This window comes from Aplidium turbinatum, chromosome 13 (genome assembly GCF_918807975.1).
Source record: "Aplidium turbinatum chromosome 13, kaAplTurb1.1, whole genome shotgun sequence".
Taxonomy (NCBI): domain Eukaryota; kingdom Metazoa; phylum Chordata; class Ascidiacea; order Aplousobranchia; family Polyclinidae; genus Aplidium; species Aplidium turbinatum.
The window spans coordinates 21,714,643-21,855,209 of NC_137484.1; the positions used below are offsets into that span (position 1 = coordinate 21,714,643).

General features: G+C 38.5%; 7 protein-coding genes, 1 long non-coding RNA gene and 1 other non-coding gene across 11 annotated transcripts in view; 6 read left to right on the forward strand and 3 right to left on the reverse strand.

Moving 5' to 3' along the window:
- LOC145782201 (uncharacterized) overlaps positions 1-2,158 on the forward strand; it is a 6,428-nt gene extending 4,270 nt beyond the window's left edge. Inside the window, exon 4 of the mRNA XM_082593972.1 lies at positions 1,936-2,158. Coding sequence (XP_082450098.1) covers positions 1,936-2,130 — 195 coding nt within the window. The 3' untranslated portion in view covers positions 2,131-2,158. The remainder of the gene's footprint in view (positions 1-1,935) is intronic.
- A 3,452-nt stretch (positions 2,159-5,610) lies between these two features.
- LOC145781916 (aldo-keto reductase family 1 member B1-like) lies at positions 5,611-13,502 on the forward strand. Its single transcript, XM_082593612.1, has 8 exons — positions 5,611-5,722; positions 6,286-6,453; positions 8,938-9,054; positions 9,481-9,558; positions 10,474-10,697; positions 11,329-11,494; positions 11,904-11,986; positions 13,108-13,502. The coding sequence occupies exons 1-8, from the start codon at positions 5,654-5,656 to the stop codon at positions 13,166-13,168; spliced, it is 966 nt and encodes a 321-aa protein (XP_082449738.1). The 5' UTR covers positions 5,611-5,653; the 3' UTR covers positions 13,169-13,502.
- Positions 13,503-31,470: 17,968 nt separating this feature from the next.
- On the reverse strand, positions 31,471-49,148 carry LOC145782326 (transmembrane protein 232-like). The gene is made up of 15 exons (XM_082594117.1): positions 48,978-49,148; positions 48,349-48,541; positions 45,061-45,166; positions 43,680-43,837; positions 42,628-42,849; positions 41,731-41,885; positions 41,323-41,419; positions 40,601-40,782; positions 39,773-39,860; positions 38,950-39,204; positions 38,034-38,165; positions 37,417-37,508; positions 35,006-35,173; positions 34,763-34,886; positions 31,471-33,969 (listed from the first exon to the last, which is right to left on the reverse strand). The coding sequence occupies exons 1-15, from the start codon at positions 49,028-49,030 to the stop codon at positions 33,802-33,804; spliced, it is 2,193 nt and encodes a 730-aa protein (XP_082450243.1). The 5' UTR covers positions 49,031-49,148; the 3' UTR covers positions 31,471-33,801.
- Positions 49,149-50,705: 1,557 nt separating this feature from the next.
- Positions 50,706-71,652, forward strand: LOC145782434 (UPF0598 protein CG30010-like). 3 transcript variants are annotated; one of them, XM_082594220.1, is made up of 3 exons: positions 50,706-50,838; positions 50,946-51,058; positions 71,295-71,652. In XM_082594220.1, the coding sequence occupies exons 1-3, from the start codon at positions 50,830-50,832 to the stop codon at positions 71,650-71,652; spliced, it is 480 nt and encodes a 159-aa protein (XP_082450346.1). In that variant the 5' UTR covers positions 50,706-50,829. The 3 variants fall into 3 exon arrangements, with proteins under 3 accessions (XP_082450346.1, XP_082450345.1, XP_082450347.1); XM_082594219.1 differs by having other exon boundaries at positions 50,723-51,058; XM_082594221.1 differs by lacking the exons at positions 50,706-50,838; positions 50,946-51,058 and adding an exon at positions 65,006-65,091.
- A 13-nt stretch (positions 71,653-71,665) lies between these two features.
- Positions 71,666-73,196, forward strand: LOC145782433 (solute carrier family 33 member 2-like). The gene has a single exon (XM_082594218.1). It carries the CDS (start codon positions 71,666-71,668, stop codon positions 72,953-72,955), a length of 1,290 nt encoding a protein of 429 aa, XP_082450344.1. The 3' UTR covers positions 72,956-73,196.
- Positions 73,197-82,956: 9,760 nt separating this feature from the next.
- On the reverse strand, positions 82,957-83,063 carry LOC145782648 (U6 spliceosomal RNA). The gene has a single exon (XR_014290874.1). It is a non-coding gene; the product is annotated as a U6 spliceosomal RNA (small nuclear RNA).
- A 9,302-nt stretch (positions 83,064-92,365) lies between these two features.
- On the forward strand, positions 92,366-103,157 carry LOC145781572 (uncharacterized). Its single transcript, XM_082593243.1, has 8 exons — positions 92,366-92,582; positions 92,987-93,182; positions 93,701-93,888; positions 94,647-94,836; positions 95,006-96,937; positions 97,250-97,329; positions 97,705-97,827; positions 98,492-103,157. The coding sequence occupies exons 2-8, from the start codon at positions 92,992-92,994 to the stop codon at positions 98,683-98,685; spliced, it is 2,898 nt and encodes a 965-aa protein (XP_082449369.1). The 5' UTR covers positions 92,366-92,582; positions 92,987-92,991; the 3' UTR covers positions 98,686-103,157.
- A 977-nt stretch (positions 103,158-104,134) lies between these two features.
- Positions 104,135-107,602, forward strand: LOC145782460 (uncharacterized). The gene is made up of 2 exons (XR_014290836.1): positions 104,135-104,240; positions 107,078-107,602. It is a non-coding gene; the product is annotated as an uncharacterized LOC145782460 (long non-coding RNA).
- Positions 107,603-127,987: 20,385 nt separating this feature from the next.
- LOC145781742 (uncharacterized) lies at positions 127,988-128,707 on the reverse strand. The gene has a single exon (XM_082593412.1). It carries the CDS (start codon positions 128,705-128,707, stop codon positions 127,988-127,990), a length of 720 nt encoding a protein of 239 aa, XP_082449538.1.
- Positions 128,708-140,567: the final 11,860 nt, after the last annotated feature.

Genomic DNA, 140,567 nt, shown 5'->3' on the forward strand with positions numbered 1-140,567 from the left:
CCAAATATTGAAAAAACAACATCGTTCACTTTGTCACTCTAAAACAGTGATTCCCAACCGCGGCTCTTAGAGCCGCATGCGGCTCCAAGCTAGCCTTCTTGCGGCTCTTGTTGACCCCTGAAAATCCCACAAAAAAAAAAAAAAATCTATTTATAATAACTAGGGCGATTATTTTATGACTTGTCAAAATTGTTTGCGAAGTCAAAATTGTTTACAAACTGTATTGTCGTTGCGTCATAGAGGTTGCATTGTCAGTGAAATTTTCGTTTTGCATCTTACACAGTGATGTCAGGTTGTTTTTTTGAAAACAAGAAAGTGAATCTAAGAAACAAGCCCAAAACAGGCAAATCAACACAAAGACAAGCCCAATAATTTGCAACCAATACCAATAAGCACAAAGCACGCTTAAAGCACACATATAGGCTATCCGCTAAAGCACACGTTAATTACTTGAGTGTTTTCATGCGGCTCCATACGTACTCTGAAGTTTGAAATTCGGCCCCGACACCAAAAAAGGTTGGGAACCACTGCTCTAAAAGGTCAAAGGTCATAGACTCCCAAAGTTGGCCGTTTCCAGCTCTCGGTTAAAATTTTCCAAAATTTGAAAAGCTCACCAAGACCCCATTTTTGATTGATTTTGGCTAAAATTTGGTGGAAGTGTTGTTTACAGGATTCTCTGTGTAGTAGGAAAGTAAAGGTGTGGAGTCTGGAGGTGTTGTGTGTCCACGCCTTTACTACTGTTTACTTTAAAGTTTTCTTGCTTACTTTACTGTAAAGTGAAGTTGGAGATCAAGATAAGTCTTGGGCTCCCCACATTGTTTGCAAAACTTTGAAAGAACATTTACGTCAATGGACGAAACAAAAAACGTCTAATGGTGTGGCATGAGCCAAAATACCATAATAGCGACTGCTGTTTTTGTGCAGTAAACACAAAAGGCATAAACAGGAAAAATAGGACTTTCTTGCAATATCCAAACCTAGCTTCAGTAATCAGGCCAGTGCTACACACTTGTACACAGTGAAGAACTTCCTGTTCCTGTTTTTGAAGGGTTGCCACAATTGAATTTACTTTGACGCATACTTTCTATAAAACATTGAGAACCATGGATCAATGGTGGACTTGTCATATCTTAGTGAATATGTGGATAAAATTTTAGTGCAAATTTTCTCTGGGGTCATGGGTAACCGGGATATTAAAGGACCCTACTTTTAGTTTTTTTTCCATTTTGACCCATGTTTCATATAAAATATCTCCCAACTATTTAATATTTTGTACTAAAATTTTTTCAGTTCATAGAGAATCCTGTAAACAACACTTCCACCAAATTTCAGCCAAAATCAATCAAAAATGGGGTCTTGGTGAGCTTTTCAAATTTTGGAAAATTTTAACCGAGAGCTGGAAACGGCCAACTTTGGGAGTCTTTGACCTTTTAGAGTGACAAAGTGAACGATGTTGTTTTTTAAATATTTGGCAGAAGTACTATCACCTGTAATAAAATTGGGTTGTTACCTAATTTAGTTTAGCAGTAATAGGGCCTCAAACATGGCCAAAAATAAAAAAATTGTGCCCCCTCAGCAGACCCCCCCAAACTAAATGGTTCATAACTCTCGTGTTTCTCAATATATTTCACTCAAATTTTGCAAGTGTTCATCATATAAAATAGTAAAAAGGTGTGTAAAATTTAAAGAAAATCGAAAGGTTGACTTTCTTGACTGTGTGAATCGACACGGAATAGCCCTTATGCACAAGTTCACTCATGCAGTGGAATCACCGTAACTAGAAAACTAGATCTGATGGAGAAAAACTGACTACATTTTTGAAATCAGCGACTACAAATTAGCTGAAAACAGCTGAAAAATCTTCGGCACCACAAAATTTTTTTTTTTGTCGGCTAGTGTTATCATTTCGGTATCATATTAAAATATTATTTTTAGGATGGAAGAGTTAGACTTGGGAACGGAGAGCAAAGTTTCGTTCGGTGGTTTCCCAGATATCCATCGTCTACATCTGGAGCTAATTCCATGTTCATGGAAGTTCCAATAAAACCAGACCACCCTTCAACTAATCAAGGAATGTTCAATGCTGGTGCAACCCACATCGGCGCACCGATATGCCAGTTTTTCATTTAATGAAGAAATTTAGATTGCTTTATTAAATTGTCATTTTTTCAAAATCGCACATGTGTAGCTTAAGGCCCTAAATTATAATTGAGCATAGGCTATAGTAGGCTAAAAAAAAAATCAGTTTTGTTGATGTACAATATTTTGTTTCATTCCAAATCAAGCCATTTGTTTGTTTGTTTGTTTTATTATCTTTATCCTGCATTGCGGGAAAGCGGACTTGAGCGCGATGCATCGGTGTACGCCTTCCGACGTACACCTGACCCACGCTGCAGCCGACTGCATTGTCTGTTTCCGTTTGTCTACTCTACTTATGATTTAAATTTTGTAGTACCCATTACTCGAAATCGATCACAGGGTAGAGGCAATTATCGTAAAGTTTCTTGCCCAGAGAAACAACAGCAAGTACGGGTGGCTGGAGTCGAACATGCAAGCTCTCGACTACGAGCCCAACGCGCTAAACCACTCGGTCAGTCTTGGTTTGTCATTTGTTTTGTTTCGGTATAAATTTCTTTGTGACGAATTTCGTTTTAACCAACTCAGCTAAACCAAGGGTTTTCAACCTGGGGATCGAGAGCGTCACCACCGAAATAACAATGTGTTATCTCGAAGGTGACGTCAAGAGCCGCTTTTCGGAAGGTCGCGAGATGCCTGAAAATCCAGTGTATTGTTTTCAATTCTTTTTTGCCAGAAAATATTAAAAACTGTATTTTTGGAATCAATCATTTCTCGACCTGAGGTTATTCTATTGTTTATGCCTTCAGACGTTGCAAGGCTTTAACAATAGGAAAGCTTTCGATATTTTTCACCAAGTTCTTGTACGTTGCTGTGTGCAAACTAAAGTTAACCAATAACCACGCTACGGTAAAAAGGCAAGATTATTTAGATTCCTATGCAAAGTATAGATTGCTCAGTATCGTTTCCAATGACAATGAAACAATTTAGTGTCAGCTATTTTGTTTGACAGTTCTTCAGCAACAAGTGCACGCATTGACAAGTTCAATAGTTAAAAATATGCAGCACCAACCATCTCACTGAAATTGATTTAAATAAATCCATGAAAGATTGCAATAAATTCAACCGGTGAAAGTGCGAAAACGTAGATTATTCTCATAATTTTTCTCCTATTATCTAGCTAAGATTGATAGAAAATGGAAACAACAATCGGAGGAAAAGTAATAAAAGCCGTGATAACATCGCAAAAAGACGTTTTTGGTTTCGGAAGTTTACGTTGGAACAGCAAAACTAAACATAACTGCATGTCGGCATGAAGCAAATTTGGTTACAGTACATTTTGCAATAAATAGATTTTGTTGAATATTTTTATGGAGGTTACAAGGCTACGTTGATTGCTTTGAAGGGGTCGCGGTGGAAAAAAGGTTGAAATCCCTGAGCTAGACTTACCATTAAGTATCTTCTTGAGACAACACCTGTTCTTGTGCGCTTCACACAAAAGTTCTTTCGAGGATTTCGTGCAGTGAATTTTTTCACGCAGCTAACAGAGCAAATATCAAGTTTTATGTTTTGTGATTTCTTTTGAGCAATCAGATATTGTTTTTAGAAGTTTTTAATGCGGTCTTGTACACTGTTTAAACGGTTCGGAAAGCGTTTTCATTGTTTCTGATTGTTCTTGAAGTGTTGTTTTTGTAAATTATTCTATCCACTAGGTGCCGCTGAATGGATCATTTTTCTCAAGGTGCGTTGTTCAAGCGCACGCCCCGAGAACCGAATTGTTGAACTGTTGCCTGTTGATATGCATGTTGCGTGACAGACGTGAAAACTCAGTAACTGAAATAATTTTAACACATTTTTTTTGTTCCACGAAAAAAAGGTACGTAAGTGACATAAATGAACATGTAAAAAACTTGAACATTTTCAGTCGGCTACATTGTTGTATTTTCATCAGCAATAGCTAAATAATGATTACATAATAGGCCTACAAAATGATAAAAGAAAGTGGCAATTGGAAGCTACTGTACAATAAAACCGAATTGTAGAAATTTAACAACTGGCACAAGAATAATAACAAGCAAACAACTTTATGAGAAAAGATCACATGATGTGCAATCTGTATGAACCTGTATTTTCGTATGTAGAATGTCATCACATTATTATCCGACTTACCTTCATTGCTCTATACAAGAAAGAATGCAATCAGCGCAGTTACGCCCCCGCCTGGAATCGAATTGAGATCTACCAGTACTAAAATCGAAGGCGATAACCATTTGGCCACAGGGCTAGTTGGCTGGCAGGTGAATAAATGTAGGCTACCCGGGGAATAAACTGGATTCTACTGATAAGCACACGCCTTAGCTGCCAAAGCTCTTGCCGTGAATTTCTTAAGCCATCAAGCGTTTTAATCAGTGCAGTTTTATTAATCAGTATCTCGCTTGAGGAATTCTTGTTCAAGGCGTGTAATTTGCACTTTTAAACACGCTACGTTCAATCACAACTATGTTAAACTACGTTGAATCAACAATACTACAATTCTTATATAATAGTGACCTCTACCTGATCGTCAGAACTTTTGTGTTCTGTCTGGAGAGTGTAAGTCAATATTTGCTGAAAAATCCAAACTCAAACAAAGCAGTGAAAACCGTAGAGCAGAATGTTATAAAATCCTAACTTAATTGCTAAAGTTAGGCAGTTTGTTATGCTGTCAGGTGAAGACTTTATGGTCTCGCTTAAGTTATCCAATGCAATCTTAAAAAGCGATTTTTTTGAAACCGCTGCTAGAACAGATTTTTTTTATCATTTTTACTCCCATATACCGCTGGTCTCTTTTCTGAAGATAAACTTAACACAAAAATGATCCGGGCTAAAAGTAGTGCATTCTTGTTGAAGGCTATATTTAATGCTTTGGTAAATTTGACTCTTGGTAGACAAATTTTACCCCCAGAAGATAAGTTTTCCTCGAGTTGGGAACCGATGTTCTAGAAAGAATAAGAACGGAAGCAGAAAGCATTATTACAGACAGTAGCATTGACAGGTTAGGGTATTTTTGAACTCGGCATGAGATAATTTTTAAGGCCCAGAATAATTTTAGGAGGTACAAGAACAAAGAAAACATTCGAATAAGGACCTTCTGATGGTCCCCTTTTAGGGTGAAGCAGGCTGTAGTGTATAGGTTTTGGAAAGTAATAACTGTCTTCTAGAAAAATAAAGAAAAACATCACATATTTTTTAGTGTTATTGTTTTCTTTGAAAGTGTCTTATTTGGAGGAGAGGGGGTGCTTTTCAATGGCACCAGGCCCTTATTATTTTCTCAACGGCCTTGATTACAGAGTTTAGTAATGTGGTGAATATGGCAAAGAGTTGGCTATTTATTAATTCTAGAGACCAACCACTAACCATGAACCAAAAGACTGAAACAATCCACTTGTAATCAGACTAAGCAGCGTTACAGTGCTTATTGATAGACTAATTTAATATAAACAAAAATAAGGTTTAAAATAAACAACAAAGTATATTAAAAAATATTTTCTTTTAAATTAGGAAGCTTTTACTGCATTAGAATTGTTACTTGTTGAATATGGCGGTCAAAAGCTTGGAATTAGAAGGTGGCTACAAAATTCCAATAGTTGGCCTTGGCACATGGCAAGTAAGAACAAAAATTATAAGTTTCTAAGATGTAGTTTTTTGTCAAAAAAATGAGGCTGCCCGTTTAAGCTTTCCAACAATTCAAAGTTTTTGCCTAAAACGACCTTCAAATTGGGAACAAAACTCCACGCCTGACGATACTAAGGTTATATGCTGGCTAAGTGAATGCCTAACTGGGACTTTTTGGTTGTCTGATCTGGACCCCGAGACAAAGCCTTAAAATCGGAGATGCATGGTAAGCCTAGCTATAGGCTGCAGATTAGGTAGCTTACACACCAATTCATAGCTCAGGTCTCCACTACTACTGGTTACCACTACTAGTCAATGGATGTCTTGCTTTTTGTGGAAAGAATTCATTCATGCAGTTGCAGCCAAGGACACTCGAAGTTACCTTGCCGTGGTCTGCAGACGCTGAATCAATGCAAAAAAGAACTGATTTGCTGGCTAAAGACAGCGTTATTACAGCAAGAAAGTCAAGAAAGTCATCCATCCGCTACTATTATAAGCATTTATGCTTGACTATTGTTTAAATGTTTTGGTCATTTTATCTTATTTTATTTTCAGTCTAAACCTGGTGAAGTCGAAAAAGCGGTGCAGTGCGCTATTGACAATGGTTATCGCCACATTGATTGTGCTTGGGTGTACGGTAACGAAGATGAGATTGGAAAAGCGGTTGCTCTTCAAATAAAAAACGAAAAAGTTAAACGAGAAGACATATTCCTGACAAGCAAGGTTAGCTTGATGGTTTATATTTCATTGGTGAATATCCCTTTCATATTTCAGTTGGAGATGATCACAGTTTACAACCTATAGTTTTACAATGAAATTATAGTTTGATAGAGGTTATGTAGATAGATTGCCTAGCTGCACCATATGCACAGAAACCCGCATGCAGACGTAATATGTTTTAAGTTTTTCAATACCAAAAAAAAAAATTAGAACAAATTTTGTATCAAACGTTTTCGACACTGCATAGCGTCCTCGTCAGGAATAACAATTATACATTAATTTTATCCATATCTGATGAACAAAATAAAATGGAGCTTAAACAATAAATGCTATTAATACTACAAAAAGTGTTCAATGCCAAGCAAAAAGCCAAGCAGTGCGAATTAAATCAAATATACTCATTACTCTCTAAAACAGTGGTTCTCAACCGGGGTTCCACGAAGCGATTTCAGGGGTCGTGAAAGTTTCCGAGTTTTCAGCATGATCGATAAATTACGAAATTTAAAAATTGGTTGGTTGTGCTTTATTTGTGTATTAGCCTACCGTGATTTTCAAACTGTACTTCCCAACGAACTGGTGATGTCCTTTAAACTTTCAAAGGACATTGCACAAAGGTTTGGCTTCCTAACTAAAAAAATATCATATCAATGAATTAATTTTTTAATAAGGCTATGTCCAACTTTATTCTTTTGATACAGCAGTCGATTGATCAAATGCCTAACTTAGAAATGCAAACGTTACTCAGCAGTCTCTTACCACTCACAGTTTAGCAATGACAAAGATTATAACGAGTTAATATTGATTAGAAATGAAAAAAGGGAGAAATTCTTTCTAACGGTCGCAAAATTCTATTAATTTTTAAAAAAATTTATTGAAAACATCAAATCAACATAATTATAGATTACTGATTTTTGGTGGTTTGCCAACAAAGCTCATAACATAATTTCGTCAATGTCATCAATCGTCATAAGTGCGTCGCGAGTTCAGCAAATTCTTCTGAGTGTGTCGTTTTGCAACTTATGAAACATTTGATTCCATTATAGGAGAAGAAATATAGTAAAATTTCAGAAAGATTTTTTAAGGGTCCGCGACCGCTTCGACAGCCTGTTTCACCCTAAAAGGGGGATCATCAGAAGGTCCTTATTCAAATAGAATAAAAAAGGCCTTCTGATGATCCCCCTGTTAGGGTGAAACAGGCTGTAGAGGTGTTAGAGTATTAAACATGGCTAAAAATTACATTTATCAAAAAAGAAAAAAAAACCCAAAAAAACAGCAAAGTGCTTCTGACTAGCTCAACATTCAACAACATACACGAGAATCCCAAAGTAACTGCATTAAATAGCGTTAAACAGATCACATGATACGGTATGTAGAGGTAGGCAAGGTGCAAAAAACTAATTAATTAGAATATGCAAAGCAAGAAAAACTAGCAGCAGGCATGTAGTTGTCTCAAAGGTGGATTGTTGCCAAAACATTCGATATAAAATTTATTTTGTAGTTTTAGATTCTGTAAATGTTAAAATAAAAGTAAATATGTTAATTTTGATTTGCTTTACGCGTCTTTGTGTGCTTAATCATAGTTTCTACAATTTATACAACAAATACAAACAAACGTTTGTCTAATGATTTTTTACTTTTTCAATGACGCTTGATTCTCTAATCTTTTACCGGAAGCCTATAATTTAGTATGTGCTCCAACTTGAAACTGGGGACTTTTCTTGCTTGCGTATTTACCCTGCTTGTTTAGTGACGTTCGTACTTGATAGCAGACCTCACAGAGAAGGTGTGCAGCTTACAGCTCCTCCACTGGCCAGTGGCGTAGCTAAAAACATTTGGGAGGGAAAACGTCATACACCATAGATTTTAATGATCAACGTTGTGATAGTTTTAAAACGTATATTTGTAGAGAAGTAAGATAAACTTTGGGAGGGACAATGGCTAAAACACTACCTAGTCTATTCTTGTGAGGTTTGCAGCTGATGGTGCTAACTAAATGGTCGTTGATAATAATGTTAATATGACTTAAACATCATTTAAATTCTATATGAGTAAGAATCTTCTGATAATTCTCAAGAACATTCTGTAGCCTATGGGCTTTCACGACTAGGCTATTGGGATTTTAATTGCTTTATTTACTCTGCTTAATTTTATGCTTTATAGCAAGCACCCAATTTTGTGGTGTTAATATTTATTGCAAAAAGCATATCTATTGCAATCATTTTTGTAAATGTCCTGTAGAGCAGGGTTTCTCAATTTTTTTTATGTGAGTCCATTTCAGAGAACAAATTTCTATGCGACCCCTTGGCGGTCAGTTTACGTTGTAAAACTATACGCGCTGTAGGTCCACTTGTAGCCTACTTTGTTTGGGGAACCTAAAATTACGATTCGCGATTCCGTTTGGGGTGGCGACCCATAGTTTAAGAAGCCCCACTGTAGAGCATGCTTCTGTAGTTTGTCTAATATTCATGTAACTGATCTATTTTTAAGCTTTGGAATACATTCCATAACCCAAACGATGTGAAGCCAGCTTTTATGAAAAGCTTGAACGCCCTACAGACGGAATACTTGGACTTGTATTTGATGCATTGGCCTGTGTGTTATATTGTAAGAAAATAACATGCAATTAATTAATTTTGTTTAGTTTTAAAGTAACTTTGTTCTAGTTTATTTCTTTATATGAATTTGTGTAACGTCATTATTGGTATGATAGACTGACACAGCTTTTACTTTATCGTGGTCTACCACAAACAGATAAAGCTAACATATTCTTGTATTACAAAAGCTAACGCTAAATTCGGTTATGCTATCTAGGCTACTGTAGCTTTATATGTGGTAGCATACCATACCTACATTGTCCAGTAATTTAGAAAAACATTCCAGTGCAGACATTTTATTGTGTCAATTGGCATGACTCATTTTTTTCTTCTGAAAAACCCTGGAAAATTGTTAACCTAACTTATGCTAGACTATTGTTTTAGTAGGTGTAACATCGATTTAACTCAATTTTGTAAATAATGTTCTTGATTTCAGAATAATGGAGAAATTATACCAAAGGATAAAAATGGTAGCTATTTATATGACGACCAGGACTATGTGAATACATGGAAGGTGATGTTATATAACTTCGCGTCTTACTTTTCTCTGTTGAAAAACAATGTTATGAAGTTACAAAATGATGACCAACATAATATTCAATGATCGATTTCATGGTCTATTAATTAATTATTATTAGACATTTTATAGCTTTGTGTAAAAATGTCAGTGTGAACACTTTGTGAAGGTATTCTTTCTAGCCAACAGTCATCAAATAATAGCAATCACCGTCTTCATTAAAAGATGACAACTGGGAAAATTTTTGTCTTTTTTGGACTTCGTTATATAATTATACATGCAAATTGGCAGGGGTCTAGGGTTACTTCTGCACCCAGAGAAATTTGTTGAAAAAACCTTACTTCTTGGAGAACACTGTTTTTTTTGACAATTTTATTTGTATTTTTTAAGTGTTCATAGGTGTATCGTTGTAAAGGAAAAAGATTTTAGTGGTATCGAGCACAGATTAATCTCAACAGCCGCGTATGTTCATCACAATTGTACACGTGCTCCTTGTGTGTTGCGTGTCCAGTGAATGTCCAGTAGCCGTGAGATGACGCAGCGGAAACGCGCTCGTTTTCCAATTGTACAATCCTGGTTCGACTCCTGGCTTCTGGTCAAAAACACCGCTCACCTAAGGTGTAATATATTGGGTGGGCGTAGTTGCTAAAGGAAAGGCGGTCGAGAAAAAGGAATTGGTCACCCTACTCTCGTTAGTGCCGAAAGCTTAGTATAATGAGAACCTTACCCTCATCCTCCGATGCTTGAATTCAAGTATGGGACTCACCTATCTACTCAGTGTCCTGCCTGTCTTCTTTCCTTACTTTTTTCCATCAAGTGTAAATGAAAACTTTGCATGGAATGTTATATTCTAATTTTTTACCATAAGCTAGTCTCTAATCTCAACTGATCAATCTCAGTAATGATTTCCAGGCAATGGAAGAGCTACAAAAAGAAGGACTGGTTCGAAATATCGGAGTATCCAACTTTAATATATTTCAATTAAGAAGAATCATCAACGAATGTTCCATCAAACCAGCAGTTTTACAAATAGAGCTTCATCCATATTTGATCCAATCGGAGTTGGTCGACTTTTGTAAGAAGAATGGCATTGTAGTTGTGGCTTACTTTCCCTTAGGTTCTCCAGGCCGACCGTGGTAAGAACTGAAGGAATTTTATAAGCTAAGTGAACCATTTGTTGTATATTAGATGTTTAATACCAAGGACACAGCCACGGGAGAATTGGGAGAGCAACTGCCCACCTCCAAATTTTATCTTATCATCCCCCCCTAAAAGAATATGTGTTTAACAGTATTACAACGTTTTAATGACATTGTATTTGCATGTTCAATAACGTTGATAAAATTATGGGGGCTAGGCTAGGCGATTAACCCCCCGAGCCCTTCTGTGCTTATGTTCCTGATCTATGATAATGGGAGCTAAATAAGAAGGTGCCCCTCTTGACTACTTTTTGGCCACACAAAAGTATGATGTACAGTGTAGTAATCAATATTTCTAACCTAGGCAATAAACCTATTTTTATGCTTGTAAATTGATTTGTTTTAAGTTGTGTATCTTAGATCTTGTGAGGAGACTATTGGCTAGAATGACCTTCTCAGTCGATTTTTGTTACTTCAGGTAGCCTAAACCTAAAAAAGAAACATGCAATGAAAGAATCGCGATAAATCATTTATCCTGAAAATGCATTCTTTTCCATTGATATTTCGCACGCTTCAGTGCTTTTGTTGGGATAAAAAAATTACTTTTAATATTCAACTATATTTTTAGGGCCAAAAAAGATGAACCAGTGTTGCTAGAAGACCCAGATCTCCAGCAATTAGCTGCAAGCCTAAACAAAACAACCGCCCAGGTTTTGTTAAGATTTCAAGTACAAAGAAAAATTGTTGTGATTCCCAAAAGCGTAACACCAAGTCGAATACAATCCAATATTGAGGTAATAACTTGAAGAAAATGTGCGTTTCCAAACTGGTCTACAACTAGTCTTCTCTTTAGAGGGGTGTAGGAGCACAACTTTACTAATTTAACTTCTACTAGACTGTGCTTTGTGAAGCTTTGGAAGGAAAGCGTATCTGCAACGGATATAGCGGTATATAAAAACACGCATTATTATTGCTAGGATAAATTCTCAAACATTTGTTGAGCCGGCTGCAAAGCGAGGACGTCCTAAGGACTTCAGTTCGACACCGCATTAGAGCACGGTTATTGTATGACAAAGCGATTGAAACAGCTGACTCCATAACTAAGCTTATGCGTTCTTTTGCTTCACCAGACTGTCAATTGCATCGCATTTGTAATGGCAGTGCACGTTGGGTTATTATTAATATTATACTTTTCTTTCAAAGCTTTTCAATTTCGAATTGACAAAAGAAGATATGGCCGCCATCGCTGGACAAAACCAAAACTTTCGAAGTTGCTTTGCAGATGGGTGAGTAATCAATCTGTAGATTAAAGTTACAGTAGGCTATGCCCATGTTAATGTAGGCTACAATGTTATTTTTTATTTGGTACCACAATAGTTTACAGGTAACAACAACAATTAACAATTAGTAATTTGACAATTATCTTTACTTGATGAACCTCAAGTGTAGGTTGCTTATTGCTTTAAAACATGTCAATGCTGGTATCTTGTGACCATCTAGACGCAAAAAAGAAATAAACTCAGAATATTAGCGTAATATTAACAAAATGGTTGGAACACCTGGTTAATCTAATCAAAAAATAAAGAGCCCAAAATGTAGATGCTAAACTCATGTTCAGCAAACAAACGTTTCAAACTATAATGTCTTTCATCTTCAGTGTTTAACTGAAGGTGTTTACACTGAAGATGAAAATAATACAGTTTTGAAATGTTTGTTTGCTGAACATGAGTTTAGTATCTACATTTTGGGCTGTTTATTTTTTGATTAGATTAGCGTAATAATAAACTTTTAGTAGTTTGCATTTTTGAACAATGACAAGCAAAACAAACTAACCTTAGCGGGTTTAACATAATGTATCACATACAAAACAAAATATATTTGTTAAGGGCCGGGGAGCACTTAAACCCAAACCTTACAACCAAAATTGCAAAAGAGCACATCGCCTCTTGTGAAACGTGCACTGACAATGTCTCGATTGACCAATTTAAAATCATCTCTCGAGGCAGATCTAATTTTCAGACTAAGATCATGGAAGCCTTAAGAATCAAACCTAACAATCCATCTCTCAAACCGGCAGTTATTCGCCTGTGGCTCATCGTTCCTTTTGTGTGTTCTAATTGTTTGTCCAATGCCTGTAGTTTACACCTCATGTGATCTGTTTCCCACCGTATAATTTACTCGTAATCATTGTTTTATTTGTTCAGTTTGTGCTTTTCAGTCCAGAGTGTCGTTACAGTTATAGTGCAAAGTCAAATTTATCTTAAGATTTTTCATTTTATGTATATTGCAGATTTAATTCCTGATGAAGACACACGTACGTGTCGAAAACGTTTGAGTCATTATGTTGTTTTGTTTTGCTTGTCTGTTAGCGTAATAGTTTCTTATCAATTTTCTTGTACAATTTTAGAGACCAACCTCACAAGTACTTTCCATTTAAAGAAAAATACAGCGAAGGGATTTGGCAATAATGTTGAAAATTGCTGTTGCCGGGTCAAACCTAAGATGATATCATAACAGAACAACACGTGACTATTTTGCGACGAGTTTCTTGAAATGAAACGCAACCAGCTGCTGTTTTCAAAGTAAAGTGCTGAAGTATAGTGTGTCTCATAAAATATGTTGCAAGAATAATTTGATCAGTAATTTTTACGTTGCATAAACTTCATAAATTTATTAATTTATTGCACCACAGTTGTCTGGAAAAATATCTGGTTTAAACGTGACGCCATAATGTTTTGTTCGATGTAATCTTTATTGTAAAACAATGTCTCGTGACCACAAATAAAATGTTCACTCAAGGTGGATGGTGTTTGTACAAACTAGTCAGTGCAACAATACCAGTGAGAAAAGTTTCTTCCTTGTTGAATTTTCAAATCATTCGAAACAACGGACAGTGGCAGCCACGGCCATTCAGAGGAAAATTTGGGCCCGGTGCCAATGGCCAAAGGCTGAGAGAAAGAAACTGACCACCCTACTCTCGTTAGTGCCGAAGGCTTAGTACAATGAGAACCTTATCTTCTCATCCCCCGATGCTTCAATCAAGTATGGGACCCACCTTTACCTTTTCTTTACCAATGGCTTTCCTGGGCCCTAAGATACCCACTACAAATGTACTATGGTGAAAGTTAACGCAGCGTATCCTTTAACTTCCTGAGCCTTCTGGAAAGGTGTCGGGGATCTAAAATTATCTTGAACCCTGGCATAAAAGTACTTGCATTTAACTTGCAATTCGTTCTTGCATTCAACTTGCAATAAAAGTACTTGCAATTCGCACTCTTGTTGACTGAAGAATACCTGTTTTTGAGAAACACTGATCACAGACCTTCATGGAAATGAGACAGGTGATTGTGCAGCCAAGTAGGCTAATCATTTTTTTTTGGGGATGTAAACTTCAAAGATTTAAGTAGGAATTGCATATTATCCCTTCCTCACAGCAACTGCTTTGTTATGTGTTCTTTGTTACATCAAAAAATGGCAAAAGTTCTGCAAAAGTGAGATATTATTTCACTGGAACAAAATCGCAATTTTTTGTTGTAGGACATCACAGGTGCCGTGAAACACAGAATTCGCAGTTGGTTGTTAAAGGGTGACGGGTGACTATTTGATTTTTCATTTATAGTAACTAAACGTTTTTTTTTCCTCACGTACACGACGTCTTTGATCACAGTGAGCGCGAGTGATGTGACATGACACGACGTTTACGTTCAAACGAGTGTTCCAACTAAAATAGTCTTCAGTGCGTGAGCTACAGTCTGGGATTCATGGAATTACAGGACGACCAACTAGGCTACGTTGTCTGACAAGTGGAAGGCAAAGTAGCCTACTGTCAGATATTTTTAAATTAAACAAAAATCTATTTTTACATTTTTAAAGCAATGGTCACCCAAAGCTTAGCTGTTTAAAACTAACATGAAGTTTGAGGTTGCACAAAATTAGGTGTATTTTAAGTTGATTTTTTTATCTTTAAATGCTTAATAATATATATTTTAATCCTGTAAGTTTATTCAAATTAAGTGTTGTAAGTAAACTCCCTTAATGAAAGATAATACAACAAAAATTGCTTTTCTCAATTTTACGCAATCTCAATCTGGCAGTACTTTACTCTCCACTTGTCAGATAACGTAGCCTGGTTGGTCATCCCGTAATTTAATGAATTCCTGGCTACAGTCTGGATTAAAAATCTCGTCTGTCGCGTCTTAAGCCGTGGGACAGAGTGTCTAACGTCTGTACTTGTACTTGTCGGAAGCAACCCCACCCTTTTTGCTCCCCCCCCCCTGCAGGCGTGCCTTCCAAATAAAGGCTCAGGGTTGGAGAATGTCCTTCCATAGTCTTGTCCGCCCCGTTAGCTCCGTGGTTAGTACGCGCCCGACTCAATCAATCGTCAATCATTTTATTTTTCGTCATTAACGCGTCCGGGACGAAAAAGATAGCTACTAACTACAAAAATTGATATAGACCTACCAGCACGTTAATGAACGGAAAAAGGTGGCAAAACCTTGAAAGGTTTAAAACATGCCTGAATGAAAAATTATGTAGTAGGCTATCAGTAGTTAGCACGGCCACAAAACCCAAAAAACAAATAGCAAAAAATAAAACAAAAACAAAGAGAAGCACACATGTAGTCATGAATGACAGTCTAATGAAAAGTGTTGTGGATTGAATTTGCCAGTTCCAATATTGATGTGGATGAGCAGTCATAATAATAATAATAGGATGGAGAAAGAAAACCGGACATAAAAGAAACCAATCCTCAGGCAAAAGCCCGTTTCGATGTGGCCCAGGAGAGCAAGATCATGCGGCGCTGGTTCGACTCTCGGGCTGTGCGCTTCAGCAACGCATTTCAGGACTGCTCTCCATTGAGCGGCATCTAATGAATGGAATAATTCCCGGCAACAACCGGAAACTTCACTCTGTCAATCTCGGTAACCGGCCATGCGTCAAGAGCCTCCGCAAGTATGCGAAACTACCAGGAATAACCTATCGAGGCTTTGTCAGTCTGAGGATAAACATTCAAAACCAAACTAAACCAACCAACCACAGCTGCTTACTGCAGATGTTATTCACAGAATGGAGCGCGGGAAGCCACTTGGCACAGCCTATACCACTTGGCACGCAAAGAAGGTGAAATGAATCCCAAATTACTATGAAAATAAATTCTTACTTGAAGAGAAGATCATCAAACTGTTTCCCCCCAGTGACGTTGCTAGAAAGAAAATTTTAAGAAAGTAAAAGTAATTGTTGGGGGGAAAATGTTTTAATATTTGAAATAAAAAGTTTGTTTAATAGCCTAGCTGCTGATTGCAGCAAAACATTTATGAAACGTCATTCAACATACAAAACAATACGATTAAAATGTTATGATATCATACCAACCCAGCTTGTGCGGAGGCAAGATAAAATTGTGGGAGGGCGATTGCTCCTCCATGCCCCCAGTGGCTACGTCCTTGTTTTACCCTTAGCTTTTCTTTTATCATCGATATATTGGGTAAAAAACTATTTATTGTCTACACATGTCATACTTTTGCTGCCTAAAATGTGACATGATCCCACATTTCAAAATAATAAATGTCTTCACCAAGCGTTAGATACATCACTCTGGAAGTTGAAACGAATTCAGTTCAGCAGACTATAGCCCTAAGAAAGCCAGTAGGCAGCATAGGCCACTGTTCCTTTTCTCTAGAATAGCGTACTGTTCATACCAGATAGAAATCAAGGGCTTTTGTCGAAGGGGCACCACTCCGCAATCGACGGCATGCCGTTATTTGTCTCCACAAAGAGTGTCTTGAGCGGTGTCGAACCGGTTCCTTATCAAACATCGAACCATGTCTCTCACTACTCGGCTACACAGCCTACGTGAAAAAGAATACGATTCAAACAACTTGATAAAGAATGCTTAAAACAATATCTTTCAAGCAACGCTCCAGACAAGACGACAATTTAAAGCAAAGTAGCGTACATAGACCTACATAGGCAAGTTTTGACACTGCACTTTTGGCAAGAAGGGTTAAGTGTTTAACAACCGAGCCGCTAATTCACAAAAGGTATGTTCTTGTGTAGACGTAGCCTACTTCATCTTTAAAACTACGGTACCAACGTCTGAAGATATCAAAGAAAATAGCCTAGCCCTAGGCTATACCGCAACAGCACCTGTCAAATATGCAGCGCCGAAGAATTGGTGTAATAGCGTGCGGAGCGGCTTCAGAAAGGAAAGTCTTTTGTTGGTCAACTTTCAAAATGGGATTGCCTGCAAAGCTACCATCAAGGAGAGAGCAATTTGCTGTCGTCCAATTCTCGCAACTGTCAGTAGGCCTATCCGGTCAATGCCATGGTAAAAGGTTAAAGCAATAAAACCATAATGGTCCAGGAGTACTTTTGAATTCAGGTTGTCCAGGGACCAGGGGGTAGCCTACTTTTTCACAGGGAATAGTTTTAGGACCCTAAACATTTTCAAGAGGTCCAAGAACTTGAGTAAACAACTTCGTATTGGTTAGATATAGTGTTTTTTCTTAGAAATATCTTGATTTTGGACCCGAAGATCACATTGGTATCAGGTCCAAATTGTCTTCTAGACTGCTCTGTGTGCAACCAAAGTGCCCAAATTGCTATTTTAAAGTACAACTCATCAACTTCATTGCGCTACTCAAGTAAATAGTGGAAACATGCTTTGACTGGATTATAACGTAGGCCGAATTTTAAATTAGACGTAAAATCATCTAAGTTACAGCACGTACTTCTAAGTTCTAAACCAAAGAATATAGCAGCGTAAGAGTTATAAATACGTTACAATCATGAAATAAAAATTTTCTGAGTCACACAATTTTTTCTTGGATGCAAATAATCTTAGTAAAAAAATTTGCTAATTTAATTTTAGTATCACTGATATGGTGCCTAAAAATTGCAATTACCGCAGAAGACAGAATAAGCAAAGACATTTGACTGAAATTACCAAATGTCAACCAATCAATACCAATAGTTAAAAAGGGGTTTGACACATTTAACCTTAAATAAACGTAAAGTTTTTAAGGGATCCACGTAAAGCAGATACTTATGCGTCGAAAATTTAAGAAAAAAGTAGGTAGAATGCCTTAATATATTAACGTCCACCTTGTAGAGTACAAGTCAATTCAAAGAGAAACAAGAATTTATCTGCTAAACTCCCATGTTTGTTCATGAACTTACATGGAAGTTTAGCAAATAAATTCTTGTTTCTCTTTGAATTGACTTGTACTCTACAAGGTGGACGTTAACATGTTAAGGTATTCTACCTATTTTTTTCTTAAATCAATACCAATCCTTGCAATATTTCATAGATTTGTTTTATAGCCCACAAATTGGCACGTAGCCTACTAATTATACACTTAAAGGTTTCACTATCTGTACTCGATTAAAACCTGGAAACAGACAAAAAGATGGTCCGCTGATTGGGGCTTATGTTACTTTGAGGTTTGGCTACAGTATACTATAGTTTGCTAAAATGTTCTGGCTTTACAAGCTGTGACGTGGCATGGGTGTGTGAGATGCGTCACCATAGTCTGTAAACCTACCTGGGTCTGCTGAGCAGTGGCGGCTCGTCCATAGAAACTGCAAAACTGCAGCACCCCCTGCACATTTCAGTATTTTATTTTTTTTATTAATTTCACGTTTTTTCTCGTGTTCTCTATAGATCCTACCGACTAGAAGTTTCATAATTTCTGGGTTTTAAAAAATATGATGATTTTTTAAGTTTTGTATTTGGCAGCTCTGAACTGCAAGCCCTGCAGTTGCAATCTTATAAAAGAAGAACAAAGAGAAATTGTGACGTCATATTTTGGCTCAGGTTGCTTCAAATCCCACAATTTCGAACTGCAAATTTTGCAGTTGCTGGTCACGTGGTCAGGCTAGCTACTGTTACTGTTGTTTTCAAACACGATATTAGGTGGCTGCGACTGATGCTGTTACATGGTTAGACTAATGTGCTTTGCTTTCTTCACAAAAAGATAAAGCTCAGACTAGGTTTTCATTAGTGTTGTTAAATTAAATTTAAGAAAAGCTCTACCAATAAATTTTTGTGGTTACCAAACCTGGTTGATTTTTTATAAATTAAATGTAACCTAGGTTCATTGTTAACTTACGATAATAAGTTAAGGCCAAAGGTCACATGCTAAAACAGCCTATTTAAACTTGATGAACATCAGGAAATTAATTGCTCAAATAGCCTCAGAATTCATGAAATACCACTAAAATAAGGTAAAATTTATGGAGGTCATGTCCCTAGACCCCTTGGCATCGCGCCTTTGGCGCTCGCTCTTTCACGTATAGGCTACCTCCGGTTGCAGCACCCCCTGCTATAAATACCACGAGCCGCCACTGCTGCTGAGAATCTGTTGAGAAAGGCGGCTATTTTCGACTAAAAACGAGGAATTTCAGAAATATTACATTCGTAGAATTTTGACATTGCATTTTTCTTATTTCGTATTTTACAAATGAAATCTGGAAAAGCAACTGCTTAATTTTTTTTTTCTTAATTATATTTGCTTTCTTGGAGTAAAGAGGTTGATTTGGTATGCCAAACATCGTACGTATACTTTTTGCTTTGAGTATGTTTAATTGTAGTATGTTTATTCTAGTGAAGAAAGCTGTAGACTTTTTAGATAGAAAAACTTTACAGCTTTCTCAACCTATCCCCACATCTCGCGGTTTTCGGTTCGCGTCTAAACACAATTTAAAATTTTTAAAATTGCACATAACGGAATGTGACATTCAAAGAAGAAAAAATTCATTCTATTATGTTAGACTATTGATTTCTGTAACCTATCTATTGCATTGCATTTTTTAAGAAATTGTCCAATTGGTTGATTAGTTTAACGAAAATCGGACCGATATTTTTTGTTTTGATTGTGTTTTTCGTTTTATAACGAATAGTCCAATAACGTACGCTTTCATTAAGAAGCCCCTTTTTCAAAAATAGCTTATGATAGCTCAACTTATTATAACGTATTGCATTGAAATGCTTTCGCTCCATCCAAGCGTTTGCATAAACATTTGAGCTTTTACTTCTTGCCCTGAGACTGCACTAGACAAGGAAGTGAATACCAACAGTTCCTGAAAAGATTCCAAAATTCCCAGAATTTCCCTAACACTGTTGCAAAACTACTTTTAGACCATTTCATAAACTCTTCATTTAATTGAAGCAACTGGTGAAGAACTACATGGTTGTATACAAAGTTAATTGAAAGTTTAACTGTAAGACACTAGTTAGTGTTTTTGATTGCTGAGTGGCGCCCCTTGGACTATAGCCCTTTATTTCTCTCATGTATGCGCCGCTCTAGAGAGAAATGTGTATGGCCCTTCTTAGGGCTGTATGGCTTGCTGAAATGAATTGGTATTTTTACTTCAGTAGCTACGTACGCTATGCAAGTACAGTTAGTTGTAAAGAAAATAAAGTGAAAGATTTATCGAAAAAAGAGATAACTTGAAACTTAGCTAAACAAAATAATTTGAATTTACTAAATCAAGAGTCGAGTCACATAAAAAGTATAAGCTACTTCACGTTTGATGGAAGAGTTGATTATGATGTAAAAAGATAAGAAACAATCATTGTCAGCTCAAATCGATAATAATCCACTCAGCCTCTCACAATTGGAAGCAACATTGACTTCAGATATAAACAGACAGAAATCAACTGCGACAGGTAGCCTACTGTAATTAATTTGTGGACCCAGGGTACCAATAATTTACCTCATCTTGTGATATTCTAATTGACAAATTAGTCATGTAGGCTATCCATATTTTTGCCATATATCCATGTATTCACATATCCATTGCTTTTGTGCTAACTATGAAGGTTTTGAGCGGGCTGAAAAGCTTCCAGTTAACATAGTTCATTTGGGGAATGTTGAGCCATACCATAATCCACCATCTGGCCCAATAGTGGTTAGAAGATGACTGTTTGTTGAGAAATCATCTTTGTCTAGTTTACCCAGTGTTGTACGCGTCAATGAAATAAATTGACGGCGTCAGCGCGAGTTACCTAAAAACTTCACGGCGTAAAGTACTGCGTCAACTCTCAAAGAAATTGATGGCGTCAGCGCCAGCCCTAATTTCTTCCGCTATTTAATCTTGGGTCTCACAAAACAGAAGTATTTCAACCAAGCTTAGGCTAACAATAGCTATAAATAAAGAGCAGGTATTATGTTTTGAGACTGTATTGTAATTAGCTGCTTAGCCTATTAGTTATTGCCTTGTAGAAACACAAGCATTTTAAAATGTTTGCCCGACAATCTGCTGCGTTTGGGACGCATAATGTCCTTTCCAAGTGAAAACATTTGTTCCACAGCAGCGCTGGATGGTATTGGTATGTTGTATTTCAAAAACAAGCCTTGAAAACGTTTACTCGGAAAGGTACCACTGTTCCAAGTGTGCTGTGATGGTGTAGCATATATATATATTTTAACGAGGTCCACTGCACCAACATCGCTCTTTTCGGGGGCATAGAGCTCTTGAAATAAGGTATCTTCAATCTCTGCGATGACATTCATTGATTTTTCGCTTTCTCTTTCTGATCCCTCGTTCTCGATACAGCTCACGATATGAGTGATCACCATTTGGCGAACTTCTTCCGCTTGTATTCCAGGGAGCCATTCCAACCAACGCGAGAGCCGGTAATTCGGTTGAGCCGCGCTGGCCAGAATACATTATGAAACTCTCATTGTGAAACGAGATTTTCCATGAAAACAAAAAATGACGCATAGCGCTTGACGCTTAAAATCGGCAAAATAGTTGACGGCGCTATCACTTCCGTCATTTAAAAACTAAATTGACGGCGCTAGCCTCAGCGTCAACAAACAGTTGACGCCACCAAATGACGCCGTCAAGTTGACGGCGTCAACGTACAATACTGAGTTTACCCATAGTTGGGATTTTAAGAAGTGCAACCACTCCGGACCAGAGTGGGCTTGAGAGTATCGTAAATTTAGCGGCAGCTTCAATGTCCACAAAACCCTAAGATTTCCAAGTTAGAGTCTTTACGCTGGATGCAGTTTACCGTCTTACCCAGGACAATGCATCAAGGCTACAATTTAAAATAGTTGAAGAAGAAAAAACTTTACTTCGTCATATGAAAACCACAGTTTATAGCCTAACAATAATGTCCAGGAACACAATTTAGAATTTTTCAAAACTTAGGTATTAAAACAAAAGAAAAAGATGAGTAGCCTACCATTTAGCAGAAAAGAACATATTACAGTAAAAAGAAAGAAGTACGATACTAAAATCATTGCCTTCTATTAACATAACGTCTTAAATATAAAAATTACAAACTGTAGACATCACAATTTCCTTTCTGTACAAAAACAACTGTTACCTTGCGGGGGGAGTTTGTGTGGCGAACGAGTGTTGCCAACCATTGTAATCAAAGCAGGTAAGATGAATGACGTCATTACATCCGGGTCAACAGGAACTTAAAGAATGACGTATCAAGCTTGGGATGCAATTTAATAAAAACAACTTTTAGACTACGTCAGAGTGAAGCGAGCCAGTTGAAAACGAAGGAAGCTCACGTGCAAAAAAATTTTAAGAGTGAAATTAAAAATAGAGCTGTTGGTTCAGTGGTTTATGGCCATTCTTGTGTCAAATCAAACTCGACGCCGCAGTTGTTTTCGGAGCAGATGGTAAAAATAAAATTTTTAAAAAGTTGCATTAAAATAGCAACCACGAATCAAAAGCGCAGAGCAATTTGAATGTAAACCTTTTTACATAGCGGTCGCCATGTCTTTATAGTGAACTTTGTTATATACTAAGTAGTAGCCTACTGCTAATTTTCTTACGTGATTTTTAAACTACTATCTTCGTTCCAAAGTATTACCATATATGCTGCTAATTTGCATTCATCGAATGCTGGCATTTGTGCAACAATCTAATCTCTTAGCATAATTATGGCCAGAGAAATTTCGCTTTAATAATAAATAACCGCATCGGTTACTGCTATCATATACTACTGCATACACCATATACAGGTATTATATCGTGTTTTTTACTTGTTTATATTTAAAATTTACGCTATTGTGATGTTTGCCAAGTTATGCATTATGATGACACTGATTGTGTCGTAAAAGTGGCTTAATATCGTAGATGGTTTTTATCACAATGACCAGAACAACAACGAAATATGAAAATCATTCAGTTAAAAGTTTGTTCTGTTGAATAGTAACTTCAGCAGCAATTACTGCATATTACAAACAGACAAAAATGTCTAAAATACGTCAAACAGATATAAATAAAAGCATCATCTTGTTATCAAAGTAAGACGATCTAAAGTCATTTAAGTTTGGAACACTTTAACAGCATGCACGTGAGTCTGTATCGTCAAGCTAGATAAGTTTAATCAAGAACGGTAGAGTATTAATATCTAAGCTAAGGCTGCTGAGATGACTCAAACCCCGATTAGACATGAAAAGAGACTTTTTCTGTTTTGGAAATGAGTTTAGAATAACTTAAGAGAGACAAGAACTTTAAAAATGAAAAATGTTAAATTCTTTACATCTGCTGATGTAGAAAGTGCGCCAATAGTTTATCGAAAATGAATTCAGCTTCAAAATTATCCTCACGAGGCTTCATCAAAGAAAGACCGGCTACTGTGTTATGGGAAAGAAAATAATTTAAAAAAAGAATCAATATTTTCAACAGTGTTCCAAAGTGTAGATTGTAGCGAAGATACTGTTTGCAAAGACAAAAGTACAAAAACACTTTGGATATATACTTGCCAGTTGTTACCTATAGCTTAGGTGCGAGCAGTAGTGTTGTCAGGGAAGGGAGATCTAGGGGTACTTTGACTACTTTGGACTCGGGCAAAGGATGAACTTAAGGGTCACTAACTTTTCTAAGGGACCAGGGACCTTTGAACAAATCACTGCGTATTCTTTCGATCTAGTGTGTTTTTCTTAAAAGTGTTTTTATTTGGAGCCCAATAATCTCATTGGTAGACCACACAGGGCCCAAATTCTCAGCGCTCTGAGGCCTAGAATCTAACATCTCTGTATGAAGAAAGCAGTGAATGATTCAGTCAAATGCTTGTGAGGAAGTAGAAATTGACAATCAATTGTGACAAACGGACCATGCAAATGCAACACAATGGCTTTGTGACCTTATAACCTTTGCAATTACCAACTGCGTCATCAAGGTAACGCAGCACTTTTCCGAGTTTATTCTTATGATAACATAAACTCATTGCACAGTCTAAAAATGTTTAGATTAAAGACACGACCAGCTAAGTGAGGTTATGCATGAATAAATGCATTTTAATTGATACTAATGAATCATTGCGTACGTTATGTCAGTACACCAAGGCTCTTAATGTGCTTGTTGAGTCACAGCTCCCCGAATTACCGATTGCACCAACTTCTCCATTAAGTAACTATAAAGGCTTTGTTGGATTCATTCAGTTGGATTTTAATTTTCACCATCGCCATAATTTCAATGAATTGCATGTCAAAGGAAAAGTCTAGAAAAAAAAGGGTATAAGTGACGAAACAATAATTAAATTAATTGTCAAGTCATGCAATTGACCCAGACGCAAGACTTCGATGGTAATGGTCATATAATAGACTACAAGTTACAGGAAAACAGAAAAGTATTCATCTTTATGTTTCTAGTGAACGTGTACTGCAATAAATACAGTGTAGTAAGCTGTGAGGAACTTATTCATAAATGCACTGAACAATTTTTGCATCAACAATCGAAATTATGTCGTCTTACCCCGAACCCTATCGAGGCTTACCTGCCCAGATCTTGCAACAGGAGAAGGAAGTCTCAATGCAAGGTTGGATGAAAAAAAAGTCGGGCAGAGAAAAGTTAAACTTCTGCGCAAGTAACTGTAAGTTTCTGGAAGTAATGTGTATGGTGTTCAATCGATCATGAATGTCATCGCTTGCCAGTGGCCGAGTGGTCAGAGGGTCTGTGCGACGTTCGAAAGGACGTGGGTTCGACACCGCCCCAGAGCACGCGGTTGTGTCTTGGCAAAGAGATAAGAGCAGTTCTTGATGACTGTATGTTCTAGCATGCTAATGTTTTCGAATGTTCTGGTTGCAACATCATTACTATTGGCTTAAAATAAAGTTAGACCTATTCTGATTCTAAATGCTGTTATTGATCATCATCATTTTAATGTCAAGTTTGCAACTTGGTTAGGCTACCATTATCAAAGCGAAATCAAAAAAGTGGTGTCTGCTTAAATGAGAAAGAAGATTTACCTGTCTTGGACGATGATCGAAAACTAGCTGTTCTCTTATACCTGGTTGATTGATTGACATTTTATTTGTTGCGAGTATAAACACAATCCGGGGCTGCGTTGCCGTGGGCTACAAAAAATAGACATACGGCCCGGAAGGCTTAAACAACGATAAGCTACTTAGTCGCATTTATGATCAGAAAAATAATAAATGTGGCACTTGTGGCCGTCATAAAGCAAGACTCGGTGACTGATAACCTAGCTAACAAATTATTTTTTTTACAATGTAAAAAAGATTTGCAGACCTATTAAGGTCCAATAAATCAGTCAGCTAAACGCTTAGTGTATTGAGAAACAATTATGTTATGATTCCTGTATATCTTTTCAACAGATGAAAAACGATTCTTTGTCCTTTTAAAAGGTTGGTTCTATTATTACAAGGATAGCACATCAGAAAAACCTCAAAAGCAATTTTCTTTGCAAGGATATTGCAATCGGTGAGTCAATAGCCTCTGAACAACTGTTTTAAAAATGTGTTAACAAAAGTAGTGTCCTAGCTAACAGTGAAAAGGTAGGTTGTTGGATTTTGAAATAATTGTAAAAGTTTAGATAAATGCACGATGTTTTTGCCATCGTATTTGTTCCGTATTTCGTGCAAAATTTTAAAGTGCTTTCGTTTGCAACTGAGGCAATTGGAAATATTTAAAAAAATTTCCAAACGCAACTACACATTTCATTCCAGTTCAAATTCTTTTGTTTTTTATTATTTGATGAAAATGTTCATTTCATTTGAACATTTGCTACTTTGATCTTGGAAAAAAGCTTGTGGTAACTGCCTAACTGGCAGGGCAGTTGAGAGAATAATTTGGGCCCGGTACCTAGGCCTATGGGATCTTCGGACCCCAAATCAAGTCACTTCTAAGGGAAACGCAATATATCCAAAAAATATACGGTGGTTTCTTTGAACTTTTGAGCCCTTTTTAAACGGTTAAGGACTTACAATTTGGGTAGAGAGGTAACTCTTTAACATAATGTTAAATGTAGTGTTGTTGCTGAGTTATGTTTGTTTATGGTTAAGGACTTCTTCTAAAATCATCCACAGCCCAGGCTCAAAGGCACCCTTTGGACCCCCTTATGGTAAAGGCACCCTTTGGCATCCTTATGGTTAAGGACTTCTTCTAAAATCATCCACAGCCCAGGCTCAAAGGCACCCTTTGGACCCCCTGTCAACGCCACTAGTAACCGGCAACTTAATAATCCTTTTCTACCACCAGAATATCCCTGGCTGATGAAGAGCGTTGCCCGTCGCTTCCTTACGTATTCAAAGTGTTCCCGAAGCGTAAAGACGGAAGAACATGGTATTTTGCGACAGGTAAATCTGAAACCGATTTCAGTATGAAGCCAATAAGGTTTCACTACCTTCTCCAAGATACATAAAAAAATAAGTTGTTTAAATTTTCGTGTATTAAACCAGACTGGCACTTCATTGTCTCCAATCCTCGACGAGAGGAAGGAACTTGATATCGGCAGCAGTGGCCGAGTGGTTAGCGCGTTGGGCTCGTAGTCGAGAGCCTGCATGTTCGACTCCAGCCACCCGCACTTGCTGTTGTTTCTCTGGGCAAGAAACTTTACGATAATTGCCTCTACCCAGTGATCGATTTCGAGTAATGGGTAGTGCCAAATTTAAGTCATAAGTAGAGTAGACAACCGGAAACAGACATTGCCGTCGGCTGCAGCGTGGGTCAGGTGTACGTCGGAAGGCGTACACCGATGCATAGCGCTCAAGTCCGCTTTCCCGCAATGCAGGATAAAGATATGAACAACAAACAAACAATGGTGAAAAACTGAAATATTAAGAGCCTAAAATGCAGAAACTAAACTCATGCCCAATAAACGTTTCGAAAATTAGACTTGTACATCTTCAGTGCTATTGAATAAAAGTGTTTGAACTTGATTTTGTTTTTAGAGCTTTGACAAAAGATTAAATAACAGAGACTAGAAGCTAGATTGACTAATCAAATTTTATTGTAGAGTTTTCGTTTGTGGGTTTCATGTTTATCGGTATATGTTTATATTCAAACAAAATTATTTAAGCTTTTGCCTCAAATTCGTTCTTAATTATGACGTCGGAAAGAGGCAAATCAAATTTGCATGAATGACATGAGTTGCTATGACGCAACTATATTTAACTGTTAGCGAACTGTGTACGAACTCATGACGCAAGAGTAACTCACTGGAAGTGACAAACGTTCATTTAAAGAAAACAATGCGATTAACATTTTGTTAAATTATCGGTAAACAAAGTGGAAAAACATATGAATGTCTGTAGCAGGTGACAAACCGGTGCTCTTTCAATCTGTAATAAAACTTGAAAATTACATTGCACGGACGGAAAACACCCCATTGTCTCATGTCCATTACATCAAAATGGGAATTTTTGAAAACGTTGAAATTTTCTTTCTTACAACTTGTTCATGGGATAGTTTTGTTTTTTCCAGGATTATACAATGGACGTTGTCATACTCATAACGTGACTAAAAAAGGGAAAACAACGTAGCCTATTAAGCACTTTTGCTAGAGAACGAATGCATCGGTAGTTAGGCTACATATTCAGATTCGTGTTTTTACAAAGGAAATAGGCTATGTAGGCTAGTAAATACCAACGTGTTGCGTATGGCACACACATCGTGGGATGAATCATCTTTCAAAGAATTATAATTGCTCATACTATTTACTCCAGTCTGCAAATCAGTCAATGTTTTTATTGCTCAACGGCAGCTGACACTAACTGATACCTAACGTTAGGGATTGGATGCACCAACAATAAATCAATCAACGATTAAGCAACTTGGCAGATAAAGCACCTTTATCCGCGGATTATTTATTTTCTTTTCGCACCAACTCTAATCTGATGATTAGAAATCGCCGATTACTAATCCATCGATAAATTTTACGCAAGCTGATTGTCGAAGAAGACCCCTGCTAGTGCAACCAACCAAAATTGATTATTCTGCAACGGCAAAAATGTGAAATTTTTCTTTTGATGTTCGATACAGTAGCCTACTTGATTTCCTTGGCATTAAACAACTATTAGTAGCCTACTTGCTGTTGTTGTGTTGACTATTTTGTATAACATATATAGTAGGCCTGTATACTTTTGACAAGAGCTATATTTTCTATTCTGTTACAGATTCAGAAATGGCCATGAACCAGTGGAGAGAAGCATTTAGGAAAGAAATCAACAAATACAGTGATAAAGGTTTGTTTGTGAAGTTTAAACTGCAGTTAATTAAAATTTTAAGTCATTAAATTTAGCTTAAGTAGTCTGCTACATCGGCTACATTTAGTCGCAGTTATTCCAGAAAATGTACTGTTGTCGGTGCTCCGGAAAGCCCTTCAATGAAACTACTTAACTGACTGTCAGCTCATGCAGGGTCAATTGCCTTATTGTAATTCATGAATTAGACCCAGATATTTATATCTGACCCTCCTGGGCCTCCTGTAATAAAGGTTGCACACCCCTGAATTAGACGATGGTATCAAGCGTTAGTTTTTTGTTTATAAAATTACAAAGGCAAAAACTTTTATTCACTTCCTCTTAGACCACCAACACTACCTTTGACAGGGTGTCTAGTGGGTACTTTTAGTCCAGGGATTGACATGATTTTATAGGGCCGTTACCTTTCCGGGGGGTCCAGAGTTTGAAAACCAACCACGTATTCTCAGCATATAGTGCGTTTTTTCAGAGGAATCTTGATTTGATGCCGAAGAGTTTATCGCTACCTGATCAACATCATCATCTCAACGGTCTTGGCCATGAGACAAGATTGTTTACTGCTGATGAATATTGTATGAATATATCCTTTCACTTGCCGTCTCATTTTCATGCGTTATCCAATCGGGTAGCTTATACAAAGCTGATAAATAAACAACACTAACTCTATTTCAGAAAGTGATTTGCATGCAAGTTGTTCCTTGCCAAGCAACTTTCGACCTAAGAACTTTCAGACAATTGTACCTTCTACATCACCGGAATTGCAAATGTGCAACTTACCTATAAAAAGGTAAATTCCGTCTGCTGTAAGGTAGCAACATTAAAAACAGCAGGCTTAGCTATTACTTAAAGTAGTTATTCCTTAAGCCTTAAACTAAAGATAGAGAATGATAGGATGGTTTCTTGTAGGCCTACTAACATTTGGCGTAGCCTAACTACAATCATTGTCAAGCTAAACTTGAAGCTTGTTTTTGAACTGTAAAAAATAAACTAACTCTCGAAACAGATTTAAGGCTAAGGAGCAAATGGTTGGAACACCGGTGCAAAATAAAACATTTTTCTAGTGCTTTCAAATAATTGTTTTTTAACAGCACTGAAGATGAAGAAAATTTAATTTTTAAAACTTTTGCTGAACATGAGTTTATCATGTACATTTTGAACTCTATTTTCTTTTTTAATTAGAATTAAAGCTAATGTCGTAAAAGTGCTTTTCCATTGTGTAATTGTGGTTACTTTTAGAAAGATAAAACGTAGGCTATCAAATGATCAACTGACAAAAACTAATCGTTTCTTTCAGCACAAACACAAGTAGATCTGGAAGTGCTACTTCATCTCTCCCTGAAGATTGCGACTTTTGCAATGAATCTGCTTACGAAACGTATGACTTTCAACCAGGTTTGTAGACCCTATAGATTGTTGACACCAGAGAATTTTTTTATATATTATTTTTGTATAGCCCATCTTTCCCCCCCCCCATACAACTGTTTTTGAGATTTTTTTTACATTGTTTCTCAACCCCAACAACCGGGAACCAAAACGTGTTTCAGTTCCATTAAAACTCTTGGTCTTACAATCCTAACAATAGTTATGTGCATTTTTCAGAAAATAATCCAGGGATACAATGTCGAAGACTAGAACTTCATTACGTCACACCTACGTCACCAAGACCATTACTTCCGACATCTCCTTCACATGACAACTCCAATCATCAAGGAGTTGCCGCTGCATCACCCCAGTTCCCCTTTCTGCAAACTACCGTAGCTAGTATTCCTATTGTGACGAACGGGCCTCCTGTCCCAGACCGCGAAAGTGTGGACGACCGCCGTCGGCCAGTTTACCAAGCAATCGATCCGGAACCAACTGCAGAAAACATTTTAATTGTTGGACAACTGTTCAAAGGCTTTACGCCTCATATGTCACCACCATCCCCAACCGCGAACAAGCCTCTTACTAAAGTCAATAATCCTCCTTTTCATCCACCCCTTCTAGTGGACAATAAATGCGATGACTCTTATGAAGAAATGAATTTTTCAAAATTCCACACAGCCACTAGCTTTCCCAGCAGATTTCCACAACCAGTGCAAAACAATAACAAAAATGTTAAGGAAGGAAAGGTGGTTTCCACGGAGTCTTTAGAAACCAAAAAGAACAAGAAAAATGCTGGAACATATTATTCAACAGTTTGCGAAGACTTACCACTGATCTCATACGAAAATACAAGAAGAAACAAAGACGAAGATTATGATGATACAATTAACCCAGACAGTAAAACAACTATCTCAAAACAATTGCTTAACCGGCAAGATCATTCGAAAAAAGACAGTTTAGATAAGACAGGTTCCGTTTTGCCAACCAAATCAGAATTGAACAAGCTCTGTTCAAAACCCAATGTTTCAAATCAAGCTGCTTCGGCCCCATCATTGCCTAAACCTACTTTTAAAAATGTACCAAAGTTACCTTCCCCCACCCAAAACAAAAGAATCACTACAAATAAAAGGTTTTCACAAGCTCAAGATGTCAATAACAACAAGTGCAAAGACAATAAAGCTACACTTGAGCAAGAAAATTTTCCAAAGCCTGCTCTCAAACCAACGTCTCTTTTTCTGCCAAGCGGACAAGATGGCCGCGACCATCAACCAAAAACAAAGTCAAAACCGAACACTTCACCACAAGGCAGAACTCCAACAAAAACTGAACCAAAACCTGTATTGGAAGCATCGCCATCGTTTGGTTTAAAGGAAAAATCAAAGCAAGTGAAAAAAAATGAAGCAAATTCTCTCAAAAAGACAGATTCAATATCACTGGCTGCTAATGACTCATCTGACAAGGTGGAGCATTTTAAGGGTGAAGCCCCAAAGAAACAAGACTCGAAAACAACTTCTCCTAATAGCGTGCTCGATCGAGCCAAGAGATTCGTAGGAAATAACTTAAAAAGCCCAGAACCGCTCGCTTCACCTTGCAATAATGTTCAAGGCAAAGCGAAAATTTTTGCCGGAAACACGACAAACGACAAAAGTAACTTTGCCTCAAAAACAGCCAATAAGTCTAACAATTTTGCAGGCCGTGATTTTCCAGACATGTTTGTAAAACCAAGCACGATAGCCAAGCCGAAAATTGCGAACAAACCATACGTTCGTTAAAGTACACAAAAAATGTAACTTCAATGTGTAGGTAGGGCCGCTGAGAGGACAATTTAGGCCCGGTGCCAATGAGACCTCGAGCCCCAAACCAAGACACAAAGTATATGCGATGCAAAGAAATTTATTCTCACACGAGTCAGTTCACTCATATATAGCTAAATATCGATTTCGATCAGCTAAAAGCTAGATCATCTTCAGTTAAGCTTATTCAAATAGAATAAGATACTTCATTTTCTTGAATGTTGTATATGCGATGGTTTCATCAAAGTATATGCGATGGTTTCTTCAAGTTCTTGAGCCACTTAGAAAAATTCCGGGCCTCTAAATCATTCCGGACCGGGTCTAAAAGCACCCTCTGAACCCCCCCTGTCAATGCTACTGTGTGTAGGCCAAACCTCTAGTTCGAGTTGCTGAGTTGCTATTTAAAATAAGGTTTCAAAACCAGGTAATTTCCTGACGAAAAAACTTCATCTAGTATGGGAAATAAATTTCAGAATTTACAAACACAATGTCTATAATTTCAAATGTCATACATCTGATTTGAAAAACTTGATGGGCTAAATTTATCTCTTAGACCTAGACAGCTTTTAAGGGGAAAAATCAATATGGTTGAGCACTTGCAGTCTAAATTGTTATCGAACTTGTATGATACATTTAAATGCAACGTTTCAAACGTCTGTAATGTAGCCTATGTTGTGCATGGGTGATTTTGCAATGAATTTCGACTATTTTGTGTCAATTGTTTCGATTATTGTCTGTTGTTTATTGTGCAGTCACCAGACTGAAAGCCTGCATATGAAACGTAAGATAATACAAAAACCGCCCGATGACATTGTGAAGTTTACTGCTTGTAAGCAATGAACAGAACTACTCTTGAATCACTGTCACTGGTACCAGGTTACTGTAGATCCAGCCAAACCTATTGGATAAAAAGAGTTAAGCAATCTAATAGTTTTGTAGAATTTAAGTTGAAAGAAGAAAAATATACCTTTGACAGTAACACCATGTTCCCTCAATCATTTATTGCCAAAATGAAACAAGTTTCCTCATGGGCTGATACATAGCTTCTAATAAACGTTAATGTAGGTTGGTACAATATCCCAGACAGTAAAACCCGTCATTTTTAAATTGATTCAACGTCTGCAGACGTAGAATCAATGTAGACATGACGAATTTTGCTGTCTAGGATGTCTTAATTTACAGCAAAAGGCTTCTTGTGAAACAGTAAGAATGGCTCAGCTGCAACAAAATGTATCCAAGCTGATCCTATGCAGTTAAGGCGAGGTGATAACGTTTTGCAGCATCTACCATGGGAGTATGTGATAATTTACTAAGTGCAATATGCAATAAGTTCAGCAGTAAAATTTAATTTACAAACAACGCAACACTTTCGTGAGAGTTTTGTACGCAGTCATTGTTCATCACTTGTCATGTACTAAGTCTCCGAGTCAGGTCTTGTTTACCGTACGTTGATACAACGTCTACAGGCGGTAGATCTTACTTTTAAAAATCTCACATCCACAGACGTTGAGCCATTGTTAAAAAGAACAGTACTGATTTTCTGGCTGATGTCACCGACGATTAATCACCAGACATTTAATCACTCTCCAGACAAACACTTCATCTGGTCCAAATCCGATCAGATCCGTACCCAATCTGGTCCAAATCAGATCCGTACCCGATCTGGTAAAGATCTGGACCAGATGAAGTGGTTGTCTGGGTCAGGACAAGACTGAATCATAGAAAATAATTTTTTGCTCTTCAGTTGATAAAAGAAGCTTATGTCGAAATTTAGTGAAATTCCTCTCTACGTGAATAGAAATCTATGGAACAATCTTCTATTTCACGGACGTCTTCAAACAATTATCCAGTTGGCGTACCCAATAACTTCAAAAGCGCAAAATGAAAATGTAGAAAAAATTAAACATATGAATAATTAAAGATGATGTTTTAGTACTTTTATCAAAGTTAAAACCAATGCGCGAAAACATACCGTTAAATTTTTCTTCGGATTCTTTAGAAATAGACCCTAGGAGCCTTTAGAGATTGACCCCAGGTTGGAAACATTGTCCCAGACAGCAAAATCCGTCATTTTTGCATTATTCAACGCCTTCAGACGTTGAATCAATGTCAAAATGACGAATTTTGCTGTCTGGGGTTCCAGATAAACATTAATAATATGCAATTTTTTTCTCGTCAATCACTTGCCTGGTGATTAAATGCCGAATTAATTGTCGCGCTATAAAATGATGACATGTGCTTTTTACTGCTTTAATAAGTAGTCCCCGTTTGTTAAGACCACCTCGGTACCAGAAGATTTTAAGCCTATTAAGCGGGAACGATCTTTGCCGCTCCTATACATCCAGTAATTCCGGACCGGACCAAATTGGGTTTAATAAGCGACGGGCCTATTAACCGTGGACTTAATAAGCGAGGACTACCTTTACCATCAAAACAGAGTTATCCCATTATCACTATTGTAAACTAATGGTGATGAGGTTTAAATGCACAAAAACCCAGTTCGTAAGGTCCTAACAAGGCAGTTGGCTTTCCTTTAAGCTTCTCCCTTCTCCTTTTGGTCTTCTCCTCCTCCAGAGCTTCATCGTCTCTTTTCTTTTGTTCAAGTTCTCTTATAAACCTTTTTTCTTCTTCCTGGAATAACAAATTGAAACACTTCTGAAAACAGGTGAGCTAGGCTAGCTTGTTTTAACATAAGATTGCAGCTGCTGACGTAAAGGTGCGCATGTGCAGAAACGAAAAAGGTATCTCGTATAATCACTGTCTCACCCCAATAACCGCAAGCTCGAAACAACGGCCAATCTGCAGTCAGAGCAACCATAAGCGTATACTTCTTTATACTGTCATACTATCATCTTAAAAGATCCCAGCTTCATGGGCAAAACACGGTGTCTATCGCAGTCAATTCTTTCTACAATCGACTGGCGACAATCATAAAAATCATCTTGTTGCTCGGTAGTCCAGTGCAGCAAGAATTGACAGCGATAGACACCGTGTTTTGGCCATGAGGCTGGGCTCATCAGTATCGCACCACTAATTCATGCAACAAATTCTCGACCGTTGCCTTTGCAAGTCAATTGAATTCTTACCGCTGTTGCCAAAGATGTACAATTGTACACTGTGACGAAGACGCGATCTGCTTAGCGTCAACACAAGGAGGCTGAAACTCAACATAGAACAGCGTGCATTGTGTTTCGCTAACTATGAGGGTGTAGTAGCGGTAGTAGCTCCATGGAGTAAACCATACTGTTATTATGGTTAACGAAGCGCAATGCTCGCTGTAAACAGTGAATATTTAGCCTTGTGCTGGCTCCAAAAGGAGCTGTAATTTCTATGAATGAAAACATCACGCAATGGTTAATTGACAGGTGTCCTGCGATTTAATGCGACCACAGAAGAGAAATTTCTTGCTCACAAAGTAACTTACAACTTTCCTCTTGATCATTTCCTTCTCCCATTGGTCAGCAACAACCCGTTTGAGGTCCAAGCTCGTGCGAGCGTTAAAGTCTGGAGCCTTCTTTTCCATAGGCGTGTGAGCCACAAGCTCTTCTCTGAAAAATAATTTGAAAAGCAACTTTTACAAATGAACATCAACAAAGCTTAACTTGCTCAGTTGTAACTTTATACAAATGCAAAAGATTGAAACATATGTTTTGAAACTTCCACTCACTGCATGGTAGGTCTCTTCGCAATGACGCTAAATTTCTTTGGATTTGGAGTTGGCCTAGGTTTCTCTGGAGTTCTTTGAGAAGGGGTGGGGGAGGTGGCTAAATATGGGCTCGGGCTTGGGGGTGCAAGGTAAATGTCGTTCAACTTTTCTGCTATCCTTGTCCATACACTAAATAAAAACAAAAACTTGTTGGGATAAAGTATTTTTAAAGTCTTAAAGTGCCTCTGACAGGTAAATAAATTCGCCAAATTTACCTAAAATACCAAAAAGATGACACTAACAAACTTCCCTGACCAGCAAATCGTAAAAAATATCAACAGGCTACTAAGTTACACGCTTGCAAACTTTCGTTGACATCGGCGAATCTGGTACTCATTCAATTGCAAAAATAAAAACGGCAACCTCGCTATGATGTCACAGTAAGCGGGAAGGATACATTCTTTCTCTGTGATGACTTGGTAAAGTATGGTACGGCTACTGCAAAACGTGAATGTGTGGGGCTCTGTTGGTCTAAAGCATGTGCAAATTAAGAATTACCGAAATGAAAAAGTGAACTTATTATTACTATCAGGTTTCGATCAAATAGGTTGAGTTTACTTTTATCAAACAGCATCTCAATTCAATTGAAATTGCAGTTTCATAGGGCTACAATTTTCATACTTTTTTTATTTGTCCTAATCTGGCTATAGCCATTTGCAGTGTAACAACAGTATCTCACAAACAGTACCTTTAATTTATGGTTGAGGCAATGCCTACAAATTGCTGTTTATGTGACATTGTCAGTGACAAAGACCGTGTGCTTTCTTTTCCCACTTTCCCACAAAACAAGGTGCGGAGAAGAAAATGGTCAAAGTTTTCTTCAAGTGTTCGAAAGTGGGATGGGCCATACAAAACTAGTCGTATATGTTCACTTCACTGAAGATGATTTTGTTAATACCACTCAAGTAAAAATGCCTACAGGCATGTGTTGGAGTGTATACTACAAGGTGATGCTCTCGGAAGCAACAATCGGATTGTGATGCCGTCATGCATTGTTTGGCGAATCCGAAACAATTTTCCAGATCCAGATGGCCGTTACACCGGATTTCAATTGCCAACTGAAGGCACATTATGAGAGAGAGAGAGAACTTTTATTTATTTTTGAATAGTGATGATGAATTAAATATGAATGATGATTCGTACGATTTCTTCATTTTTCACTTCAAGTATATTTTAGATTTTGTAGGAACGTATCCAGTACAGTTTTATTAAACTGCAAAAAACAATAAATCTTCGAAAAAAGCAACCGCTTGTTCCAACTCAGACCAAACTGTGATCCACCAATTACATCTAAGAAGCGTTTGTTTCATCCGTTGCTAACGACGTCCACTTAGGATGACGTAATACCACCAAAGTCGTCCCAGAGCAGTGAAATATAGAGTTTCGCCTGTGGTGGCGCTGCGGAGCAGTCGTTTGATTAAATTACGCCCTAACCAGTCGAGCTACGAGGTTAAGATTAAAAATTTCGCTAAGTGTAATTCTGCGCTAGGAAATGCTTTAAAAAGTTACTATACTTGGATCCAACCTGTCAGGGGCACTTTAACACACATTAAGTTTTACCATGGTTCCTCAGAGATGTGGCCTGAATTATTTGCTGAATTTTGCAGATATTCTGTAGAGTTTTTCAGATTTTACCAACTTTTGGTGATTGTCTGAATGAATTTTTCTAAAAATTATGATTTAACGTCTTTACTGTCTTCCCCAGGTGACACAATGGGTTTAACATCATCAGACGTTGAAAAACAAAGACATTTTGATTTCGAAAGTTTCAGTCAGACTGCTAATCGCTTTTTAACAGTCTGATTGAGCGTTTTTCAACTTACTTTTTCTCATTTTCTACTGCCTTCCCAAGGCAAAAAGGCTTTATATCATTACGAGTCAGCACAAGTAGGTAAAACAAAATTTATAAAATTTCAGTCAAACAGTAGCACTAGTAGTAATCAAAATCTGCAAAATGTTACAAATCAGGTCGCATCTCCAGGTGGCCATGGTTTTACCAACGAACATAACACTAAAATTAATGAGCATCCGAAAGACCAAAGTGGTTGGCACTAGAGAGCGCAGTTGTGGCCTCCAGGACTTATGCTCACCAGGTTTGTTATTTGAAATATTTCTGAGCACTCGGCAATATGGTAACAGTTAAAAAAGCACGACATAGCAAATAATTTTGTTCATTGCTATTTTACTTAAAGAAATGTTTAAAATCTACTATGAATTAAACATGTATCATTTAGTCCGTTTTAACCTAAAAGAGGTAGGCTATTTAAAGTGTTAGCGATTAGCACTAAATTTGTTACAAATAGTAAAAGTTCTTATTTCTTGAGCTGATAAAATGTTTTCTCAGCCGCGTTTACACCATATAGCAGAGCTACCTCGTTGACGTAGTGCGCTTTGTTGAATTGGTAAAAGCAACTTGGGCAACTCTGATTGCTTCAAGCACTCTCTCTTCGGTGACCGGGCACTCCTGCGAGATGATGAAAATAAAACTTCACTTTTTAGAGAAATGATATAAGTAGAAAGAATAAGCGAAAATGATTTCTTCTGATTCATGCATCGTAAGCAGAAGTGAAACAAAACGCGTTTAGCCCACTTGATTGCAGTGTACAAGAAGGATTTTCCTTTTATATGAAAAAGAGCCATTATCAAGAAAATGAAAAACGGAGTGAAAATATGCTAAGGAAGAAAGAAGTTTTCTCAGAAAAGCGATTTGATAGTGAATGGGAAGAGAAAAACATCCAAAAGACACAAAAAAAGATTTCTAAAGGATGAGACAGAAAGGCCAGATTGAAGAAAGATGCAAAGGGCAGAATGAAATGGGGAAAGTGTTGAAGACAGTCACCTGCGTGGAAATAGGAAAACACTAGTAGGGATGGCCCAAAAAATTGGCCACCCCGGCTAGTAGCAAACAAATCGATACCGGATTATGATGGCCAATGCAAGATGATGGTTCGAGAGGTTCGTTCATGGCGCATCATCTCAGACTTTGTACCTGGACAGTTGTGATCAAGGACCAAGCTGCTGATCTCATTCCACTTCGTTCGGAGTCGTCAGCCAGTGAATGTGTGAGGCTGCATAGCCCGTACAAGGAGCCATACCGCACCCTCCACACCCATTCGTGTTTCTACAAAATACAGAAACTATTCAAGTGTACAGTATGTTACAGTAAGAGAAGAGCTGACTTGCTTTGGTACTGTATTTGCAATAAACAGGTCAGCTTAAATCTCGATTGGTATTCTTTGTAATCAAAGGCGGCCGCAATGTATGTCAAAAATCCCAATAATCCTTAATGACTTCACCGAACGATTCTTTAGTAAATTAATAAATCTAATTTGTGCTTAAACTTATTTATATTATGGCCATTGAAACAGCCATGGTTGTGAAGTGCACGCGTTGACTCTAACAACATAATGCCGTTGTCCGTTGTGCTTTATGAGAGCATCTCAACTTTCACTGCCAAATATGCCGAACCTAAGATCTTGTATTAATTGAGGAGGTTGTACCAGCGTATTCTACACAATATTTGGAACCTTGTGGCTACATTGAGATGTTTGAGTTGCTTTTCCTGGAAAATTTTATATGATTCTGTATAATAGAGAAATGTAATACACCAATCTTCATTTCAAGTGGACGGGACGCTTCACTTTTTTGTTAGTAAAATTTAAACCTTCTTATTGCTTCCGTGTAGCTCTCATAAGAATTTAAAGATAGAGTAAAAATTGTGATAGAGAAAAGTTTACCTGTGGAAGCTACAACCAGCTGCGGAAATACCGAGAAATTGGAATAAAAATTAAAATAAACTTGAAATCAAAATTAAAACTCTTCATCATGCGGTGAGGCTTTTGTATTTACATGTTTGTGGAGCAACAATGCTAATTCTCTATCAAAACATTATTATCAAACAATACCTTTGACTTTGTCTTTGTGGGTGCCTCATTCCGGGGTCCACTGTACTCCAAGAGATCCGCTAATCCACAGCTTTCAATGCACGGGTTCGGCACACCAGCACGAAACGTGGTCACGTCAGCATCTTGCCATTTCCCCATCAGAGCGGACTTCTGCACTCCGGAGCACCACCCGTGGAGACAAATCTCAGTCAAAATTTGTGTATAGTAAAAAGCATTCTCCCAACACCACCCCCCGATACCAGTGACGGATGGAATCTGTTTATAGACAATAATATCAATCTATAAGCTAATGTTGGTAAGACAATGCTGGTAGTGCTGCAAAGGTGTACCATCAGCATTTGAAACCTTCCTGTCATAAAAGTTAGCAAAATAAGAAATTGTATTCAAATCATACAGAGAAAAGAAAAACTTGAAAAAATTACTTTTGTGGAAAAGGAAAGGAAAATGTGGTCAGGGAAAACAAAGTCTAATGCTCCCGACCAATGTTAACAAGCAAGTCTATTCAACAACTGATGACGCTTCCATAACAATTAAAGTGAGTGGGCAATGAAAACAAGTGTGCCTGAAGAGACTAAGCTTGAAACAGACACATGGCACATGAAGAAGCGACCGCTCATTTGTGATCAGCTTCTTTCGCACGAATGAGCAACCAACTTCAGCGCCACCACGCGGAGACGAGTGCTCACATACTTTAAAAAATTACAAGTTAATTCCTTACATGGATAATAAAAAACAGCCAAGTTTAAAAAAACGTCTAAGTATTTCATTGTGATTACAGCTTTCGCCGCAATTTCATTGGGTCTAATATCTAAGCTTCACTCACTGTGCTGTTTCTCGCTTGATGTGGTTCTTGAAAACGTAAATCTTTGTTCACATCTTCGTCTTGAATTCCTGCACTTGGCCTCGGTCTCCTGGTATAACAGTGATAGTTGAGTAAAAGAAAGCGCTGCTTTATTTCATTTCTATTGTTACTCCTCGTAAAGTGGTATTAGTAGTAGTAGAAAAAGTTTTATTTCAGTTGTCACCCACTTTTTACGTAGCTTTTGCATGGGAATTACATAACTACATAATTCAATGCAAACGGGTCTCAAATAAAATACAGGTTCTCTAATGGTAAGAAAGGGCCGCCAGAGTAGGACTGTGGAGCTAAGTTGTAAGTCTATAAAAATTTAGGGTTTCCAGAGACTGAATAAATATGGTCCTTAGAACAGATTCGGAATTAGAGTCACTCAAATCTATGCCAACTTCAAAGGCATATGCAGAGGTGTAGAGTCTGTGGAATCCGCTTTTAACAAACCGCGTAGTCCTTTTGCACGGCTGTGAGATCGTGAGCCTTGCAAAGTATACATTTGAAAAATAAGGGATTGCTATTACCTGCGCCCTGTACTCGTGATCATTCGCTTTTTACAATAAAGATTCTATTTGTCATAATGCGGTGAGCAACGAAAGCAAAACAATCGAAAACAAAACCATCACACTTATAAGGCAATATTGACTTTCTTGCCGCTTGATCTTGAAGCTTCTTCGTTCCAGAAGTCACGCGCTAACCAACTGAGCTATCGGGGCGGACGATATAAAAGATATAATCAAAACTAAACCAGAAGTTGACAAAATAAACTAGATAGATTGAAAGAATTGAAAATAAATTTACTGTAAGGTAGCAAGGAAAGCTGGGTTTGTATTGGTCCCGATCGTGTCCTCAAATGATGTTGTAAAATCATCAAGTTTTTCTCGGAAATCGCTTTCCAGGAGTTCCAGGTGGGCTCCAGTTGCGCCAGGGCGAGGAAAAGAATTAAATTCGCTTTGGAAACTTTTATCCACCCCCATTGACGACTGTAAAGTGAACAATATAGATAGAAAATAAAAACAATTAAGACTTCAACTGGATTAGAACCTTCTGAGGATTTCTAGCCATTGGCATGCGACAACTCAGCAAGTGCTTCAACTGAGTAAGCACATTTCAGCTACGGCCAAGTCAGCAAAAGAGACGTTCAACTAGCATCAAGTCAGCAAAAGAGACGTTCAACTAGCATCAAGTCAGCAAGTGATGAAATTCAGTAGGTAAACAACCAAAGGATACAGAATATGAAAGTTTTTAAAACAAAAAATAAAAAGTAAAAATCTTATAGGCCATGTGGTTGATTGATTTTGAATCTTTAACCTCGGACTGACAAAGCCTTGATAGGTTATTTCTGACAGTTTCGCATATTTGCAGAAGCTTTTGACGCAGGGCCGGCTACCGAGATTCACAGGGTGAAGTTGCCAATTGTTGAAACATTGTTGCCAGGAAATTATTCCATCCGCTGAATAGAGAGCAGTCCTGAAATTCGTTTGAGGCGGATGTCTGAAATACTGATAGTCACTCCACCTAACCTGAATTCCTCTGGCGATGGCTTGCAGGGTTCGAGAAGCTTTCATATCAACTTTAGCCGCTTCTCCAAGAAGAGATAAGGCAAGAAATCCACTAACCCTGTAACATAAATATTCACACTCTTAGCCTACTCATAAAGATGGAACGGTGCGTATCAGCATTGAAACAGCAAATGCCGCCAATAAAACATCACCTTGGTAGTAATTCTATACGTAGACGTTTACGACAATTTCAAATACAAAAATATTCAAAAGGCTAAACCAGCTTTGTAGCTTCACCGGTTTCGTATTGGGTTTGGGGTTAAGTTAGTTTTTTGTTTTACGTTCCGACTGGGTTAAAGATTGTCGTTTTGGTTTGGTTCTAGTTTCTAGTTTCAATAATTGCTTAGAAGTACAGCAATAGTGACTCACCAATCGTTTGAGCTAAGTTCATGCGCAGCCATCAGAAAGCTGGCAATGGCTTCTTTCAAACCGGCCCTGGTGATCACTGCCGCTCTCCAGACACACAACGCTCTGTACACGCTTGCCGCCAGACCAGGAACGCTTTCTTCCCGCCTTTTATTCGGCTGTTGAGATAACAGTAATAATTAGACGTAAAAGTCCGACTGACAAAGATGCGACGGACAGAACGAGATGGAGAATAGGAGTGAAGGCAATCGCTGCGAGGAAAGAATCGGCCACGAGTGGGGAGAAAACCTAATTTGAATGATGATGTGAATTTGAATGACAAGTAATAAAATTATTTATCAAGCAAGGGCTTTACACGGCAGCTTTCAAGAGACTCGCTAAATGGCAGCAGTTTACCCACGTAAGCTATGTGGCCAAGTGGCGATGGATCTGTTACTTCGAAGGGAAGTCAGTTCGAAGCCCATCATGAGCACGCAAATGTTAGTTTGAAAATAAAAATGTCACTGACATTTCTCACAAAAAACACAAGGCATGATGAAGCAAAATCTGATGAAATTACGTCATGTTCCAATCTTCTCGCTTAAGCAACGCATTTTAAGAACTGCTCAGTATTCAGCGGCATCTAATGCATGGAACAATTTCCAGACAACATTTCAACAATAGGAAACTATACTCAGTCAAAATCGGTGACCTGGTTCTGCGTCAGTGGTTCGAAGCCTCTACAAGTATGCGAAACTGCCAGGATTTAGCTCTCAAAAGGGGTTTTTCAGTCCGAGGATAAAGATTCAATCAATCAAAATGGTTTGTTTTTATAGAGGACGCAGAGTCCTCATGAGAAAAGGTCTGGCTTGTTCACTCAACAGTTCTGATTCCATCGAACCATTGTTAGTATGTTTTTACCGTAGTTGGAGGACCAGACATTGCGTAAGGACCAATCACAATTCCTCCAACTTGATCAATGAAGCGAAGATGCAACAGCACGCTAGGGTATGATTGATAGAGAGCTTGTTGGTTCTTAATGCCGTCTATGTAAGAATGAAGACGTATTTTAAAGTCAGCAAGCCCCCTCAAGTTGCCAGATAAGTGATGAAACAGCAGTCTTGCGAATACAAGGTATCCCATCTGAAAAATAGCACTTGGATTATGTAAAATAATACAAGGGGTAAAAGCACTGGTTAGTACAGTAATATAGTGGTCTCCGCTTATTCAGCCCACGGTTAATAGACCCAACCGCTTGTTTTGTCCGGTCCAGAATTACTGAATGTGTAGCGCCCGAGCACTCTCTCTGACGTCACGAGCGCTGGAATCCACGTGCATACCGCGGGCTTTTGCATATAAGTGGCAGAGAATCGTCTATCACTTAATAATCTCAACATCGTCTGGTCCCGAGATCGGCTAAATAAGCGGAGAGTACTGAATATTAATAAATAACATACAGTCCGCTTTTATGGATGTTAAGTGATCTGGTAATATCGAAAGCAACGTCTAAAATACGATCTCTCGCTGTTTATTGCGACAATTATACTGTTTAAAAGCAAACCTATAAAAGAGTTTAGGAAAACTACAAAGCACAAGTTAAAAGTTTCAGTGTTTCAAAGTAGATTATGATTTCATTTTTGTCCGCCCCGATAGCTGCAGTTCATTAGCGCGTGACTTATGGAACGAAGAAGCTTTAAGATCAAGCGGCGCTGGTTCGACTATCGGGGTGTGCACTTGAGCAACGCACGTTAAGAATTGCTCTCTATTCAGCGGCATCTAATGAATGGAATAATTCCCCGCAACAAAACTTCAATAAACGGAAACTTCACTCTGTCAATCTCGGTGACCGGGCCTGCGTCAGGATTCAAAGCCTCTACAAGTATGCGAAACTGCCAGGATTAAGCTCTGCAAGAAGCTTTCCCAGTGGGAGGATAAACATTCAATCAATGTTTGAAAGTAGCAAACTAACTCACTTTCAGTAACTTGACTTCTGATGTTTTCAAGTAGGGCTGCTTCATTGTGTCTGTACGCAACCAGTACAATGTGCTTTCAGCAAGAAAGAACAAGGTCGGAATATTATCTTCACTCAAAGGCGCCTCGTTCAGAGAAACACAGAGAAGATCAAAGCAATCTGGAAACAAAAAGACGAAGCAAATTCTTATAAGAACAAATAGCATCATTGATTATGACGTCACACTGAATGTCACTCTTCATGTGGACAGCTAATGTATGAACTGGATCCTTGATCTGCAGCATTAGATCTAAAATATTGTCCCAAAGTGGAGGTTTATCTAAAGTAGGTTCACCCAGGGTCCACTGGCCACACTCTGATCCAAATACATTTAAGGGATCGAAGTTTAGGACCTATCATTTTACCTTGGAACCATGGCCACCTAAAGATATGGCCTGATTTGTCACATTTTGCAGAAATTTCCAGGTTTTTCTAACTTTGGGCGAACGTTTAAATAATTTTTTCTAAAAATTAGATTTTTACGCTTACTTTATTCTTTTCCCCAGATGACACAATAGGTTTTAACATCCTCACATGTTGAAAAACAAAGAAAATTTGATTTCGAAGATTTTAGTCAGACTGTTAATTTTCAATAACAGTCTGATTTTGCGTTTTTTAACTTACTTTTTCTCATTTGCTACTGCTTCCCCAAGGCAACAAGAAAGTTTTATGTCATTAGGAAACCGCAAAAAGTAAAAACATTTCAAAAAATGTCAGTCAAGCACTAGCAGTAGCTGTAATCAAAATCTGCAAAATGTGACAAATCAGGCCACATCTCCAGGTGGCCATGCTTGGAACCTATTTTTAGTCCTATAGTGCCACACTCCTGAATTGCTGGTCAGTTAAAGATAAAAGCCCTATGTATTGAAGTTTAATCTGGTCAGTAAATCGTAATTTTTCATTCCATTTCTATTGAGTTTGTATCAGAGTTGAATCAATTACATAGTTTCAGGTTCAATTACATTAAACTTGCATCATCAAATGTTTAATTACGGTACATTGCATATACAATTATACATTGCTTTGACTTTTTAAAATTACAATGACTTTTAAATTTGATTAATTACAAAAATGCTGCAGTTAGACCAAAATGTAATTGTAAATGTAAATTGGACTAAAAAAATTTTAAATTACAGTTACATGAAGATGTGTAGTAGCCTAAATTGCATTTAACTAGAATTGCAATGGATCCAAATCTGGTTTGCAGACATTGAAATTAGTTGACGTTCAAAAAAGAGATTGCAGTCAGTAACACAAATAGGCTTTGACAGGAATAAAATCCATTAAACGTTAAAGACAATTAGTTTAAATGAACTTTAGGCTGCGCTTCATTTTCAAATAACCTTCTTGCAATTTTCCTTTGCATTGCGCCAGAACAGTGAGTTCAGACCAGGCTAACGGAAGGTCCACGTGATCGCCTTCACCCAATGAAATCAGGCCACATCGTCGCTGAAAACCAATGTATTTAAGTTTAATGTTGCCAGCCATTAGTGGGTTGCATTGCCCAAAGTTGAGAGCATCTTCACAACGCTTAAATGTCGGTTCCACACCAGTTGAGAGCGTTACCTCTATTTTATGTTTATTTATTTTATTTATATATTTGCATCATAATCATCAAGATGGTCCATATTACAATCAAACATAAAAAGTAGAAACAGAGCAGATGCTTAACTCCGAAGAGCTGAGTCGTAACGTAGCAAATACAAAGATATGGTCAGATAGGCCTACTTCACGATATGCTTGAAACTAGACAAAAACTTTCTCTAAACTCTGGAACAAGAAACTTTCTTGCCCAAACCACTTTAATCCAAACCTTTTCACCCTCAAACGAAGGCTTGGATTGATAAACAGATAAAACCAAGCAACCACACGGCATTTAACATAATATATTAAACTGAACATAAACTATAAACTACGAACGTTTTCGGCCATACACACGTTAGCCCTTTTCAAGTAACAAAAAAATAACTGATTTTTACATCTACATTGAAATAAATGATTGATCTACACAATAAATTGAAAACGAAATGCATAAGAATGAAACGGTAAAGCAGAGGAGAAAGGCAAGAAATTTCAATAGATGTAAAAATCAGTTATTTTTTTGTTACTTGAAAAGGGCTAACATGTGTATGGCCGAAAACGTTCGTAGTTTATAGTTTATGTTCAGTTTAATATATTATGTTAAATGCTGTGTGGTTGCTTGATTTTATCTGTTTATGGTTGAAGAAAGCCACCTCTTTACCTAAATTGGATTGGTAAAGCAAAAAGCCACTAGTGCGGCCGAGTAATTGGTGTCTTTGCCTCATGCTGGGAGGTCTGGGTTCAATTCCAGGTCGGGTCATACCAAACATTTGGTTAACAACGTAGTTATATTGCAAATAAATAAGCAATAAATCGTCGTCGTTGTCATGTGAGCCTCTGTGGCAGAAGGTCTATCGTTTACCACCCCAGAGTTACGATGCTCCCGGACTAATCTGTAAGGCTACTAGAGAGCAGCCAGTCTTTTGTTTCATGATCTAAGACACGCAGACCTTCCACTTCATTAGGCGACTTGAAGATGGTGCAATCGATAATGATGTGGTCTACGGTCTGTTCCTCAGCATCTCATTCACAAGTAGAAAAAGAAGCCATTCCCCATTCATGCATGATTGAGCGGAAAAGCCTGATGCCCGTACGGAGACGGTTGAGATGCACCCATGCCTGTCTTTATAGTGTCAAGCTGGTAGGGCGAGTGTCGGCATTGGCGATGAACGAATGGAGTCTGATGGTGTGTGACTTCCATTGAGAATTCCATTTATGGTCCGCCCAAGTAGCCGCAGAGATGTTTTGTCTATCAGCTTCGTTGATCAGAAGTTGAGCGGCTGGCACGAATGGGTAATTGGGTATCTTGATTTCAGTCGACAGGGGTGCTCTCCTGGGAGAGCCAAGATTTTGGATTGGAGAAAATGGTTGGGTTCCAATGCTCGTCGACCGAGAGACAGAGTGGCTTCTTCGCGACAAAGCTTATCAAGTTGGATGCTAGCAAGAATGAGAAGATTGTCCAATTGTGTGGGACGCAGGCACCCGGTCACTGTGCGTAGAGCGCTGTTTATGGCAGTGTCGATGTTGTGGCAGGGCAGTGAGCACTGCGGCACCACACACGTGCACACTGCACAGTACTCTGGTGAGGAGTAGACAAGAGCGAAAGCCGCTATACGCAAAGTGTCAGCTCTCGCTCCCCAGCACGCGATGACAGTTTCTTGAGCAGTTACATCAAATGGTGGCGGTAGGTGAGGAATCTGTCTAATGTCAACCCAAGGTATTTTGGTTCGGGGTAGAAAGAAAGTGATTTTTCCTTGTTCAGGACATTCAGCTCACGATCAGCTTCCCCGTTAAATAAATAGAAAGCTGCTGTCACAGTTTTGGTTTCGCTGCGTTTCAGTCGCCATTTCTGGAGATAAGCTGAGAAGGTTTTTATGTCCTGACTCAAGGTGTCTTCTAGGTTTTCCCACGGCTTTGTGGAGTGGAGAATTGTCAGGTCGTCCGCGTATGCGTATTTTGCGGAGATCGTTCTTGGCAGATCGTGGGTGCAGATGTTAAAGAGAAGTGGAGCTAGAACTGGTCCCTGTGGGACATTCCTGGCTCCACTTTGTGGGGGCTTGTAGATATTGACGATGTTGTAGTCTGAGATAGGCACACATAAGCAGATAGCCTACATAAGCACACCCACTCAATCTCGGCATCAGCTGGAGATTGATCGACGAAGGTCTACTGCAGGCTCTCATGCACAAACGTGGCAATGCCGTGCTTCCTGCTTAGGGTAGACCCAGCTAGCGTGTATTTGGAATAGCTAGCCGAGGTGCAGTGGGTCTCTTGGAGGAGGGTGACGAGTGGCCGATTGGTATGGGAAAGCTGCTCCACAACTTTGACCTTGCTTGTTGTGTAGCCTTCAATGTTGAGCTGTAGGATGGTTGGGTGTTTGGACTTGTGCAACGTTCATTGCTCCCTGTGGCTGTGCCGTTCGGGTGGAGGCTCTTGGTTGGCAAGTTTCGTTTCTCGTCTGGTTTGAAAGCACTGTTACTGACAGGATGGGGCAAGGGTAGCCACTTGCCATCCATCAACAATAAACAAACCAGTATTATGATAGTAGACATGGGTTTAATGCCCTGTCAAGTCATACCAATGACTTATTAAAAGTGGTATTGAATTTTGTTTCTGCCTGGTACGGTACTCAAAAATGCTGCACTGACTGCTTTTGACGAACGACTGACTTTTATGGCTGTCTGACTGAAGCTGACTTCCAGCAGAACCACAACAAAGGCAAGTTAATTCGAGGGCAAGTTAATCTACGTGATTAAACTGACACCAGCAGGTAAAATAGACAAGTAGATGAAGAGAGATTGGCTTGAATCAAACATGTAAAATAAACTTTAGCAGACAGAAGCCAAAGCAAGAAAGGGTTTTAGCAGAAAATTTCAAATTGTTTTCAGAGGTTTTAGGATTTCCTGTTGTATTTTAAAACTAAGGCTAAAGTTGGATTTGGAAAAAAAAACGATTACTCCCCCCCCCCCCCCCCTTTTTACATAAGGTTTTAACATCGCAAAACATAGTCTACGTATCTGGCAAACAAAAGAAAATGCAATTATTTTTACTTTTGAACGTTCCAAGAGCTTTTCTGCTTGATCTCGATAGCCTTCCTTTTCATCAAGACTGGCAAGATTGTACTTCTGAACAAATTCTTCTGACACCTTAAAAGGGCTTGCGTTTGGTCTCTGACTCAATCCAGGAGTTTGATTAGCTTCATTTGTTTGTTGTAGTAAACGATTTTGTAGTTCAACTCGTTGGCTAAAAATAGCAACAAACATTTGAGAAAAATAATAGCCTAAGTGTAGGCTACTGACAACACAATTTCAACTAATTATACAAAATAGGTTATTGATTTAGGAAATCTTTATCCTCATAATGAGAAAGGTCTTTTGAAACAGTAATCTTACTTTATTAGCCTACTACCTTCTGTAGGCTATGTCCATACTTTTATGCAGTCGTTTTTTTCTTAATACCGGTACATGGTAGGCTACTACTTGCTGAGGAATGATTCAAATTATCATCATCACCGGCCATGCCTGGATAAGGCATCGGCTACCGTGAGTCTCCACAACGATCGATTGTCCATAGTTCTTATTAAGTTTTCAAACTATAGTGATATTAAAAAAAACATGTATAAGTCTGCAAAGCAGCTTGTTGTCTTAGATGAGTTAACATAGGCCTATGCTAGACTTACCTCTGAGAAATTATACCAAATTTGTGAAGCACTGGAACTTTAAATACAGGCATTACTCCAAAAAAAGCTCTTTTTCTATCAAAAACTTTGTCAATAAATTGAGCTATAGCATTGCTAAAGCAAGCAAAACACTTGTTGTTACATAATTAAGCACACCACACCAAATCTCAATTTGCCTAGGCCAATGTCAGAATCGGAGCGTTACTTCACCAATGGTTACAAAACCCGCTCATCCATGAAACACGTGACAGGCAAAACTGTACGCCTGATGAATATCAGGAGGCTGCTATGGAAGCTTACAGCAAAGTTGCCAGTTTTGCAGTTTTCTTGCCAGAATTGAAAACTCTTTCAATTTTTTTCTGTTCAGCTAAACTGAGCCATTTTGAACCGTGGAAGATAAAAATGGAAGTATTTTCAGTTAATTTTTTTTTTAAATGTTTGAAAATTTTTATCATAACTGAGCAGTGTTTTTGGACACTCTATTGCGGGTGATTACAGTTTTATCATTTGATATGTTATGGAAACCAACTTGTCAGTTTCTTCGGAAACTTGATTATTCTCTGCTTGCTTCATGGAATTTTGTGTTTAGGCCTACGTTATCATCAATACGTTTTTTTTTTTTTCTGCGTATGTTGTTGTTGAAGCGCGGGAACGTTTCAACGTTTTATTTTTTCTCTTGTAAGCTAATTTTAAATGGCAAAATCGTAATTTCCGTAGGGTGGCAATTGACAAGTAGACCGTATGGTCGTCTCGTTGTCTCCCTGTCGGTATGGGAACTTGTGTAACTTTTGTATTGTGTATATTGCATATTTCAAACATGTACTTATGTTCCTGTTACTGACAAATAAAACATTGATTGATTGATCATTTCGGGTCGATTGGTTATGAGTTTTTTCCTCGGACTGATAAAGCCTTGATTGGTAATATCTGATAATTTTGCATGTTTGTAGAAGCTTTTGATGCGAGGCCGGTTACCGAGATTGGCAGAAAGTAGTTTCCGATTATTGAAATGTTGTTGCCGGGGAATTATTTCATCCACTAGTTGCCGCTAAATGAAGAGCATTTCTTGAAATGCGTTACTCAAGCGCACACCCCGAGAGCCGAACCAGCGACACGTGATCTTAAGTCGACCGCTTAGCAACTGAGCTAACGAATTTTCTATGGCAACTTTGTCTTGAAAGGTAGAAATAGAATTGCCAGATATTAAATTTTGAAAGTATAAATCCTTGATGTAAAAAAATAAAAATAGTAGGCAATAATTTGATGTGTTTCAAAAGCCTTGTTAGACAGTTTTTCATAAACAGGTAGACGTTTGTTGGGAATATTAACACTTTTTAAAGAAACAACACTTTTTTTGATACACCAGAAATTCAGTTTAGATTTTGGCAATTTGTAGACTGGAAATTAAGCAGTTAATGGTGTAAACATTTGCACTTGGTTTTCAGAGTTTTTATTCGTGTTGATAATATCGGAGTTTGCTTTAGGCTATTTGTTCGTTTTACGTTTTTTATTTACATGTGCTAATTGCAGATGCTATTACTATAACGAAATCGATTTTTAATAAATTCCACTAAAAGGTTAGATTGGTATGAAAATGCCAGCATTTGTTGAATGCAAAATTGCATTACCACTTGGTTTTAGTGATAAAAGTTCAGAATTTGAGGTTTGGCAACACTATTTGAAAGGAAATCCTCATTCACAAGAATTTTAGTTTTTAGCTAATTTAATCGCTAGTTTGTTTTGACATACCGACCGTGTTTGAGGGTCTCAGATTGAAACATGAAATTGCTATTGCAAACAATTTTATGTAATTCAAAGTTTTATGGCTTCAACGCAAGAAGTTTAGCGGATTATGTTCAAGGTCAGTATTCTAAACGAAACACAAGAGAGTACTTTTACTATGTTGACCATCAGGGGCAACTCTTCATGGATGATGCCAAAGTAAAAAACTTCATTTCATGTTTCCAGGATAAAGAATTTCTTACTTTTTTCTTTAGTCGAGTTCGAATAAATGAAACAGGTTACTACGAAAAAGAATTTCCTTATGTGTCACCTTGCGGACGTGAAAAGAATTATATTAGGTTTGTTGCTTTATCACCTTATTTATAAGGCAGTGGCTATTTGACCGGCTCCGGTCTTTGAATCTGAAACACTATTTGACCGGTCATGACGTCACTACATAAGCACTTTTTCTCTTTCAAAGCAAAAAACGATAAGCGCGTTAAGTTTTAAATTCAACACGTTTTCTTCAACTGAGTCCGTGGCGCATACGTAACGTCTCGGGCTGCCATTTTAGAGGGAATGAGTTTGATACTATCCGGAAGCGTTCTTTTTTTTTTTTTTTTTTTTAACTACAAAAGGATACAAACTGATATGAATGAATCAACAAGTGAATAAAAAAGTTTCAAAACGAATTAAAAAAGTTTTTTCTAGTCTTTATTTTTAACAAATTCCTTTCATTTCTTAGCACAATTTCTCTGAAAAAATCACACCTTCTAATAGGCTGTAAGATTACGTTTCGCTGAAGTCCGAAGTTAAAAATTAAATCCAGTCTCATTGTCGCACAACAATCAGTCAAGTTTCAAATCATCATCTCAACCAACCCTTCAAGACAACTTTCCACTTTCAACAATTTAGTTAAAAAAAAAAAAAGAACGCTTCTGGATAGAACCAAACTCATTCCCTCTAGAATGGCAGCCCGAGACGTTACGTATGCGCCACGGATTCAGTTGAAAAAATCGTGTTGAATTTAAAACTTAACGCGCTTATCGTCTTTTGCTTTGAAAGAGAAAAAGAAAAAAGTGCTTATGTAGTGACGTCATGACCGGTCAAATAGTGTTTCAGATTCAAAGACCGGAGCCGGTCAAATAGCCACTGCCTATTTATAATAGGCCTCCTGTATGTAATACAGACGTAACTGTATGTAATAATAATGACTAATAATCTATAACATTTATATAGTTCCACATCCTCAGTGAAAATTATGCTATTAGATAAATAACACTAAGAGTTTAGATTGTTGTGCAAATGCCAGCATTTGATGAATGCAAAATAGCAGTACCATGCTATTAGAAGTTAGGCTAGTGTCTATGGTAATGCAGAATGCTACGGTGTATATCAGTACTATAAGTTGTGAGTGTGATTCATTCTGAAGCCTATGCTACCAGTTTGGTTTTTAATCTCACAGTAAAGTTAACTTATTGGCAGTGGCTATTTGACCGGCTCCGGTCTTTGAATCTGAAACACTATTTGACCGGTCATGACGTCACTACATAAGCGCTTTTTTCTTTTTCTCTTTCAAAGCAACAGACGAGAAGCGCCGATATAAGTTCTAACTTCAACACGTATTCTTCAACTCAGTCCGTGGCCCGTGCGATATGTCTCCGGCTACCAATCTAGAGGGGATGAGTTCGATACTATCCGGAAGCATTCTTTCTTTTCATTTTTTTTTTATCTTAGTTTTGACCCGAAGCGCATTTTTGTGGTCAATTTTTAATTTGAGTAGCCTACAGCCCATTTTTTATGCCTTTTCAAATGTGAGTAATAATGTTAGAGTTTTTTTAATTTGCTGGAATTTGAGAATTTCTCTTGCTAATTTTCCGATCGTCATAAGTGAACGTGTGTTGCCGAACGACCCTACATTTTTCTCTCAAGTTAGTTATATACAATACTTCTTTAAAAAATGGTTTTACCATTATCATTTCTTATAAAAGAAGTATATATTGGTTAAATTAAATGATACATTGGTGAAATTAAATGATATGCAGTTTGGATTTATGCCAGGAAAAGGTACAGTGGATGCTCTGTTTATATTGAGAAGAATGCAGGAGGAATACCGAGAGAAGCAGAGAAAACTATATATGTGTTTCGTCGACTTAGAAAAGGCATTTGACAGAGTACCAAGGAAAGTGATAGAATGGGCAATGAGGAAAAGAGGTATACCGGAGGTATTAGTGAGAGCTGTGATGTCTATGTATGAGGATGCAAGAACAAAAGTGAGAGTTGGATCAAATTATTCAAACAAGTTTTCTGTGAAGGTTGGTGTACACCAGGGATCAGTTTTGTCACCTCTGATATTTGCTATTGTGGTTGACGTTGTAACTGAAGGAGTGAGGGAGGGCTTATTGAGTGAAATTTTGTATGCAGACGACCTGGTCTTGACAAGTAATAGTATGGAGGGAATGGAGAGAAAGTTTGAGAAATGGAAAGAAGCATTTGAAACCAAGGGTATGAAGGTGAATCTTGAAAAAACAAAAGTAATGGTGAGTGGAGCAGAAGGAACAGTTGTTGAGAGCAAAGTAGATCGCTGTGGAATATGTGGCAAGAGAGTGATGAGAAATTCAATGCAATGCAAGGAATGTGGAAAGTGGGTACATGCAAGATGTGCTAATGTCAAGAGAGCCGCAACAAGATTGGCGAAGTGTTTTGTTTGTGGGAAATGCAGTAAAGGAAGGAATGAAGTGGAAAGCCATGATGATGAGTTCTTCCATGGCATCGAAACAGTGACAGACTTCTGTTATCTGGGTGATCGGATAAATGGAAGTGGTGGATGTGAAGCAGCGGTGACAACAAGGGTAAGATTGGGCTGGGCAAAGTTCAGGGAATGTGGGGAAATGTTGCATGGCAGAAAATTTTCACTAAGGATGAAAGGAAAAGTATATCGGAGCTGTGTGCGGCCTGCAATGCTATATGGTAGCGAGACATGGATATTGAGAGAGAGTGAACTGGCAATCCTGAGAAGAACGGAAAGGTCAATGGTGAGAGCAATGTGTGGGGTGAAAACGAGAAGGGAAAAAAGGACTGAAGAATTGTTGGATATGCTAGAGATGAGAGAGACCATAGACCAACTGGCAAGGGCAAATGGAGTAAGATGGTATGGACATGTGATAAGGAGGGAGGAAGGAAGTTTTCTTAGAAAGGCACTAGATCTAAAGGTGGATGGGAAGAGGAAACGCGGTCGTCCAAGAAGAACGTGGAAACAACAAGTGAAGGATGAGTTTAAAAAAGTCGGACTGAAGGAGGAAGATGCAAGGGACAGGGTGAAATGGAGAAAAGGGATTAAGACAATTGCTGCGCGGAAACAATCGGCCACCCCCACTAGTGGGGAACAAACCGACGATGGATTATGATGATGATATTGTATATAACTAACTTGAGAACTATTAACTAACTTGGACTGTAGGCTACTCAAATTAAAAATTGACCACATAAATGCGCTTCGGGTCAAAATTTAGATAAAAAAAAAATGAAAAAAAGAATGCTTCCGGATAGTATCAAACTCATCCCCTCTAGATTGGCAGCCGGAGACGAACCCTACGCGCCACGGACTGAGTTGAAGAATACGTGTTGAATTTAGAACTTATGTCGGCGCTTCTCGTCTTTTGCTTTGAAAGAGAAAAAGTGCTTATGCAGTGACGTCATGACCGGTCAAATAGTGTTTCAGATTCAAAGACCGGAGCCGGTCAAATAGCCACTGCCTAACTTATTAGGCCTAAATTATTATTAATAAAATTTAAGGCTTGAAAAATCAATAAACAATGATTGCTAAAAACTTATGTGTTTGCTTGGAAACTTTGCTTTATTTTCTCTTCAGGGTAAAAACAAATGAAATCAACTCAGCACCGAAACCTGAATCTCTCAGATTTTAATGAAAATTACATGATTTGAAGCCCTGTAACAAAAAATCATTTTCCCAAAATTTCGTCTTTCTACGTCGAGTACTTTTCGAGATAAAGTGATTTGAAATTTTAGTCATTTTCACCACTTGATGGCGCCATTTTTCACATTTTCACCCATATCTCAGCCAATTTTTATCGTAGACACATGGTTGACAGCTCATTTGAAAGATAATTTTAAGCTCTATCAATCTATTTAAAAATAATGAAACTTTTTTTAATAATGAAAGAGGAATGTTGTGTTCTTGGTTGTAAACTTCCGACAAACATAGCAAAAATATATATTTTCAAAATCAAAATTTTTTTTATTTTTTTTTAAATTTGATTCTTCTTCTACAGCCATGCAAAATATTGTGTTGTGTTTTGACCATTCTGTGTGTTTTTTTAATCAGTTCATTTTCCTTGCTCTAACAATTCACCATAGTTTGCTCTGCATGACATTGTAGCCTATTAGGTTGCATTGTATAGCCTATCTTGTCTGTACTGTAGCTATCTTGAAAGGACACTAGGCAAGGTGCATGCATGGTATGTGGGTTTCAGGTTGTCATATACAATGCAGTGTGCCTTCTAGAATCTTGATCTACTGAAATAATGTTTGCTTTCTACTACAAAACTATCAGTCAGATGTAAAATATATTACCTATTGGCTATTGCATAGTTTGCGCTGGTTAAGCCAGCATTAAATCAATAGCCATGATGTTTGGCAGCACATTAAATACTTCTGTGTTCTTTCCATCATGCAAACAATGCTTCAAAAGTTAATTTGAATCATTTCTTTACAATAGTTAGCTACAAACACCTACTTGCCCACCTAGCTTGCAACCCTGCTCAGTGCTCAACCAAAATGTTTTCTTGGACTAGCCTATGCGATAAATGTAGTCATATCAATGACCTTAAACGTATGATCACGGAAATATTTGAAGAAAACCTGCTCGTTGATTCAATCACATACAAAGCATGGGTGTCTGTTGAAATAAATAAATAAAAACAGCTGAACTGTTGACCGCACACATTTGGAAACCTTAATAGACCCCTAGACAAATTTGTAGAGAGCCTGTTGGAAAAACTATTGATCCTTCAAAGACATGATTTTATAGCTAAGCAACAATCTGCAAGTTTGAATCGAATGAAACAACAAATTGATGGCTCTGTAATAATTTTGGGTGTTTTTGCTGAAAATTAGGCTAGCCTACTCTTTTTTTGTGCAAGATGCTGCTCAAAGTTATCATTGTACATGGACAAATATGCAGGCTACCGTTCACCCATTGTAATTTACCACAATTTCCCTACTGCTGAAGATCCATCTACGGTACTTCTCTGAAACACATTTATTTGGCCCTAATTTCTGATACTCTTCAACACAATGCTGTAACTGTTCACACCTTTCAACGTCATCTATTCAAATATTTGCAATCTTTTAAGTTTCTTGTAAAAAAGGCAATCTATTTTACCATCACATAGAAAAGGCCGCTGTGATGGAGTAGGAGGTACCATAAAACACTTGGCTGCCAAAGCCAGCCTACAAAGAGTGTCTGATGACCACATTCAAACACCAACGCAACTTTTTGTTTGGGCAGAAAAGAGCTTAACAATAAGTGAAATATTTGTATGTTGAGGATGAAGAAATTAAACGATCATCTGGGTGATCGGATAGATGGAAGTGGTGGATGTGAAGCAGCGGTGACAACAAGGGCAAGATTGGGCTGGGCAAAGTTCAGGGAATGTGGGGAAATGTTGTATGGCAGAAAATTTTCACTAAGGATGAAAGGAAAGTATATCGGAGCTGTGTGCGGCCTGCAATGCTATATGGTAGCGAGACATGGGTATTGAGAGAGAGTGAACTGGCAATCCTGAGAAGAACGGAAAGGTCAATGGTGAGAGCAATGTGTGGGGTGAAAACGAGAAGGGAAAAAAGGACTGAAGAATTGTTGGATATGCTAGAGATGAGAGAGACCATAGACCAAATGGCAAGGGCAAATGGAGTAAGATGGTATGGACATGTGATAAGGAGGGAGGAAGGAAGTTTTCTTAGAAAGGCACTAGATCTAAAGGTGGATGGGAAGAGGAAACGCGGTCGTCCAAGAAGAACGTGGAAACAACAAGTGAAGGATGAATTTAAAAAAGTTGTACTGAAGGAGGAAGATGCAAGGGACAGGGTGAAATGGAGAAAAGGGATAAAAACAATTGCTGCGCGGAAACAATCGGCCACCCCCACTAGTGGGGAACAAACCGACGATGGATTATGATGATGATATTGTATATAACTAACTTGAGAACTATTAACTAACTTGGACTGTAGGCTACTCAAATTAAAAATTGACCACATAAATGCGCTTCGGGTCAAAATTTAGATAAAAAAAAAATGAAAAAAAGAATGCTTCCGGATAGTATCAAACTCATCCCCTCTAGATTGGCAGCCGGAGACGAACCCTACGCGCCACGGACTGAGTTGAAGAATACGTGTTGAATTTAGAACTTATGTCGGCGCTTCTCGTCTTTTGCTTTGAAAGAGAAAAAGTGCTTATGCAGTGACGTCATGACCGGTCAAATAGTGTTTCAGATTCAAAGACCGGAGCCGGTCAAATAGCCACTGCCTAACTTATTAGGCCTAAATTATTATTAATAAAATTTAAGGCTTGAAAAATCAATAAACAATGATTGCTAAAAACTTATGTGTTTGCTTGGAAACTTTGCTTTATTTTCTCTTCAGGGTAAAAACAAATGAAATCAACTCAGCACCGAAACCTGAATCTCTCAGATTTTAATGAAAATTACATGATTTGAAGCCCTGTAACAAAAAATCATTTTCCCAAAATTTCGTCTTTCTACGTCGAGTACTTTTCGAGATAAAGTGATTTGAAATTTTAGTCATTTTCACCACTTGATGGCGCCATTTTTCACATTTTCACCCATATCTCAGCCAATTTTTATCGTAGACACATGGTTGACAGCTCATTTGAAAGATAATTTTAAGCTCTATCAATCTATTTAAAAATAATGAAACTTTTTTTAATAATGAAAGAGGAATGTTGTGTTCTTGGTTGTAAACTTCCGACAAACATAGCAAAAATATATATTTTCAAAATCAAAATTTTTTTTATTTTTTTTAAAATTTGATTCTTCTTCTACAGCCATGCAAAATATTGTGTTGTGTTTTGACCATTCTGTGTGTTTTTTTAATCAGTTCATTTTCCTTGCTCTAACAATTCACCATAGTTTGCTCTGCATGACATTGTAGCCTATTAGGTTGCATTGTATAGCCTATCTTGTCTGTACTGTAGCTATCTTGAAAGGACACTAGGCAAGGTGCATGCATGGTATGTGGGTTTCAGGTTGTCATATACAATGCAGTGTGCCTTCTAGAATCTTGATCTACTGAAATAATGTTTGCTTTCTACTACAAAACTATCAGTCAGATGTAAAATATATTACCTATTGGCTATTGCATAGTTTGCGCTGGTTAAGCCAGCATTAAATCAATAGCCATGATGTTTGGCAGCACATTAAATACTTCTGTGTTCTTTCCATCATGCAAACAATGCTTCAAAAGTTAATTTGAATCATTTCTTTACAATAGTTAGCTACAAACACCTACTTGCCCACCTAGCTTGCAACCCTGCTCAGTGCTCAACCAAAATGTTTTCTTGGACTAGCCTATGCGATAAATGTAGTCATATCAATGACCTTAAACGTATGATCACGGAAATATTTGAAGAAAACCTGCTCGTTGATTCAATCACATACAAAGCATGGGTGTCTGTTGAAATAAATAAATAAAAACAGCTGAACTGTTGACCGCACACATTTGGAAACCTTAATAGACCCCTAGACAAATTTGTAGAGAGCCTGTTGGAAAAACTATTGATCCTTCAAAGACATGATTTTATAGCTAAGCAACAATCTGCAAGTTTGAATCGAATGAAACAACAAATTGATGGCTCTGTAATAATTTTGGGTGTTTTTGCTGAAAATTAGGCTAGCCTACTCTTTTTTTGTGCAAGATGCTGCTCAAAGTTATCATTGTACATGGACAAATATGCAGGCTACCGTTCACCCATTGTAATTTACCACAATTTCCCTACTGCTGAAGATCCATCTACGGTACTTCTCTGAAACACATTTATTTGGCCCTAATTTCTGATACTCTTCAACACAATGCTGTAACTGTTCACACCTTTCAACGTCATCTATTCAAATATTTGCAATCTTTTAAGTTTCTTGTAAAAAAGGCAATCTATTTTACCATCACATAGAAAAGGCCGCTGTGATGGAGTAGGAGGTACCATAAAACACTTGGCTGCCAAAGCCAGCCTACAAAGAGTGTCTGATGACCACATTCAAACACCAACGCAACTTTTTGTTTGGGCAGAAAAGAGCTTAACAATAAGTGAAATATTTGTATGTTGAGGATGAAGAAATTAAACGATCATCTGGGTGATCGGATAGATGGAAGTGGTGGATGTGAAGCAGCGGTGACAACAAGGGCAAGATTGGGCTGGGCAAAGTTCAGGGAATGTGGGGAAATGTTGTATGGCAGAAAATTTTCACTAAGGATGAAAGGAAAAGTATATCGGAGCTGTGTGCGGCCTGCAATGCTATATGGTAGCGAGACATGGGTATTGAGAGAGAGTGAACTGGCAATCCTGAGAAGAACGGAAAGGTCAATGGTGAGAGCAATGTGTGGGGTGAAAACGAGAAGGGAAAAAAGGACTGAAGAATTGTTGGATATGCTAGAGATGAGAGAGACCATAGACCAAATGGCAAGGGCAAATGGAGTAAGATGGTATGGACATGTGATAAGGAGGGAGGAAGGAAGTTTTCTTAGAAAGGCACTAGATCTAAAGGTGGATGGGAAGAGGAAACGCGGTCGTCCAAGAAGAACGTGGAAACAACAAGTGAAGGATGAATTTAAAAAAGTTGTACTGAAGGAGGAAGATGCAAGGGACAGGGTGAAATGGAGAAAAGGGATAAAAACAATTGCTGCGCGGAAACAATCGGCCACCCCCACTAGTGGGGAACAAACCGACGATGGATTATGATGATGATGATGCATCGGACCTTGAAGAAAGGTTTTCCTATGCAAACCCGATTCCAGGTGCACAAAAATTACATTTCTTTGAACCACTGACGAAATCTAATGAGAAGCTGATACGGTAGTCAAAGAATATTCATCGTCATCCAATTTTTCCACCGTAACAATCAACAACAAACACAGTTCAAAAATTTTACAATGGGAAGAAATTACCTCATATGTTACATGTGTGTATGAGAAGAATTGGTGGCTAGCATATGTTTAGAAGAAGTTCATGAGTAATGATGAGCTTGAACTAAAATTTCTGTATCCCCATGGTCCTGTATCATCATATTCATTGCCAAGAAAAGATGGTGTTCTGATAGTGCCACGCAATTCTCTACTTTCATCAGTGGATCCTCAAACTACTTCAAGCTCTGAAAGGACATATTCCCTCACCAACAACGAGTTGTTGCATGCCGAACAGATGCTAGTTTTAAAACTTCAATTGCAACTTGAACAGTGAACTAACGTGTCATGCAGTGTTCCCACCAAAGTCAGTTATTTATGTAAAATATGTATTTTAAGCAATATTCTAGGACTACATCTAAATGTTTTTAAGGTTTTGTGCAATTTAGAACTTTCATTTGAAATCAATCATCAAATCAATTCTGGTGATTAGGAGGTGTGTCTACGTCATTTGGTGGGCATAGCCCTATACAGTACCAGTACTTTCTGCTTTGCATGCAAATTAACAGTACGGTCACGATAACAAAGATTCAGTGTTCATACTTTTGGCATACTGGTACTCGATTTTCGTGGTTTAAAATGAAAGTTAATGCATTGCTATGAAATAGCTGCTGCTTGGAATTTGTGCCAGAACTTTCATTTTCGCGATAATGTTATAATTTTGCATGCAAAGTATAGAGCCATGCCCACCCAATGACGTAAGCACACCTCCTAATCACCAAAATTGATTTGATGATTGCTTCCAATCAAATAAAGTTGCATAATTTTCATTGGCATGTTTGTAAAGTGTGGATTTTTTGGTATTTTATCAACTACAGTTAGCTTTGAGTGGATTTCCCCTGTAACAGAAATTAATATTATTAAAACCTTGGAGGGAACACTGATGTAATGTATGTATATTGCATATTTTTGACTTGTTCAAATAAAGTGACCAGCTTTTACTGTCTGTATATTAGGGTGGCCCTTAAAAATCATTTTTCTGAAATTTACTGCTCCAAACCCTTAAAAAGTTTCGTCCTTACAAAAAATGAGGTCTTGCAAAAAATTTTTAAATTTGAAGATAATTTAGAGGGTGCACAAGACCCCTCAAGTTCCGCATCCCTCCAAAAATGCAAAATTTGAATATCTCAAAAACCGCTTGAGTTAGAGATGTGCTTTTGGTGTCTAAAGATGCAGAAGACAAGGTTTTCTATATGCTTTCTGAACATTGAATATGCCTATCTTGAGTAGAAAAGCAGTAATTTTGAAAAAACTACTTTTTAGGGGTTTTGCGTGTAAGATTCATAGTTAAACAATAGTGCAGACCAAAAACCACAATTTTACAATTTACCTTTCTAACCTGTTAAATTGTGATGTTACAAGTAAACAAATAGCACTGTTTAAAGTGGCTAGAAATCCAGCGACCTGGGCATCAGATACACAATGTTCATAACCTTTAACAACCTGTAAGTACTGTTTTCATGTCCCTAAGTCTAGCTGAGTTCCGAGCTAATGTAAAACTTCATAAAAATCATGTAAAACTTAAAGCTGAGTTCCGAGCTAATGTTCCTGCGGTTGTCAACTGGGATGGAAAGCTTCTCAGAGACTTAACAACCAAACAGCATGTCGACCGCTTGCCGATTATTGTAACTGGTAATGGGGTTTCTCAGCTGTTGCAAGTAGCAAAATAGCCAAACGGAACGGGATCAAAACAAGCAAAAGCTGCTGTAGAAGCTTTCAATGAATGGGGCCTAATAGAACAAGTGATTGCATTATCATTTGACACTACTGCTTCCAACACAGGGCGAAAGCTTGGCTCATGTGTCCTCATTGAACAAGAGCTGCAAAAAGATCTATTGTATCTAGCATGCTGCCATCATATTCATGAGCTGCTAGTACAAATAGCTTTTGCCACAATCATGAGAAGAACTGCTTCACCAGATATTCTGGTATTTAAAAGATTTCAAACACGCTGGGAGTTTATAGGCAAGACGAGGTTCACCACAATAGCTGAAAACAAAGAAATAGCTGATGCAGTCATCGATGTGGATCTATAATAGCTTGGGCTGAAAAATCTTTGAAGGAAAGAAAAGATTTACGTGATGATGATGATAACAGAGAATTTATAGAGCTCTCATTAATATTTATGGGAGCTATTCCTCCGAGAGGTGTTCATTTTATAATTCCTGGCCCAATGCATCATGCTAGATGGATGTCGAAGATTTTGTACTCATTAAAAGTTTGGATGTTTTATGACCAGTTCAAACTTGCAGAAAGAGAAAGGAGTGGGCTCTTGCAGATGTGTATTTTTGCTACAAAATTGTACCTTAAGGCATAGATAGAATCTCCTGCTGCAGCCCCGAATAACGATCTAAATCTTTTGAAGTCTTTTAAAACATATTCCAGCATTAACAATGCAGTGTCGAATGCTGTATTATCCACGTTTTCCTCCCACCTGTGGTATCTGTCTGAAGAACTAGCTGCCCTTGCCTTTTTTGATCGTTCTGTATCGGCCCAAACCTAAAGACTCATGGTTAAAGCAATACAAGAGCGGGAAGAAACTGAGGATGCCCCTTAACGACGGACAATCAATTCTGCAATGGCTGATCGACTGGAGTTGTCTGACCAGGTCATTAAGGGGTCATTGTCACTGTTCAAAAAAACTGGACATATCAACTGAGTTTTTGGAACAGGATCCAGAAACCTGGGCAATCTGTGATGGTTACTGTGAGGCATCAAACATAGTAGACACTCTAACTGTCACAGATGACCACGCTGAGCGAGGTGTAGCTTTCATAAAGGAATAATAACCGCATCCTCACTCACAATGAAGAACAGGTTCAGTATCTGATGCAGGTGGTTGCAGACCTTCGGAAACGATTTCCAAATTGCAATAAAGCCACTTTAGCTGACAAGCATGTGTTGGCAAACAATTAACAATGCGGACAGAAAAACTATGTGATTTTCATGCCAAAACAATGAGAAAAGCTAGTTAATTTTGCCGTCAGTGATTGATATTCCGATAAAGCCCAATAATTTGTCATAATGCTAAGCTTATGCCTTGTATCATATAGTTTATTGCGCATTGATTTCCTATTTTTGACTACAAGAAGTGCTTTTGTAGCCTTTTTCAAAAACAAATTACCGAATCTCAGAACTTACATGCATTTTCTCGTAAGGACCACCTTACTCGACCTTGTTATTTGTGTGAGGACCACCCTACTACCCTAAAACACATGTTTGCAATGTTCTATTTGTTTACTTGTAACATCACAATTTAACAGGTTAGAAAGGTAAATTGTAAAATTGTGGTTTTTGGTCTGTACTATTGTTTAACTATGAATCTTACACGCAAAACCCCTAAAAAGTAGTTTTTTCAAAATTACTGCTGTTCTACTCAAGATAGGCATATTCAATGTTCAGAAAGCATATAGAAAACCTTGTCTTCTGCATCTTTAGACACCAAAAGCACATCTCTAGCTCAAGCGGTTTTCGAGATATCCAAATTTTGCATTTTTAGGGGGATGCGGAACTTGAGGGGTCTTGTGCACCCTCTAAATTATCTTCAAATTTAAAACTTTTTTGCAAGACCTCATTTTTTGTAAGGACGAAACTTTTTAAGGGTTTGGAGCAGTAAATTTCAGAAAAATGATTTTTAAGGGCCACCCTACTGTATATTTTATTAGTAGTCTAGTAGTGAGTTATGTCTACTAAAATTATTTATATTTGCTTATAGTTAACTTCTGAAGGTAACGGTCGACAATGTCATTGCTTATTCATGAATTTTTATCATTTTATCTTGGCTATTGGATTTCATCTTTAGAACCTACAAAAAGCTATGTTGTGTAATATTATTTAAAGATTTCCTGACACACGCAATACAAACTGCTACAGCAGCCAACTTCATTCCTCAAGCCGAATTTGTATTTTTCAAAATGTTGCAGCATTGCAAAAATATAGAAATAATTTAAATCATCTGCCTCTGTATAACTCCCGGTCTCTTCTTGCTTAATTATATTGAAGACACACTGTATGAAGAGTTGAAAACCTCCTCTTCATCGAAGCTGTACTTATTTATAATTAAGTTATCTCATCATTTAGCTTGTTACTAATTCCCATGTAAGCAGTCCTGCAGATACGTATAAATACTTTAGTAAGGATAAACAGAAAAAAAAAAATTTGACTAAGGAAAATAAAATTATTAAAAAAACACACAGAATGGTCAAAACACAACACAATATTTTGCATGGCTGTAGAAGAAGAATCAAATTTTTAAAAAAATAAAAAAAATTTTGATTTTGAAAATATATATTTTTGCTATGCTTGTCGGAAGTTTACAACCAAGAACACAACATTCCTCTTTCATTATTAAATAAATTTTCATTATTTTTAGATAGATTGATAGAGCTTAAAATTACCTTACAAATGAGCTATCATTGTATCAACCATACCTCTACAATGAAAATTGGCCGAGATATGGGTGAAAATGTGAAAAATGGCGCCATCAAGTGGTGAAAATGACTAAAATTTCAAATCACTCTATCTCGAAAAGTACTCGACGTAGAAAGACAAAATTTTGGGAAAATGATTTTTTCATACATTTTTACTAATGATGTGATTTTCATCACAATCGGTGTCGTCGAGGTTTTAAAATGCAAAATTTTGTGTTGATTTCATTTGTTTTCACCCTTCAATGAAAATTTTAATAAACTTTTCTGCATGAAGGTAAATACAAAATGAAGCAATAGAGTTGAAAACTATCAGAACATGATTTAAATATGAAGTTATAGTTTTTTTTATTTGTTTATGACTGGCAGTCTTCAGTTGAATTGGCAAAGTTCATCTGTAAGTTAACCTATAGCAGAGGTTCTGAACCTTTTGTTCAAGGACCACTTAAAAAAATTGTGTCTCAGTCACGGAGCACTACTCCCCCCCCCCACGACCCCACCCCTTCCCCTTGTAACGAACAAATGTCACTTATTGCTTGCTAAGTCATGAACAGTAGGTAGTATCAGAAAGAATGCTACATTTAGTGCGAGCCTTGAGCTTGCACATTTGAGCATATCCAAACAAGGTGTAATACTTGAAAGACTCAATCGGATTTCATGTTCGACTTCAAGTTGGAAACGATGGCCTACTTTGTTTTTATTGTTAGCCAGTGCAGAAAATCCACATTCACAAAGATAAGATGTTGCACAAGGTAAAATTATTTTCAAAGCTTTCTGAGACAGTTGTTTGTTTGTCATATCTTTATCCTGCATTGCGGGAAAGCGGACTTGAGCGCTATGCATTGGTGTACGCCTTCCGACGTACACCTGACCTACGCTGCAGCCGACGGCAATGTATGTTTCCGGTTGTCTACTCTACTTTATGACTTAAATTTGGTACTACCCATTACTCGAAATCGATCACTGGGTAGAGGCAATTATCGTAAAGTTTCTTGTCCAGAGAAACAACAGCAAGTGCGGGTGGCTGGAGTCGAACATGCAGGCTCTCGACTGCAAGCCCAACGCGCTAACCACTCGGCCACTGCTGCCGACCCTTCCCCTTGTATGTTGTGAATACTCATGTGAAGCTTGTATCTAAAATATCATCAAGCTCACTCTCGGATGCAACATATTTAAAGTAGTGTCACTGGTCAGTTCAATGAACTGGTTTAATTCCGATGTTGGTAACTTTAATGAATCAATGTGTGCAAGAAACGGACTGGAAACCCACGAAAAACTCTGAACGTTCAAATCACCAAAGTAATTAAATTGATCCTGCAGTGACTGAGTATAGTCAGACATAAAATTCATCAACAGTTGTTTATTGATTTCAGCATTTTCTGGTTTCTCAATGAATTCGTACAATTGATCAAACATGTCAAGTTTACCTACCCTGCAATAATCTTGTCTTCCAAAGATCAAGTTATTTCGTAAAAGCAGACACTTTATCACTGAGGGTAACTAAATTTGTCTGCTTTTCTTGCAGCGATGAATCAAGTTTATTCAGTTGTTAAAAAATGTCAGCCAAGTAAATTAGAACGGCAACCCAAAAGCTATCGTTGAAATGAGCAACAAGCTTGGATTTTTTTCTCCAATAAACTCTCTCACAGCATCACGTAACTCAAACAGTCTGTTAAACACTTTTCCCCTTGATAATCAGCGTACTTGAGAATGCATCAGTAGCTATTCATGATCAAGATCCATATTCGAACATAATGAAGGAAAGAGTCGACAATTTAGTGGATGAGCCTTGATAAAATTAACAACTTTTATGCAAAGGGTTAAAAAACAACGATTTCAGACTTTGCTCGCGAACCACCAGGCAAATGTCCACGGACCACTAGTGGTCCGCGGACCACAGGTTGAAAACCACTGACCTATATATAGAGTGTACCTATTAATGTTAAATCCAGTGATGTACGCGTATACAAAAAAATAATGACGCCGTCAGCGTGCACACAAACGTTCGAAAAACCATACGCCGTATGCGTCAACGTAACTTGTAAAAAAAAGTTGGCGGCGTCAGCGCATACTAGGGTGGCTCTTAAAATTGAGTTTTTGAATTTTGCTTGGGACATCAAGCAAAATTGGATCAAATTATTCAAACGAGTTTTTTGTGAAGGTTGGTGTACACCAAGGATCAGTTTTGTCACCTCTGATATTTTGTATTGTGGTTGACGTTGTAACTGAAGGAGTGAGGGAGGGCTTATTGAGTGAAATTTTGTATGCAGACGACCTGGTCTTGACAAGTAATAGTATGGAGGGACTGGAGAGAAAGTTTGAGAAATGGAAAGAAGCATTTGAAACCAAGGGTATGAAGGTGAATCTTGAAAAAACAAAAGTGATGGTGAGTGGAGCAGAAGGAACAGTTGTTCAGAGCAAAGTAGATCCCTGTGGAATATGTGGCAAGAGAGTGATGAGAAATTCAATGCAATGCAAGGATTGTGGAAAGTGGGTACATGCAAGATGTGCTAATGTCAAGAGAGCCGCAACAAGATTGGCGAAGTGTTTTGTTTGTGGGAAATGCAGTAAAGGAAGGAATGAAGTGGAAAGCCATGATGATGAGTTCTGCCATGGCATCGGAACAGTGACAGACTTCTGTTATCTGGGTGATCGGATAAATGGAAGTGGTGGATGTGAAGCAGCGGTGACAACAAGGGCAAGATTGGGCTGGGCAAAGTTCAGGGAATGTGGGGAAATGTTGTATGGCAGAAAATTTTCACTAAGGATGAAAGGGAAAGTATATCGGAGCTGTGTGCGGCCTGCAATGCTATATGGTAGCGAGACATGGATATTGAGAGAGAGTGAACTGACAATCCTGAGAAGAACGGAAAGGTCAATGGTGAGAGCAATGTGTGGGGTGAAAACGAGAAGGGAAAAAAGGACTGAAGAATTGTTGGATATGCTAGAGATGAGAGAGACCATAGACCAACTGGCAAGGGCAAATGGAGTAAGATGGTATGGACATGTGATAAGGAGGGAGGAAGGAAGTTTTCTTAGAAAGGCACTAGATCTAAAGGTGGATGGGAAGAGGAAACGCGGTCGTCCAAGAAGAACGTGGAAACAACAAGTGAAGGATGAATTTAAAAAAGTCGGACTGAAGGAGGAAGATGCAAGGGACAGAGTGAAATGGAGAAAAGGGATTAAAACAATTGCTGCGCGGAAACAATCGGCCACCCCCACTAGTGGGGAACAAACCGACAATGGATTATGATGATGATGATGCTTGGGACACTCTTTCAAATGGTGAGGTTGTCAGAAAAAATAACTCTTGCAATTTTTTTTTAAATTTGAAGTTGATTTAGAAGTGGCCCTCCCCCCCTAAAGTTCTGTGCCCTCCCTCGAAATACCAAATCTGCGTATCTCGAAAACCGCTTGAGCTAGAGATACAGTTTTTGTGTTAAAAGATGCAGAAAACATGGTTTTCTATCTGCTTTCTAAACATTGAATGCCTCTATCTTGAGTAGAAAAGCAGTTATTTAGAAAAAACGCATTTGACCCAAATCTTGATTTTACAACCTTTTTTGTGACCACGAAACCGTCCACAAAATGTCGTTTTTTTTTGTCTTAAGTTTTGCACTTTAGAGGGAACACTAGTATCGATATTCATTTCAAAATGTAATTCTGGTCAGTACTGGAAGAAGCGATATTATCGACAATATTTTACATATTGCCTTGCGTATCGTGACAGGATGTCTGCGACCTACACCATCGGACAATTTCCCTGTCCTTGCAGGCAACCAACCAGCTGAGTTTCGTCGCAAAGAAGCCATTCTGTCTCTTTCTCGCCGCACTACGAACCCCAACCACTTGCTCCACTCAAGTCTCTACGAGTCTGTGAGCGAGCAATCGAGCATCCTCGGCAACTGAAATCGAGACACCCATTTGTATGTGCCGCACAACTCCTGATGAAAACCGCTGAAGACCAATCCATCAGTGTGGCTACCTGGGAGGACAACAAATGGAGCTCAGAGTGGAAGAAGAACTCCTCAAGACTCTTAAGTTGTATCTCCGACACCAGCCCCCATCCAACCCGAATGCATAATTTGCCAAGGAAGGCCTGGGTGCGGCTCAACCGCCTGCATACTGGGCTAGCCTACTGGAGTCAGACTATTCCACTCCAACATGCACAAATGGGAGATGGCTCCATCCGCAATCTGTGAGTGTGACAAAGAGGAACAAACCACAGACCACACCATCTGTAACTGCGCCAAATGGTGTGCGTGGTCTGCTTGAACTGGATGACGAATCAAAGGATTGCTGTTCGACACCTTCTCAAGCATCTAAGCCGCATCGCCACTGCCCAAGAGTGGTAAAAGACAGAGCCCTTGACCCCTGGAGTAACAAAGAAGGTTTAAACGAAGAAGAATCGACAATATTGTTCTTGTTGGAATTTGGAAACAGTTTCCTGTGTTCAGTAACAACTTGCAAAAGAAACTGAAGTTGGTACTCATCTTCAGTTAAGATTTTGTTAAAATCCTGGATTAGACTTAGAGCAACTCCTCTCTCTGCTCTGTCATTCACTACTGAAAGTCCCTTCACCATGTGTAAAGCTTGAATAAATGCACCATCTTCAGTCCAATGAGCAGGATCCTTTGAAAGTATAATTATTGCTTCATCTTCACCCAACAGCTGAAGAAGTCATTTTGAATTAGAGGTGCAATACTGTTCTAGACCCTTATTGCTAAGAAACGCATCTACTTTGATGCTTGGTGGACGTTCTGCTGTTTCATCTAACATGGTTGCCACCATTAGCTTTTTACTTTCCACAGACAATGGAGAGTCAAACAAGGCTAGTCCAACCATTTCTTCGGACAGATACGGTACCATAAATGCAGACTAAGCTTTTTGCATAAATCGCCTTCGCCATCCAACAAGTGCGATGCATAGCACCTGAAGCTTGAAAGCGGATTCCACGCTCAGGAGTTTCTCCAAGGAATATGATAAAACGAGCATTTTAGCTATGCATGAATGCATAAAAGTTTAGGAATACTTATTTCGTTTATTACTTTACCAGTTTTACAGGTTAGTTTATGAACTTTGTTTATTGAATAGCTTGGGCCACAATACTTGTTTAGCACTGTTTTGTGCTAGAATACCGAAAACAGGTTTTTTCTAAATAACTGCTTTTCTACTCAAGATAGACGCGATCACTGTTCAGAAAGCAGATAGGAAATCATGCTTTCTGCATCTTTTGACACAAAAACCGTATCTCTAGCTCAAGCAGTTTTTGAGATATGCAGATTTGGTATTTTGGAGGAGGGCGCAAAACTTTAGGGGGGGAGGGCCACCTCTAAATCAATTTCAAATTCAAAATTTTTTCATTTTTTGCCAATAAGAGCCACCCTAGCGCATACACTAGCATAAACCCATTTTTTAATATTTTTTTTATTTATTTGTATCAGACAAGGTTGTCCATATTAAAACCAAAACACAAAAAAAAAAGACAAGACATAAGAAGTCACTTGGATGACATGTGCAACATATCATTGTAGTGCTTGAAATAAGTTGTTTTATAGAAAGCGTCTGAGGACAGTAATGTTATGATAAGAGAATTGAGAGATTTGTAACAACGTTGCACAAAGGTTACCGTAGCCATTTTGTTTGCTAGGTGCCAAACATTCGCTTGGTATAAACCACTCGAAACAAACAAGTTTTATTTTGAATTTCCACAAGGAAACACAAGCATCTGAAAGTGTTCATCTGACATTTTGCTGCGTTTTGTTTTCAATATGTCTTTGCCCATTGAAAACATTCTTTAACTGCAAAATTAAAATGCAAACAACAGCTAAGACACTGAAAAGTATACGTTGACGCTATACGCTAAAAATCCACGAAAACTTTATGGCGTAGCCTCAAGTGACAAGTATCCAAAAAAATGTAGCGTATGCGTTAGCGTAAACAAAAAGTCTACGCCGCAAGTATACGACGTAGAATTTGCGGCGTATACGTACATTTCTGGTTAAACCAGTAGGATGCGTGTCTAAGTTCAGTCTACTGCTTATGTGTTTATATTGTACCCCAGCAGCATTCTGTGACCCATGCTAGCTTTTTTTTCATCACATGCGGGACAATGATTCACTGTAGTGAGATTTATAATAATTAATGCATTTTCTAAGTTTCATTTCTAGACACTAAAAATCTTATTATTGGTCACTTTGTTACTCGCAGGTCAGTGATTTGCCATCCCTGTTATATTGTATGTGTAATAATCAGTTGTCGTATTTAGCCTATATGATATAGAGAAATAAAACATAGTAACTTTAGCGGATTTAACATACTTTATTTTACACAAAATATAACATAATTAAAATAAATAAACTCAAACGTTTTCGACACGTACGTGTGTCCTCATCAGGAATTAAATCTGCAATACATAAAATGAAAAATCGTAAGATAAATTTGACTATGCACTGTAACTGTAACGACACTCTGGACTGAAAGCACAAACTGAACAAATGATACGAGAATGATTGCGAGTAAATTATGCGGTGGGAAACAGATCACGTGAGGTGTAGACTATAGGCATTGTGCTTTCAGTCCAGAGTGTCGTTACAGTTACAGTGCATAGTCAAATTTATCTTACGATTTTTCATTTTATGTATAGCAGATTTAATTCCTGATGAGGACACACGTACGTGTCGAAAACGTTTGAGTTTATTTATTTTAATTATGTTATATTTTGTGTAAAATAAAGTATGTTAAATCCGCTAAAGTTACTATGTTTTATTTCTCTATGGTTCAACAAAGCAAACTCTCTTCAAAAGCTATATGATATACTCGGCTACACCTTTGTATAACTGTGCTGACCGTGTCTGTTTTGAAAGTACTGAGAGCAATGCAATTTTGCAATAGATACAGCGCTATATAAAAACACATTAAATGATATGATTTAATTGTAAGAAATGTGTTTCAGATGTGATGATTTACCCATTGTCTTCACTCATCTAGTCACCAAAAAGGTTGAACAAGCTGACACTTATCATTTATCATATGGCAACACTGGTGATAAGTTAACAGTTCCTTTTGAACCAGAGAAACTTTGTATGCTTCCTGAAAGTGCAAGAGTTTACCATCCAGCAAGTGAAAAAGTCGGTGGGATAGGACTTGTGAAATCAAAACTTGCAATAGATTTAAGTCAGTATTTTTCGTATGAACAAACTGGAGATCAGGGGTTTGCATCTTCACCAACAACATTTACTTGGAAAGGAGTCACATACAAATTAACTAACGAACTATTAGGGAAAACTACCCAACATAAGTCTGATTTTTAGTACTTGTAGAATAATGCAGCAACAAAGCATTGCCATTTTTCTGCTTTGTTTACTTTATTATTTACAAGGAATTCCTTATGGTATACAAATAAAATCATTGCCAATTTACTACTATGATGTTCTTCATTATCCTATTGATTTTGTAACTAAAATAAGTTTATTAATGTCTCCATGGATTTTGCTAAAACCGGTTTTTGCTGTATTTGTCAAGTGTGAAAACACTGCAAGGCGTATTCTTTTACTTGGCATTGTCGTAACTGCGCTATTTTATGTGTGTATGTGCTTGATATTTTCTCGTGGTGGGAATGATGTTGTACTGACGTTTGTGTTTCTTTTTTTAATAAATTCCTCCACAGTTTTAATTGATGTAGCCACAGATCACTTGGCCATCGTTTCTGCCAAATCCGTAAATGACTTGACGTTTTTCGGAATCAGCAATTCTATCCAGATTGTTGCTTATAAATTTGGTGCAATGTGCAGTGGAGGGATTTTGGTATTCTTGGGTTATGAAAATATCAGCAATATGTTTTTGATGTTAAGTGTTTTGCATTTAATTGCTTTTATTGTATCTGTTGTGTTGCTTTCCAAACAATCCAACAGAACACAAATGCCTGCTCATACTTCAAATAACTCTGATACAATTTATGTTTGGGACTATTTAAATATGTTTACTTCTAAACCGTTTGTGACATTGATATGCTACATTTTATTGTACAAACTTGGTGAAATTGGTTCATCTTCAGTTTTTCCATTGTTGGTTATTCAGCGTGGAGTCAGTCGCGATGATGTTTCTTGGCTGTCTTCCTTGGTCAGTGAACCTATTTCGATGTGTGGTTCCCTTCTTGGTGGTCTGATCTGGTCAACTTACAAACCAACAAATCCCGTGTTGTCTCTCAAAAATGTTCTTCTATTCATTGGTTTTGCAAGAATTTTACCCCTTTTAATTCAAATGGTTACTCTGGATACAAATTGGTTGCCTGTACAATATGTTTTCCTTGCTTCTGCTTTGTCCACTATTATGATGTCACTGTTTGGTGGGTTAGTGAGTACTTTAACCTTTACACTAATGATGATAGTTGCATCTCGGTCTCCAAGCAATGTCCAAGCCACACGGTACGCGTTTCTTTCTGCTGTTGAAGTGCTTGGTAAGTTACTGTTCTCGTCTTATGTCGGAACGATGATCAAGCATTTGGGAGAACAATCAATATACTTGCTATTTTGCATGCTCACCATCTTATCCACAGCTATACTGATGTTTTTGCGAATAGAAGACATAGTTTGTAATAAAGAAAAACCGAACTAACATGGTGTAATAGCGCTGTTTTTTAACACAATACGGTACTTTTCTTATTTCCAATTGTCGCATCACAAACATAAGGATGAGCTTTAAGATCCGATCTTCTAACGCGGAAGTTTTCACTTTTGCACTTTTGCCTTTTCTGCCAGTCTGAAGATTATTTAACATTTATTAGCTTTTTCAAATCGTACTTAGGACTTTTATTATTTAGCCTTGTCACTTTGTCTTTAATACATTTAACTTCGGTTGAGAACCCGTGATCTGGGAAGAAGATAAAAAGATTGTATCAGGGATATCTAAACAAGTATGTAATTGATATCGTCACTAGTCTGGTATCCTTGAATTGTATGCAATCTGAACGTTGTTCCAAAATTGTGGCCAAAGTTTTCCAGTCCACAATGGGCCTATCTTGCATGAACAAAACCATGTGAACAAACAAGCAGTGGCGTAGCCAAGGGGAGGGTTTTGGGGGTTACAACCCCCCCCTTTGGCACACGTGTGACGTCACGATATTGAGAATGATGCTTTCAGCCTAAAAAAATTGCCTAATTTTAAACAAATTGCATTAAAAGAGCAAGTTTTGCCAATACCAAACATCTCAGCCAGGAATTAGCAACAAGAAAACGTAGAGACCCATTTTACAGGAATATTCGTGACCACATTTTTGTTGAAAATGCTCTCAGAATGCACCAAATTCAAAGTAATTTTTCAAAATTTTCTGGGGGAGGCCCCCCAGACCCCCCCGCCGCTGGGTCGTCAACCCCCCCCCCCTTTCAAAATTCCTGGCTACGCTACTGCAAACAAGTAAGGGCTCCACAGCGTATGAAGTCTTTTTGAGCCAGGCGCGTAACCACTGAGCTAACGGGCGGACTTCGTGAACAAAGAAGCTTCAAGATCAAGCTGCGTTGGTTCGACTCTCGGGGTGTGTGCTTGAGCAACTCATTCTAAGGACTGTTCTCCATTCAGCGGCACCGAATGGATGAAATAATTCCCCGACAACAATCGGAAAACTTCACTCTGCCAATCTCGGTAACCGGCCCTGCGTAAAAGCCTCTACAAGTATGCGAAACAACCAGAAATAACCTATCAAAGCTTTTTCAGTCCGAGGATAAAGATTCAAAACCAATCAACCACTTAGGGAACGTTCAAATATTACGTAACGCCTTCGAGGAGGAAGGGGGGGTTTATGCAAAGCGTTACGTTAGCGTCACATCGGGGGAGGGAGGGGTTGAAAAAACGTTGCGTTGGCGTTACATGGGAAGGGGGGGTCAAAAATTCGGAAAAAAAGCGTTACGTAATATTTGAACGTTCCCTTAATCTAAATCTTCAACCACCGGCTGTAGACGAAATCTGGATCAACAAGTTGATTATTGCATTGTCTTTAACGGTAACCTTCCTGACTGAATGGAAGGTCGGCCCCGATAGTTCAGTAGGTTAGCGCGTGACTTCATGAACGAAGAAGCTTCAAGACGAAGCGGTGCTGCTTCGACTCTCAGGGTGTGCGCTTGAGCAACACATTCTGAGGACTGCTCTCTATTCAGCAGCAACTAGTGGATGGAATAATTCCCAAGCAACAACATTTCAAAAAGGGCAGGCGTGTAATACTTTAACGTATTACCGTACACTTTCCCAAAGCAATAACACAATCATCTGATTGCAGTCATGTAGCTCAGCACGTGATATTGTGAGCGTTCTTTTCGAAAGCTTTTTGATACAAGCTAAACCAAGTGAACGAATCGCCGTCACCAGCGTAGCCTAGTAAATTGGAGTTTGGGCAAGAGATATAGGCTAGTCATTTCGATTACTTGGATTTGATTCCCACTTCCTGCCTTTATTTTTTCTTTAACTGAAGTGAGAACAAAGAGAATCTTTGGCTGCAATCAGGTGGTTTCAAACATCAGTGATGTCATATGTCACGCATGATTGCGTTACTGCATTGGGAAAGTGTAATACGTTAAAGTGCCTACCTTTCAACCAGGGGCTCCGGACACTTCGTGAGAGTGGTGGGGGGGGTAATTTAAGCAGGGGCGGGAACGATGTGTGATGATCAACGATGATGACTGTGGTTTGGCATTGTCTTGCGAGTCGGAGTTTTCAAGCAAAAACCTCAAAAGTTGTGCAACAAAACAAAAACATGAAAATCAAACACAAAAGTAAAAAATATATCAAAAATTAAATTTTTGTCTCTACATTAGTGGGGGGGGGGGGTAATTTTGCATTGGTTACCCCCACTCTGATTGGTGGGGGGTAATCACCCCCCGCGGCCTCCCTCTAACGGAGCCCATGCTTTCAACAATCGGAAACTTCACTCTGTCAATCTCGGTAACCAGTCCTGCGCCAATTAAGAGCCTTTATAGCTACAAGCAGTGGCGTACGCAGGATTTTCTCAAGGGGGGGGGGGGGGCATTGACAGTAGCGTAGCCAGGAATTTTGAAAGGGGGGGTTTGACGTCCGGCGGGTGAAGCCCGACTGCGTTTTCGCCTAAGACGACACCCAGCGGCCGGGGGTCTGGGTGGCCTCCCCCAGAAATTTTTGAAAAATTACTTTGAAATTGGTGCATTCTGAGAGCATTTTTAACAAAAATGTGAGTAGGCCTATATGAATATTCCTGTAAAATGGTGCTGTCAGGTGGCATAGCAAAAGGATAAGATCCTGTTTTCTTCGGCATTTTTTGGAAATAAAGCTAATTAAGTCTCTATGTTTTCTTGTTGCTAATTCCTGGCTGAGATGTTTGGTATTGGCAAAACTCGCTCTTTTAATGCAGTTTTGTTTAAAATTAGGCAATTTTTTTAGACTGAAAGCATCATTCCCAATATCGTGACGTCACAGGCGTGCCAAAAGGGGAGTTGTAATCCCCAAACCCCCCCTGGCTACGCCACTGGCCATTGATATCCCAGACGTCTTCATGATATCCCAGTATGGTTTTAGTTTAGACTTTATCCATTTCCTTCTCACCATAACAGGCTTACAGAACACTATGCTACATTGGCATACCTGGGGTGGGGTAGGTAGATTGGGCCATGTATTTCGTATTGGCTTAGTCTATAAAACAACATTGTTAATTGCTTTGACAGTGCAATCCAAAACATATTAAATGCCTTAATCTACGTCGTTAACTACTAAAACAATTTTAAGGGGGGGGGGGCATGGCCCAATGCCCCCCCTGCGTACGCTAGTGGCTACAAGTATGCGAAACTACCAGAAATAACCTATCAAGGCCTTGTCAGTCCGAGGATAGGCTAAAGATTCAAAACCAAACCAACAAAACCAAGGTAAACGTGTCCAAACAAAACCAAGGTAAACGGCGTGTCTTGAATGATGAAATCAAAAATTGGCTGCTCTTCATAGCATTCTCGAAGTGCATCGAAATGGTAAAACAGTAAAATATCGGCCCCAGAAGCTCAAACGAAAAAGTAAGACTCAAAAACTGAAATGGCACAGGTAAGAAGATTGCTATCCCTATTTCTGCACAAAAATTAGACCAAAACCGCTTTTCAGATTTCAGCAATCAGCAAATGTTTGACTGAGGCCAAAAACCTTTCCCAAATCAAATTGAAAACTTTCTGGCCGTCTGCACTAACTTTGCTGTAAGTTCTCTTCTGGTGAACCTAGAATGACAAGTAAAACATCAATGGAATCGGGAAGTGATACTCTAGCGCCATGTGACAAATAAAAGTTTAAAAAAGCAACCGCTAGATAGAAATAGTAAGTTTTGCTGTTGGAGAAATTTTAAGATTATGCAAGGTTTGTTAAACGACCATGCTTTGGCATATCGGGTTTGATCGAGCACAGAATAACAAAAAGCTCTACATCTGACAAGACTGACACTACAAACAAGAGCAAGCTACTGCATTACAGGCTACCAACAGCGCCAACATGCCTTTGAGAATATAGTAATATTGTAGCCTAACGCGGTAGTTAGCACGCGCGCTCATATGCAGCCGTCCGTGCTGACAGCGACATTCCTGGGCAGAACCGAGATCAGAACTGGCGAGGAATGACCAGGACACGATAGTCTTCTTCACTGCCTATTTTATTGACTAGTTGACCGAATAGTACTTGACCACAAGATAAAATCCTTTAAGACTGCGTTGTTTATTAACTTGACTGCTAGTTTCAGAAGAACAGAAATCCAAACATAGCACAATAGAGAACACCGAACTATTAACAATCCCGCTACTGAAATACTAGCATGCTGGCGTACTATAGGCTACATTAGAAACTCCATGATAACAAAAAGAACTTCAACTTTGGGTAAAGGAAACGGCGTCTACGACTTCTCGAATAGTATAGTAAGGTATAGTAAGTAAGTGAAGGATCATAGTTGCAGTTTCTTAAAAGGAACTCTAGTTTAAATTGGAGAGGCGCATCCACAGCCATTGCCAATTCTACATGCGATCATCTAAACCAGGGGTCACCAACCTTTTTTACATGCGGGCCACTTTAGCACTAAAGAGAGCTGTGGCGGGCCGCACTAATAAAATTTTAGGTAGGTTGACTCTTATGCTAGAAAGAACGCATTTCGTACCCAGTATCCAGCGTGACATGTTCTTAATATTTATCTTAGATTACCGCAGCAACAAAATTAGTCGACACTCTTGACTTTCTTTAACAATATCTAATAAACGAGGCCACTTGTTTTGCGCAATTGTAACGAGGCTATAGCGGTTTCATTAGAATATTCATCGCCAAGCAAGAGTGGTGTTGTCACTTCGCTTCACAAAAGATATCTTGCAATTAACAGGTTCAGTAAACAAGGAAATGTTTGACACATCGCAATACAGGCAACAATAGTGACCTGCAAACATATCAGCGAAAAATAGGCTCCAATAACAGGGAGAAAGAAACCAAGCACCATGAAACAAACGCTTGTGGTAATCACCAAAAAAAACGTTTCTTTCGGTAACTCATGAACAGTGTTCTCTCTAAAACCGTCTTTCTTCGATTATTAGACAACTGTCACTTAAGGTGCTTATCAGCATGGCAAGAATTGTTGATTAACAACATTTTGCAATCCTACAAAGCTAAATATTTTCGTATTACAACCAAAAAAAGTCTTTAAGTTTATATATAATATTTTGCCAATTTATTATAAATTCAGTTGGCACACCGACCTATTTTGCCAACAAAAACTTGCATAAAGGGATTTGCTCAATGCTCATGAAACACAATATTAACGGTGAAACGCACACTATGTTTACATGACATTTACAAATTACTTAAAATAAGCAACCCTATGCTCATAGACAAATTCGAAAATATACGTTTTAATCAACCACTAGGACAGTGTGGCTGGACAGTGGACATCGCATTGGAATAACTTTAAGCGTTCCCCACCTAGAACTACAATCTGATTGGTCGGTCGGCGGAATCGTATGCAAAGCGAAAATATGCTTCCGGGAAAGTATTTTTTGCCTTCATGCTCTTTAATTCCTCAAGAAAAGTTTTTTTGGTTATAGCCTACTTGTATGCTGATACCTTTCGCGGGCCGCACATTACAGCGTGGTGGGCCGCATGCGTCCCGCGGGCCGCCAGTTGGTGACCCCTGATCTAAACGGTGGATTCACTAGTCGATGAAATACAGTGGTAGCCTACTGCGATTCAGGCACAATGCAAAGATTGATTACAAGACTGCATTTCGAAAGTATGCGGTATTTGTTGATCGGAAAGGAAGATTCTGGATTTCGACATGACGTCACAGTGACGCGCGTTGCGTCAGAGAAAATTAGCTGTCGGGCGCCACATATATAAATGATATTTTTCTTAATTTTCTACTTTGAACGGCATAAGTGTCATTCTCATTTTAACAGCACATCAATATAAGTTTGTACACAACCTTTATATTCATAACATTGTTGATGAAGGGGGCTCGAAAATAAATTGGTACCGGGCCCGAAAAACCCTGTCAACGGCCCTTGAAATATCTATAACTAGTTATAGATATCCCTGGCCTAACTATCAGTGCCGGATTAACCATTAGGCAAAGTAGGCACGTGCCTACAGGCCAGTCAAAAATCCAGGCCACTTTAAAACCAATGGAAATTTAGTCATGTTTTCAAAATAATTATTTTCTAAACTAATAAGTATTTATTTCTAGCTCTGTTTTTCACAATGTTGACACATCAACAAAGTGTCAACAACGTCTTGATACACTGGCACTTCTGTGTATTGAAAACGATCTACTCCGTAAGATTGACCTCCAAAAACTAGTTAACGCGTTTTCAATCGCAAAAACTGGCAAAGTTGCTATTTAGTTAGGCATATATGACCAAGTTTTTGCACGGTAGACGGTACCCTGTGTTATAGTCAGGGATGTACGTATACGCGCAAATTCTATGCCGTAGACTTGCGGTGTAGCCTATAGACTTTTTTTGAATAGTTGTCACTTGAGGCTACGCCGTAAAGTTTTCGTGTTTTTTAGCGCATAGCGTCAATGCATACTTTTTAATGTTTTTTTTTTCGCTACAACACGCCAATACCTTCCAGCGCTGCAGTTGAAAGAATGTTTTCAATGGGCAAAGACATATTGAAACCAAAACGCAGCAAAATGTCAGATGAACACTTTCAGATGCTTGTGTTAATTCGTGAAAATTCAAAATAAAACTTGTTTGTTTCGAGTGGTTTATACCGTGTGAATGTTTGGCACCTAGCAAACAAAATGAGTTTACGCTAGTGCAGTGCAGGGATTGGTGCAGTGTTTCTCAAACTTTTTTAGTCCATCGCCCCCTTTTCGTTATTGAAATAAAATTCTGCCCCCTAATTCTGTCAAGTAAAATAAACATTGATAATAGAGTGATAGACAAATTTAGTTTTGGGAATTTAATCAACGAAATTGACAGTAACGTGATAATGTTCAATGGGATGGATGAGCTTGGCGACTTTTACAAAGTTTTGAAATGTTTGGCGACATCTTCGCAAGATAGAGTCGAAGATCATCACATTTATGAACTAGCAAGCGATTCCTTTGCTTTGAAAGCATCGATGTCACAGCCGAAAACCCCTTTTCAACCATATGATGTAGGAAACGACAAAATCCACATTCTAGCTTCTTTAGCCTATAGAGAAGCCCATATTTGCCAGCAACCTGGCACCAAAACAAATCGTATCGATCATTTCTGAATTTCACTCTTGATTCATCATCTGTTTGCATATCAATGAACTTCTTTTGAAGCTCCACTTCTATAGTAGCCTACGTCTGTAGGTTCGGTAGAAAATGGTTGTACCAGTACCACCCAGTTTGGAACATGGAGGTCCACGAAACCTGCAAAACAAAGTTTCATGTCTTTATGAAGCATGTCTAAATGTGACCAGTATTTTTGCCGTTGTTCTTCTGTAATAACACTCTCGCTCAAATTGGGAAACTGAGTTAAGACATTTTGACCTGCGCTTTTATCTTGTTGACGCATTTGATCACAATATTCAGTGATTCATGCAGTTCGGGACTGAGATTACGGGCAACCAAATGCTGATGGTAAATTACACAATGTTTGTTTGTTTGTTTTTATTATCTTTATCTTGCATTGTGGGAAAGCGGGCTTGAGCCCTATGCATCGGTCTACGCCTTCCGACGTACACCTGACCCACGCTGCAGCCGACTGCAATGTCTGTTTCCGGTTGTCTACTCTATTTATGACTTAAATTTGGTACTACCCATTACTCGAATGTATTGCAATAAGTCCAGGAATTGCTCTTTTCATCAGCGCAATGAACCCTCGATGCTTTGCAACCATTGCCTGAGCACCATCAGTAGCGCATTGTAGAATATTCATCAGTGGAATCCCCTTCTCTTCGTAGAAGTTTTTCACTGCATTAAAGATGCTTGATGCCCGAATATCTGTAGGAAGACTGAGCGTAAAATCATTTCTGTATATTCTCATATTATGAACAAAACGCACATATCCAAGCAGCAGCAGGGATAAATTGTCGGTCAAGTTGGATTCATCCATTTGCAGTAAATGGTTTGCGCGTTGGACTGTTATTGGTGGTTTGATAAATTCGCCCCCTTCGAGTGTTTTCGTCCCCCGATCGCCCCCTTTGATTTTTTCGCCCCCCTGGCGCTCGAAATCGCCCTCAGGGGGCGATTTCGCCCACTTTGAGAAACGCTGCGCTAGTGTATGCGCTGACGCCGCCAACTTTTTTTACAAGTTACGTTGACGCATACGGCGTATGGTTTTTTGAACGTTTGCGTTTACGCTGACGGCGTCAATATTCTTTGTGTACGCGTACATCACTGGTTATAGTTGCAACAACGATCTTTGTGACAATGATTTGGTAACACTGATAATTCAAATTTTTTAGTTGGCAACCCTGATTTTCGGGCCACTTATAAAATGTGCCTACAGGCCTGCAGACCCTTAATCCGGCACTGCTAACTATTCTTATCGATGCACAAGATCTTTTCATGTACGTCCTAAACCATTAAGGTTTTGCCACCTTTTGTTGGTTTTGTTACTCTATTTCTTTTCCGCAATATAATTTCTTTTGTATTCTGACAAAGAAAAATAAATTTAATTGAGAGGAATTATGTCAAACAGAAAAGTCGGGAGATAAATACAAACAAAGTGCATGAGGTTCAAAGCGTTACGGTGTTTGTTTTTTTGCATTGCTTTACATATGATTCGATGCTTCACAGGCCACAGCTGTTTATGAATCTCGTAGACCAGGGGTCACCAAATGGCGGCCCGCGGGCCGCATGCGGCCCGCCACGCTGTATCGCTGCGGCCCGCGGAAGGTATCAGCGTACAAGTATAACCAAAAATACTTTTCTTGAGGAGTTAAAGAGCACGAAGGCAAAAAATACTTTCCGGGAAGCATATTTTTGCTTTGCATACGATTCCACCTTCCACCGACCTATACCAATCAGATTATAGTTCTAGGTGGGGGTTGCTTAAAGTTATTCCAATGCGATGTCCAGCCACACTGTTCCAGTGGTTGATTAAAATGTCTGTTTTCGAATTTCGAAATTGTCTGTGAGCATAGGGCCGCCAAGTTAGAGCTTTATATTGTACAGCGAACATGCTACGTTCACGCTTTTCTAACTGCTCTTCCGCTGTAATGAATGTAGGCTACTATTTCGCACGTTTTGTTTACCTATGTACTCCAGTCAACTGTGGGCCAGATATTTATCCTCAAGTATGAATAAATTGTGTGTGGCTTACAATAATGCATTTCGAACATTGCATAAATTACCGAGGCGTGTTAGCATTAGTAGTATTCAGACGTACCATCATATTCCTACGTTTCATGCCCTATTCCGAAATCGTATATTTAATTTTGTCAACCGCTGTCAGGTCTCATCTAACAAGTGGTTAGTTGCAGTTTTTACCTCAGAGTGTTATGCTTCTTCTGACTATGCGTCTCACTATAACGTGACTATGTACTAGGGATTGTAGATCATAGCGATGCGAAACTTCATCCGCTTTTGGCTTATCCGCAACACTAGAAGGGTTACGTTTTTTTCTAATTTACAAAATATTTTACTTTTTATGGGTTAGCCTATATAAGAAGAGTTAAGTTGGTTTTAAAGTAATTTAAGGTTTTTAGTAGAAAGCAAGCCTGCAGTAAAGCGTAAAAAAATGTCAAATTGACAATTGACCCTTCTAATGTTGAAGGAACAACGGAGTTGCGCGTCCCGTAATGTACCGTCCCTACTATGTACGCATAGGTTTTGCTTATATATGTAACCTTGTGTGTTCTGTGACTTGTGTTGTGTTTATGAATATGGGCCTGTCTGTTTAGTGCCTGATGCAAATAAATCATAATAATAAATAAAATAGGGTTGCATATTTTAAGTTTGCAAATGTCATGTAAACACTAGTGTGGGTTTCACCGTTATTGTGTTTCACGAGCAGTGTTCTCTTTATGCCAGTTTTTGTTGGAAAATTAGGTCGGTGTGCCAACTCAATTTATAATGAATTGGCAAAATATTATATAGCCTACCGTATGAATTTAAAGACTTTTTCTGATTGTATTATGAAAATATTTAGCTTAGAACTGCAAAATGTTTTTTTTATATGGAACGCTTCACGATTTTGCGTGTTATCCTTGCGCAGGGGCCATGCTAATCATCTCTGTATCGTTCCAATTTTAGTATATGTACTGCCGAAGCAAGTCCTGCAAAATGTTGTTAATCAACAATTCTTGCCACGCTGATAAACACCGCAAGTGACAATTGTCAAAATTCAAAGAAAGACGGTTTTATAGACTCTCACAAAAAGGATGAAAACCAGCTCATTGCTTTTTTAGAGGGAAGACTGTTCAAGAATTACGATAGAATTACAATTTTTGGGTGATTTCCACAAGCGTTTGTTTCATGGTTGCCTGGTTTATTTTTCCCTGTTATTGGAGCCTATTTTTTGCTGATATGTTTGCAGGTCACTATTGTTGCCTATATTGCGATGTGTCAAACATTTCCTTGTTTACTGAAACTGCTAATTGCAAAATATCTTTTGTGAAGCGAAGTGACAACTCCACTCTTGCTTGGCGATGAATATTCTGATTTTTTTGTTTGTCGTATCCAGGTTTACACCTGGTAGTTGAAGATTTGGATTAAGTGGACGGGAAGGCAAGGAAGCCAATCTGGGTACAAAATGCGTTCTTTTCTAGCATAAGAGTCAACCTACCTAACATTTTATTAGTGCGGCCCGCCACAGCTCTCCTTAGTGCCAACGTGGCCCGCATGCAAAAAAGGTTGGTGACCCCTGTCGTAGACAGTTACTTATTTGTAGTCTATTCAAAAACTGTTGGTAGTTATTCAATTTGGCAACATCATTTATTCACAATTTCAAAAATGTGGAAGCCTTTTGCCTCGCTACGTGATTGAAACTTGCCAGCTTTTAGCCTACGTCATTTGTAAGAATTATATGAGACATCTTTCTAACAACTGCCAAAAAGTAAACTTGTTTGAATAACTTTCATGACATTGTACAGTGGGTCAAATCTTTACTGAATAGTGATATTGCGTGTTTCTGTTGTTGTTGATTACTTGCCTACTCATGGAGGCAAGAGATTGCGCAATTTTTGGTTTCGTGTTTGTCACGAGGGAAAGTTACGTCATTGACTCCTATGTTCGCTACAGCGAGTAGCAAGTGACCTTTTTCAAGTTTTTTGTTACTACACAACGGAACTGTTATCTGAAAGCGCGAGAAAATCAAATGTGTTGATTTATCCTTGGCAGTGTAGGCCAAGTTCATCCACAAACAAAGTGATAGTCCGCTTCCAAATTGTTTTTTAGGGAATCAAGACTACCTGTCACGGGAAAAGTGTTATGTAATTTCTATGCTAAGAAACATGCATTGTAAGGATTTCTTACCATAGGCCACCGGAAATAGAATGTTTATGTTACAGCTGTGGTAGTCTTAGATTCAGTATTTTCGTAAGGCATTTTTTTTATGTACAAAAAGTTGTGAAGGAGAGGTGCAATTTTACATTTTAGAAGAATTGTTTTGAGTTATCGTTAGATTTAGGCTTATTTTATTGTGATAGACTGATAATATAATATAAAGTAAGTAGAGGCAAAGTTTCCATGAACTACCGGTAGGCCTACATTATCTCTGCACTCAAGGTTAGTTTTATTCCTGTAGTGTAGGCCCTTTGTGTGTGTGTAATGTGTATAGATCAGTTTTAATCCGGTAACGTTTCAGTTACTGAGGGTTGCGGCATCCCCATTATCATGTTAGTGTTATCTTTTTTGTCCTGGACGCTATTGATGACAAAAAATAACTGAATGAGTAAAAACTTCATACATGTCTAACTTCATACAGCTGACGAGGTCACTTCCTCCTTTCAAAATTCTCAAATTCCAGCAAGTTCTAACAACTTTAACAATTAGATTTTAGGAAGTGGCTATATCTACAGCATCATACATATAGCCGTTACATGCATTTTTTTAAATCTACAGTATAACGCTCTTATTGCGCACTTGCACAATCATGCACGCAATCTCATTGGGGACTGAAAAATATACGTGTGATCAAGAAAAATGTATGTGCAGTTATACTGTAATGCAGCATGCTTCCCAGTTTCAGGCTTGCCAGATTTTTTTTATAAAAAGTAGCAAAATGGATTTGAAAGTAGCCCAATTTCTGCGCGATGTTTTTCTTTCAAAGAAAACTGTATTTTGTACGGTATGTTGCATAATTTTCCAACATGTCCCAATTGTAAGATATTGCATTGTATATCAGTTCCTACTGTACAATTAAACTGTACAACCTTAAATTACCTAAACAGAAAAAAGATTATAGGCTACAGTATTGACAGTCAGTAATCGGAAAGATCACAAGAACTTGATATTATACAAGAGCAGAAATATATGCAAAATAATGCTTACACCAACAGACCAAGAAATGAACACCAATACTGTTAATTGTTTTAATGAAACCTATACGAGTACTAAAAAAAAAAAGTCTATTGATTGTTTTACAATACCACTAAGTGATGTATGATATATAACACAAAAATGTCAACATAAATCTTACAAGGGTGCAACCTAGTTCGTACCCTGAACAGTTCGGACCCTCAGTTCGTACCCTGAAAAGATCGAGAGAAAAAATTAAAAAAAGCCGAAGTCGCTAATCGCAGTTTAATAGCACAAAGCCGAAGTCGCTGATCGGAGTTTCCGCAAACAAACTCGAGGGTTAGGGTTAGCGGAAACCGCGGAACTGCGGAAAAATATTTGCGGAAACTGCGATCAGCGAGGGTTAGAGCAGAGCATAGATTACTCGATGATTAGAGTTAGGGTTAGCCGAAACTGCGGTTAGCAAAACTGCTGAAAAATGTTTGCGGAAACTGCGATCAGCGAGGGTTAGGGTTAGAGCATAGATTGCTCTATAGTTAGGGTAAAGGTTAGCGGAAACTGCGATAAGCGAGTGTTAGGGTTAGAGCATAGATTGCTCTATAGTTAGGGTTAGGGTAAAGGTTAGCGGAAACTGCGGAAAAATGTTTTCGGAAACTGCGATCAGCGAGGGTTAGGGTTAGAGCATAGATTATTCTATGGTTAGAGTTAGGGTAAAGGTTAGCGGAAACTGCGGTTAGCGGAATCTACGGAAAATGTTTGCGGAAACTGCGATCAGCGAGGGTTAGGGTTAGAGCATAGATTAGCCTATGGTTAAGGTTAGCGGAAACTGCGATCAGCGACTTCGGCCTTGTGCTATCTTTCTCTCGATCTTTTCAGGGGGAAAATTTTAAAATGTTTGCGGAAACTGCGATCAGCGACTTCCGCTTTTTTTAATTTTTTCTTTCGATCTTTTTAGGGTACAAACTGAGGGTCCGAACTGTTCAGGGTACGAACTAGGTTGCATCCATCTTACAATACCCACATGGCAATGACAAACCTCACGGAGTTAAGAGTTATTTATGCATTCATATCTAGGTAGTGCTGCATAATTGTGCTCATTGAAATATTCATTACTATCAAATATCTCTATGAATACCAGTATATGTGATCTAGACAGTTTTGTTCATGGCAAGTTGAAAATGGATATATATTGTAAGGTTTAAAACACAGAAGAAAGTGAGCAATGATGGTAGCACAACAAAGATTAACGAGAAGAGTTTAGTTGGTAGCGCTAACCAGAGGAAAACTGGTCACAAAATTGGTTTTAACGTCACTCAATTAACTTTATTGTGCTACCATTGTTGCTGACTTAAAATATTAAAAGACTGTCACAGCTAGCCTCCATTGGGCTAGTAAGATTTGCTACATTACTACCCATTACACCTCTAGTCTTTGTCTAATTAAACAATACCGTACATATCTTGTTTAAAGTTTACTAATTCAAACTTAAACCCAAATCTTAACCACAAAAAATAAGTCTATCACAAAATTCACACTCTAAGTCTAATCTATCAATAGCAACTAGAAGAGTTTAGTTGGTAGCGCTAACCAGAGGAAAACTGGTCACAAAATTGGTTTTAACGTCACTCAATTAACTTTATTGTGCTACCATTGTTGCTGACTTAAAATATTAAAAGACTGTCACAGCTAGCCTCCATTGGGCTAGTAAGATTTGCTACATTACTACCCATTACACCTCTAGTCTTTGTCTAATTAAACAATACCGTACATATCTTGTTTAAAGTTTACTAATTCAAACTTAAACCCAAATCTTAACCACAAAAAATAAGTCTATCACAAAATTCACACTCTAAGTCTAATCTATCAATAGCAACTACTTACAAAACCCCCTGGGAAACTTCTGCCTTATTACAACAAACGCATATATCTAGATGCTGATAGTGAGGCGACAATAGCCAATACTCGAGTTCGACTCGGCCAAGGCCAACTGGGTAAAACTCAGCAAGACGCTACTCGCTCATTGGCTAGGAACAGTACACATGGAAGGGGTCATCACGCCATTTTTACCAAAATAAGACAGAAGAGAAAAAACGTAAAAACGCTCCAAAGTGAGAGATGTGATGCAAGTCGATTATTTTGTGATTCTTTCCACTTTCATCTTTGTTAGGCATTGGGAAGTAAAAAGTAGCCCAAAAAGTCGCAAATTTCAAAAAATCGCAAACCTTCAAATTCAAGTCGCGAAGCGAATTAAAAGTAGCCCAATTCGCGATAAGTAGCCCAATCTGGCAACTCTGCCCAGTTTTAGTAAATAGGCAAAATCAAAGAAGCTTGTTTTAGAGCTAATGTACAAGTTTCGGATGCAACCTAGTTTGTACCCTGAACAGTTCGTACCCTGAAAAGATAGAGAGAAAAAATTAAACAAAGCCGAAGGCGCTGATCGTAGTTTTCGCAAACAGACAAAAACTCTCAGGATCATTACCGGAAATTTTAAAATGTTTGCAAAAACTCCGATCTCAACCCTAACCCTTTGAAAATGTTTGCGGAAACTGCGATCAGCGACTTCGGCAAACTCTTGGGATCATTACAGTACCGGAAATTTTAAAATGTTTGCGGAAAAACGGAAACTACGATCAGCAACTTCGGCTTTGTTTTATTTTTTTATCGATCTTTTCAGTTTGTTTGCGGAAACTCCAAACAGCAACTTCGGCTTTTTTGAATTTTTTCTCTCGATCTTTTCAGGGTACAAACTAGGTTGCACCCAGAAGTTTCTTCCCTCGTCAAAAACGCCGTGATGTCTTAGATTGAAATCGATCAAAAAATACAATGTGAAGTGTGTAAATTGTGCTATTACAATTTTACCTTAAACACATTTTTTAAACTTTAAAGTAAAGTTTTTCGTGCTATGAAGTCGTCAACAAGGTGATGCAACTGATGCATATGTGTAATAAGAGTGCCGCAGAAACTTTTTTGTCGGCTGTGGCTATATTTACACTATATAGTGTAATAATAGCCTCAATTGTGTTTCCAGATAAAGACTTCTGCCCTAATTTGAGAAAAGTTTAATGCTGTTGAAAAGAAAAACTTGTATTTTGGAAATTTTTTTTAGTCCCGGGCAAAGATCAAAACCCTAATCTTATTCCTAACTCTAACCCTTACCTTAACCTTTCCTAACTTTAATCCTAACTCTGGCAGCACCTGATTGTAATCATGGCATTAAGTGTGGAAAAATAGCCACTTCCTTTTTTGTATGGAATGGCTATATTTACGGTGTAGGCCTCTAATCCCCTTTATTTTTTCTGTGATTAAGCAAGGCCTATCAGAGCTTATGCCAACGTTCAAAAAACCATACGCCGTATGCGTCAACGTAACTTGTATAAAAAGTTGGCGGCGTCAGCGCATACACTAGCATAAACTCATTTTGTTTGTCAGCATAAATGCCAACGTTCGAAAAACCATACGCCGTATACGTCAACGTAACTTGTAAAAAAAGTTGGCGGCGTCAGCGCATACACTAGCGTAAACTCATTTTGTTTGCTAGGTGCCAAACATTCACACGGTATAAACCACTCGAAACAAACAAGTTTTATTTTGAATTTCCACAAAAAAACACAAGCATCTGAAAGTGTTCATCTGACATTTTGCTGTATTTTGGTTTCAATATGTCTTTGCCCATTGAAAACATTCTTTCAACTGCAGCGCTGGAAGGTATTAGCGTGTTGTAGCGAAAAAAATACATTAAAAAGTATGCGTTGACGCTATGCGCTAAAAAAACCACGAAAACTTTACGGCGTAACCTCAAGCGACAACTATCCAAAAAAATGTGGCCGTTAGCTTAAACAAAAAGTCTATGCCGCAAGTCTGCGGCGTAGAATTTGCCGCATATACATACATCTCTGGATGCAACCTAGTTTGTCGTACCCTGAAAAAATCAAGAGAAAAAATTAAAAAAAGCCGAAGTCGCTGATTGCAGTTTCCGCAAACATTTTAAAATTTTCCCTCTGAAAAGATTGAGAGAGAAAAAATAGCACAAAGCTGAAGTCGCTGATCATAGTTTCCGCAAACAAACAAAAACTTTCAGGATCATTACCGGAAATTTTAAAGTGTGTGCGGAAACTCCGATCTCAACCTAAACCCTAACCTTTTTTTAAATGTTTGTGGAAACAGCACAGCAAAACTCTTCGGCAAACTCTTGGGATCATTACTGGAAATTTTAAAATGTTTGCGGAAACTGCGGAAAAACAGAAACTGCGATCAGCAACTTCGGCTTTGTTCTAATTTTTTCTCTCGATCTTTTCAGTTTGTTTATTTGCGGAAACTCCGATCAGCGACTTCGGCTTTTTTGAATTTTTTCTCTCAATCTTTTCCTATGGACTGGCCCGTTTCGGTGAGTCCGATTCGGCTAATCCGATTCGGCGAGTGTCCTATTCAGCGAGAGCCTTTTTCGGCGAGTGCCCTATTCGGCAAGTTTTTGAAATTTTATTTTTGAAAGGGAATTATTGGGTACCGTAGTAGGAATTATCGGGTACCTGTCTTCACATCGTTTTAACGTCGCTGAACATGCAGAAGGGAATAAAAATAAAATGTTTGAACTATAAAATTAAAATTTGTCAGTTCAGTTGTTTTTATTTCTCACCATCATATCAAAAACAATACACGTCAACATAGCAAAGGTAGAAGCGTTAATACGCGAACGCTAAAACGTGATTGAATTCGTCATGTCCGTTCAGTTGTTTTTAAGGTAGAAGCGACAAAACGCGAACGTTAAAACGTGCTTGTGACCGAAGTAAGTTATTGAGTTGAAAGAAATTTGGCACGGTCGCAACACCTTCAGAAAAATTTAAGATATGAAGGGAAAATAAAAAAATAAAACGTTACAAAAAAAAAATTATGTTTATATCTATAAGTTAGTACTTTTTAATAGTTAAAATGATTAGTTTGGATCAACAAATGTGTGGCCTACAGCTTGGATTGAAAGGAAATTATTGGGTACCGTAGACTAGTTATCCCTACCAGCAAAAATTTGTTCCAAGAACCCAGTTAGCCTAACAGTTCATTTTTACATTGTAGTAACAGAATGAAAAGGCTAACCAAATGTGTGGCCTATCGTTTTAACGTTGAAATCGTGTAGAAAAGAGAACTTTGATGACTAGGATACGTTGAAACTGAGAAACATTCACAGAAGCCCTTCGATACGTTGCATTTTTAAGATTATGCATTTTTAAGATAATGTTTTTAGACGTTGAATCAATGTACAAATGAACTGTTAGGCTAAATGGGTTCTTGTTTCAACGTATCCTAGTCAGCAAAGTTCTCTTTTCTACACGATTTCAACGTTTAGCGACGTTAAAATGATATAAGACGGCAGTTTTTGCTGGTTGGGATAACTAGGCTGGGTCTGCTACTATTCGGTGAGTCCAATTCGGTGAGTTCCTAACTCCTGACCCCTAACCCTAAAACGGCAATGATAATTAGGCTACAGTACCCCATAATTTAAAAAGAAAATTCAAAAAATCACCGAATAGGGAATCGGACTCACCGAAACGGGCCATTCCGAACTAGGCTACGGTACCTGATAATTTCCTTTCAATCCAAGCTGTAGGCCACACATTTGTTGATCCAAACTAAACATTTTAACTATTCAAAAGTACTAACTTATAGACATTAAACATGATTTTTTTTTGTAACAATTTCTTTTTTTTATTTTTCCTTCATTTCTTAAATTTTTCTGAAGGTGTTGCAACCGTGCCAAATTTATTTCAACTCAATAACTTACTTTGGTCACAAGCACGTTTTAACGTTCGCGTTTTGTCGGTTCTTCCTTTTTCTACACCTTTGTTATGTTGAGGTGTATTGGTTTTGATATCATGATCAAAAATAAAAACAACTGAACTGACATAACAAATTTTAATTTAATAGTTCAAACATTTTATTTTTATTCCTTTCTGCACGATTTCAACGTTTAACGATGTAAAAACGGCAATTATAATTAGGCTACGGTACCCAATAATTCCCTTTCAAAAATAAAATTTCAAAAACTCGACAAATAGGGCACTCGCCAAAAAAGGCTCTCACCAAATAAGGAACTCGCCGAATCGGATTAGCCGAATCGGACTCGCCGAATAGTAGCAGACCCCTTTTCCTAACCCTAACCCTTTTAAAATGTTTGCGGAAACTGCAATCAGCAACTTTGGCTTTTTTTAATTTTTTCTCTTGATCTTTTCCTAACCCACCCTTTTAAAATGTTTGTGAAAACTGCGATCAGCAACTTCGGCAAACTGTTAGGATCATTACCGGAAATTTTAAAATGTTTGCGGAAACTGCGGAAAAACAGAAACTGCGATCAGCGACTTCGGCTTTGTTCTATTTTTTTTTCTATCGACCTTTTCAGTTTGTTTGTTTGCGGAAACTCCAAACAGCAACTTTGGCTTTTTTGAATTTTTTCTCTCGATGTTTTCAGGGTACGAACTGAGGGTACAAACTGTTCAGGGTACGAACTAGGTTGCACCTGGTAAGAACAACGCAAACAAAGCCATTTGCAGATGTATTTAAATACATTGCTTCCCAAGTGGGCTAAGTGTACAGCTAGTCTTGGAATTTTTATAGGTCAACGCTCAGACTTTTTGTAAAACTTGTATCAGCAATATTCCGCATTGGCATTTCACAATTCGTAATCTACATCGGCAATAATTTTGCCGCAGCGATAATTGTTTAATAAAATAAAAATGAAACTGATTTTTAGCGAAAAAAGTAGAGGTTGACCCGGTTGAATATTATGGTATGTGGTCTGCCATCTGCATTTCACCACACTTACAGACAGCACTTCCTGCCAAGCCCCAACGCAACCTGTCTGCACCATAGCGTCCACACCAGTGAGCAAACGGTTGCGCCTTGATGAGACAAGTCTATATTTTTGATACCGTACTCATTGTGACAACATGAAGTAAAATTAAAAATGCTGCACATAGACAGCTGGAAGCAGCAAAAAAGTGCATCAACATTGAATGAGCCTTTTTGGATTTAAATCAATTTAGTAAAACACGCTTTTGAGCTGTGTCAAACTGATGTTTTTTAGACTTTGAATCAAAGGCATAAAACCTGTCACTATTGTTTTATTCAGCTTTGAAAAGTTACACTTGTCATAGTGTTGTTGTGTTGAGCTGGAATAAGTGTGATGGAATAAATTTGTTTACATTGTATTTATTTGCGATGAGCATCATGCTCTTGCCTACTCGAGTCTTCAATGTTGCTGAGAAATTAGCTACGTGGGGCACTCTAGACCTTCTAGTGAACGGACCCATGATTATTGCCTGACTTTGCTTTTACCTTGCCTACTTATAAGTAAGTGGTTCTGTTAACTTGAAGAAGTAATTTAGTCATGTTGCCATATTACTGATGCATTTGTTTCTTGTCTTTACGTTAAAATTAATTGTACATATTAGTTTAAAAACTTAACTTCATATTGTAATTAACTTGTTCTTACATATATGATGGTTGTATCAAACTATGCTATGTATGCTATGACTGTTAATGTTTTCTAATTAGTTGGTAAAATGTTTGCTGTGCTGTAGAGTGTAGAGCCGTACTTTTACAAAAAAAAATCAAATTGTAAAGAATAGTCACTATATCAAATGGATAATATGTTTGGATTGTTTGGTCAATCTGGTCATGTCAGAAATATACTGTCTCTACTTTCAATCTAAAATTTTGTGTAGCATGCTTTTTTTTCAATTACTTTTTTGCAGGAACTATGTCTCAAGCTCCGATTGACTCTGTTCAGTCATGGCTTTCATTAGAGTTGGAACGACGGGGAATTGATGCTGTAATTTATACTCGATACATTCTCGGTTTGTTTTTAAATTCTCGTTATACAACTGATCTACAATTAGCCAAAAAGGAAGCCCACATATTTGCTAAACTTCCACCTGGATCAAAGAAAATGTAAGATTTGAAACTTTTCACCTTCATCAGATCTATTCTATATATATTTTATTTTTAGTAGCTACTTGTGTGTAAGCTGCATTCCTTAAAAACTTATATACCTACCTGTATTGGTTTGTGTATTTTCAGTACGAAGTACTCTTTTAAACTAATATAATAAGTCGCAAAATCAAGCACTGAAATTACTGCGTAAGAAATCCTTATTTTTGTGGATGAGTAATTTTTCAAATTATATTGTGCAAACCAGAGAAAAATGTAACGTGTAGTCGTGTATGCAAAGTTGCGTCTGTAGCTAGTTTCTTCTGCAAACCTAGTGTATGATGTAATGTTATTCGTTTTGGCTGGGTTGAGCTAAAACTGTGCTAAATATGTGATATTTGTCACTTTAATGGATGTTTTGTCATACATTATAGTTTTATGACCAACCTGTGACATGAATCGTTTCTAAGTTATAATTTTAATCTTAAAGTTTACATGAGTGTCATTATAATTGCATGATGTGCGGTATTGTATTAAAGGACATCAAAACAGAAATACAACAAAAGATCAAGTTCTGGCACAATTGACAAAATTGCACTAAAAAAAGAGATGGCAGCTAACTGCCTTCGATCAGCTTCTGAGAATGTTTCCGAAGATACAATTCACGATCTCACTTTGCTAGTAGATGACCTTTATGAAAAACTCAACAATTGCAATTTACTGTCAGGTAGAGCATTTGTCTTGTCATAAATCACAGTTGTAAAGTCATAATAAAGATGACTACACTTTTTCTTTGTTAACACTTTTCTCGTGAATGCTCTGTTTTATGTAAAGTCATCTATCAATGTTATGCAGTCTGCAGTAGTCATCCATATTGTAACTGATTTTGCTGGTTTCATTTGCAGTGATATTTATTGATTCCGATGTGCATGCATCTTAACGACTTTCAGATTTTGTTAAACATACTGTAGTTGTTTATTTATAAAAAATAGGCCAGTATTAGTATGGTAGAAATACTGTATTTATATTTGTTGCAATTTCTTTGAGATAGTTTCGATTTTAGGATACAGGTACTGTGAGTGCTCACTGTACATATTGGCAACATTGGCACAAATGAAACAGCAATGCTTGAAAATACCCAGCTGAGTCTTGAAAATACATTTATTGTCAAATGTCATGCCAAAATGAGAGTATCAATGTATGTATTGTATAGGGTCGTAAAGCTAGTAGTTTTCTGCACCTGTTATTGCACAGTTGCACTGGATCCCGCAATAATCGAGGCAAAATATTGCTTTGCTTATGAAATAATGTCTTCTGCTTTATTTTTTATAAGCAATAGTTTTGCTTATAAAAACTGAAGCAGAAGACATCATTTCATTTTTGTCTCTGGGCCTCATAAGTTTTGTGTTGCGCATATTGTAACCATGTCACCATCAACCAATGCACGCATGACATTTATTGTCAGTTGTCACCACCTTTTTTCAGATTCCAGTTCCGATGAGGGATATGTAGGCAAACCATCCAAGAAACACTCGGAAAGTTACCATGACGCCTTCCCCTGCTTAGACAATGACGTTGGTGGTGAAAATGAAACAAATTCTTACCTAACAACGTCTGTTTGGAATGGAAAAAAGAAATTTGGACATGAAAGTCTCAATGAAATTCAATTGGACTTGTAAGTGGATTCATGAAACTAACATTGGAAGCAAGATTGTTGTGTTTGTTAAAATGCATTTCATAAAGTTAACACAATTATGTTTTAAAAATTGGCCTGAGACTGTTCACCAGTTATTTATTTAACAATTAATTAACAATGTTGTTTAACAATTATTTTTTGTTTCTAGAAAAGACTCAGAATTTAGATTGGACTCCTTAGTAGCTAAAACTCCGAAAGCGAAAGTTCTAAAAACCAAACAATCTCCTGACGGCAACAGAAGCCCTGCTCTTCAACAATCAAAATTCTTTGAGAAGAACAAGAAAATGATCACCCCTCGCCACACTGTTGGAAAACGAAGGACCCACCCTTTTCGAGATTTTTCCAAAAAGTCTCCATCTTCTAGATACAAGCGTAAACACGATCGCAATGGATCTCATTTTAGGGAAAGAACGGATTTCGATAAAGAGAATTCAATCGAGCACAGTTTTCGTCAAACAAGAAAGCATTCCAAACCCAAACGAAAACCTGGAAGTAAATCTTTACAGCAGGTTTCCAATTATCCAAAATCATCTTTCGTGGAAAATTGCTTGACAGATGGAAAAATCTTGAAGTCTGACGACTCCAGCTTCAAAACCAGTTATTCTACCGTCCCTATTACCCAACTATGTCAGTATCCACCAGTGAGCGAATGGAATGAGCAATGGCAACAAGCTGAAGAAACTCTATTTCCAAATACCTTTGCGCAAGAGCCTTACCGCCCAGTCTCTTTGAGCAAATGGTTTCGTGACCCTGAGTCTGGATGTCTAGAATTCGAACCCGCACACAAAAATAAGAACAACTCTGCCACATCTCCATCGTCAGTTGAAAGTTGGTTGTTCTGTCCCTCTCCAGCTCTATGGGATAATGATAAGGACACTTCACCCGACCCTGCGCAAAGCCGCCTTGAAAGATTGTACAAGCCTTCTGTCCATGTTGATAGCACAGACAGCACAGATCTAGTCTGGGAAGGTCTGAAAAGTATTGCAATTTCTGATCGTAAATCTGCTTTTTCCGAAGTTTCTCCTAACAAAACAGTTGGTCATAAACAAACAGAAAGCTCAAAACAGGAATGCTGTTTACCAGACTGCCCCCTTTGCCTGATCGACTCTACACCAGCTATTGATGAGCCCAAATGCACTGCATTTGACACCGTACTACCCCACGAAGGCAGTTTTATGCTTGATGGCAGTTTTCAAGACAAAGGGCGGAAAAATTCTCACGTTGGCGGACAGCACTCCTTCTTGATCGATCATTGGAATCCATCACGAGAGGCTACTTCATCAAGAAAAGAAATATGGCTAAAAAACTCAAAGCAACTTGCTACCGAGGATGAATTGGACAAGTGGTTTTTCTCATCACCATTGGCATGCCACCGAACTCCGTGGTCGCCCTGGTCTGCTTGGTCAAGTGATGATGGCTTGTTTGCTTTCACCAGCTGTGTGAATCCGAAACCATGGGATAGCAGCTTTAATGACGTCACCTGCACTTTGTTTGAAGCGGCTAAATTCCAGTGGTTTGTAGACCTGGGTCTACCGGGGACTATCACAGATGCTGCAAAAAAGGAGCATAACCGTTTACCTGCTATGCCAGTTCTTTCCGAATCATCAAGTAATTCCCCTCCAGTGATTGAACAAGAACGTGATGAATACGATGATGGTTTACAAGGCATGACAGGATTATTGCAAAGCATCTGTGACATGGTCAATAGCTATTCAGACGACCAAGTGTTCGACGATGTCTTGAAGCTAAATCTTGGCGTCACTGACACTACCCCCGGTGTGGAATTTTTCCTTTCTCACAGTGACCCTGTGGAATTTGTTGGTGGCCCCCTGCAACAATCCTGGCAACTATTGCAGGAAACTTCCAGTCTCTCTTACCGAAGTAAACACGATTCCACAACCAGCAATTCCTCTTTGGCAGAATGTATTCCAGAGAATTACATTTGGAGAACCGCACGCCGAATGGACAGCATCTGGCCGGCAATTTCCAGCATACGGCCAGTCAATGTTATTTACAGCGAGAAACATGCGGAAGCTGATGGCGTTTCTTCAGTGCCACCCACTTCTTTCACTCATTTCAGGTAGGCTGTTACATTTGCAAACCTACATGAAGAAAGGTTATTAATTTTTGAAATGTGGGAATATTGTGCCATCATTGGTGCCATGATGAACAGTGAGCGCGCTAGTGATTTTCTGTCACTTAATACATGAGGGCGTGCTCGTGATGTACCCACAGTGTGCTCACTGCTTATGGCGCCTGGTGAAACTGATGTAATTCACAGAATGTAAAAATAAATGTAACACAATCAAGCCAAGGAGTCCCGTAATGAGCTGAAAGAACAACATTTTTTGTTTGTCTATGATTCCCATAATGACATTTCATTTTCTTGCAGACCTATTCATGATAATGAATTGGAAGTCTCTGAAATCAGCATTGATTCTTCGCTGCAGGGTAGCGAAGTTTCTGAAACAAGTGAGTAATTCTTGTTCTCGTCTATTTAACATTATTGCTTGAGCAGTTATGAAAAAGTGAAGTTTTTATTTTTGACAATTTTTTTTTGTAAAAGAATAAAAAGTTTTTACTGTGTCTTTTCCATATTGAGCGAAACCCGATGCAGTTTCTATCATATTTTTTTAAATTTTTCTGCATGTTTTTTTTTCTGCTCTATGAATCCTGACAAAGAATCGTCATCTTTTAGCCGCCATAATGTAATGTTCGTCACTTTGGAGTGCATGAGTAGAGGTGTACGTTATGCAATATGCATTGGTATATTTGTATCAAGATCACAAATGTTCGCATACACAGTACACTGATCCGAGAATCCAAACCGGTAATTTGACTTTTTAGTTGAAGTCGCTCCAATCCCAGAAGGCTATTGCGAGTTCTCTTTCTCGTCTTCTCCCAAAAAGCCGTTCAAGAAATGCAGTGGATGTGCTGGTTGTGATTCGAAGCTACGTGGCATAGAGGAAGGTCAGCGTCTTATCTTCAAGTTGATATTAGGAGGCTGTGGAGTGGGGCGAAACATATATGACTCCTACTCCTCGGTTTAAAACTGGCGACTCCGGCTTTAGGGTTGCCAGATTTTTAAAAAATTTGTTCTGTTTAATTTTTTATTTAATTTAATTTCACTTAAGCTGTGATCGAAATTGAAACGGCGACTTTACGAAAACTAACAAGAACAAAAACTTTTTTTCATTTGTTTAAAGTTTTAGAGCGCAATACGGAGAACAAGAAACAAAATTTTCAAAAAAGATTGCAAACAAAAAATTTATTGTTGATCGTTTTGTATCAAGTTGGAGTCGGCCTTTTTGTAACGACTTTGACTCCACAGCTATGATTACAGACATATACAACCAAGCAACCACACGGCATTTAACATAATCGATTAAACTTGAACAAAACTATAAGCTACAAACGTTTTCGGCCATACGTGTATGGCCGAAAACGTTTGTAGCTTATAGTTTTGTTCAAGTTTAATCGATTATGTTAAATGCCGTGTGGTTGCTTGGTTGTATATGTCTGTGGTTGAAGAAAGTGACCTCTTTACCAAAATTGTACAGCTATGATTGCTATGAACTCACCAAACTCCGGATACAAAACTTATCTTCACATCATCGCTATGTTATGTTTTCAGAGATCGACAAAATCCTGTACGACGGAACCCCAAAGGTCGCCCCACAAGCGAGGTGCGTACCGTTTCGACCCAAATTTCGCAAAATTAAAGAAGACAAATCGATGCAGACGTCTTTCGAACAGCAACTGCGCCTCATTGATTCTGACATGAACCAGTCCTTTTCCCTGCGGCCCCCAAAGGCCAATTCTCGATAACTTTACACCTATCTCTTACAACGTCGATCATTTTTGTGGATTCAATGTTATTGTATGTTGGGTTGATCATAATTTTTCACACAACGTTTCTACATCACAATTTACTTCAAAATTTAAACGCATTTGTGGCAGCTAAAGTTTAACAAGCCTGAGAATTATTAACAACATGCTACGTCTTCATGAGGTATGTCGTAGAAGATGGCGTGCGATAGTACAAATTAACGACTAAAACTGAAGTGTAGCCAATTTGCTCTGACTGTTTTGTGTTTGCCTGTGGCTGAGGTGTACTTTCAGTAGTCTTATACTGACGGCACGAATAATGCAAAACGCCTTTGTCATGGTGATGACACTGGTAGAAGTTGTGTCACTCCAGACGCAACAAGTCATCATGGTGCTTTAGCATGATGTCATTCGGCTTGCTTGAAGCCAATTGTACATTTTCCTTGTAAATAGACACATGTTTGAAGTATTTTTTGTTTGCATTTCGAAGAGATTTTTGATAAAAAAAAAACACGCTTCATTTTTTCATGTCAAATGGACCGCTATTAACACGCGGATCCCAATTGGCTTTGGTTGGAGTAGCGTATGTGTGGATTAGGGCTAGAACACATTTCATTTGTACATAACTTCCTTTCTCTTTTCATTATTTACCCTGATTTTGTTTACTGTGTAGCTTTCCAAACGTCGTGGTCATTTTTGGTTACTACAAATTTACAAAGCAACGTGGAACCTTTCTTTTACATTGATTTAGCTTTAAATGGATGTAGACTATGAATAATTTCTCTGAGAATCGTTTTCCGTAATAAGCCCTGGAGTGCTGACAATAACCTTTTGGTTTCTTCCGTTTAAAGTAATCCTAGTTTTTACCTTAGGATAAAACATAACACTTTCGGGCTGTTTCAATAGTCGAGAAAAAGGCTTATTATAAGGTATCATCATAGCAACAGTATCTCCTTGACCAAACCATTTTAAGCAGAAAAGGTTGATTGTTTATCCGGGGCAAAGTGAAACAGCGTCTTTCAATCGTAGATTTTTTGTTGCATTGTATAGTTATAGTTATCGCTGGATAACGTATTTATTTGTCTCTCCTGGTCGTTGTTATCGCAAGGATTTGTGATTTTCATCAAACTCCAACAAAACTGCGGTGGGAACCATTCAGTTCCATTTCCCATTAGTTGCACTCTAGACCAGGGATGCCCAAAGTTTTTTTGCCACATGTCACTTTTCGCGAGTCTTGGCGGCCGCATTAAAATTTTCACTAATTTTTTTTCTTGAAATTCGGCCTAATTTTTTACACTGTATATTCTAAAACCCAGAAGGGGACCGCAGGTGTGTTTCCGCGGGCTTCACTTTGGACACCGCTGGTCTAGATAGATTGAGGTTAGCTGTAGATGATTTCCAAGATTATTTGTTTCTAGTACCGGCTTGTCACAACCGGTTTTATCATCGCAGTTCTGCACCACCCAGTCATGTAACAAGGGGCTGATGTTCTAACTGTAAAAGTGAAGCGACCATTTGCTGTGTGATACTAATGTCTCTACTATGCCGTACATCCTTTGTATTTATATGTTGTGAGCGCTCCGTTTTTGAAATTGAAGTCCAATCTACAGGTTAGCTAACTTCAATGTCATTTAAGGCTGTTCAGATATCATATGACCGTTTTCTTCCTCTACTTTACTCCTTCGTGTGACGTTTGTCGCAAATCTTTGATAGCTTTGACCCCCTTCCCGTGTCATATGACGTTTGAACAACCCAAAGGTCATTTTTAATGCAAACTTTAAGATAAAATTGCTCCAGCCAAGTCTGATTTGAAATGTTTCAGTTCATTGTTACTGTGTACTGTGTGTAGTCTTTATTGTTTAAACGTCGACGCATTTGATTTCGCTATAGCGACTGCGTTTTGTCTTCTCTGGTGGTATCTGTTGAGAGGGCGTGATACCACCAACTCATTAACCCAGACAGCAAAATCTGTCACTTTTACATCTGCAGACGTTGGATCAATGTAAAAATGGCGCATTTTGCTGTCTGGGAAATGATCTCTACTTGAACAGACATGCAAAGACTCTGTAGTTTATGGATGGTAGGTAATGTTTATTTTACAGGCAATGTCGTAAGCTCAAAGTATTTGAAAATCGATGCATTTAACAGTGCGGACAAGTGTTTATTGTTGGTTAACTTTTTTGTTGTATATAGTATTGGATGTAACTTTGCAGTTGTTACTCATACAACTGGATCGATTATCACGGATACGATTTTTATTTTTTTCACTTCAACCTTGAATTTTCTTAAATTTAAAACCAATTAAATGATAGTAAACTGAGTTAAAAATTCCAACCCTTTCAGTCATTTCATCTTCTTTCTTGGCCTTTTTTTCAAAAACATTTAAAAATCTTATCAAAAAATTAAAAGACTGAAAAAATTGAGACTGAAAACGAAATGTTTGTTTTTGAGTGTCAACAGGTCAGTGTCACATCTTGAAATTAAAACAAAGCTGGCTGCCTTGATGATAATTTCTAGTATTTTAACAGTGTTGAATAGTATGATTACGCTTGTACATGTTGTAAATACAGTTTTGTGTCATATTTTGGTGTTTTTTGCAACCCAGCTAGCAAAATGCATCCATTTTACATTGATTGAAGTAAAACGGATGAATTTTGTTTGCTGGAAACTCCGCTTCAACCCCATATAGCGGATAAAACACGCTTTACAAAATTTGATAATTTTACATCGATTCTGTGTCGCGGGACGTTGAATTTATGTAAACTTGTTAACTTTGTGAATCAAATTCTGGTACTGTTTCCTGTTGTTGTGATGTACCTTAACCTTTAAACAACATTAGCTTTCGATGAAGGACATCTGCCTGACACCCAAATGCAAAACTCATCCATTTACATTGAAATAACGTTTTCTGATGTAGAACCGATATAATGTTTGTAATTAACCACCTAGTCTCAAAATTATTTGTTCTTTTAGTTAAACGGTTAAGAATACATATCAAATTAATAAACTAATATTTTACATCTTCTATCATTCATTGGATTAAACAATTTTATCTGATACTGTCACAACGTCACAGACAGTAAAACCCGTCACTTTTACATTGATTCAACGTCTGCAGATGTTGAATCAATGTAAAACTCAAGGATGCTATTTGTGGCGTCACCGTCCATGCCGAAGTATGTATGATTTTTGCTTGACGGTGTATTTGGATGAAATCATAATCGGCAGCCATTGTTAGGAACCACGTCATTGCGTCAGTACGTCGAACGTAAAGTCAAACTTGGGTTACGTTTTTAAATTAACGCCTATCTAAAGACGTCGACGCCATCTTGATTTTTCACTCAGTAATAAGCGATATAATAAACATGTCAATTATGACATCATTATTTCGTCATCAATAGCGGATAATTCGGATAAATAGCAAACTCTCATCTAGATATGTTGCTGTTCATTCACTTTGAAAACTTATCCGGGCAACAAAAACATGTTCTAATGTTAAGTTAACGTCTGTTGCTGTTTAATCAACGTAAATTTTGCTGTTCGGGTAAGCGATTATTATTGTTTCATGAGAGAGTTTTGGTTTTCCACATTTATTGCGTTCGTTTGCATTAATTATTCAGTTCGTTTATTTACATTGATTCAACGTCTGCAGACGTTAAATCAATGTAAAAACCGACTGATTTGTTGTTTGGGTATGTGACCTCACCATGTCCAAATTGTATAGTCCAGTTCGCTTCTAGGGGGAGCCCCGTGTTTGACACTTGATTGTGCACAAATTAAAAACTTGCTTTGTTAAAATTTAGAAAGAAAACTAAGAAGTTGCACAAAATTGACGTTACTCCAAATTGTATAGTCCAGTTCGCTTCTAGGGGGAGCCCCGTGTTTGACACTTGAATGTGCACAAATTAAAAACTTGCTTTGTTAAAATTTAGAAAGAAAACTAAAAAGTTGCACAAAATTGACGTTACTTGTTTTCACTGACAAGTGACGTCACGTGCTTGTGACGTTTTGTCTTTATGACGTTGAGCACAAAAACAACGAGTGACGAGATTTCCACTCGTAGAAAATATTTAGAGGGCCTGTGTATAATGGTCGTGTATACGAGAAAACGATTGCTCATGTAATCTTAACAATAAAATAAGAATTTTAGATAAAATCTATATTATCTTTTGTTTAGCCAACATTCAACTGTAACTAGTCTTTAACCCTGAAGATGTGTTACATGTGGTTTGTTGGCACGTTTTTGGCCTTGCTGTACTGTACAAGAATTCGTCTGACCTTTCAACTGTACAAATTTGTAAAATAGAACTTCTGTTTTTCCTGTCAATTTCAGTTTTGGCACAGTTCACAAACAAGTTATCTTACGTTGTTTTTTTTTCGTTTGTGAACGTTGAACAAACCAAATTAATGTCTCGTCAATTTTAATTCACTATAACTACACGATTTGTTCGAATTAAAACTACAGCAATGATAACTAAGCGTCGTGTTTTTGAATGCAAGGCATACACTGTTCCGCGGTCACAGCCAAGTCAGGTTTCTCTTGACAACACAAACCGAAATATATTGTTTAGTGATAGTCGAGATTTAGGTTAATGGGAATCGGATTGGTTGGTTTTGAATGTTTATCCTCGGACTGACAAAGCCTTGATAGGTTATAATACCTGGTAATTTCGCATACTTGAGACTTTTGATGCAGTGCTGGTTACTACTGTAGAGTGAATTTTTCGATTGTTGAAATGTTGTTGTCGGGGAATCATTCCATCCACTAAGTGCCGCTGAATGAAGAGCAGTTCTGAAATACGTTCCGAGAGCCGAACCAGCGCCGCTAATCTTAAGGCGGGCGCTTAATCACTGAGCTTACCGGGGCGGATAAAAGGCGGCGAACCGTATTGAATCAGTATTATTTTGGCATGCCATTAAGTGTCTTGCCTAGATACAGCCGCGTGCTCTATTATAACCTGGTTTTAATTCAGTTTATTAGATTTTTCTCCACGAAAGTCTGAACCGATGGCTGAGTGATTTTACTTGCCAGTTGCAACTATATCTTTTGCGTCAAACGCTCAGTTGTCAGACACTCGCTTGAGGCAAGAGATATTGCTTGCACAATATGTAATATCATTCACAAAACCGTCTTCTCCAAAGTGTTTTCTAATGCCCTCGTGCAATTGGAAGGAAAAGTCGTTTTAATAGATCAGGCAGCATTTTCCACTTAAGGAAAAGTTGCAGACAATCCTACCAACTGGTGTAGAGCATTTTTACTTGGACAAGACAGTTTACTGTTTGACATCATACATCTCAGAGATGGAGACACTCCGAATCATCAAGATCGATTGAAAGGCCCATGAAGACTTATGATGATGATGACGAAAGTCAAGAAGATTATGATGGAACAGTAGTTTTTGTTCAAATATTGATAAGACTACATAAAAGTAACATTTTTTCAAACATTTTTTTTAGCGCGTTTTTAAACAAAACTTTAACGACAACATTTTATTGTAATACTAGGCCTACCATTTGGAATTTCTGGAAAATGTTGGAAGCTACATAATAAACTGGTAAGATATTACTTTCTTAAATTTAAGTATGTTTTTTTTAATTCAATTCTAGGGGAAGGTGACCATAGTTGTGCAGGTTCCATAGTTGTGCATGTGCCATTTCCCGCCGTTTTATGCATGGTTGATCAAGCATGACCACACTCCTGTGATGCCTCTAAGTAATGAGCTCATCTCTCATAGGTAACAGATTTCTAGTGCGTTCTCTATGCAAGCTGCTGCTATAAATGTTAGTTTGTTGCATTTTTTCCTGGTTTTTGAGATATCAGATAAGTTGTCATTTTTAGTAGATGTTGATTCTCTAGGAAAGTGAGCTTATTTGTGATCAGTAAAGGTGCATAGAGCTTGCATTATCTGCACTTCTTCTGGAAAAAGGTTTCGCAGTGTGGTCAGAAAATCCCTTTCAAGATGGCGGAGTCTTGATTCCATAGTTGTGCAGCACGTGATTCCTTAGTTGAGCATTCTGCACAACTATGGACACCGTACGAAAATTCTAAGCACTGATATTGAAAATTCTCGGCACTGAGACAATGATATTCTCAGCACACCAGTAGCTCCCCAAAGCAGTGAAAATCCTCCCAATGTGTATAGCCTACATATATTTCTCCATCACTTATCCTTCGAATTCCTAAAGCTCCTCCTCGCAAACTTCAGTTCAATTAAAGCAAGAGAAGAAAGTCGATTATCCTTACTAGTGCTCCTGAAAAGCAATAGCTGTTAAAGGAAAAATTGTTGAAAGGCAAAAAGAAAATTAAGAGTTTCAAGAAGGTCCAAAAAAGATAGCAAATCAAGACGTAAAAATAAGAAATCAACACCTCAAGCTTCTTCTTTGAGCTCTTCGGAGGATGAAAGCCAAATGGTTCTAAATAACAATTCCTCCAACAATGCCTGCAGAAGTGACATGGAGGGCGAGAATGTGTGCATGCAGGGCCGGATTTAGCTGATGAGGGGCCCGGGGCACTTCTAGATCGGGGTGCTCCGTGCAAAAAAAACACCTCTACGTCTACAGTAGCATTAATCCAGCACTGCACAAACTTCAGAGGCTGAAAAAAAAACAACACAAAATCACCTTTTTTCCACGTCGGGGGGGCCTTCAAAAGGGGGGGGGAGGGCGGAGCGCTCTCGAACAACAACCTGCTCTCGGACAACAACGGAGCGCTCTCGAACAACAACCGCTCTCGAAAAACAACCTGCACTCTCTGCCCCCCTAAATCCGGGCCTGTGTGCATGGTGTGTTCTGAAGGGTATTTGGGATTGGAGACATGGATCAAATGTAATGTTGGTCTTACTGTAATTTTGAGAATGCTTCAAGCTCATCAGGGCTTTGCAAAAATTGGGCCCATGAAAAATGCACAAATGATCCTGTGATGTATGTGTGGCGTGTGCCAATACTGCGAATAGTAGGCTAATTGCTGGTTTGTCAAGTAGACTTGAATTTTATTCTTTCCTTGTTTCTTATCTATGTAACTTATCAACAAACAAAACATCTGCTATACAGCGACGTTTTTGTATGTAGACACATTGCTAACTATTGCAAAATATGCCATTACTGCCATTTCTATACAGCATGGAGGAAAACAAGTGAAGATCTGCTGAATGCGTATGACCCTGTCCGCTTTGTATTTGAACGTCTACTGCAATATTAAAGTTACAAGCCTACACAAAGCAGTTGCACAATTAAGGAATCGGAATGCACAACTATGGACACCTATGACCATAGTTGTGCAACTTTAGTCACCGTTTTAAAATGTCAAACGCACCTATCAGTTTATTTGCAAAACTTTATTTTTGTAGTGCTTTTTGTTGGTAAATGCTTGTACTATAACCACATCATAACGTTTGTTTGCTAACTTTACTCATGATTCAGTTTTTGATTAAAATGTTAAAAATTGCACAACTATGGTCACCTTCCCCTATTATTTTCTCCCCTCAACTTAGTTTACCCCCAGGGATATCTTTTCCTCTTTAGAAAAACATTAACCGACAAGAATTCTCCATTAATCGCAGTCTAAGCTAGTAGACCACTTTTGAATAAATAGGCCTAGTGGACAGTCAAGTTTTGCATGGTTCTACGCTGCTACTTGCAACAGCAACTTACAATCGGCAACTTCCATTTTTACAATCTGTTCAATATCACATAGGCTAGAACTCATCTTCAGTATCGCTAGACAATCATCTTCAATATAGATAGGCCTAGGCATACTTTTCATTACAACTTCTCACCTTGTAATTCCCAAAATACACAACTCTAAAAGCCATACTCAAATCACGGAGCGGTTTATAACAGCGAGCATAATGATTTAAAAACCAAATGAGTCCATTAATCCCAGGTTGGTTTGGTTGGTTGGTTGGTTTTGAATCTTTATCCTCGGACTGACAAAGCCTTGATAGGTTATTCCTGGTACTTGTTCGCATACTTGTAGAGGCACTTGACGCAGGGCCGGTTACCGAGATTGGCAGAGTGAAGTTTTTCCGATTGTTGAAGTGTTGTTGCCGAGAAATTATTCCATTCACTAGGTGCCGCTGAATGGAGAGCAGTCCTGAAATGCGTTGCTCAAACGCACACCCCGAGAGTCGAACCAGCGCCGTGTGATCTTGAGCCCGGCGCGTAACCACTGAGCTATCGGGGCGGACTTATGCAATGTTGTATGCCATGTTGTCCGCATGTAATGTTGTATGCGGACTTAGGCAGGTTGTATGCAATGACCTGTTTTGGCACAAACTGAAGCATAAAGAAATGCAGTTATTACATATATAACTTGCCATAGTAAGCAATTTGCCCCCTAGATCATTGCAGATTCTTTTGGTCAGAGTTTTTACTGATATTTAACATTCTTTAGATTGGAAGAATGAAACGTCCCAGAAACGCAGGATTAAAGGTTTGCGGCACTGGCATCAGACATCTAAATGATTGGCAAAGTTTCGATTTTTTGACGTAGGCGCTTTGTTAACTGATCCATGGACAAAGAAAGTAGATTTTATCTTAAAATCTTGCAATTCTTATAGACCTTGATAGAATGCTTCTTATCTGCACTGTGTCGAAAAAAGAATGCATCTGTCAATTTGTAAGATATGTTATATTGCTGGCATTAATTATTTTTATAAAGCTTGTTTTTGTTTGAGCATTTTCGACAGTGAAAGACAAACGTTATCACCAATTGTTGGTGTGCTGACATCATAAAGAAATTCACTTTAAAAATGGATTCTCTCTGGATATGTTTGACTTTTCATTTTTTGGTAATAGCAATAATAGAAGCAGTTTATTCAAGTAATGTACGTAGGTCAGTTCTTGCAGTGGCATTCCTTGTCTTGTTTACTGGATTCGTTATGTTACAACGTTAAATACATTGAAGCAAGCAGCCGGAGCCTGACAGACTGATTACTACAAAGTATAATTTAATATAAGACTCAGATTTTTATTCGTCCATTATTTATTATGTTGTCAATACTTTTTTTGGGCATCGTCCATGGTTGTGAATTTTTCGACCCTCTCGCGGTACACATTTAGAATACTTTATACTACGGCCCGATTTCAATATGATTCTCACAATGACTTCTTTAATCGAACATTTTTCTTCTGTTATTAACCTTTGCAGTCCAAAGATAATTGGTCCCTCAGTACGAACAGCATTCTCAAAATGCTTCATCGATAATTAATTAATGAATTAACCCAACCTAGCGGAAAGTAAACAATTTCGATAGGCTGCAAATTTTTATAACTTTTCTTATATATAAAGCACGTAGGCCTAATAAGCTAAGAATATAGCAAATAATTCTGACCAGATGGGCAAAACTTGATCTGATTTTCGGAAGCGTCCCAAACTCTCCCAAATGCGTTCAAACCATTAACTTTCGAAAAGTCGTGTAGCCCACATAACGGTTGCTTCTTACTCGAGCATGAAAGTAAACTTCTTCAGCATTTAATGAACTGATTGTAATGGAAAATACAGAAAAACATCAAATGCACATCACTTAAAGTGCCCCTGACAGGTGGGATCCAAGTATAGTAACTTTTTAAAGCATTTCCTAGCGCAGAACTACACTTAGCGAACTTTTTAATCTTAACCTCGTAGCTCGACTGGTTAGGGCGTAATTTAATCAAACGACTGCTCCGCAGCGCCACCACAAGCGAAACTCCATATTTCACTGCTCTGGGACGACTTTGGTGGTATTACGTCATCCTAAGTGGACGTCGTTAGCAACGGATGAAACAAACGCTTCCTAGATGTAATTGGTGGATCACAGTTTGGTCGGAGTTGGTACAAGCGGTTGCTTTTTTGGAAGATTTATTGTTTTTTGCAGTTTAATAAAACTGTACTGGATACGTTCCTACAAAACCTAAAATATACTTTAAGTGAAAAATGAAGAAATCGTACGAATCATCATTCATATTTAATTCATAATCACTATTCAAAAATAAATAAAAGTTCTCTCTCATAATGTGCCTTCAGTTGGCCATTGAAATCCTGTGTAACGGCCATCTGGATCTGGAAAATTGTTTCGGATTCGCCAAACAATGCATGACGGCATCACAATCCGATTGTTGCTTCCGAGAGCATCACCTTGTAGTATACACTCCAACACATGCCTGTAGGCATTTTTACTTTAGTGGTATTAACAAAATCATCTTCAGTGAAGTGAACATATACGACTAGTTTTGTACGGCCCATCCCACTTTCGAACACTTGAAGAAAACTTTGATCATTTTCTTCTCAGTACCTTGTTTTGTGGGAAAGTGGGAAAAGAAAGCACACGGTTTTTGTCACTGACAATGTCACATAAACAGCAATTTGTAGGCATTGCTTCAACTATAAATCAAAGGTGCTGTTTGTGAAATACTGTTGTTACACTGAAAATGGCTATAACCAGATTAGGACAAATAAAAAAGTATGAAAATTGTAGCCCTATGAAACTGCAATTTCAATTGAATTGAGATGCTGTTTGATAAAAGTAAACTCAACCTATTTGATCGAAACCTGATAGTAATAATAAGTTCACTTTTTCATTTCGGTAATTCTTAATTTGCACATGCTTTAGATCAACAGAGCCCCACACATTCACATTTTGCAGTAGCCGTACCATACTTTACCAAGTCATCACAGAGAAAGAATGTATCCTTCCCGCTTACTGTGACGTCACAGCGGTGTTGCCGTTTTTATTTTAGCAATTGAATGAGTGCCAGATTCGCCGATGTCAACGAAAGTTTGCAAGCGTGTAACTTAGTAGCCTGGTGATATTTTTTACGATTTGCTGGTCAGAAAAGTTTGTTAGTGTCGTCTTTTTGGTATCTTAGGTAAATTTAGCGAATTTATTTTCCTGTCAGAGGCACTTTAAATGCAATCAATTGAAGCTGGTCTGTGGGCAGGTAATGGAAATGGACATATAGCTTACAATTCACACAAAATTAATGGTAGGCTATCCCACACAATTAAATAATGAAAAATTATATTTATAGCCGATGCATAGCCTGCCTGACAAATAGAAGAGGCTATTCTAACACCACCAACATCATCACATAATCAAAGTCTTGATGCTACCGGACGTCAACTGCCATTTCATCATTTTATGTAAGATGTAGATATAAAGCATTGAGCAAGCTTATTTTTGAAATAACTTTACATACTGGTTAACATCTTCATCGTTATATGCCAAGGGTTGGCTGTTATTTGTTTCCACGGGTCACGTCCGTCCGCTATTTTTTTTTGCTTCTTTAATGCTTGACAAGTGTTGCACATCATCTCCCTAAGTTCGTCTCCTTCTTCTCCTGCAACTCTTTCATTCCACCATACCTTCAATAACTATTTGGTGTAGCTGTCTTGCCGATCCTCTCAAAACATGTCCCGCAAGTTTCATTTTTTTCTTTACTAAATCGTTAGTCCATTTATCCTGTACTCCAATTCTTTTTCTCACGGCTTCGTTTGTGATATGTTTTTTATATTATGATAATTTTAGTATTCTTCTGTAGCACCAGAGTTGAAATGCGTGATTTTTTTGTAAACTTTTCTGCTATAAGTCCAACCTTCACTGCCATATGACATAGGGGAATTGCTTTAATAACTTATAGTATGATATCAGCCACGTACAACCTTATACAAAGGAAAAGATGTAATTTAGGCTATATTAAGCCTATTATTACTACCGTAGCCTATGTAAAGTTTTAGTGAGTTTTATATGGTACTATAAGTATAATTTTCATGACACAGATGTGTTCTTACTGCTTTGTCTTCAGCGCTTTAGAAAGCAAATTATATATCTTATGTTAATGTTACATCATGGAAATGGAGAACTCAAAAAAACATGTGACTATCTAAGGAAGGGTGCTTCTTTAAAAATATTAATAAAAGAATTGCATCAACTGGTTTTATAATTATATGATAGAGTTGGTTACATTGACAAATTGAGTACGTGATTAATGGAGTTGTTTGTAACCTACCACAAAAAAGCCCTTATCAGCATTTCGATCAAGTCGTAATCTAACCAGCATACTCCGATAATTTTTCAAAACAATATTGCATGTTACCAGACACAGCACCCTTTTCTGCATCATCGTCAATTTTTTTGGCCTTGGAGTTGTAATACACATCGACAAGCTTCCAAACACCCATATTTTCCAGACGAAATATTTCTTTTTCAAATTCCATGTTGGAATCAAAAACTTTTTTTGATATTAATCTTGGCAATTCAAACAAAATTAATCCCCCAACACGTACAGTATTGACACAGTGCTTGAGTGATAAAGATTCAACCTGCCCTGGCCAGAAGCAACCGCATGCAATCATTGCGTCATAATCCCCTCTTGACAACTCTGGTGGCATAAACGTGTCTGGTTGAATCATGTAGCAAAAAAATTGACTGTAAACACCTTTTTTTGCCTTGGCGACTTCCAGCATTTTAGGTGCGCCATCTTGAGCATCTATTTGACCTTTGAACCCTCTATGACGCAAGTATTCGCCAACCCATCCAGTGCCAGCACAAATGTCCAAAACCTTACATTCTGCAGTCAAGGTACTTCCCATTACTTTAAAGAACAAATCCACAAGTGACTCGTGTGCAATATATCCTTGGGAATGAAGGTCACCATCATACTTCTCACTCCATTCGTTATATATAGAAATGGCACTTTTGGTGTCTTTGCCGACATCATCGAGCCTTGAAATATATTTGTAAAAGCGTTCATCATGTGTTTCCTCCATTGCGTTATTATATCAACCCAAAGATGACCCTGATTCTAACAATGTTTTTAAAAACTGTTTTCTTTTTAGAAAGACAAAAAACTGTAAAATATGTCACAACATAAAGCAGAAACCTCATTAATGTAACATGCGACAATAAAGTCCAGTATACAGTATGCGTAGACGTAAGAGGCGGGGGTGCAGGGGGTGCAGCCGCATTCCTACTAAAAAAACTGATGCTAATTTGGGGGGAAATTTTCAGTTTTTTTGTACAAATTGTAAATTGTTACGGTTTTTAGTATACATTTGCAGAGACAAAATTTGAGAACATTTTGTTTGCATCTTGCAAAATGTTTTATTCTACGCAATGAGAGTAGGCTATGATTAAATGATTAATACAAAATTAAGTGCTGAACTCGTAACAGGTTCGAATTCTCGCAACTGACCCAGGCAGCCACTTTATCTGGTCCAGATCTGGTAAAGATCGGGTCAGATCCGTACCCGATCTGGTAAAGATAAAGTGGCTGTTTGGGTGAGTCTTTTCTGCCTCGACATTGATTGAAGAATCAGTGTGCCACAAGGATCAGTTTTGACACCTTTTCTTTACAACGTTTATATGCGCGACCTACCATCTACAACATCTGACAAATGCATACGCTAATGACTTGGCCATCTTGCCCTTTGCAACAGACTTTCAATTATTAGAAATGGCGTTGAGCTAAGACATGACGACTGTATCAGGATACCTTCATCAATCGAAACTGAATCTCAGCGTAAGTAAAACGGTGGCGGCAGTCTTTCATCTTAACAACAGGGAGGCAAAACGTGACCTAAAAGTAACCATCAACGGCAGAATTTTGCCGTCTTGCCCAGAGCCTAGGCCTACATATTTTGGGGTAACACTCGACAAGTCACTCACATGTCGTCACCAGTTACAGTCTCTACGTAAAAAGCTGACATGTCGCGTCGCTGTACTGTGACGTTTGGCAGGCACAACTTGGGGTGCAGGTGCTGACACTTTGCGCACTGCAACTCTGGCTTTGGTCCGCTTCTCAGCTAAATATTGCACCCATGCCTGGGGTCGCAGTGCCCACAACTATCTCATCGACCGGCCAATCAACGACGCATTGCGAACTTTGACTGGATGCCTGCACCTAACTCCAACAGAGTAGGCCTATAGGCTACTTACCAATCCTTGCAGGTATTCAACCTGCCGAGCTTCGCCGAAAGGGAGTCGTTATACACCTGGCACGGTGTCCGACAAATTGTTCGTAAGCAATTGTTCGTAAAGCAATTGTTCGTAAGCAATTGTTCATAAAACCATTCTTCGTAAAATTAATTCTTTGTAAAGCAATTCTTCCTAAAGCATTTTTTCGTGCATGCAGTTAAAATTTGATGTATACAAAGAAATGCTTTACGAAGAACTGTTTTACGGATTTCATTTTACGAAGAACAGTTTACGAACAATTGTTTTACGAACAATTGCTTCCGAACAATTTGCCTATAACCACCTGACCTGCAGACAGAAGATTCTAACCACTTGCTGTACGCAAAACTCAACGTTCCATCGCAGGAATCTTCCAGGTGATCAAAGTCAAGACACCCCTTTGTAGACCACCAGCTGCTGCCTTTGAATTATTACAACCATTCAGCGATTACACCACCAGCACAGCACATTACATGGAAGACACTTGGAATGCACATTGGTGTGCCGACGAAAATAAACTCTATGGATTTATATATCTCATCCGGTGGCACACCCCTCTGGTAGTCTATGAACCTGCCCAAGCCAGCTTGAGTCAAACTTAATAGAATCAGAAAAGGAGTTTGCCGCTTTCATACCAACATGTTGGCCTTCAAGTAGGGTTTGGATCCCTCATCGGTCTGCGAATGTCGCGCGGAGGAACCAATTGCTGACCATGTCGTTCTTGAATGACTTATTTACAAGGCACCAAATTAATGGAATGCATGCCACAGCAACACTCGACGAAGCTACATTCCATCACTTTCTCTTAAATCTGAACCAACCTCAAACGAAAGAAGAAGATTGAAAAATATTTCTAACTGCAAATCTGATTCTTTACTCTGTATAACTACCGTATGTAACAATTTTGGAGAGCAAGAAACGTCTAGGCTGCAGCTTCTCAACGCGTTCCTTTTCATTTATATTTTTCTAAAGGCGTTGCAACCGTGCAAATTTATTTTTAACTTAATGTCTTATTTCGGTCAAATGCACGTTTTAACTTTTGTGTTTTGACGCGTTTACCTTTGCCTGTTTCTAGACCTCTGCTATGCTGACGTGTAGGCTATTGCTTAAACTGCGGTGGTCAGACTCAGACATAAACGCAATTACACCAAAATTAATGCAAGGTGTTGCGACCGTGCCATATTTTAAACCTATTATCTTGTTTCTGTATCAACCAAACACCTTATAACGTTGACATTTTGTCGCTTCTACTTTTTTCTAGACCTTTTTTATGTTTGGTGTATATTGTTTTTCGTTGTGATGGTCAAACGTAAAAGCAACTAAACTGAACTACAATTAATGGATCTTTTTATCAAAGTTCGATTTTATTCAAGTATCTGCAAGAATGAAAAAAGCCTTAGCCTACTTGAGCGAACATGCAGAAGAAAAGATAGCACTGGGGAAGCCAGTTCAAGAGCATAGCCCTAGGGCTACTCAACTAATATTAGCGAACGTCCGTGGTTTGATAAGTTAAATATTTCACATGCAACCAGGGGCGGATTTTCCGACCTAAAGCTTGGAAACTTTGTTGGTAGGCAGGCTGAATTTTTGGATGTGTGCCAGTGGGACAATCACTGTTTTTCACCATTCAGGGACACTGGGGTAAGATGAGCATCTTTTTGCTCAAGTTGCCACAAAATAGGTTCCGGTTACAAAAATGACTGTAGGTATTTTCATAAAAATCAGGTTTGTAAGTTTAACATACAGTAAAATTTAAATAATTTTTGACTTTTACAAATCTTTTCTTAATCTTCATAGCCAAAAGTCTTCTTTTTTTTCTGACGTAGAATGGGTTTTCTATAATATTAATAGATAGATATTGATACAGATAGAGATATTGATACGGTATAGATATATTGATAGATAGCCAATTAGTAACAGCCTTAGTATGACACTCGAAAGAGCGCGGTTCAACACAGTTCACGAGCATGCGACTGTGCTTTTGTCCAGATAAGCTACTTAGTGAAATGCCCTGAAGATTGAAACGAAGATTTCCTTTCCTGTTACAGTGTTCCCTCAAACTAAAACTTCAACCAAAACAAACCTAACTTCATACAACAATAACGTCATTCTAACGTCTGCCCAGTTAGCTCAGTGGTTAAGCGCTCTACTCAAAATTGCGCGGCGCTGGTTCGACTCTCGGGGTGTGCGCTTGAGTACCGCATATCAGGACTGCTCTCCATTCAACGGCACCTATAGTGAACTAAATAATTCTTAGGCAACAATTTCAACAATCGGAAACTTCACTCTGTCAACCTCGGTAACCCGCCCTGCGTCAAAAGCCTTTACAAATATGCAAAACTACCAGGAATAACCGACCAAGGCTTGGTCAGTTCGAGGATAAAGATTCAATACCAAAACCAACCAATAATTATACAACCAAAAAAAGTGTATTTTGCTGCAACTACAGCTACGCTAGGTTATTATTAGTAAGTAGGCTATACCTGAGCAGCGGTTGGAGACCAACCAGTAAAGTAGCCTACTTTAATTGTTTTGATTAGTGACCTATCGGCACCTATTGTCCTTTTTATTTCCTGCATGTGATTATTTCCATTAATTTTCGATGCAAAAGCTTGATATTGTTTTTACTAAAAAAGCAACTTCTTTTAGCGATTTGTCGCTTGTCTTCCGTTTCCAGTTGCTTGTGTTTATGTGTGTTTTTGTCGTGTCCAGGCTCGCGTCTGGTACTTGAATATTTAGATTAAATAGACGAGAAGGCAAGGAAGCCAATCTTTGCGTCCACCTTCAGACATGTCTATAAGTGTCCTGTCAAAGACACAGCCGAAAGCTCTTGTCTTGAGCGGTGTCGAACTAGGCTACTTCCCTTTCGAGTACCCGTACCAGGGTTCTCACCACTACTCAACCGCCTACGTTCATACGTTAATTGCAAAGTACAGGTAATTTCAGGAAAATGAAACTGCATGTTTCCAAATTTATCAAGGCATCTTTTCCGCATGAAGTTTGATCTAATCTGATCTTTGGTGAAGTCTAAACCTTTTCCAACGTAATATTGTGTGGCTCGATCACTTTCGAATTTCACAACAATGTGGTCGTCCATATCTATGTTATCAAGACTAAGTGGTGTCTGGACACAACTTTCATCATCTGAGTCTTCATCGGTGGTATCATCGCACAAGGTTGTTTCATCTAAGCTTTCATTGTCCTCACTTGATGATTCTGGTGCTGGAGTCTTGGTCTTCTTTTGAAACTTTATCACTCTTTTAGCGGCTGTTTTCTTCCCTTTTCTTTTGCTGTTCTTTTCTTCTGCCATCCTTTTCATAACAGATAAGTCTGAGTATATCTCAGATTTTCTCTTCTTCCTTTTCTGGAGCTCTTCTTCCTTGCTTTGAGGTGCCCAAATGGTCGTAGAGTTTGTGGAGGAATTAAGATTTGAGTAGATGAGGCGGAGCCTGAAGAAAGCACATGTGTGTCTTCAAACAAGGCTTGACTTGTGGTTTAGATTGGAATATAACGACTTAATGTTTTGTAGTTAACATCATTGTTGCTAGCAGATTTTCTTATGCTCAGGCCACCATTCACAACCGCTTCTGCAGCAGCCTCCATCGCGTCTTTCGAATACCGTCCACGTTCAGTTTTCCTTTGGTAGTTCCGCATCTGCAAAAATATAAGCTACCGGTACTGGCAAGGGCGCGGGAAGTAGGGGTGCTCAAGGGGCTTCAGCCCCCCCTAGAGCTAATTCAGCCCCCCCTGTAATTTTGGATAATTGCTTCAGCCCCCCTAGAAAATTCTGATAATTTAAGGTACATAACATATTTTCAGAAAATTATTCGAGCAATAATTGCTGCGATGAATCGATCGAGTTCCTATTACGTGTGATCGCGCTCATCATTCGAAATAAAGAGTCGTCAATCACAGAGAACTATACCTCGCAGTAGCGGTTCCAGCCACCCTCCCTACTAACACGGCGTTCCATCGTTGATTGGACATCATTCTGCAATATTCACTTTACACTTACAGCATAGAACAGCAAGAGATCTGGTTGTTATAAAGGAGTGCGGGCCAAACTTAAAGCATTAGGCTATGCCTTGGATCGTTATACATTCACTGCAGTAATCATGCTCTCGATTTGATTTTGCAAGACGTTGTAAAGGAGGTGAGGCTTATTGCCGATGCCTTAAACTTCGTTCAAGGCAGTTGTAATTCGTGAATCGTCTAAACGTAAATCTTTATTCATGTCGTTTTTTGGTTCCGATGAAGTTGCCTGCAATTTTCTGGGTTTGTGTCCTACTCGTTGGTGCGTTCGTGCTTCTGCCCTCGTTCGTGTTGTTAACCCTTAGGGTATTAGGCGGTTGGGCTCCTGGAGTCTTGCTCAGTTTGGGAGGGGGGCTGTCGATTCTTCTTATGCTTTAGGAGTGATATCTCTGTTATTTTTTAAGGCACGGTTTCAAAATTTGGGATTCACTTTGTAAAACTATTCACGCAGAGCATATCCGAAAATTAAAACAATGTAAATTTTAGAACTGCTTATATACGTTGAAATGTTGATGTGACTTACGACGTTTGAATTATTTAGTATTTTTTGATAGAGTAATGAAAAACATGCATTGCAATGTTCTGATTATTTTTTTTTTTACATAATCTCAATTTAAATCATTTGATTAACGAGACATGGGCCAAATTAATTGCTTTCATCCAGCTGGTGGGAAAATTTTGGACAATAGAATATGAAATATTTCAGAGGATGTGTTGAGAAATGCCTTATATCTCTCAATTTATAACCTTTATTTGCTCAAAATTTCAGCTCAATAGAGGTGAATAAAAGTTAGGAAAAGTCAAGAAATCTCGTAGTCGCAGCCTCAGTGGTTTTAGAGATGCAACTGTTGATACAAAAAAGTTGAATTGACAGCCCCCCCCCAACCTTCAAAGGGTTAAGTGCTACCCTCCCCTGTTGCAATGTCTGACCGATATGACAGAAGATAGTGCAATGGAAGGAGACGCACGTGCAAAGATAGCCTATTCAGCTTGGTAAAATAAGCACACACGATGCGGCTTTATTTTGCGATTACCTGCAGAGGTGAAGTTTTTCAGCCTGCAGAAGCCGTCGCTAGACAGCTCCAAACAAGAAGATCTCCGCTTCTTCAGCTTTGGATCCATTACCAGTTTCCGCGAACGGATCAAAAATCTCAGAAAAGATGAATCCGTTTCCAAGCTTGTGGAAGCAGCGAACGTCCCAGCGTCTGCCAATAGCCTAAAGACGCCAAAGGATCTCCGAGTGAGCAAAACTTCAGAAAAATTTTGAAACACAGAGGAATCGGATGCTTTGTTGTCTGCAGGAGAAGGAGCGTGGAAACGGCAATACATCAAAGCCCTTGAGTTGTTCAAGCTGAGCTTGATCGAAGATTCGACCAGGTGGATCTGCTTACAGCAGCCACCAGAGAAAAGGCCCTTTTGAGCTGTGCAAACGGTGAGGAAGGATCTGATACTGAGATCAGCTTACCGGATGCCATCAGAAAAGATCGCCTAAAACGGAACTTACCTTGCTCAGCGATGCTGTATAAGTGGAAAAACCGCAAACTCCGTTCAAAAGGTTGCTGAGATACTATCGCAACCAAACCCTCCAACACTGATCTTTTCAAAGAATTAACGTGAAAAATCGTGGAGCTCTGCCTTTGCCTCCCGGTTTCAGCTGCATCATCAGAAAGTTCTTTTTCTGCTCTAAGACGCCTGAAAACGTAGTTGAGAAGCTCAATGACACAATACAGACTTACCGTACTCATCTTGCGTTGATGTATGTCCACCAAAACATTTTGAACACTGTCGATGTCAAAAGCTCATGACACAGTTCATATAAGTTAGAGAAAGACCTGAGCGAAAAGCAATCTTCGAAAGAGTGTGAGAACTCATTTCCACAAACTGTCGTTTTCACATCACTTTCTAATTTGTTCGTTTTCTTTTTAATTTCCTGAACAGCTGCTTTGTTGTTGCCGTTCTTCGTTTCTTACAACTTACAATGTGTGTATTTTGGCGTCGTTTAACACACAGGAGGGACCCATAAAAGATGCTACCAGTTTTAAACGTTCTCCTACACAAGGGGGGTCTGGGGGGCGAAGCCTCCCAGAAGCTCACAACACTAATGGCAGCTTCAGCCCCCCCTAGAGAAAAATAGTTCCCGCGCCACTGGGTACTGGTTTTATATGAGAAAGAAACAAGAATGATTGGTAATACAGTAGGTTTAGCTTATTTATGACAGAATTTACAGAAATACACTCTGATTGAAACAAGATGGTTAATGAAGTATTAGTATTCAACCTCGGGGTAAGTTGTCACACAATGTGACAACTTACCTCAAAGCATCTTTAGTTTTTAAATTCCAAATTTTGGTCAGCATGCTTCAGCATTTTAAACGATAAGTTCATCCATATATTACTGACATTAGTCACTACTAACAGAAACAAAAAGATTCCGCATATATTCAGAAACGTTTAAGTTGTATCAAAATACCTACCTTGGGCAATTCGTCTTCGCAAGAAGCAGAAAATCACTACAGGTTGTTGTCTAGACTTTGTTCACTTCTGTTGCTTAAACCAACATGGCCGATCTCAACGTGTAACCAGGGAAGTAGTACTCGCTTTTTATGACGCCAGAAAGAAGTTTATTACACTGGGTGCGCTAAACTTAGGCTTGTGACAACTTACCCGTGTGACTTTTAGCCCCTCTCTCCCCTATAGAAGGCCTGTCTGTAATGGTCGCGTATACGAGAGAATGATTTCTCATGTAATCTTAATAATAAAATATAAATTTTAGATAAAATCTATATTATCTTTTGTTTAGCCAACATTCAACTGTAACTAATCTTTAACCCTGAAGATGTGTTACAAGTGGTTTGTTGGCACGTTTTTGGCCTTGCTGTACTGTACAAGAATTCGTCTGACCTTTCAACTGTACAAATTTGTAAAATATAACTTCTGTTTTTCCTGTCATTTTCAGTTTTGGCGCAGTTCACAAACGAATTATTTCACGTTGTTTCTTCGTTAATGAACGTTGAGCGAACCAAATTAATGTCTCGTCAATTTCAATTCATGACAACTACACGATTTCTTCGAATTAAAACTACAGCAATGATAACTAAGAGCCGTGTTTTTGAATGCAAGGCAGACAGTGTTCCGCGCTCACAGCCATGTCAGGTTTCTCTTGACAACACAAACCGAAATATATTGTTTAGTGATAGTCGAGATTGAGGTTAAGGGGAATCAGTTTAGTTGGTTTTGAATCTTTATGCTCGGACTGACAACGCCTTGATAGGTTATACCTGGTAGTTTCGCATACTTGAGACTTTTGATGCAGTGCTGGTTACTACTGCAGAGTGATCTTTTCGATTGTTGAAGTGTTGTTGCCGGAGAATCATTCCATCCACTAGCTGCCGCTGAATGAAGAACAGTCCTGAAATACGTTGCTCAAGCGCACAACCCGAGAGCCGAACCAACGCCGCTTGATCTTGAGGCGGGCGCTTAACTACTGAGCTTACGGGGCGGATCAAAGGCGGCGAAGCGCATTGAATCAGTATTATTTTGGCATGCCATTAAGTGTACAGCCGCGTGCTCAACTGCTCAATTATAACACCTTGTATGTGAATACCGGTTTTAATTCAGTTTGATACTTAGGTTTATCAGATTTTTCTCAACTGCTTTTCTGCCGGGCAACTATATCTTTTGCGTCAAACGCTCAGTAGTCAGACACTCGCTTGAGGCAAGAGATATTGCTTGTAATATTTGCTTGCACAATATTTAATACGGTATCATTCACAAAACCGTCTTCTCTAGTGTGTTTTCTAAATCTAATGCCCTCATAGATTTGGAAAGAAAAGTTTTAATAGATCAGCCTAGGCAGCAGCTTTCACTTTGGGAAAAGTTGCAGACAATCCTACCAACTGGTGAGAGCATTTTTACTTGGACAAGTTTGACATCATACATCTGAGATGGAGACACTCCGAATCATCAAGATTGATTGGAAGGCCCATGAAGACCCATGATGATGACGAAAGTCAAGAAGATTATGATGGAACAGTAGTTATTGTTTTTGTTCAAATACTGTATTGATAAGACTACATAAAAGTAACATTTTTTCAAACATTTCTTTTTTAAACATTTTATTGTAAAACTACCTTTTAGAATTTCTGAAAAATGTTGGAAGCTACACAGTAAACTGGTAAGATATTACTTTCTAAGATTTGAATATATCTTTTTTAATTCAATTCTATTATTTTCTCCCCTCAACTTAGTTAACTCTTTTCCTCTTTAGAAAAACATTAACCGACAAGAATTCTCCATTAATCGCAGTCTAAGCTAGTACAGTAGCCCACATTTGAATAAATAGTGGACAGTCAAGTATCATATGGTTCTACGCTATTATTTGCAAAAGCAACGTACAATCGGCAACTTCCACTTTTACAATCTGTTCAATATCAGATAGGCTAGAACTCATCTTCTTATCGCTGGACAATCATCTTCAACATAGATAGGCCTAGGCATACTTTTCATTACAACTTCTCACCTTGTAATCCCCAAAATACACAACTCTAAAAACCATACTCAAATCACGGAGCTATTTATAACAGCGAGCATAAAGATTTAAAAACCAAAAGCAAATGAGTCCATTAATCCCAGGTTGTATGCAATGACCTGTTTTTGGCACAAACTGAAGGATAAAGAAACGCACTTATTAGATATATAACTTGCCGTAGTAAGCAATTTTCCCCCTAGATCAGGGTTGTCCAAAGCCTGGCCCGCGGGCCGCATGCGGCCCGCGACCTCCTTCAATGCGGCCCGCCGCCTCTTCTAGAAAACTTTTAAAAATTACCGTATATCCTCGCATATAAGCCGACCCTAGAAAAACAACCTTAAAATGGTAAATTTATAAAAATCCGCATATAAGTTTTATGTTTAATTTGTAATGAAATGATATCTGTTATGAAAGAGTACAATGTACAACGACACTACAGCACTCTTCATGTCACTGGCTATGATAAATACACTGGTGAGGCGCGGCCAGCCCTACTCAATGATCTCAAATCAAACCTGCGTAAGCGTCAAGAAAACATGTTTCAATTAGTGAAGCCTTCGTCTTCTACAACCATTGCTTCTTATGATGTATCACTTTTGATGGCTAAATCCAAAAAACTTCAATGTATTCAATGCTCCGCTGACTATAACTATATCAGAAGCCGATGACGATTTGCAGCTTGAATTGTGTGACTTGCAAAGTGACCAGTTTTTATTAAGCAAAGCTACACTGCCAATCACTCAATTTTGGCCTCTTCTTTCTGAAGAGCATTATCCTAATTTACGCCGTTTTGGATTGCACTTGCTGTCAATGTTTGGCAGTACCTACCTTTGTGAAGCAGCATTTTCCGCAATGAAGTCGATTAAATCCAAAGAGAGGAATCTACTTAAACAAACATCTCTCGAAGCCTGCCTTCGTTTAGCTTTAACCTCAGTTGACATTGACACAAAGGAGCTGACTTCCAAAATGCAGGCACACCCATCTCACTGAATTTTAAGTAAACTGTACCGTTTTACGTACTTCCTTAAATATTTTTTACGAATAAATTTATGGTTTATTCTTATTCATACTTGTCAGTTATTTATAAGGTTTCCTGGTCTACTGACGTTGCTTAAAATTTCCAAAACTCTCTTATTCGTAGTATTCACATCTTAGCTTCTTTAATCTATTCCCCAATATGTTTTTATGATAAATATAAAGATTCATTTACACATGTACGTGTTTTACTTTACATCTGGTACGGTGAGACAGTGTATAAGAGGAAAAATGTCAACTGCGGCCCGCGATCTAATTTCCTTGCCGAATGCGTCCCGCGTCCCATAAAGTTTGGACAACCCTGCCCTAGATCATTGCAGATTCTCTTGGTTAGAGTTTTTACTGGTATTTAATATTCTTTAGATTGGAAGAATGAAACGTCCCAGACTGGCAGGATCAAGGATTTGTGGCACGGGCATCAGACATCTAAGCGCTTACTAAAATGATTGGCAAAGTTTCGTTTTTTGACGTAGGCGCTGTGTTAACTGATCCATGGACAAAGAAAGTAGATTTTATCTTAAAATCTTGCAATTCGTATAGGCCTTGATAGAATACTTCATATCTGCACTGAGTCGAAAAAAGAATGCATCTTCCAATTTGTAAGATATGCTATTGCTGGCATTAATTATTTTTTATAAAGCTTGTTTTTGTTTGAGCATTTTTGACAGCGAAGGAAGAATGTCATCACCAATTGTTGGTGTGCTGACATCATAAAAAAATTCACTTTTAAAAATGGATTCTCTATGGATATGTTTGACTTTTTATTTTTTGATAATAGCAATAATAGAGGCAGTTTATTCAAGTAATTTACGTAGGTCAATTCTTGCAGTGGCATTCCTTGTCTTGTTTACTGGATTTGTTATGTTATAACGTTAAATACATTGAAGCAAGCAGCCGGAGCCTGGCAGATTGATTGCTACAAAGTAGAATTTAATATAAGACTCAGATTTTTATTCGTCCATTATTTATTACGTTGTTAATACTTTTTTGTGCATCGTCCATGGTTGTGGATTTTTCGATCCTCTTGCGGTACACATTTATAATATTTTATACAACCGCCCGATTTCAATATGCTTCCCACAATGACTTCTTTCTGAAACCTAAATTTGATCTTCCATCCGCCATTTCCAAACGAAATATTTCAACATCGACTTTCATGTTGAAATCGAACATTTCTTCTGTTATTAACCTTTGCAGTTCAAAGATAAAAATTGATTCCTCAGTACGAACAGTATTCTCAAAATGCTTCATCGCTAACGAATTAACCCAACTTAGCGGAAAGTAGAAAATTTCGATAGACTACAAATTTTTATAGTTTTTCTTACATCAAGTATAGTTATTTCTCTCTAAAATTTATCATCCTGTTTCTGTATCAACCAAACGCCTTATAACGTTCACATTTTGTCGCTTCTACTTTTTTCTAGACCTTTTTTATGTTTGGTGTATATTGTTTTTCGTTGTGATGGTCAAACATAAAAGCAACTAAACTGAACTACAATTAATGGATCCATTTATCAAAGTTCGATTTTCTTCATGTGTCTGCAAGAAAAAGAAAAGCTTTGCATCAGCGAGCATGCAGAAGAAAAGCTAGCAATGGGGAAGCCAGTTCAACAGCATAACCTTAAGGCTACTCAATTAATATTAGCAAATGTTAATGGTTTAAAAAGTTAAATATTTCACATGCAACCAGGGGCGGATTTTCCGACCTTAAGCTTGGAAAATTTCTTGGTGGGCCGGTTGAATTTTTGGGTGTGTGCCAGTAAGACAATCACTGTTTTTCACCATTTAGGGACAAGGAGTAAGATGAGCACCTTTTTGCTCAAGTTGCCACAAAATACAGTAGGTTACAAAAATGACTGTAGGTATTTTCATAAAAATCAGAACTGTAAGTTTAACATACGGTACAGTAAAATTTAAATAATTTTTGATTTCTACAAATCTTTTCTTAATCTTCATAAAGTATTTTTTTTCTCCGACGTAGAAATGGCTTTTTTATTGTTTAACTACAGTAGGCCTACATTGATAGATAGCCAATTAGTAACAGCCTTAGTATGACACTCGAAAGAGCGCCGGTTCAACACTGCTCACGAGCATGCGACAGTGCTTATTTTGCCTAGATAAGCCATACTGAGTGACATGCCCTGAAAATTGAAACGAAGACTACGTTTCCTGTTATACACTACAGTAGTGTTCTGTTAAACTAAAACTTCAACCAAAATACATCTAACTTCATACAACAACAACCTCATTCTAACGTTCGCCCTGTTAGCTCAGTGGTTATGTGCTCGACTCAAGATTGCGCGGCGCTGGTTCGGCTCTCGCGTTGTGCGCTTGAGCAACGCATTTTAGGACTGCTCTCCATTCAACGGCACCTTGTGAATGGAATAACTCTCAGGCAACAATTTCAACAATCGGAAAACTTTACTCTGTCAAACTCGATAACCCGCCCTGTGTCAAATTCCTCTACAAATATGCGAAACTACCAGGAATAACCTACCAAGGCTTTGTCAGTCCGAGAATAAAGATTCAAAACCGACCAATCATACAACAAAAAGTGTATTTTGTTGCAACTACAGCTACGTTAAGTTATTATTAATATGCAGGCTATACCAAAGCAGCGGTTGGCGACCAACCAGTAAAGTACTTTAACTGTTTTGATTAGTGGAACCGGTACGCATTGTCCTTTTTATTTCCTGTAGTCTATGTGATTATTTCCATACATTTTCGACGCAAAAGCTTGATATTGCTTTTACTAAAAAAGTAATATCTTTTAGCGATTTGTCACTTGTCTTCCGTTTCCAGTTGTTCGTGTTTATGTGTGTTTTTGTCGTATCTAGGCTCACGCCTGGTAGCTTACTGGAATATTTAAATTAAATGGACGAGAAGGCAAGGAAGCCAATCTTTGTATCCACCTTTAGGCATGCCTTTAAGCATCCTGCCAAAGACACAGCCACGCGTGCTCTTGTCTTGAGCAATGTCGAACTACCTCACTTTCGAGTATCGTACCAGGGCTCTCACCACTACTCAGCCGCCTATGTTTATGTGTTAATTGCAAAGTACAAATCCAAAGCAATCACAATTCAGAGATTTCAGTAGTCTACCTGCTTCAAATCATAATAATTGATAACATATAAAAAATGTAAAACAACAAATGCTATTAATGCTACAAAAAGTGCTCAAAACCAGGTAGAGCGAATTTCATCAAAATTAGTTAGGATAGTTCACTAAAAACTTTGCCAACCTGCTTCCTCTTCAATAAGATGGGATGGAGAGTTGCTCCAGAAGGGATGGAGAGTGCTGGTAGGTATAACTGAAAACTGGGGAGGGATATGTGGCAGCTCGTTCCATCCCTGGGCCCATGTCTCCATGCAGCTGAAGTTCTTATCCACAAGCTGTGTAGCATATCGATGGAATGGGCGCCTTGATGACAGGCGTTGAGGTCTGACTGGTCCATATATTTGGGAGTGACTGTGGAGAAGGTGTTGAGGATCGATTCTTGCATGCAAAGCCAGTTTGTGAGAGGCTTCTTCCCTACGGACATAAGCAGGAGCAATGCCAGCCAAAGTTGGTAGATAAGCAGTAGGTGTGGGGCGGAGACAGCCAGTGATGATGCGCAAAGTGTCGTTAATGCATACATCCATCTTTTTTGTGTGTCTGCTACGGTTCCACACAGCTGTGGCATATTCGGCTGAGCTGTAGACCAAGGCTAGTGCACTTGTATGCAAGGTTGATGCTCGGGCTCCCCATCCTGTTCCTGCAAGGCTTCTCAAGCGGTTATTTCTCGAAGTAACCTTGGCACGGAGTGACACGATGTGGGGTTTGTACGTCAACTGCCGGTCAATTTTTACTCCAAGATCAGTTGGGTTTGCAGTATATGGTAAAGGATTTCCTTTTAGCGAGACAGACATTTGACGCTGGGATTCCCGATTATTTAAATGGAAAGCGGAGTCCAAAACATGTTACGAATGCGTCGAAAACAACAATAGTAGCCTAACTAATTTTGATGTAAATGTAAAAAGTATTTCTTATCTTAAATATTCAATAACTAAAGATGAAAACCATTAAATTTTATGACGAATAGAAATTGTAAGAACTGCACTTGGAAAATGAAATTGTTTTAATAAATCAAAATTTAAATGCTATGTCTGGTCAACCCTTTTATATGGCTGCATAGCCGAGTTAAGAGAGCCCTGGTTCGACGTTCGAAAAGGCGCTAAAGGCCCAGATAGCTCAATTGGTTAGCGCGTGGCTTCGTGAACGAAGAAGCTTCAAGATCATGCGGCGCTGGTCCGACTCTCCGGCTGTGCGCTTGAGCAACGCATTCTAAGGACTGCCTGCTTTCCATTCAGCGACACCTACTGAATGGAATAATTCCCCGGCAGCAAGACTTCAACAATCGGAAACTTCACTCTGTCAATCTCGGTAACCGCCAGGAATAACCTATCAAGGCCTTGTTCAGTCCGAGGATACATATTCAAAACTAAAACTTGCTTGACGGCAAAACCAAAATTCTTGCTACTTAGCAAAGTGGTGAGAGCCCTGTTTAGACGTCCAAAGGGGCGCTGGTTCGACACCGCTTAAGAGCATGTGGCTGTGCCTTTGGCAATATACATAAAGGCATGGCTGAAGGTGGACACGAAGATTGGCTTCTTTGTCTTCGTCTACTTATGCCTACTCTAAATCTTCAGCTACCGGAGTCAACCTGGATACGACAAAAAAGCTTTTATACAATTCTGAAACTTGGGCAGTATCATAAAAAAAGGAAGCGAATCATGACCGTGAACAATGGCGAATTGCCTCCAACTCCCGATACAAAAAAGAACATTATATAACCTGTAGATAAAGTTATACTATTTTTTCTAAATGGTTTGTGAGCGGGCCATTTTTGTTTCTAATTTTCCAGGACGTTTCAGTTTGCTAATCCACCCCTGGCAAAACCTAATGTAATTTTTGGAATCAATAGGTTACCTCCAAATCTCCCCAAATGCGTTCCAAACTTTAAGTTTCGAAAACTCGTAACCTACATGGCGGCGACTTCTTACATTTTATACAAGCATGAAGGTAAATTTCTTCAACATTTAATAAACTGATTGTAATGCAAAATATTGAAAAACATCAAATGCACATCACTTAAAGGCAATCAATTGAAGCTGATCTGTGTGCAGGTAATGAAAAATCACATACACAGTTCAGTGTTGACACTAAATTAATGGATGCCTACACAATTAAACAATGAAAAATTTAAGTTATATTTAAAGCCGATGCAATATCTGATAAATATAGGATATTCTAACACCACCAGCCTCATTGCATAACCAGAGTCTTTGCATTACCGGGCGTCTGCTAGGCTACCATTTCATCTTTTAGGAAGCAGATGTAAAATATTGAGCAAGCTTATTTTTGGAAAAATTCATACACTGCATATTCTACAAAGCAAAAAATATAATTTATCTTAAGCCTGTTATTATTATGTACGGTACCTACGCGTAACAGTTTTAGTAAGGCTTTGTAGAGCATTGTCCTTTGCCTCGCAGATGTGCATTGTTTCCACCACCGTACAAAACAGATGATATATCATCCAATGATATTGAGGCTACATCACGGAGAGAACACAATATATATGTGGCTATGTCTCTTGAAAAGTTTCATAAAATGATTTGTTAACTAAAGTAAATGTGCAAAGTATCTTGGCATATTGAGTGCATGATTAATATGATTTGTCGGTGCAACAGGAAAGAGATCTTTCTAATTCATCAGCATTTCAATTAAGTGGTAATCTAACCAGTATTCTGATAATATTCTGATAATTTTTTAAAGCAATATAGCATACCACCAAACACCGCATCCTTTTCGTCAACTTTTTTGGTCTTGGTGTTGTAACAAACATCGACAAGCTTCCAAAATCCCATTCTTTCCAGACGAAACATTTCTTTTTCAAATTCCATGTTGAAATCAAAAACTTCTTTTGATATTGTTCTTCGCAATTCAAACAAAATTAACCCCCCAACTCGAACAGCATTGACACAGTGCTTGAGTGATAAAGATTCAACATGCCCTGGCCAGAAACAACCGCATGCAATGATTGCGTCATAATTACCTCTTGACAACTCTGGTGGCAAAAACGTGTCTGGTTGAATTATGTGGCAAAAAAATTGACTGTAAACACCTTTTTTTGCCTTGGCGACTTCCAGCATTTTAGGTGCGCCATCTTGAGCATCTATTTGACCTTTGAACCCTCTATGACGCAAGTATTCGCCAACCCATCCAGTGCCAGCGCAAATGTCCAAAACTTTACATTCTGCAGTCAAGGTACTTCCCATTACTTTAAGGAACAAATCCACAAGTGACTCGTGTGCAATATGTCCTTGGGCATGATGGTCATCATCATACTTCTCACTCCATTCGTTATACATAGAAATGGCACCTTTGGTGTCTTTGCCGATATCATGGAGCCTTAAAATATATGTGTAAAATCTTTCATCATGTGTTTCCTCCATTTCGTTATTAACTTATTATATTAAACCAAGAAGTTTTTGATAGAAAAAATGTAGGCTATTGAAAACTACCTTTCTGCTAGAAAAATAAAACAATATTCAGCAATCAATCGACATTTATTCAGCATGCAATAATGAAAATCATTATTTGATTGATTGATTTACACAGTGACGAAGCTAGAAAAAAAATAAACGTCATCCAACATCAATAGTATTAAAACGTTGCAATAGTAGCCTATTAAAACATATTTTTAGGGGGACGCAAAAGAAAGTTGTAAAGCGACGAATTGTCTCCAAGCCCCCGTGGCTACGTCCTTGGATTAACAACAAAACTGAAGTGCTGAAATCTGATAAGCAATAAACTCTTGTAATTGAGACTTTTCTAGTTGACCATAACGATATTGATGGCAGAACAAATTTGATTCTTTACAATACTGCAATCCCCAAACATTGCAGCCTATTTCACAAAAATTATTAAAATTGGAAATTCTTGCAACGTATGGTCTGCTGTAACTTTGATATATTAGACTTTTTGCATACATACGTAACATTTCTGTCGAATAAGCAGCGTATATTGCTGTGGCTTCTCAATGCATGACACAATTAGTGCATCAATTCACCAAAGTTCGATTTTGTTCAAGTGTCTGCTAACAAGCGAAAAGCCTCGCTATGGCAAATATGCAGAAAAAAAGCTAATAGCAGGTGAATCCAACAACACTGATCTAGACTTTTTCCCAAACTGAGGTTCACGGACCTCTGGTGGTCCGTGACGACCCCTGTGACGACCACACAATAGGTTCCTGGAAAAGTAGCAAAAATAATTCAAACGTAACCTACAGTAGGCTATTAAGATTCAAAGAAAATGAAGGGGTGTAGCCTACCAGCAAACATCTATAGAGTTGGCCCATGATACAAGAGAAGGATCCACAGACTACAGACTACAGAGGATACGAACTGATATGCATAAATCAACAAGTGAATAAAAAAATAACAGTAACCTCTCAAGTACATGCAGCTCCACACAAAGTGAAATTTGTATGACTTTTTTTTATTTCTTTAAAAATAATGTCTAAAAATACATCATTAAAAGTAACTACGGACAGTGGCAAGTGTTTCGATCTCTTCAGCGTAGTAAAATGAAAGTAGAAAGTTGTTTTTAAGCGTTTAGATGATGGTTTCTAAGAGTGGATTTAGTAAGCCAAAGAGAATTGATATAATTTTTAATTTCGGACACCAGCTAAACGTAATTTTGCCCCCAATTAGAAAATGTGATTTTTTGAGAAAAGTTGAGCTAAGTAGGCTAATGATTGAAATGTTACTCTTAGAAACCATCATCTCAAAACTTTAAAACAACTTATTACTTTCGTTTTACTACGCTGAAGAGATCGGAAGGTTGAAACACTGGCCACTGTCCGTAGTTATTTAATGATGTCTTTTTAGACATTATTTTTAAAGAAATACAAAAATCATACAATTTCATTTTGTGTGGAGCTGCATGTAGGCCTACTTGAGAGGTTACTGTTATTTTTTTATTCACTTGTTGATTTATGCATATCAGTTTCTATCCACTGTAGATCCTTCTCTTGTAGGCTGTAGCGGACAACATATAGTTTAGCCTATCTACTCATACCTAGGTGTGGATGCTTAACCTACAGCGACATTCCGGGCGCAGTAATGCGGCGGAAATGAATAGAAAACACGTCTGGGCTTCTTGGTTATACGCAGGGTTGCCATCGACATGGACCCAAAAATAAGGACAACCGAAAACCTTTGTTATTTTGTTATTTTGTTAATTTGCAACCCTTGTTATACGTATAATTTTACTGTAGCAGTAAGTTCTTCACACACCACATAACTTAAAAGGTTGCAACCGTCGTGATTCCAAATAGAACGTAATCCAAATCATAGGTTCATCACCACAACCGATTTGGAGCCATAACTTAGATTCCAGCAAAAAAGAACTGAACGATCGATAGAAATGAATTTGACGTACTGGGCTACTGAGAGAACGAGCCAAAAGAAGCTATACTTGATAACATAGAGAACTGAACACTGAATGCCGAATGCTTATAGAACATACTGAGTAACGAATGGCATACTGACATTTGACTGTGCTATGACTGACAGTTGACTGAAAAACTACCAAAAAACTTTACTGGAGAACTTTACTCGGCAAAAAATGCTATGAAAACTTTATGGCAACGTTATGATGAAAATCCTCCATCAAAAAACCTCTCATCAAAAAACCCTTTTCTTATTAGTTGCGCAGTTTTTCTCTCTCTGTGTGTAGCCTAGCCAACGCTAGATGCATCGGTTTAAAAACAGTTCCAAGGTTGCTAAGATTGCCTGAAGTGGCGCTCGTAATCAACCAATCACGAAATGCAAGAGTACTTCGGCATGCAGCCTATATAGGCTACGACGTTAAAGAGACGCAAAATCACGTGTATGTGAGTGCTAAACTATCGGTTGCAAGGATGTAGGCTACTCAATTTGTGGCATTCCAAGCTCTTAAGAAGCATGCAGATATGCCTAATCACGTGTCCACGTCTCAAAACCCAAAGGCACAAAATTGAACAAATATTTGAAGCTTGAATTCCCAGCTAGTGTCACTAGGGATTGTAGATCATAGGGATGCGAAACTTCATCCGCTTTTGACTTATCCGCAACACTAGAAGGGTTACGTTTTTTTCTAATTTACAAAATATTTTACTTTTTATGGGTTATATAAGAAGAGTTAAGTTGGTTTTGAAGTAATAAGAGGTTTTTAGTTGAAAGCAAGCCTGCAGTAAAGCGTAAAAAATGTCAAATTGGCAATTGACCCTTCTAATGTTGAAGGAACAACGGAGTTGCGCGTCCCGTATGGTACCGTCCCTATAGCGTCACACATATCTGAGCGACACAATGTCCTAAACAGGTTTCATGACAGTAACAAAACATTGGAAAAACACATAGGCCGCAGAGCGCTGCATAGGCTATCATGGGCCAATTCTATAGATGTTTGCTGGTAGCCACGCCCTACACCCCTTCATTTTTTTTAATCCTAATACTAATATGTGCCACTAGCATCTAATTTCTTGTATTTTAGATCCATCTCAGATGATTGTTAGGCTATGTCTTAACTTAGTGACAAACTCCTATCTTTTTCTCAAGTTTTTATTTTTAACAAATTTCAATCATTGCTTAGCACAACTTTTCTCAAAACAATCACACTTTCTAATTGGCGACAAAATTAGCCAGAAATTAAAAATTGAATCAATTCTCATTGTCTTATTAAAAACACTCTTAGGAAACCATCATCCAAAAACTTCAAAACAACTTTCATTTTAGCCTACTTCGCTGAAAAGATGGGAAGATCAAAACACCGGCCACGGTCCGCAGTTACTTTTAATAATATCTTTTTATGCATTATTTTTAAATAAATAAGAGTCAAAAATATTATAAATTTCACTGTGTGGGGAGCTACATCAGGGATATCTAAAGAAGGGGATACGAAGGCTTTTAATACGTCTGTTCCGGCGGGTCAATTGCCCTCTTGTTTAGAATTGAAATTGTGATGAAATCTTGTTTAGAATTTAAATTGTGATGAAATCTTGTTTAGAATTGAAATTGTGATGAAAACTTGTTTAGAATTGAAATTGTGATGAAAATTTGTTGACATTGAATTTGCGTTGTTTCTGTGTTCTGCGTGACGTGGCTTGCCTGGTGGCAAAGAGATTTCACAACTGATTATCGCCTTTTGCTGCGTGCCGGGAGCCGTTGTTTCTGGACACAATTTTGCCTGCCTTTGTGTTGATTTTCATTTCATTATCGAAAAAAGCAAGCTAGAGAAATGAATGTGTACCACGGATTTAAGTTGTCGTGTTAAAGCCAATGTAAGTTTATACAAAATCAAGTTTTTATCCCAACTCACTAACTCAATAAATAAATCAAGAAACAATTGCAATTATGATTGAGGCAGACCGAGGAGGGATTGTAGGTAGGCAGTGAGCACCTACTCTTGTAACTAAAAAATAAAAACTTGATTATTGGACAACTGAAGTAAAGAGCCATAAAGTATCTAAATAACGAAATAAAAGAATTAAAAGAACTAACAAAATTGGCAGAATTGAAAGAACAAGAACTAAAGGACTAACTTAAGAATAACAAATTTAAATTTCAACCAAGGAAGACTTGCAACGAAAGACTCAGTGCAACGAAGACTCCCTGCAACGAAAGGACTTTAATATACTTTAATTGTGTTGTAAACTGGAACTCTACTGTAGCCTAATTGTGTACAATAACTTTTTTTTAAATACTGTAATGTTTGTCAAGAGGCTTGCGTCACCGTAACTCAGCGAGCGGTAAGTCCCTAATTAATGTTGGTTACGCTGTCCATTACGTTACGTGTGTCGCTTTTAGTGTGTGTAGGCTATAGTATACAGTAGTGTAATTTTTTTAAATTGATAAATGGAAGGTGACGGTGGCCATCCGGTGTCTCGTGCGTTTCCCGTTGGCAGTGGGACAGGGGGCGCTGCGTCTGGGGGTGGTGCGGCGGAACACCCGGGCGTTGGGCAGGTGTATCCTCAGGGGGTTCATGGCAGCTTTACCCATGCTGATTTCACTGCAGAAGCTGTGCTCAGGGACGTCAGACATAAAAAAAGAGAGGTGCTGCAGGGGGTTGGAGAATTAAGGAGAGGTCTCCCCATGGTACATGATGAAGCGTCGCTAGAGCGGGCCTTGGTTGATATGGCGGAGTTAGAGGGCAACTTTGGAGAACTGTTAGAACTTGCAAATAAACTAAAGGATAGCACTATGATATCTGAAGCTACAGAACAGGTCAGGTCAGAGATTGAGGAATTGAAACGTACTATAAAACAGAAGCAAATCTCCAAGGTAGATACAAAATTAGGTACAATAAAAGGAAAATCAACCACCAGTGCCTCGAGTAGTCGCTCGCGCCGTTCAAAAGAAGAAGAGATTGAAATCCGGCTCGAAATGGAGAAGTTGCGGTGGGAAAAACAGATGCGGGTGACCAAAGCCAAAGCAGAGAAAGCCAGAGCCAAAGCAGATGAAGCCAGAGCCAAAGCCAAAGCAGAGGAAGCCAGAGCCGAAGCAGAGGAAGCCGAAGCCAGAGCCGAAATTGAAATGCAGATCAAGGCAGCCGAACTGAGAGCAAGGCAAAGTAAGCTTGACTTGTTTTCACAATGTGGATCGGACCAAGGGTCGGAGCGCGGGCAACGACGGCCTACGGCCAGTAGTCTCGGAGTCACCGACTACATCCCTACAGCGATAGAAAAGGTCCAGAGGTGGGACGCTGACATTATCAATCCGCCTGGGAGATCCCATGACATTCATGGGGCCGCTAGCATAGATGCCCAACCTAAACAGAGCCAGGCTAAACAGGAGAATTTAATGGAACCGCCACATAGAGAAACTCCCCTAAGAAAGCTCTTTCCAGGAAACGCCCTCACAAACAAGTATAGAACGTGGACTAAAGATAATTTTTTGGCAAAACCGCCCGGGAGGACCCATGGGGCCGCGGAAAGAGAACCTCATTATGATTATCAACGTGATTTTCATAGAGAGAAGGTTGTGAAACCGTCACAAACATGCCCCTTAACTGTAAGGAAAGATCTTAAAGATGAGAGATGTAATTTACCACTAGTTAAAGATGATGGCCGTGAAACTCGACATGCTATGACACCCCCGCCAGGGCTTAATGCAAACAGAGGCGCTGAGGATCAACAAAACTGGTTCTATAAATATCATAATTGTCGCACTTTCTATGACAGGGCCGCATTAATCAACTATGACGGCAACAACATGCCATTTATATTTTTTAAAAACCGTATCGAATCACTAATGGAGAGTTGCCCATTTGAGGGAAATCGGCTGACTTTGCTACAGGCAGCCTGCGTACGTAGCGCCGCGCAAACCATTTCAAACTTAGCATCGGATACTTCTGGTTGGAGCGAAAAGGAAAGGATCGATATGTCGTTGGATCGCTTGTCGCAGCGCTTTGGCGTTAGAGGCGGATTTCTCGCGGAACCGGAGATTCGGCGGATACGGCATGGCAATAAATTATCTGGGATGTCATCATCCTCAATAAAGGAATTCAAAGACGAGCTGGCTCAGTGTACCCTCTTCGCTAGGGCGTATAACCAGCGTCATCAGCTAGAAGGACGTTTTGTACTAGACTTGGCAGGTCGATTACCTGGATATGCGAAGAAAGACTTTTTGTACTATCTGAAAGAGCAATATGATAGCACCGAGGAACCAAGCTTCCAAAGCCTAATGGATTTCGTAAATTGCGAAGAGACGTGTCGCTCTACGGACTTCGCCATACGCTTAATGGAGGAAGTCGTTGCTAGAAAAGATACAAAACGGTCGGCGAGTGATAATCACATTATGCGTATTCGTCAAACCTCAGCACAGCCTGTCAGAAATGTCACCCAAGGTAGCAGTCGCGGGTCTGGCTCTAGTTCTGGGAGCCGAGAAGAAACGTTTGGTAGCCGCTCTTTTGAGGGTACGAGGAAGGACATACTTTGTATCTATTGTGAGAGTAGGAATAAGCAAGAGCGTCACAGACTACCCAATTGTCCCGAGTTCCTAAACTTGACGCCGTCGCGACGCCGGGATGTCATCGCCACGACTGGTCGTTGTCTAAACTGCCTACGTCTAGGACACCAAGCAAAAAACTGCACCCAATCATGTAATTGTAGCCGCTGCGGCGAAGATTTCCGATTTAAGCACTATTATCTACTGCACGACGCCTATGTGAGTCCTCAAGGAACATCGGGCAATGGCAATGGTCTTAGAACGGCACCTGCCGTCACTAATCGTAGTGTAAGCATCGCTCATAAGAGGGCAGTGTTTAATCGTGTCACGGCTGTGCGAGTCATAAACCCATCTAATGGAGATACCACTCTGGTTTATTGTCAACACGACCCAGGCTCGCAGCTCACATTTGTTTCAAGCCGATTGGTTAAAGAATTGTATCTAAAAGCCGTGGATAATGTCTCTTTCCGCATGGACACTCTAGCAGGCAAACAAGAAATACACTCTGATCTGGTTAAATTTAATATCCAATCCTTAGTTACTGACGAACTGTATGGTGATGTGGAAGCAGTGGTAAATGCACCTTGGAGTGACCATGTCGAAACATTGCCGCAGCATCAAGACTTAAATAGGTTTTCACATTTCGATAATGTTGAATTGATTTCGTTACCTAACAAAATGTCGGTCGATATTCTAATCGGGAATGACCATGCTTACTTGATGCGAGTATTAGAAGAACGTGTTGGCATGACTCGGGAAGAGCCCCATGCTATTTTAACCCCACTGGGCTGGCTGGCTAGTGGAGGTCGAGGTTCTATGATCTCTGGTAATTCTAAAGTACGTCGTGTTGCCATTAATGGTAACGTCGCTGAGGAGTCACTTAGTCTTGACAGTTTTGATGCGCAGGAGATTGAAATCAGTCGCTTAAAACATGTAATAAAGGATTTAACCCTAACAGATGAAACGATAGAACTGTCCCGCAATGATGTCATAGCACAAAAATTTGTTGAGACGCAAATGAAAGTTGAAGATGGGAGATTTGAAATGCCCGTACCGTTAAAAACCGACTTTGAATTAGGCCTACCGGATAACCACTCTTTGGCTCTTGACCGTGTTCTGAGCTTACGACGAAAGGCTTTAAAGCAATCTGATGTTCGATTATTCTTAGTAGACACGATGACTGAAATGCAGTCCAGTGAGTACATCGAGCCAGTAAAAGACGACGACTCATCGGCATGTGTGTGGTACTTACCATATTTTGTGACATCTCAAGCAAAAAAGCGAGTGGTATATGACGGCAAATCTGAGTTTAAGGGTAGGTGTGTTAATGATGTGATTTTGTCGGGCCCAGGCATATTAAACCCTTTAACACAAGTTCTGGCTGGCTTTAGATTGGGAAAGTTTGGCCTAATGGCAGACCTAACCAAGTGCTTCTTCCAGATTCAATTACCAATGGAACAACGCGACTTGTTCCGTTTGCTATGGTTTGAGAATAATGATATCGAAAAGGGCAAAGTAATTCCGTTTAGATTTTGTGTACACCCTTGGGGAATTAAAAGCAGTCCATACATCGCCTGCTTAGCTATTCAAAAAATGATTGAACAAAACCCCACTGGAGCCAGTGACCTGACCCTGAGTACCATTCGAAAAAATGTGTATATGGACGATCTGATATTCTCTGGAAATAGCCTTGATGAGGTCAGTGAGATTGCAAAAGAAGCCATTGACTTGTTCGATAGCCGAGGCTTTAGTTTGGTGAAATGGAGTGCCAACAAAGGGGCGTTGGATGTTTTGTCCAACTTCAAAAAGGAGATGTTAGCTTCTTCCTTTCGCGATGTCGACCTGGAAAAAGACGATACAGACTTACCAGTAGCAAAAACTCTAGGTTGCGTGTGGCAAACTGAGTCAGATTCATTATACATTAAGTGCTCTCTCCGACCTTTGGAGAAGTACACACGTCGCTCAATGTTAAGCCAACTTGGCCAAAATTTCGATCCATTAGGGTTCGGCGCGCCATTCTTCCTGAAAGCTAGGTTAATTCTGCAGCGTTTAACTATTGAAGGTCTTGATTGGGACACCGAAGTGCCACCCGACTACATAAAAGAATGGAAGTCGTGGCTTCATTCTTTAGATTTGCTGAAAGAATTTTCTATACCTAGATGGTATTTTGTAAACACCGAGCCGTGTTGTGCAGACGTTGATGTCGTATATCAGTTACATGGATTCAGTGATGCCTCCAATCACTCCTTTTCCTCCGTCGTGTATATACGTAGGCTGTGTAACGGAGTCCCTTGTGTATCCTTCCTTTTTGGCAAAAGTAGGGTTGTCCTCAAGCATCAAAGTGCATGGCCGATTGCCAGAAAGGAGCTTGTAGCCGCGCTTAATACTACGGAGCTGTTAAACCAGGCAGCTAATGCACTCCACCTGCCTGATCTTAGAAAACATTTCTGGTGTGACTCGAATACTGTCCTTCAGTGGATCAGAAACCCTAATTTACGATTATGCAAGTTTGTTACTCGTAGGTTAAATCGTATTTTACTCTTGTCAGAGGTGAGCGAATGGCATTACTGTCCGACACATCTCAACTCTGCAGACGTTGGAACCAGACCGAACGCCATCACCAAAACAGGTTCCAGAGAGATGTGGTTGAGCGGCCCATCTTTTCTCATGCAGGAAGGCGAGGTCCCAACGGTGAATGGAGCAGATGCTGCTATTCGTAAAATGGAACTGTCGCCGGAGATGACGGTAAGAGAAAATGCAACTGGCTCCATTAGCAAGATGATCGAAACCGCACCTACTCTGTACGTGTTGAAAAAGAGAGCCGCCTATCTTGTAGCTTTCACGGAGTTCATTGTATCCAAATGCAAGAAACATGGGTATGTAAAACCAAAGTTAAATGCATCTTATCGAGAGGACGCTTTAAATAGGGTTGTTTCCTACGTACAGAAAGTAGTGTATAGAGATTTGTTAAGTTGTGACGGTCTGCCAGAGTCGATCGATGTGGTAACAAAACGTCTTGCTTCGAGCGAAGCTGGCGCTGATAAACAGTGCCTGAGAGAGTTGGGCTCTCTAAAAAAGTATCGCCCTTGTGTGGACACACGGGGGAGACTTCGTATTGAAGGTCGTTTGAGTAAGTCTCCCGAAATAACTGTCGATGCGAAGCATCCTCTTATTTTGCCTTCGAGGCACGCATTGACACGGCTAGTTGTCCTTGACGCTCATTGTGATAGCTATCACTGTGGTGTGCAACAGACACTGTTATCTACTCGCCAACGTTTTTGGATTGCAAATGGTAATTCCTCGGTGAAACATTATTTGCATGATTGCGCTCCATGTGCCTTAGAGAAAGCAAAGCCTATCAGGCAGCTTATGTCGGATCTACCATTACCACGAACCACGGCCTATAACAAACCCTTCTTCAACAGTGGCGTAGATTATTTTGGTCCAATGACGTTTGTGGAGGGAAGAAGCCAAAAGAAAGCATAGGGTTTGTTATTTACCTGCCTTGCGAGTAGAGCAATCCATGTGGAACTTGTGACGTCACTATCTTACAGTGAATTTGTTTTAGCATTTACCAGATTTGTAGACTTGCGTGGATCTATACGTAACATGTAGGGGAGACTCAGGTAAGTAGGCCCAACAGGCAAGTTGGCCCACTCTAAATATTTTTTTAACTACAATAGTTATTGTTACGTATCGTACGCATACTGAGAAAGTGCTGTTGAAACTACCTTATCACCAGGTTGGGAGGCTCTAGCAAGCAGTATAAACATGTGAGCACGATATTTGTATGAAAAATTAAGATTTTAAAAAATTTTGGATTTTAGAATTTTTTAGATGTCGAGTGAGTTTTTTCTTACTATGTAAGAAAGGTTATTATATAGTGAGTGCAGCGCTAGAGTGGGTATTAAGGCTCATATTGACTGTGAAACCGTTGTTAGAAGCTCAATAGTTTGACATAACTTTTAATTTTTACAATATGGTTGCCATGCAGGGAAGTTGGCCCATTTCGTGGGTGGGTACGTTGGCCACCATGGCCAACTTGCCTTTATGAGGTATTATATAGAATGATAATAATTGACTAATTAATACGATGACTTATTTTTGCAAGATTGAAGTAGCCTATCATCAAGTATCCAAAGTAAGTAAATCGCGGTTTCACATCGGCTTTAAACGATCAATAGCAATAATACACTTCCTAACATCGTTTTTATGCCACGAATTGCGACAACTTATTGCTAACCCATATGGTAATAATACAATAATGGTAAGTAATCAAAAAACACAATCGCGGAAATGTGTATCAACCACTTCTCAAGCGATAGTCTAAAACGTACCTCGTTTCGGAGATACATTAAAAAATGTTCCGATATTGGTACCCATGCAAAAATGGGGTTTGTAGCCTATTGCAAACAAGGTCCTACCTATCAGTATCGTTAAGGTGACCAGATCGTTAGGAATAAAGGCATGCCGTTCCAACTACATGATGTTTGATACAACCTTTGTTATTTTCGAAAGCTTATTTGGTGTAGGCTACTCATGTAAAAAAAGTTTAATAAGGTAAAATACAGCTTTATAGCCTAATAGTAGATTATATTATAAACGATACATGAATGCATACCATGTATGTATGCCTCTATAAAACCAAGGAATAATTAGAAAGAAAATAAAATTGGAGAGAAAGATAACTTTTCCACTGTTTAATATACCGTAGAAGGCGTAGATGGACATGTTGCCCACGTGGCCAACTTACCTTCCATGGTGGGCCAAATTACCCGCACAGGAAGGCAAGATGGTCCATTTTATTTTTTTCGGAAAACTTGAAAAATTATATACCTAAGAATGTTTGTTTGATGCAAGAATATGTCCACTTCTAGAGTGATAAATTCTCTACTCTTCAATAGCATTTGCTTTAACATATGTTTTGTTATTAGCTCACAAATTCGATTTTTCATTTTGCTGGGCCAACTTACCCGAGTCTCCCCTACTCAGATAACGGGACCACATTTCAAGCGGCATCTAAAAGACTACCAGAAATTCTGGAGTCTTCTGAAATTCAAACTTCTTTGCGAAAAAAGGGAATTAACTGGGAGTTCATTCCTCCGTATGCCCCGGCCCAGGGAGGGGCCTGGGAAGCAATGGTCAAGCAATTCAAAATTGCCTTTTCCCACGTTATTGGGAACTCATCACGGAAACCCAACTTTGTTGAACTTCTTACATTTACGGGTAGTGCCACAAGAATAGTCAACGAAAGACCTTTAGTCCCTGTCTGTGATGACCCTAAGGATTCTACTGTTATCACCCCAGCCGCACTCCTTAACCCCTT

What these genes read in the sequence shown, in the direction of transcription:
- LOC145781916 (XM_082593612.1), top strand. Translation starts at nt 5,654, where the DNA reads ATGGCGGTCAAAAGCTTGGAATTAGAAGGTGGCTACAAAATTCCAATA. An exon ending in ACATATTCCTGACAAGCAAG is followed by an intron (nt 6,454 to 8,937) that starts GTTAGCTTGATG and finishes TCTATTTTTAAG; the next exon opens with CTTTGGAATACATTCCATAA. An exon ending in ACTATGTGAATACATGGAAG is followed by an intron (nt 9,559 to 10,473) that starts GTGATGTTATAT and finishes AATGATTTCCAG; the next exon opens with GCAATGGAAGAGCTACAAAA.
- LOC145782326 (XM_082594117.1), bottom strand. Translation starts at nt 49,030, where the DNA reads ATGCCTGTATTTAAAGTTCCAGTGCTTCACAAATTTGGTATAATTTCT. An exon ending in TGTCTGGTCCTCCAACTACG is followed by an intron (nt 41,886 to 42,627) that starts GTAAAAACATAC and finishes TTATCTCAACAG; the next exon opens with CCGAATAAAAGGCGGGAAGA. An exon ending in CCACAAAGACAAAGTCAAAG is followed by an intron (nt 38,166 to 38,949) that starts GTATTGTTTGAT and finishes TGTATTTTGTAG; the next exon opens with AAACACGAATGGGTGTGGAG.
- LOC145782434 (XM_082594219.1), top strand. Translation starts at nt 50,757, where the DNA reads ATGAAATTGCTATTGCAAACAATTTTATGTAATTCAAAGTTTTATGGC. An exon ending in CGTGAAAAGAATTATATTAG is followed by an intron (nt 51,059 to 71,294) that starts GTTTGTTGCTTT and finishes AATGTGTTTCAG; the next exon opens with ATGTGATGATTTACCCATTG.
- LOC145782433 (XM_082594218.1), top strand. Translation starts at nt 71,666, where the DNA reads ATGCAGCAACAAAGCATTGCCATTTTTCTGCTTTGTTTACTTTATTAT.
- LOC145781572 (XM_082593243.1), top strand. Translation starts at nt 92,992, where the DNA reads ATGTCTCAAGCTCCGATTGACTCTGTTCAGTCATGGCTTTCATTAGAG. An exon ending in CCACCTGGATCAAAGAAAAT is followed by an intron (nt 93,183 to 93,700) that starts GTAAGATTTGAA and finishes ATTGTATTAAAG; the next exon opens with GACATCAAAACAGAAATACA. An exon ending in TAGCGAAGTTTCTGAAACAA is followed by an intron (nt 97,330 to 97,704) that starts GTGAGTAATTCT and finishes TTGACTTTTTAG; the next exon opens with TTGAAGTCGCTCCAATCCCA.
- LOC145781742 (XM_082593412.1), bottom strand. Translation starts at nt 128,707, where the DNA reads ATGGAGGAAACACATGATGAAAGATTTTACACATATATTTTAAGGCTC.